This window comes from Wolffia australiana, chromosome 19 (genome assembly GCF_029677425.1).
Source record: "Wolffia australiana isolate 7733 chromosome 19, ASM2967742v1".
Classification (NCBI taxonomy): Eukaryota; Viridiplantae; Streptophyta; class Magnoliopsida; order Alismatales; family Araceae; genus Wolffia; species Wolffia australiana.
This window is the reverse complement of record NC_135853.1, coordinates 6,639,940-6,784,118: the sequence shown is the minus strand read 5'-3', so window position 1 is coordinate 6,784,118 and position 144,179 is coordinate 6,639,940. Positions and strand designations below refer to the sequence as shown.

Here is a 144,179-nt window from a genome sequence, read left to right as displayed (position 1 = left end):
CTATCTCGATCTCTATTTTTATCTCTATCTCTATCTCTATCTCTATTTTTATCTTTAAATCTTTCTCTATTATGATCTCTATCTCTACCTATATTCCTATCTTTACCGCTTTCTCTACCCGTATTTATATCTCTACTATTATCTCTATTATTATCTATAACATTATTTGTATCTCTATCTCTATCCCTACCTCTATCTCTTTCTCTACCTGTATCTATATTTCTATAATTAACTCTATCTCTGTCTTTAACTCTTCCTATATTTCTATCTGTATCCCTACATCTAGCTCTATCTCTATTTTCTTCTCTTTCGCTATCTATAACTTGATCTAAATCTCTATCTCTATTTCTATATGTATCTCTATCTCTATCTTTATCTCTACCTCTATCTCTATCTCTATGTCTATCTCTATCTCTATCTTTATCTCTATCTCTATCTATACCCTACCTTTATCGATATTTCTCTATATATCTCTATCTCCATCTCTATGTATACTATATCTCTATCTCTAACTCTGATGGCGAAGCCCTCAACGTATCAGCGTTTTTTTTTTCTACGTTCGGTTAAGGTTTTATATTTAAATAAACTTTGTACTAGTGGTCTTAAGAGGGGGATCCTTTCCTAATGGGTTCCCTCTCTTGGACCACTCCTTAGGGCCCATTATCCTCACTACATGACGGAAGGAGAGGACGCCCAACGGAGAAAGTCCATTCTAAATTTTTGCAAAAGAGAAGAGTCCCGTTCCGTTCCCGTTCTGAGAGAAGAGAATAAGAGAGTATACGGCGGACGGGACGGGGCTGACTTTGGCCGCCCGTCCCGTTCCGTCCCTCCCCCGTTCCGTCGGGACAGACCGAACCTAAGGAACGCCGCCGCGGTCGGTGAGCCGCCGCCGCCCGCCGGTGGCCGCCGCCGCGAGTACGGCCGCGAGCCGCCGCGGCGCGACGCAGCGCCGCGAACGGCCGCAGCCGCGCCGCAGCGGCCGCAGCCGCGCCGCGGCGCGCGGCCGCACGCGGCCGGAGGCGGCGCGCGGCAGCGCTGGGCGCGCAGCCGCGCAGCGGCGACCGCCGCTGCCCTCAGCAGCGCGCAGTACCGGCCGGCAGCGGCGACCGCCGCCGAGCAGCCCGCGCAACGGCCGCAAACGCCCGCAGCCCTATGCCCGTTACGGGCCTAACCTAATGGCCCGCCGCAATCTCGGTGGTCTGTTACCCCGAAGGAGGCTCTCTACCGCGGCTCAATATCCCGGCAATCTTCGGCCGCCGCCGCTGCCGCCGCTATATCCGGCTGCCGCCGCTGCCGCCATCTTGGCCGCTGCCCACCTTCGGTCGTCGACATCTCCGGCGATCGCCGCCGCCATCTTCGTCTGCCGCCGTCGCCACTGTTGCTGACCATCGCCGCTCGCCACACGACGTCGCCTTTGGCCGTCTTATGCAGCTGCTAGTTCGCCGCCGTCCTCACCATCCGGCTGGCTGAACAGCCCCCTTCCACCGGTAGTTGGGCCCACCAACGCCCTGACGACTACCTGTGGAGCGCAGACCATGTGGAGATAGAGTCTACTTCGGCCCTCCAACGAATTGCGGACCCCAGGACAAGATCTTTCCGGGACACCTACTGACAAGCGGGATGTGCAGTCCAAGATGATCGTTCTCGGAGAAGGACGAACGGACCGCACTCCTACCGCAGGACGTCGACGACGTCCGTCCTGCGTCAAACTCTATCTCTATCTCTATCTTTATCCTAATTTCAAGCTCTCCCTCTATCTATGTCTCTAATTCTACCTCTATCTCCATCTCTACTTCTATCTCTATCTCTATCTCTATCTCTATCTTCATCTCGATCTCTATCTCCATCTTTGTCTTTATCTTTACCTCTATCCTTATCTGTATCTCTGTCTCCAGCTTTATCTGTATCGCTATCTCTATCTCCATTTCGATCTATATCTCTATCTTGATCTCTATCTCGGGCTCTATCTCTGTCTCTATCTCTACCTCTATCTTTATCTCTATCTCTATCGCTATCTCTATCTCTATCTCTAGAGTATCTCTATCTCTATCTCTAGGGTATCTCTATCTCTATCTCTATCTGTATCTGTATCTCTATCTCTATCTCTTTCTCTATATCTATTTCGGTCTTTAGGTCTATCTCTATCTTTGTCTTTATTTTTATTTCTATCTTTATCTCTTTCTCGATCTCTATCTCTATCTCTATCTTTTTCTTTATCTCTATCTCTATCTCTCTCTCGATCTCTATCTCTATCTCTATCGCTATCTCTATCTCTATCGCTATATTTTTATCCATCTTTATCTCTGTCTCTATCTCTATATCTATCTTTAACTATAACTCTTTCTCTATCGCTATCTCTTTCTCTATCTTTATCTTTATCTCTGTCTCTATCACTATCTCTTTCTCAATCTCTATCTCTATCTCTATCTCTGACGGCACACGCCATCAAGGATCGTTATCGACGTCATCCGCGCCACGCGCCTGCGATGTTGAAGACCGTGTGATCTTGCTCCGTTTATCCTTTCCCGTTTTTCGTCTATCTTTCACTCTTGTTTTTGTCTTTTCTGTCTTGTCCATCTCGCTTTCATAGTGTTTTGTCATGTTCGCGGCACACTCATCCATCGTCCGCTGTGAAGGGGAGGGACCTTCGGTTGATCCTTCCCCCCTTGTATTTCTCCCCTTTCTTCCCCCCCCCCCCCAATTTCCCTCAATTCCCTCTAATTTCTGATAATCTTTTTTTGTTTTTAATATGGGGAGACCATTTACAAAGGCTCCGCTAATGGACTTTCCTAAGGCCCACGTAAGGGCCCATCTCTTCTCCCCCGTTATAAGGGAAGAGAGAGGCACCTTAAGCTTTTCAAACCAGAAGTTTAATTGAGGCATTTTATCTAACAGCTCCTGAGTCTCCTTCCTCGTTTGAGAATAAAAGAAAGAGAAGGAAGAAGAAGAAGGAACAAGTAGGAACAGGAAGGGAGAGAGGGAGGAATCCGTCGCCGTGCAGCCAGGCGATGCTACCCCGCAGACTAGACACCATCGCCACCGCCGAACACGCGCTTGCGCGACTTTACTGGCTGCCGCCGTCGCCCTCGCGCTGGCCCTCGTGTGTGCCGAAGCCATGAAAAAAAGAAGCCACGGGCCCGACGTCGCATGACGGCACCCTGCACCAACACCCCTTCTCTCACTCGACGCCGACGAGCGCCGACCGTTCGCTCCGTTGGCCAGTCAACAGCCGACTGAATGGACCAACTGGTCCGACCCGACCAGATGGTCAAACTGGTCGAGCCGACCTGACCCGATCGACTGGGTTGACCGACCCGACCGATCTGACTCGATCGCGCGACCAGGCCGACCCGATCAGGCCGATCGGCCGATGAGTTCAGATCGGTCAAGCTGTCCAACAGATTGCTCGCCGCCCTAGTCCGTGGCTTCGGTCAAGCGCGTGAGGTTCCGCGCACCCTGCCGACCCGTTCAACCTCATCGACGACCATCCTTTACGAGAAGCTCCGCCATCATCTGCTGCACGTCGAGCCACCGTTTCTACTATGGCAACCCTCCATTCCACCCGCTCTGAATTGCTCCTGGCGAAGACGAAGCGCTGCACTACGAGCCACCCTCGAATAGGTACGCCGTCCTCTCCCTTCGCTTGTTCAATTATTCCCTTGTAGTATATTTTCGTCCCATTGCCACCACGCTCGGCCTAGGTAGGTGAGAGGGGTTAAACGAGAGATACAGAAAGACTCCGTTCGGTCGTAGACATCCTCTTCTCTCTGACGAGCTTCGAGAGCCCCCGCCACCGTCACCCGGCGACTCCCATCTAAGCTTGGAGCTTGGCGCCTCCCTCAAGTCTGAGCATGCACGTACGACACGTAGGACCCTCATCTCGCATCGTAAATACATATCCTTGAGGCTAACCGTCGATCAACGACACCGCCGTTATCCAATACTAAATCATTTATCGGCACCAAACCACCATACTTGGTGTCGACGGGACGGCGTCCTAGATAACATTCGACATCAATCTCTATCTCTATCTCTATCTCGATCTCTATCTCTATCTCTATCTCTATTTCTACCTCTATCTCTATCTCTACCTCTATCTCTATCTCTATCTCTATCTCTATCTCTATCTCTATTTCTATCGTTAACTCTATCTCTATTTCTATCTCTGTCTATCAATAATTATATCTCTACCTCTATCTCTGTCGCTAACCCTATCTCTTCCTCAATCTCTAACTCTTCCTCAATCTCTAACTCTTTCTCTACCTCAATCTCTTCCTCAATCTATATCTGTATCTGTATCTCTATCTCTATCTCTATCTTTATTCCTATCTCTATCTCTATCTGTATCTCTATCTCTATCTCTATCTCTATCTTTATTTCTATCTCTATCTCTATCTGTATCTCTATATCTATCTCTATCTCTATCTTTATTTCTATCTCTATCTCTATCTGTATCTCTATATCTATCTCTATCTCTATCTTTATTTCTATCTCTATCTCTATCTCTATCTCCATCTCTATCTCTATCTCTATCTCTATCTCTATCTCTATCTCCATCTCTATCTCTATCTCTATCTCTATCTCTATCTCTATCTCTTTCTCTATATCTATCTCTATCTCTATCTTTATCTCTATCTCTTTCTATATCCTTATCTCTATCTCAATCTTTATCTTTATTTCTATCTCTATCTGTATAGTTATGTATATCTCTATCTCAATCTCTATCTCTATCTCTATCTTTATCTCCATCTCTATGTCTATCTCTATCGCTATCTCTATCTCTATCTTTATCTCCATCTCTATGTCTATCTCTATCGCTATCTCTATCTCTATTTCTATCTCTATCTCTATCTCTATCTCCATCTCTATCTCTATCTCTATCTCTATCTCTATCTGTTCCTCGATCTATATCTCTATCTCTAAGTCTATCTGTATCTCTATCTCTATCCCTGTCGCTATCTCTATCTCTATCTCTGTCTCTATCTCTATCTCAATCTCTTTCTCTTTCTCTATCTCTATCTCTACCTCTATCTCTATCTCTGTCACTCCTTGTATCTTTATCTCTATCTATATTACTATATATATCTCGATCCCTATCTCTATCTCTATCCTTATCTCTATTTATATCTGTATCTATAACTCTATCTCTATCTCTGTCTGTATATATATCTCTATCGGTGTCTCTATCTCTATCTCTACCTCTATATGTATCTCTCTCTGTGTCGATATCAATGTCTCTATCTCTCTACCTATGGATCTATAAATTTATATCTCTATTTCTATTTTTATCTCTATCTCTTTCTCTATCTCTGTCTATTTCTCTATCCCTATCTGTTGCTAAATTTCTATCCCTATCTGTATGTCTATCTCTATCTCGATTTCTACCTGTATCTCAATCCCTATCTCTATTTCTATCTCTATCTCGATGTCTATCTCTCTCTTTATCTCTGTCTATCTCTACCCTCTATCTATCTCTATCTCTACCTATATCTTATATCTATCTCCATCTCCATCTCTATCTCTATCTCTATCTCTAGCTCTATCTCTAGCTCTAACTCTATCTCTATCGCTATCTGTATCTCTATCTCTATCTCTATCTCTAGCTCTATCTCTAGCTCTATCTCTATCTCTATCTCTATCTCTATCTCTATCTCTATCTCTATCTCTATCTCTATCTCTATCTCTATCTCTATCTCTATCTTTATCATTATCTCTATCTCGATCTCTACTTCAATCTCCATCTCTATCTATATCACTATCTCTATCTCTATCACTGTCTCTATCTCCATTTCTATCTCTATCTCTATCTCTATCTCGATCTCTATCATTATCTTTCTCTATGTCTATCTCTATCACAACCTACATCATTATGTCTATCTCTATCTCTATCTCTATCTCTATCATTATCTTTCTCTATGTCTATCTCTATCACTACCTATATCGTTATCTCTATCTCTATCTTTATTTCTATGTTTATCTCTATCACTACCTCTATCGTTATCTCTATCTCTATCTTTATTTCTATCTCTATCTGTACCACTATTTATATCTCTATCTTAATCTATATCTTTATCCCTACCTCTATCTCTATCCCTATATCTTTCTCTATCTCTATTTCCATCTCTATCTCTATTTCTATGTTTATCTCGATCTCTATCTTTATCTTTATCTCTATCGGTTTCTCTATCTCTATTTCTATCTGTTTCTCTATCTCTATATCTATCTCTATCGCTATCTCTATCTCTATCTCTTTGTGTATCTCTATCCTTATCTTGATCTCTATCTCTATCTCTATTTCTACCTCTCTCTCTCTATCTCTATCTATATCTTTATCTTTATCTCTATCTGTATCTGTGTCTGTATCTGTTATTGTATCTTATATCTATATCATCTCTATCTCTATCTCTGTATCTATCTCTATCTCTATCTTTATTTCTATCTCTATCTCTATCTCTGTTTATATTTATATCTCTATCTCTATTTCTATCCCGATCTTTATCTCGAACTCTATTTCAATTTTTATTTTCATCTCCATTTATGTTTCTGTCTCTATCTCTATCTCTATATCTATTTCTACCTTTATCGTTATTTCTGTCTCCATATATATCTCTATTTGTATCTCTATCATTGTTTCCATTACTATTTTATCTCTATTTCTACCTCTGTCTCTGTCTTTATCTGCATCTCTCTCTATCTCTATCTTTATCTCTATTTAAACATCAATCTCATTCTTAATCGGTTTCTATCGGTAACTAAATACCATTCTTAACCTCTCTCCCTCTAGCTCTATCTATATCTCCATATCTACAGCTATCTTGATCTCAATCAATATCTGTATCACTATGTTTATCTCCATCACTATCTATCTCTCTTAATCTCTATCTTGTTATCTCTATCCCTATATATATCCCTATCTCTATCTCTATCTTTATCCTTATCCCTATCTCTATCTATATCCGTATCTGTATCTTTATCTCTATCTCTATCTCTATCTCTATCTCTATCTCTATCTCTAAACATATCTTTATCTCTTACACTATCTCTATCTCTATCTCGATCTCTATTGCTATCTCTATCTCTATGTCTATCAATATCTCTATCCCTATCTCTATCTGTATGTCTATCTCTACCTCTATCTATATATCTATCTCCTTCTCTGTCTCTATTTCTATTTCTATCTCTATCTCTATCTCCGTCTCTATCTCTATCTGTATCTTAATATATATGTCTATCTCTTTCCCTAAACCTAACTCTATCTCTATCTGTATATTAATCTATATCGTTATCTTTATCTGTATCTGTATCTCTATCTCTATCTCTAGCTCTCTCTCTATTTATATCTATAACGATCTCTATCTCTATCTCTATCTCTATGTCAATCTCTATCTCTATTTTTATGGCTAACTCTATATTTATCACTATATCTACCTCTATCCCCCTCGCTATCTCTATCTCTATCTCTATCTCTATATGTATCCCTATGTCTATGTCTATCACTATTTTTATCCTTATCGCAATCTGTATCTCTATCCCTATCTCTATCTCTATATCTGTCTCTATCTTTATCTTTAAACCTATCTATCTCTAACACTATCCCTTTTTCTATTTCGCTTTATATCGCTATCCCTATCTCTATCTCTATCTATATCTCCATCTCTGTCTCTATGTCTATCTCTATCTCTAGCCATGTATCAATCTCTCTCTCTGTCTCTATTTCTATCTCTATCTCTATCTCCATCTCTATCTCTATCTGTATCTTAATCCCTGTCTCTATCTCTTTCTCCATACCTAACTCTATCTCTATCTCCATCTTTATCTACATATCTATCTCTATCTCTATCTCTATCTCTATCTCTATCTCTATCTCTATCTCTATCTCTATCTCTATCTCTATCTCAATCTTTATCTCTTTCTCTATCACTATCTCTATCTAAATCTCTATCTCTATCTCTATCTCTGTTTTTATCCCTATCTGTATCTCTATCTCTATCCCTATCTCTATCTCTATCTTTATCTCTATCTCTGTCTCTATTTCTATTTCTATCTCTATCCTTATCTCGATCTTTATCTCTATCTCTATCTCTTTCTTTATCTCTATCTCTATCTCTATCTTTATCTGTATCTCTATCTCTATCTCTATATAAATATGTATCTGTATCTCTTTCTCTATCTTTATCTCTATCTCTATACGTATGTCTATCTTTATTTTTATCTCTACTTCTATAGATCCCTCTATCTTGATATCTATCCCTGTTTTATCTCTATCTCTATAATTATCTCTATCTGTATCTCTATCTCTATCTATGTCTATATCTATCTCTATGGCAATCTCTATATGTATCTCTATTGATATCTTTATCTCTATCTCTTTTTCTATCTCTAACTTTATCTCTATCTCTATCTCTATCTACATCTTTATTTCTGTCGCTATCTGAATCCCTATCTCAATCTCTATCTCTATCTCTATCTGTATCTGTATCCCTATTTATATCTCTGGTTCTCTCTCCATATCTATCTCTATCTCTATCTCTACCTGTATCGCTGTCTATACCTCTATTTCTATCTCTATGTCTATCTATATATCTATATCTATTTGTGTCTGTAGTTCTATCTCTATCTCTATGTCTATCTGTATATGTATATCTATCTCTGTTTGTATTTCTATCTCTTTCTCTATCTTAGACTCCGTCTTTATCTCTATCTATATCTTAATCTCTAGTTCTATCTCTTTCTCTGTACCTAACTCTATCTCAATCTCTATCTCTTTCTCTTTATCAGTCTATATCTATATCTATTTCTCTATCTCTATCTCTATCTCTATCTCCATCTTTATCACCATCTTCATCTATATCTTTATATCTATTTCTATCTCTATCTCTCTCTGTATCTATCTATATCTCCATCTCTATCTTGATCTCTTTTTCTATTGTCAATTTGTACCTGCACGTCAATCTCTATCTGTATCTATCTCTGTATCAATATCTCTATTTCTATCTCTATCTCTATCTGTATCTCTATCTCTATCTCCATCTCTATCTCTTTCTGTATCTCTATCTATATATCTTCCTCTATCTCTGTCTCTATTTCTATCTCTATCTCTATCTCTGTCTCTGTTTCTATCTGTATCTTAATCTCTAACTCTATTTCTTTCTCTATACCTAGTTCTATGTATATGTCTATCTTTATCTTTATATTTGTCTCTATCTCTATCTTTATTTATTTATATCTCTATCACTATCTCTATCTCTATCTTCATCGCTATCTTTATCTTTATCTTTATCTCTATCTCAATATCTATCTCTATCTCTCTCTGAATCTATCTCTTTCTCTATCTTTATCTCTATCTCGATCTCTATCTTTATCTGTATCTTTATCACGATCTTTCTCTATCTCTATCATTGTCTCTATTTCTATGTCTATCTTTATCTGTATGTCAATCTTTATCGCTATATCTATCTATATCTCTATCTCTATCTTTATCTTTATCCATATCTCTTTCTCTATCTCTATTTCTATATCTATCTTTATCCCTATCTCTATATCTATCTCTATAGCTATCTCTATATATATCTTTATCTCTGTCTATGTCTCTATCTCTATCTCTATCTCTATCACTATCTCTATCACTGTCTCTATCTCTATCTCTACCTGTATCTCCATCTCTATCTCCATCTCTATCCCTATCTTTAGCTCTATCTCTATCTCTATATGTATCCCTATCTCTATCTCTATCTCCATCTCTATCTCGATCCTTATCGCTATCTCTATATCTATCTTTCTCTCTATCTCTATCTCTACCTCTATCTCTCTCTATCTCTATCTCTATGGCTATATAATCTCTATGCCTGCCTCTATCTCTATCTCCATTGCCAGCTCTATCTCCATCTCTATCTCAATCTTGATCTCCATCTTTAAATCTATCTCTTTATATCTCTACCTCTATCACTATCTCTACATCTATCTCTATCTTGATATGTATCTCTATCTGTGATAACACCCTAAATTTGGTCTTTATTTCATGTTATTCGCACAGTTTTATGCATTTAAAGAGCTTCAAATGGGGTTGTTATCATCCATTTACATGAAAACACTATTTTCAAGTAATTTCTGATTTGTCCCTAATTTTCTGTTAATTCTATGAATTTTAAGGGATTTCTTTGAGCTTGAAATAATTAGTTTTGAAAGAAAATGGCAAGTTTAATATTTAATTTTAAGCTTTACCAGTACTGGGATGAAGTAGTGAATTTTCTAAAATTTTCTAGAATTTTTCAGTATTTTAAGGAAGTTTCTGAGATTTATTTGAAGAAAAAATGCATTTTCTAAGAAAAAAGATATATTTATAAGAAAAAAAGTGAGTATTAAGTGTATTTTTGAACTTTGAAGGGCATTTTGTTAAATTTCGTTGAAATGTTACCCTCAAAACAGCTCTCGGTCATGCTTGCAGGCGTAAATATATTATTTAAAGTATTCTAGGAATTTATTGCAATTATATCATTTGTTTTAATATTTTTTAGAAAAAATCAGAGGAGAGAGAATTCGCTGAGGACATATACACGATTACCTGTGGGCGGCATCAGGCGGCAATTCCAACTCTTAAGGAGGACTTTATTACAAAAGTGCTAGAGGGATTTTCGGGCGTGTGACATGGCCTCATCATCGCCGTCGGATTAGCATCCGACGGTGCTTGATGAGGGTCACCGCCGGGAGGTATGTTCACCGCCCGCGCGGCGCGTACAACACGCACGCACGGGCGGTGACTTGGCGCTTGCGGATTCGCTCGCGCTGCGAGAAACACATGCGAAGGTGCATGTTATATTTACAATGCTGATTTTCTCACCTTTTTTTCTTCCTATTTTATTTTCACTAGGGGGTACGTGGCGCAAAAAGAATGCACCCGCTTGAGGAAGTTGAAACGTCGCCGCCATTGAAAAGATGACACCTCAGCGAGCAGTTAGAAGAAGAAAAAATTTAAATAAATGATTTAATCCATTTATTCATAACTTTCGATTCAGAAGTCCGATTGAGATGATTTTTTTATGGATTTGCTCGTCTTGATCCCTTCTTTCTATCTGTTTGTTGGATCATTGAGATCAAGCCTACATTTATAGATAAATTAATTACTAATTAGGGGTAAAATGGTAATTTTTGCCATTTTACCTAGGTATAAAAGCCGAATTTTGAGAGGAGGGGGGTCATTCTTGATGGTGCTCTATCACAGCTCCAAGACAGAGAGGAGCTCTAGCTTGGATCAACCTATCTGGTACCTTTTTCTTGTTTGTATTTGAACTTTTAGTGTATTTTGGATGATGTGTTCGTGAAATTTCTTCTTCATTCTTCTTGATCTTGGTTGGAACTTCTAAATCACTAGGCTTGAGCGGAAGGTACAAGCCCTTATTGAGATTGAGAGGAGAGAATGAGAGATTTACCTAGCTATTCCAAGTGCACATTAAAAACTATAAAAAACTTCAATTTCTAGGAGAGTAAATTTCCCTCTATATTATCTAATTGTGTAGTTATTTCAGAATTATAAGACTTATAAAACCAACCAACTCAAATCAAAATTTCCCTCTCAACCTCTCTAATTGACCCTTTGGACCCTTTTCTTTGGATCAAAGAAGCCAATTTAGAGCTCCCTATTTCTTCTATTCATCCAATCTCTTCTATCCCCCTTTCTAAATTTCTCATCTAATTAGGGTGATTTGATCTTCATTGAAGATCAAATTAAATCTAATTAGGGTTGAATTACCAAGAAAACCATCACATTGAATTCCTTACTAGCTTCCCTTGGACGACACTTGTACTTATCACTACACATCTTAAGTAGAGTTTTTATAAATTTTATTGTATAAGCTAAAATTGACAACGACAAAGGTGAAAAATTGCATAAAATTACCCCTATTTTTGGCTCATCAATGTGTATCTCTATGACTTTCTCTATCTTTATCTCTATCTGTATCTTTATCTGTATCTATAGCTCTATCTCTCTCTCTATTTCCATCTTTATCTCTATCTGTATCTCTATCTCTATCTGTATATCTATCTCTATCTGTATATCTATCTCTATCTCTATCTCTATCTCTATCTCTACCTCTATCTCAGTCTCTATCTCTACCTTTATCTCTATCGCTAGCTCTATCTTTGTGTCTATCACCATCTCTTTCTCTATATCTCTATCTCTATATCTGTCTTTATCCCTATCTCTGGTTTTATATCTATCTCTATGTCTACCTCTGTCTCTATATTTATCTTTATCTTTATCTCTATCGCTATCTCTATCTCTATCTCTATTTATATCTCTATCTCTATTTCTACCTGTATCTCTATCTCTATCGCTATCTCTATCTCTATCTTTATCTCAATCTCTATCTATACCTCAATCTCTATCTCTATCTCTATCTCTATCTCTTTCTCTATCGATATCTCTATCTCTATCTCCATCTCTATGCCTATCTCTATCTCTATCTCTCTCGCTATTTCTACCTCTATCTCCATCTCTATCTCTACCTCTATCTCAATCTCTATCGCTATCTCTATTTCTATCTCTATCTCTATCTCTATCTCTATCTCTATCTTTTTTGCTATCTCTAACTCTATCTCTTTCTCTATCTCTATCTCTTTCTCTATCTCTATCTTTATCTTAATCGATATTTACATCTCTATCTCTATCTCTATTTCCATCTTGATCTCTATTTCCATCTCTATCTCTATCTCTATCTCTATTTCTAGCTCTATCTGTATCTCTCTCTCTATCTCTATCTCTGTCTCTTTCTCTGTCTCTATTTATATCTCTATCTCTTTCTATATCTATATCTATGTCTTATTCTCTATCTGTATCTCTATCTCTATCTCTATCTGTATGTCTATCTGTACCTGTATCTCTATCTCCATCTCTATCTCTATCTCTATCTCCAACTCTATCTCCAACTTTATCTTTATCTCCATCTCTATCTCTATTTTTATCTCTATCTTTATTTCTCTCCCTATCTCTATCTCTATCTCTATCTCGATTTTTATCTCTATCTCTATTTCTATCTCTATCTCTATCTCTATCTCTTTCTCTTTCTCTATGTCTATCTCTATCTCTATCTCTATCTGTATCTCTATCTCCATCTCTATCTTTATCTCTTTCTCTATGTTTATCTTTATCTCTGTTTCTGTTTTTATCTGTATCTTTATCTCTCTCTATATCGCGATCACTATCTTTATCTCTATCTATTTCTATAACTCTATTTCAAACTCTATCTCTATCTCTATCTTTATCTTGATCTATATCTATATCTTTAGCTCTATCTCTATCTTTACCTCTATTTTTTTGAGATATCTGTATTGATATCCTTATAACTATTTGTTTTTTTATTTCCTTTTCTATCTCGATCTTTATTACCATTTCAACCTTTATCTCTGTTTATATTTCTATCGCTATCGTTATCTTTTTCTCTTAATCTATTTGTTTCTCTATCACTACCTCTATTTCTATCTGTATCTCTGTTTCTATCTACATCAGCATTTCCATAGACATCTTTATCATCATCTCTATCTCTATCTCTACCACTTTGTTTATCCATATCTCTATCACTATCTTTATTTCTGTCTCTATTTTTATCTCTATTTCTATATTTATCACTATATTTTCTTCTAACGCTTTCTCTATCTATTTTTCTTTATATATTATAATCGCTATTTCTATCTCGATTTCTATCTGTATCTCTATCTTTATCTATTTTAAAATCTCTATAAACATCTCTATCTTTATCACAATCTCTATCTTGATCTCTATCTATATCTCTATCTCGATCTCTATTGCTTTATATATGTCTATCTCAATCTATATCTCTATCAATATCTCTATCCATGTCTCCATCTGATGCAGGACACTCGAGGATGACGCTCGACAACTAGATGAATGGGTGCTGATCACTAAGGGAGATGGGGATGACGACGATGGGTGGAAGCTGCAGGAAGGGTTGAGGATACGATGGGATAAACAGACCACAAATCCACATGATCGATTTCGGAAACGTAAAGCCGATGAAATAATGGTGGTGCAGCCCCTTTCGTCGTCGAGGGCGGGAGTACTGTCTTCAACCACCGCGACAATGATGAAGCACCAAATCAAATACCTTTGAATTGCGTTCGCGGGGAAAACTTATGAGAAGACCTAATCCACTATTCATTGAAATTCCAACAAATCAAGCGTACCTTGGCACCGGGGTGCGTGATGAGGCTGCTGGAAATTCAGGTCATGACGTGACTAGGCGATCCGGGCGTTGTAAGGCCCACTGGATGAAATATCTGGACGTTCTGAGCGTTGAGCGGCCCTAGCAATGAGACGGCCGGACTAAGCCTGGTTGCTTAGTGGCCGAAGTGCTTGGGCAAGGGGCGTCGTTGGGGGGATGATTGATGTGCGCTTCGACAAGGTGTCGCGGATCCAACTGCGCGGTCAGTTGGCTTGGGGTCAAGGGGGGAGTTGCCCCCTTGCGGGGTTCGGGGCAAGTTGCTCTGAGGGCCTCTGGAGGCATGCGTGGCAGGGCGCGTGGCGTGTGCGAGCGCTTGCGTGCGCGGGCGCCGGCGACAGTGAGTGCTGGCGTGCGCGGGCGCTAGGCGCGGGCGACCCTGAGCAAGGTGGCCGGCGCATGACAACTAGCGCTGGCGGCCCTGAGTTGGGCGACCAGCGCTGGATTCTAGGCACGGTGGCCCTGGGCGGGGCGGCCAGTGCTGGACACTTCGCGCGGGCGGCCTGAGAGGGGCGGCCGACACTAGGTGTCCTGGTGCTAGCGGGAGAGAGCGAAGGAAAGAAAGGGAGAGGAAAAGGAGAGAGAAAGGAAGGAAGAGAGAAAGAAAGGAAGAGAGAAAGGAGGGTGGGTGGTAATCGGCGACGGCGACGGCGGCGGCGATCTGAGGAGAAGGGGAGGCTAGGGCAAGTCCTCCAAGAAGAGTTAACAAAAACTCAATTCCTGAATTATGACTCGCCTAACTGTTTCTTGGAACATTGGCCTGTACATATAGGCCTTGGAGGAAAGAGAAAATACAATTAATAAAAATAAAAAATAAAAAGATGAGCGACGTGATGAGTGACTTGGTTTTATGTCACGTCATGGGGCAGCTCTGGATCTGCCTTTGCCGATGTGTCAGGATGCGTGAAGGGGCGTGCGTGGGTGGAGACATGCTTAATGCTGGCATGTGGACTTCGTCCGGTGACGATGGCCGCCTGCCCTTAGCAGTGGCGTTGACTTCAGATGACAGTGGTGGCGCTTCCAGTATCGATGCATAGACGGTATCTCCACCACCATCTTTACTCTATCTTTATCTCTATCTCTATATCTATCTCCATCTCTATCTCTATCTCTATCTCTACCTCTATCTCTATTTTATTTGTATCTCTATCTATTTCTCCATTTCTATCTCTATCTCTATATCTATCTCTATCTCGATCTCTATCTCTATCTCTATCTTTATCTCTATATCTATCTCTATCTCCATCTCTATCTCTATCTCTATCTCTATCTCTATTTTATCTCTATCTCTATCTATATGTCTATATCTAACTCTTTCTTTATCTCTTTCTCTAATTCTAGAAGATACCGAGTTGTCTTGAACTCTCATGGAACCTTTACCGTCATCGGTTACCGTATAGGTATAATCCATCATCCGCGATAGACCTTCAAATGACGTAGAGTATGGTTTATCATCAAACCCTAATGCGTCATTTGATTAGTACTGATGCGTAACCGGGATCATTGGAGAATGCCTTCTCCAATATCCTCACTACCCTGGCCAGGGATTTTTCTGCATCGTCTTCCTCGAGTCAATCTCCTCTTATACCGAGGGTGGATGATCCCATCTTGACCACTCAATCATCTCCTTAAGCTTCTTACTACATCCGATCTATAAATTATTTGAATCCAATGATTAGAGGCTCATAAGTCATAGTCAAAATGTAGTCGTCCATTCACGAGATGTCCTTGGTGTCTCAGGTCAATGGATCACTTATACAACCGTAACTTGAATCAACCTGATTGACGTTTAGGTATAATACCATTTATGGATTCATACGGATAAATACAATGAACTCTTTCTCCAAACAGCACCCACTATCTTTCCTTAGTGTCGCCACACTGATAGCCACATGATCAGCAATACTTATCGAATAAGTAGGATCATCTAGTGTTATTCTATCCGAATAATTCGATGTCCACTTTAGCTATCCATTCAATAGGAATATCTAGAATACATGTTTAAAGACTAGTGATCACTATATTATGGTCTCATCATAATTCACTACGTCACACGGAATAATAATGAACATAAATCCTTTTATTCAATGGACTCAAATAAACATGGAAGTGTGATTCGCTTGATGGCCACATAATATCCAACAATCTTTATCGCTATCTCTATCTTTATCTCTATCTCTCTTTGTATTTTGATTTCTATCTCTATTTGTATCTCTATCTCTATCTCTATCTCCATCTTAATTGTTATTTTTATCTCTATCTCTATCTCGATCTCTAGATCTATCTCTATCTATATCTTTATCTCTATCTTCATCTCTAACTCTATCTCTATCTCTATCCCAATTGTCATTTTTATCTCTATCTATATCTTGATCTCTACCTCTATCTCTATCTTTATCTCTGTCTCTATCTCAGTCTCTGCCTCTATCTCTATCGCTATCTCTATCTCCATCTCTATATCAATCTCTATCTCTATCTCTATCTTTATCTATATATATATCTATATCTCCATCTCTATCACTATCTCTATCTCTTTCTCTATCTCTATCTCTATCTCTATCTCTATCTCTATCTCTATCTCTTTCTCTATCTCTTTCTCTATGTCTATCTCTATCTCTATCTTTATCTCTATCTCTATCTCTATCTCTATCTCTATCTCTATCTCTATCTCTATCTCTATCTCTATCTCTATCTCTATCTCTATCTCTATCTCTATCTCTATCTCTATCTCTATCTCTATCTCTATCTCTATCTCTATCTCTATCTCTATCTCTATCTCTATCTCTATCTCTATCTCTATCTCTATCTCTCTATCTCTATCTCTATCTCTATCTCTATCTCTATCTCTATCTCTATCTCTATCTCTATCTCTATCTCTATCTCTATCTCTATCTCTATCTCTATCTCTATCTCTATCTCTATCTCTATCTCTATCTCTATCTCTATCTCTATCTCTATATCTATCTCTATCTCTATCTCTATCTCTATCTCTATCTCTATCTCTATCTCTATCTCTATCTCTCTCTCTATATCTATCTCTATCTCTATCTCTATCTTGATCGGTATCTCTATCTCTATATCTATCTCTATCTCTATCTCTATCTCTATCTCTATCTCTATCTCTATCTCTATCTCTATCTCTGTCTCTATCTCTATCTCTATCTCTATCACTATCTCCATCTCTGCCTCTTTTGTTAGGTCTATCTACTTTGGCCATGTCGGCGGCAACTACATTTGCTACCAAAATAAACCTATGGAGTGAGACTTTGGTGGTAAAGATACTTCACTTTTTGGGGTGAGCATAAAGGTTTTCCCGTCGTAGGGCTAAGGGTACATCTCGTAGATGCTGCAGGTGATCTCCTTGGTTTAAGCTATAGATAAGAATGTCGTCGAAATAAACAATGATAAACTTTATAAACAATGGGCGTAATATTTCATTTGTTAATCTCTGGAAAGTTCTAGGGACATTAGATTACCCAAAAGACATTACGTTCCATTCAAATAGACCATCCTTAATTTGCAAAGTGGTCTTCCATTCATCTCCCGGACGGATTCGATAATGATGATATCGAATTTTTAGATCAATCTTGGTGAAGATTGTGGCTCCAGCCACCTCCTCAAATACGTATTGCAGGCATGGGATCGAAATCGGTACTTGACCATGATCTTGTTGATGGCCCTAGAGTTGCAACATATGCACCACGTTTCATCCTTCTTAGGCGAAAGTATGGCCGTTACAGTGCAAGTACTGAGGCTTTCCCGGATTAGTCTCTTTGATAGGAGCTCTTTGACTTGTCGGTGTAACTCTTCATACTTGGTAGGATTCATCCCGTACTGCGGCAGGTTTGAGAGAGATGCTCCTAGGACTTTGTCTATTGCGTGTTGTATGTCATGCATAGGCAGTAACTCATTTCGACAACTCATCTGAAAAAACTTTGCTGAATTCTTCCAAGCGCTGGGGGACTTCAGGTTCCTAAGTGGTAACAACTAATGTCAGGACAAAGAAGAAGGGTATATTTTCCGGGTCTTGTTGAATTTCTCGTCCGAAAATGCAGTCTTTGGTAATCAACGGATTCCTAGGTGTTCGTGTAGGTGTCAAAGTTGGCAATATCAATTGATTTTCTTGTCGGGCCGACAGGTACCATATGAGGTGATGGTTACCATAAATGAATGAGCAAGTGTTTGCTCGTCTGGATAGCTGTACGTCATGGTCAAATAACCATGGCCGCCCAAGGATAATGCTACCAATCTTCATTGGTAGAACGTCACATAGTACCTTCTCATCATAGGTGATTATTTTTAGTGGTGCATGGCATTTAGACTTCACCTATAAGGTGGAGGCATCAATACATGAAATGTTATACGACGTGGGATGTGGTATAAGTATTGATCCCAATTTGGTCGCCATTTCTTCTGAGACTGCATTTATGCAGCTGCCACTATCTACTATCAATTTGAAGGTAAGTCTTCCAATTTTGGCGTAGATATAAAAGATACAGAAGTGCTGAATTTGATCTGCGGTTACAAGTACCGACGATGGTGTTAGCGGTGGTAAAATAACCGCTGGTGTAGGGTTGGGTTGCTCGTTCTTCACCATGGATGTCAGATGTGGTCATTGAGTAATCGTCAATCCTGTCCAACGGGTTGTGAAGGCTATCATAGGGTTAGGAACAAGGGTCCTAGTTAGTGTTGATCGAGTGTTGCTAGGACTCCCCGACTCCAAGCTGCTTTGTTGAATCGGTATATTCACGATTGGATGATCTGGTGTAGGTGCAATTAGGGTGATTTGTATATATCGAAGTGGTTCTTCATATTCATAACCCTCTAGAAGTTTGCCCGTGTACTCGTTCACTTCCAGGTCATGTTCAGGAGGAGAGTCTATCGGGTTCCCATAAATGTCCATGTGCAGGAACGACAGACAGTCACTACAGCGATGTCCAAAGCCTTTGCACTTAAAGCACTGCATGGGTTCACGGCCGGCGATAGGTGCCTGTGTAGTGGGCACAACCGATAATGCAGGTTGGGCCGCAATCACAATCGTGGCCGGTGGTGGAGTAGTCCTTGCAGCGGTGGGAGTCCGTTTCGACCACCCAGAACTACTTGTAGTTCTAGCAGCATTGGCTAGAGTGTTGGTATTGGCTGTGATCCACGCTGCAACTGGAGTATGAGGAGTAACATCCTCTATAGTGACGTTGAGATGGTGCTTGTCGCCGAACATCTTTTCTTATGTAATATTCTCTGGGCTCGGGAGCTAGGGAAACATTTTGGATTGCGGGTTGGACATATTCTCCGTATCCTTGGGGTGCTTGGTGCACCTAAGGAGGTGGGGGTGCTATTTGGGTTGCAGTGAGGACAGTCGGTCCGTAATTCTACTATGGTCCATAAGTTTGCTGATGTGTAGGTCGCGTAGGTGGGTTTACATGATATGCCATAGGTGGCACTGGTTGAGGCTCACAAACATAGTAGTCATCTCGCAGCACGTATGATGGTGTTGGCACGTACGGTGTTGGATGTGTCACGTTTACCAGGGGCGCCCTGTACAAGTGAGGTGCGGTGGTAACATAAGGCCCTTGACAACGGGTGTGGCTAGAAGTTATACCATATGGTCCGGAGACAGTGTGTAGTCCAAAAATATAAGTGAATCTATTTGGTCCAGCTGGATAACCTTGCGCATGGGACGTCATGTGTGTGATGGGTACGACAAAGGGTAATGGGACTGCTCCGTATGCATATCCTTGGGTGTCATACGGAGGAGTTCCTGTATGTCATTTTGCCTGATCAGGGCAATCTCCTCGTGGGGAGTACCGAGCTTCTGGTTGACAAAAGTTCCTCTCCAAAGGATAGTGGCGGTCTTCTTGGTATCGCGAGGTGCGATAGCAATCTGGAGGTGGTGACCTTTGTCGGTGATTCTCCAATCTTGTTGACGATCATATCGTTGCTGGCGTGCAGGTTGCTAGTTGGGTCATCCGGTCAGCAGTGGTGCAGCTTCTCTTATTGGCGGTGGTATTGGGTTACTCCTCGTTGGAGCCTTGCATGGTCGTCAAGAAACTTGTCCACCGATGGAGCAACTAAGTTTCTGTTTAATGGCTGCCTTGTTAAAGGGGCCAAGACGGAAGAGACACGGTCCTCAGACCTTGTAGGAATGACGAGTCTAGATGACCCAGTAGGAGGGTTAGGGACATGGGTTGCGGTGTCCCGAACGACACGAGATGGCAATTCAACCTACACTTCCTCAAGGCATTCGTCGTGGTAGTGATCAGCTTGTGGATCTTCCATTGGAAGATCCAAGACACCATGATAAAGAAAGCAACAGCAAAACTAAATTACCATTCAGATCATCCTACTATCATAAGGAGGTCGATCTAGAGGAATATTCATAGGTCCTTGCAAATCTTCCTCCTGTAGAAATGGCTTAAGTCTTTGTCCATTAACAGTAAAATGTTTTTGTGATTGAGGATCTAAAATCGTGACTGCGCCATTTTCAAAAACTTTTTGTACGATGAAGGGGCCATCCCACCTAGTTTTCAACTTGCCCGGAAATAATTTCAACCTTGAATTGTAAAGCCAAACTTTTTGATTCTCTACAAATATTCTTCTCCTCGGGCTTTTATCATGAAATGTTTTCATTTTGGCCTTATAGATCTTTGAATTCTCATAGACCTCATTCCGGAGTTCTTCCAACTCCTGCAATTGAAGGAGTCTTTGTTTGCCGGCTTGGTCTAAAGCCAAGTTGAGTTTCCTAATAGCCCAAAGTGCCTTGTGTTCTAACTCTAAGGGTAGGTGGCAGGCTTTCCCAAAGATTAGTAGAAACGGGGACATTCCTAGAGGTGTTTTGTAGGCTGTCCTATAGGCCCATAATGCCTCGTCTAGTTTCCTAGACCAATCCTTCACATCCGGACGCACTATCTTCCTTAAGATTTTTTTAACCTCTCTATTGCACAATTAGACTTGACCATTAGATTGAGGATGATACGGGGTAGTGACTCGATGATGTACACCAAATTTCTTAAGGAGAGTTGTAAAGTTATAATTGGTGAAATGAGAACCTCCATCACTAATGATGGCTCGTGGGCATCCATATCTATAGAAAATAGTTTTTTCAATGAAATTGGTCACTACTCTACTGTCATTGGTCTTTGTGGGAATGGCTTCTACCCATTTGGACACATAATCGACAGCCATCAAGATATCTTCATATCCATTAGAGTTAGGAAAGGGCCCATAAAATCTATTCCCACAAATCAAAGACTTCTACATCTAGGATGGGCTGTAAGGGCATACGATCTCTCTTGTTAATATTTATGGAGGCTTGGAAAGCTAAACAGTTGTTATAAAATTTTTGTGCATCTTGAAATAGAGTAGGCCAAAAAAAACCAGATTTGACAATTTTATGGGCAGTTACCTTAGCCGAGTAGTGCCCTCCTCCTGGTTTTGCATGGCAGAATTCCAAGATGCTCCGTTGCTCGCTTTCGGGTACGCACCGCCTCAAGATTTGATCTAGCCCTTGGTGAAATAACTATGGGTCTTCCCAAAAATAAAACCTACTGTCCCTCAGCAGCTTTTTCCTCTCATGGGATGTCCAACCTGTAGGAATTTTTCCTCAAACAAGAAAATTGACAATGTGTGCATACCAAGGAACCGATGTTCCTTGTGCCGTTAGAACATGCTCATCAGGAAACTCATCATTTATCAATTCAGGTTGGGTGCCTGCAATCCTAGATAGGTGATCTGCGACTACATTTTCACATCCTCTCTTATCCTTAATTTCTAAATCAAATTCTTGTAATAAGAGCACCCATCTAATGAGTCTAGGCTTCACCTCCTTCTTTGCTAATAAGTATCTAATAGCTGCATGATCAGAAAAAACAGTAATTTTACTACCTAGCAAATAAGACCTAAACTTTTCTAATGCAAAAATAATTTCCAGCAGTTCTTTTTCTGTAGTTGTGTAGTTCAATTGTGTGTCGACTAAAGTTCTGCTGGCGTAGTAGCTGACCACTGGTTTCTTATCAATTCGTTGACCTAACACTGCCCCTACAGCAAAATCAGAAGCATCACACATTAGTTCAAAAGGAAGGGTCCAATCGGGCCCTTGCAAGATAGGCACATTCACCAAGGCTTCTTTCAAAGTATAAAATACATTTTTAGCTTCTAGTGTTAGTTCAAAATCATTATTCTTAGACGATAAAAGATTAGTAAGAGGTTTAGAAATTTTAGCAAAGTCCAAAATAAAACGTCTATAGAAACCAGCGTGGCCAAGAAAACCTCTAAGGGTTTTTAGGTTGGTTGGAGGTGGAAGGTCCTGAATGATTTCGATCTTGGCCTTGTCCACTTCCAGTCCACGGTTGCTTACCATGTGACCCAGCACCACTCCCTCCTGCACCATGAAATGAGATTTTCTCCAACTTAATACGAGGTTGGATTCAATGCATCTCTTCAATACTTTGGTGAGACTTAGGAGGCAGTTCTCATATGTAGATCCAAAGACGGAAAAATCATCCATGAAGATTTCTAAACATTCTCCCACTAGATCGGAGAAGAGTGCATTCATGCATCGCTGGAATGTGGCGGGTGCATTACATAACCCGAAGGGCATACGCCTAAAGGCGTATGTGCCCACAGGACTGGTGAAAGTAGTCTTCTCTTGATCTTCAGGATGGATGTTCACTTGGTTATATCCTGAATATCCATCAAGAAAACAAAAGAATTGCTGCCCCGACAGTTTTTCCAATATTTGATCCATGAAGGGTAGTGGGTAGTGATCCTTCTTGGTTGCTTTGTTGAGCTTTCGCTAGTCGATGCATACCCTCCATCCATTGGTTAAGCGTTTCTGCACTTCTTCTCCTTTTTCATTCACTTCTACAGTCACTCCTGACTTTTTGGGAACCATGTGTACAGGGCTTACCCATCTACTATTGGAGATAGCATATATGATTCCTGCATTCAACCACTTCAATATTTCCTTCTCAAGGACTTCTCTCATATAAGGATTAAGCCTCCTTTGATGCTCTCTACAAGGTCTAGCTTCCTCCTCCAAAAAGATCCTATGTTCACAAATCGAGGATGGAATTCCTTTAATGTCATCAAACATCCAACCTATGGCCTCCTTATGCTCTCTAAGTACCTTGAGTAATTCATCTTCTTGTTTTTGAGTAAGTGATGAAGAGATGATCACAGGTAAAGTTTTCTTGTCATCCAAATATGCATATTTGAGGGATGAAGGTAGAGGTTTTAACTCTAGGCCTACCTCAACTGAAGGAGAGTCCATAAGCCCATCATCTAGCTCTCTCCCTTCTACATGCGATAAATACTCCTTTACAACTTCCACCTCTCCTTCATCTTTTGTACACAAATTTAATTCTTCGTTGCTTCCTAAGGGGCACTTCATCATTTTCGATATATCAATTTGAACTCTCTCTTTTCCAATCTTGAATTCTACAGTCCCCTTCTCCCAATCCATAATTGTCCTTGCTGTGACTAAGAATGGTCTTCCTAGAATTATAGGAGCTAAGCTAATATTCCCCGATATCTTTACATCAGTCACTATGAAATCTACCAGGATTTCACAGTTTTCTACAGTGATCATGACGTCAGTCAACCTGCCTTCAGGTTGCCTAACCGTCCCATCAGCTAGGAGTAGTCCATATGGATCTCCTCTAGTTCCCCAAATCCATACTCCTCGTACAACGCTGTTGGAATGATACTTATGCTCGCTCCGGTATCTAGTAAAACTTTGGAAAATATTTTTCCCCCAATTTCACATGTGATGAAAGGGGCTCCAGGATCTCTCATTTTGATAGGGATGGCATTCAAAATGCTAGATGCATTTTCTGAAAGTTTCACTACTTCCCTAGGTTTTCTAGTAGTGCAAGAATCCTTAAGGTATTTCTTTGAAGAGGGTGCCCACCTAAGCATGTCTTCTACAGTAAAAGTCATAGTGGCCTTTTTAAAATTTTCTAGCAACCTATTTTCATAGTCAATGACAGGTTTTATTCTCTTTAGGGCAGAGGGATAAGGAACATCATGAGTATGGGTAGAAGATAGAGGCTCCTTCGCATAAGAAGGTTCCTCTTCCTCTCTACTTCGCTCATGTTCCTTCCTTGATGTCTCTGCAGAATTCTGGTAAGGGTCCTGAAGTTCTCTTCCACTTCTCAGTTTTAAGATTTCTAGAACTTCAGGATCTTCCTCATTCATCTCATCATGAATGGAATGCTGTACAGGGTGTAGATTGCATGGATTTATCATGGTTTTAGTAGGGAATCTACTAGATGTGCAGTTAGGTTCTAATTGTGTACCTTGAGGTTCAGCAGTTCCTGGCTTTAGGCTTTCCAGCAGCTTTCTAATCTGTTATTGTGATTCCAACATTTGCCTTGTTTGGAACTCCATCATCACCTGCATCCGCATCTCCATTTCCGCTCTCAATTTCTGATTCTGCTTCTCTATCATGTCAAAATAACTGAGATTAGTGTAGAAAAATCAGCTTGAGTTTGAGAGGGAACCCGGTACTGCTGCTGAGGTCTAGGTTGGAATTGCTGCTTCTGCTGAAATTGGGACTGAAATGCAGGCTTGTTCCATTGGTGGAAGCTCTCTCCATTTTGAAAGCTAGTCTTCTTTTGTCCAGCCCATGGTTGTTGTTGGTTGAATGCTTTCACCTCCTCTTCCGTGGACTGACAAGCTCCATCTTCATGATCTCTGCTGAAACAGAGAGAGCAAATTTTAGCTTTAATTATTGGGGAATTGTTAAGGAAAACATTTCTCAAGGTGGAGGTGAGCTCCTCCAATTTCTGGTTTGTTTCCTTAAGGCCTGCTTGCAGCTCCACCTCCTTTGCATTGACTTGCAGCACTCCTGCTCTCTTTGGCTGCAGATTTCTCCCATTCTGGTTTGCTCCAATTTCTTGCAAGTCAGTTTCTGCAACTCTCTCCAAAATGTCAAACACCTCGTCCTCATATGCAGTGTAAAATGTGCCACCGGTGGCTAAATTGACCTTTATTTTTCATGAAATCTGACAGAGATTCATAAAAAATTTGGGCTAATTGACCGTGCTTAATTCCATGATGAGGGCATTTCCTCAACAGGTCATTGAACCTCTCACAAGCTTCACTAAATGCCTCGCCTTCATGGGGATGAAAATTATGGATTTCCTTTATATAGAAATGAGTCTTGGAGAGAGGGTAAAATTTCTGCAGAAATTTTCCTTGCATCTCTTCCCAAGAGTTGAAGGTGATTCCTAAATTACGATACCATGAGAAGGCTTTATCTTTTAAAGTCAAAGGAAAATATTTCATTTTTAAAATCTCTGTAGATAAACCTGGAACATTTTGGGAAAAGCATCTAATATGGAAATCATCTAGAAACTCCATGGGATTTTGTGCAGACAATCCATTAAATTCAGGTAAGGGTTGTATCAATGCATTGTCATACCTGAACATGATACCCTCACCTATGTTAAGATTTACATCCGTTTGCCTCAAGCTTCCGGAGGGTGTCGATCTGTCCAGCATGGTTCTTCTTCTGCCATGTTCCCTTGCTGATTTTCCGATTGTGTGACTGTAGATTCTGGAGTGGAGTCTCGTGCAGCGTCCTCTGCAGATCTCTCACCGGCTTTGGACCTTGTCACTACCATAGACTTCAGAAGAAAGATAGAAGAACAACAAGCTGAGGACTTTCACGTCCTGCAGCTTAGGAGAATGAATCAACAATGACTGAAAAGAAGAGAAAACATTACTACTGTAAAACCGTGCTTCCCGGCAACGGCGCCAGTTGATAAATTCAATTTATGTGGGTTTTTACTGGTTATTTTCGGTTAGTCATGTGAGGACTTGAGCTATGCAACAGAATTTTTAACCTCACAGCCTTAGGGCGAGTAAGGTGTCGATCCACAGGGAGCAGGCAAGGAAATATCAATTTCTTTTCAATTCAGTTTACTTATCAGATTATTGTACCAATCTCAACAATTAGAGGAATTATCTTCAGTAAACCAATTGAATTTCCTTAGAAAAGATCTGTGAAATAATCCCTTAGTAGAATAATAAACTCTGCCTCGTAGTTTATGAGAATTAGCACTTCAAAAGGTCTTTTTTCTCCACAGGCTTACGTCTATTGCTTGGGCATTCGAACAAACACCATGCGTGCACGCACGCAGGTGTGGTCTGCGCACGGAGTAAGCTGCGCGCGGGTTGAGCCTGCGCGCGGCGGATGCTGCGCGCGAGCGTGGCCTGCGCGCAGCGAGGGCTGCACGCGGGCGTGGCCTGTGTGCGGCGTTTGCTGCACACGGGTTGGCCTGCGTGCAGGTTGGCCTGACCTACGTGCGGGTTGAGCCTGCGCGCGGCGGATGCTGCGCGCGAGCGTGGCCTGCGAGCAGCGAGGGCTGCACGCGGGCGTGGCGTGTGTGCGGCGTTTGCCGCACACGGGTTGGCCCGCGTGCAGGTTGGCCTGACCTGCGTGCGGGTTGAGCCTGCGCGCGGCGGATGCTGCGCGCGAGCGTGGCCTGCGCATAGTGAGGGCTGCACGCGGGCGTGGCTTGCGTGCGGCGTCTGCTGCACGCGGGTTGGCCCTAGGTCGGCCTGGCCTGCGCACGGCGAGAGCTGCACGCGGCATGGCTTGCGTGCGGCTGTGCTGCACGCGGGTTGGCTGCGTCGGCCTGGCTGCCGCGCGGCGCGGCTGCTGCGGCTGCACGCGGCATGGCTTGCGTGCGGCTGTGCTGCACGCGGCCTTGGCTGCGTGCGGCTGTGCTGCACGCGGCTTTGCTGTGTGTAGCTGGGGCTGAAGGATGAAGTTTGAATTGAACACTGGATTGATGGCGATTCAAGAGGAAATCAAAAGGAAATCGATAGAACAATAAACAAACTCAAGTTTGACAATGAACAATCTTGTTGGAAACAATGGAAACTCTGTTGAGTACCCTTCTAGTTCCAACGGTAATTGTCTTGAAGGAAGAAGAAGACCACAACTGAAACTAGAACAATCACCTCACCTTGTGTCACACCCTTCCGGCTAGGTGACGATCGTTTTGCTCTAGCTACGCCTCAGCTTGCTTCTCTCCCTGCTCCAATGCTCATCAGCTCTTGGAGGGTGCAGAACTCTTCTCCTCCAAGCCCTAGCCTGTTCAGGTTGAAATTATGGACAACCTAAAATGAACCCTCAAGAGGCTATTTATAGGTTTCTCTCAATTATGCTTCTTGGAGATTTTTAGGGCTTTTTCTTCCTTATAGTTTTTCGCCATCTCCTCTTAGTCAAGTGCATTTTTCTTTGTGCTTGATCCATATCTGAACTCATTAAATCCAATAAGTGAGATCTAATCCACTTGATTCAAAGAATCAAGTGGGGTTAGTAAGTAGGAAAATAATGTACATGAGATATAACCGCTATGGATTAAATGAATGCAAATGTTACTTTAATGCTCAAGAAATCCTTAATAATTGATGACATATTGAGAGTCATCATCCTTAAAAATAGATCTCCAACTTGCCATCATCCCGGCTGCATTCTAGGCAAGTGCCTCTCCACCTCACTGCCAATAATTCTTTGGATCAAGGACTATGCCAGGTTCTATCACTTCCCTTACTTCAGCAGTATTATTACTTACTCTAGTGTTATCTTCCGCTACTTGCTCCCCTATAATTTTTACCAACAATTAATAGGAATAGCCACCTACTTGTTGAGAGGTAGGAATTCTTGTGATAATGACTAAGGTACCTAGCAGGAAAGGCGGCGGACATCTTTGGACTTCTCAATGTCCACTTACCTCGTAGGACATCAAGTTGATCCAAGTGGGTCATTGGGAGTCTGATCGTGAATGGTCCACTCCTTAATTAGTAGCCGATGATCATGAATATGATCATGAAATTCCTGATCCTCCGCTGAAGGATTTTTTTAGTCAGCATTATCAGAATACACCACCTGATCTTGCCACCATCGTGGTACCTACTCAAACTATTATGGAGTCTTCCCATAGAATCCATAGTTTACCTAGTGTGCCTCATCAACAACCATGGGAGTCATTGAGATGCCGATCTCCACCACTTGACCGATATTATGAACAGAGAGGCCGCGATGATAGATCTTACTCCGGGAAAGTCCTTTGTACTGTCTAGAGATGAGTTACCCACCCCAATAAGAGGCAACCTCTCTACTAAGATATTATAGAAATGGGTCCCATTATGACTCTCACAGACGACTGTACGAAGCAATCAATGCTCAATATTTGTCCCCATACACTACGTCTTATGCGCAAACTCATCCCTATGTTGAGGATGATCAAATATACGATCCTGACCTCGTGGATCTTCCACATGAAGATCATCAAATGGGGCACTACCATAATGAGCATCATTTTGATGCCGCAGTAAACTTGCCTTCACAACTAGTTAGGGACATCGCACATCAGGGCCCTACCCTAGTTAATGGGCCGTCTACGACCAATCCATCAAATTGGTCTGAAGACCAAAATTCTGTCATTTCGGTGTCTAAACATAGGCCAAGACCGAACAAGCAACGGATGATGCCCTCGATGCACGATGTTCCCCACCGAGGTGGTAAGACCCCGATGAGAAACAGTGCAACGCCTCTGTCAAGTCGTGAAGCACAACCACTTCATCATCATGAATCCCCAGCACATCAGCAGAAACAACAGCGTCAGCAGCATTGTGAAAATCATCGGCATAGGTCACCACCTCCCGAGCTGTATCTAAATCAGCGTGACGAGTGTGCATACTCACCATAAAGTTAGGTTTTCTTCTAAATTGGATGGCTCCACTCCTATTGGGTACCCCGTGATGGAACCCCAGCAGGATGACCAAGGGTATCCATGCAGAGCACCTCCCACCACCTATGCGGCCTATGCTCCACCTACTATGCTGTACGCATAGAGTTACCCAGTGGGTCCAGTGGACCACCTTATCCCACCGGCCCCCTAGCCGCACTGGTCCAACATGGCCCACTTCCTAATCAATGCCCCAACTATGGGGCCACCCACTACAACAGTGTTGCACTCTTACAATGCACCACCGACACCCCCGGCAACCCACTCGCCGTATGTGTCTACGTCGACTTATGCATCGGGCGAGTAGTATCTTGTTCCACGATTACCACCAGCACATCATATGGCCCCACAGCAGCATGCCTACCAGTTCAGACACCAGACCATAACAGTGTTGCATCCTTTGTATGCACCACCAATGCACTATGGACAGCCCACTCCGCCAGTGCCTTATGCATGGAATGCCACCGTCAGTACAATACGTGCCACATGTCCCACTGGCACCTCTTGTGCCACTAAGTGCACACATGTTGCATGGACAACACGCTTATCAAGGCTACTATCCACAGGCAGCACCACCTGCTACACCTGCGCCAAAATCTCGAGATCAACTTAGGTTGCAGCATGTGCAACCTTTCCTGTCCCACAACATGCTTCCCACTATGCAACCTTTCCTGTCCCATCAAGGGCCCTTGAGACTGTACTCACTTGGTTTTGTATTCTAATACTGTCGCCTCCGTCTACGATGAATTACCCGAGCCCCATCTCTTTAGAGGGTGCTCATATTTTAGTTACTATTCTGATACAATAGCTCGCCCCATCACTATGGCGACCACCGGATTCACAACCTGTCCTTGAGCTTGCCCATTATTGGGCCTCGGAGACCTCCAACTTATGGTTTTCTCCTCATGCATTTTTGCATTTATCACCACAATATCCTTGAGGTCCGCTCCCTTGAGGGACCTCCTATTCTTTTATACCCTAGTAGGGGCCCTAGATATCGCCCCAACCGGGCTATTCCTTCCTCGATGTCGCAGCATTCTGCGACCAGACCCCAGAACAGTGAACTATATCGGAGAACGATTTACTCTCATCATGCTACTAGGATCAAATCAACCTGCCCTATTGCCAAAACCACCACCGGCCCTCCAGTTCATCCATCTGGATACCCTTACACATCATCTTGGACTCGTCTCCACACAGATCCGATTGAGTGTATCATCCTGTCAACTCGTGTCGAGTTTCTTAATCCTTGCTCCATCACGCATGGTTCTTAATAGTATTATAGGAAACATATTACGTTCCAATGTGGGCTGTCGTCCTGCATCATAGAATCTCAACATCTAAGAGGTCTAGTTCACTATTCGCCCAATGGTGAACCGTTCTATTTGTGTGTTGTTTGCAATAGACTATAAACAAGTACTTCATTGTTTCCAGATCTCATTCATGTAGCTAGTCATACTAGCATTTTGGAGAAAGATCTTGCATATGCACTAGGAAGTAGAAACATGCATCATTTCATGCGTCGTTGCATTTCGTCAAAATAATGATTGTAAAGGCATCTGCTGATCTAGGAATTGGTCCCTTGAACTTTCGAGGATACACCAGTTACGCTCAGACTGTGGCCAGAGAAACATTCTCTAGGGTGGCAACGGTGCTTCACAACTATCACTTACTACTCCAACCCTTGCACAGCATGAAGAAGTAGAAACGGTACTCCATGAAGTAATTCACACTAAAAGTAAGCAAATTGACAACATATTTTTACTCCATTTTCAGGGTCCTTCGTCGTCCGAAGACACTTGCCTTACCTATCTCCATCTCTATCTCTATCTCAATTTATATCTCTATCTCTATCTCTATTTTTATCTCTATCACAATCTCTATCTCTATCTTTCTCTCTATCTCTATCACTATCTTTATCTCTATCTCTATCCCTATCTTTATCTCTCTCCCTACCTCTATCTCTATCTCTATATCTATCTCTATCTCTATCTCTATCTCTATCTCTAGGTCTATCTCTATCTCTAGGTCTATCTCTATCTCTAGCTCTATCTCTCTCTGTATCTCTATCTCTATCTCTATCTCTATCTCTATCTCTATCTCTATCTCTATCTCTATCTCTATCTCTATCTCTATCTCTATCTCTATCTCTATCTCTTTCTCTTTCTCTATCTCTATCTCTATCTCTATCTCTTTCTCTTTCTCTCTGTATCTCTATCTTTATCTGAATCATTATCTCTAACTCTATCTGTATCTCTATATGTTTATCTATCTTTATCTCTATCTGTATGTCTATCTGTTTATCTATCTCTATCTCTATCTATATCACTATCTCTATCTATATCTCTATCTCTATTTCTATCTCTTTCTCTATCTCTATCTCAATCCTTAGCTCTATCTCTATCTCTATCTTTATCTCTATCTCTATCATGATCGCTATCTTTCCCCATTTCTATCTCTATCTCTATCTATATCTTTAGCTCTATCTCTATGTCTCTCTCTATCTTTATCTCTATTTCTATCTCTATGTCTATCTCTATTTCTATCTCTATCTGTATCTCTATCGCTAACTTTATTCTTATCTCTATCTCTATCACTATCTTTATTTCTATCTCTTTCTCTATCTCTATCTCTATCTCTTTCTCTTTTTATATCTCTATATCTATTTCTATCTATATGTGTCTCTATATAGCTATATTACTCTTCTTCTCCATCTCTATTTCTATCTCTTTTTCATTCTTGATCTCCATCTCGATCTCTATCCTATCTTTATCTCTATCTGTATCTTTATCTCCATCTTGATCTGATTTAATACGGCCGCATCGACCCCTCGTGTCAGAGCACAAGGAGGGTGTACTATAAACAATAGAACAATGTAATAAAATGCATGCAAGTTTAATGAAAATTCGACGAGAAACGTAGCAACTAACTAATCTGGAGTGAGGTTCAAGGGTTGACGCCAAGAGTTGTTGAGCCTTGTCAAGGCTCCCAATGATCTGTGAGCTCAGCTCGAAGCCAACAAAGTGGGGGACAAATCGCCATCTGGCAGCGTCCGTATTGTGGTCGCTAACAAACTATTCCGACACCGTCAAGAAGTAGTCTAACACAAGGCGAGAACGAGTCCTATATCATTATCAATGGATCAGCCAAGGCAGAGGAGCTGCCGTAGACCAACTTTGAGGGGAGTAATAATTTTGTGATAAGTTTGGGAATATGGGATTGAGAGAAGTATCCTATGTGGAAGTTGCCGGACTCTATTGATGAAGCAAGGCCGTCCAAGTAGATTTAGAAGAGTGCACGTCCAAGAGAATCGGGGACCATGGACCAGAAAGATCAGGGGTGGAAATCAATGACCACTCTGCTCTTCCTCCAAGGGGGGATGGATAGCGCAGCCAGCACTCTAGAGTTCTTGTTCAATAGTAGGCGTGGTACCCCAATACTGTGTTGGGTTCACACAAGGCAACCCAGCGTGGCTACAATGCAACCCCACTCGGGGCCACGGAAGCTGAGATGTCCGAGGAGTGGAGGTCAGCACTTTCAAGTCACCCTTGTCTGGCCCAACGGGTCTAGTGTGGCTTTAGTGCAACCATAGTGGAGCCCGCGTGGAATCGAGTTGACCACAAGGTGCAGATCAATGCTTCCTAAAGCACAGTTGACAGGACAAAGGAGCCATACATGGCTTCCCCCCCTTCAAAAGGGTAATCAAAAAAGATGTAGAACACAAGAATCTCACGATGGAGGCCCATACACACGCTAGAGGGGGCCTCCCACAGTCCAGGGGTGACGAAATAAAAGTTGCATCGCGAAGAGAAACCTTTGTAAAACCAGGAAGGACCTCCAAAAACTGTAAAACTACATGAATATGAGATAAAAAAATGCGTCATGGATGCGATTTTAAACCTGGTAATGGAAGTTTTGACTCTTCACCTTGACTCGGGCTCCACGTTGCAGCTGATGTAAAGCTACGGCTTAGTCGTAGGAGCTCTGCCTCAAAAATCTTCACGTCATTGGAGGACGGTCGACCCTACTAATGTAAAAGAAACTTCCGGTCCATCCGCTCCCCTGCAGCATTAATTACCTCCTCCATTATTGACTTGACATGCTCATGCCTCTCTCGGGCCAAAACGGTAGGGCCTAGATGGGAGCTCTCACTCACATTACTAGGAAGGCTCAAGGGGCTATGAGGCTCGACAATGGGTTTCAAAGGCTGTTGTTGGACCAGATCACCAGCGTTGAAGGTAGAACAGATCCTACAAAATGCAGGCATTCTTGCCGATCACACAGACTATCGAGAAAGGCCCAGTAGTATGAGCATGAAGCTTCATAGCAACCCCAACACAATATCTCTCGGGCCTCAACCGGACCATGACTAGATAACCCTCAGTATAGCAAACTCACATACAACCCACATCAATGACGACCTTGTATTTCTCATTTTGCATGACTATGCGATTATGAATGTCATGATGCAAGTCCCTAATATGACGTGCAAATGACATTCCCCCCTCTGATGTTTAGAATGCAACTCAACAGGAATGAGATATAAGGGCTTACGAGGTACTTGGCCATATATGATCTCAAACGGATTGTGGCCAGTGGTGTGATTCACGGAGGAGTTGAATGCGAACTCCTTGCGAGGGAGGATACAATCCCAGGTGGTTAGGTTTTCACCCACGATAGAACGGAGCAGATTTCCTAAACTCTAGTTCACTACCTCTGTCTATCCGTCTGTCTACAGATGATAGGCCATAGAGAATTTAAGTTTTGTTCCCATGAGGACTCATAACTTCTTCCAGAACTAACTACTAAAGCGTACATCGCGGTCTGACACAATTGACTGCAGTACTCCATGCAGGCAGACAAACTCATCGAAGAACAGGTGCACTACTTGCGAGGCATCATACGTCATCAAACATGGTATAAATTGAGCCAACATGGAGAATCTCTAGATGACTACCATGATGGAGTCATGTTGCCGAGCTGCTTCGGTAGTCCAAGTACGAAATACATGCCAACATCATCCCAAGGGCGTGTCGGGAAAGGTAATGGCATATAGAATTCCCCATTCCGTTTGGTCATCTTAGCCTTGGAGCAGGTCAAGCAGCAGGAGAAGATCTTCCCCATGTCTCTCTTCAAAGACGACTAGTAAAATTGATGCTCTAAAGATAGGATGGTCTTGTGAACAATGAAGTGACGACTCTGACAACCTACATGCATCTCCTAGATAAGAAAATCTTTCAACGAGGTGCGGGGTACACAGATCCTCTTCCCATAGAAGAGCTAACCATCGGAGAAGTAATAATCTTGATTACTTGGTCCTTGGGCCTTCACGAATGGCACTAGTGATCTTCCCGAAATTGGGGCAGTCGGCGTAATCGTGTGGGAGTTGTTCAAAACCCCAAAATGTGACTCTTCGTGAGGGTGAGGACAACTAGCCTCCGGCTAAGAGCATCGGCGATGGCGTTCTCTTTTCCTTTCTTGTGTCGGATGGAAAATGTGTAGTCATGGAGATATGCAATCCAATGAGCGTGCCGGTCGCTAACCTTCCGTTGGTTGTGCAAGTGTCGTAGCGCGCAATGATCCAAAAAAAGGACGAATTCCTTGGGTAAGAGATAGTGGCGCTAGTGGGAAGTGACTGCACTAGGGCATAGAATTCTCGCTCGTGATTCTCGTATCGACATCTCATATCATTGAGTTCCATGCTGAAATATTCCACTAGGTGTCTGTCCTGACAAAGGATGACACCGATTCCTATGCCTTAGGCATCACAGGCAATTTCAAACACTTTGTTGAAGTCAGGTAGTCGCAGCATGGGAGCCTCGGTCATGCGCCACTTGACATCTTCAAAGGCCTTGTCGGCCCCCTTCGTCCACTCAAACTTGTTGAGTTCGATGAGATTAGTGATGTTGGCAGTGACGTCACTGAACCCTGGTACAAGTCTCTGGTAAAAAGTGTCTAAACCCATGAAACTTTGTACTTCGTGAACATCCTTGGGTTGTGACCACGACGTAATGGCTTTGATCTTGGCCGGGTCGCCTGAGACTCTGTGAGCGGATAATAAAGCTGACGAAGGAAACTTTGGTCACGAAGAAGCTGCACTTCTTCGAATGGGCGTAAAGTTTCTCCCGTTGTGATGCCGTGCACACCTCTCATAGTCCTTGTAGGTGGTCCTTGTGGGAGCCACTAAAGATGAGGATGTCCTCGAAGTAGATGAAAATGAATCTGCCAATGAACGGGCTTAAAACTTTGTTCATTAGTTGCTAGAACCTACTCAAGGCAATAGAGAGCCCAAATGGCATGACATTCTATTCGAACAAGCCATCCTTGATCTTGAAAGCCATCTTCCACTCGTCTCCTAGTTAGATACAAACCTCATGGTATCCGCAATGCAAGTCAATCTTTGAGAATATAATCACGCCAGCCATCTTGTTAAATAGGTCCCTCCCTCGCTGTAAGAGAAAATGGTATTTCACCATAATCTTGTTGATGGCACGTGAGTCGCAACACATCCGCCAGGTATTGTCTTTCTTCAGTGTGAGTAATGCAGGAACATCACATGAGCTGAGGCTCTCTCGAATAAGGCCCTGGGCCAAGAGCTCCTTGACCTGCCAATACAGCTCCTCGTATTTTACTGAGTCCATCCCGTTGTGCGCCAAGCTTGGGAGTGAAGATCCGGGTACGAGATCAATGGCTTGCTGAATGCTTCGTATGGGTGGGAGCTTGTCAAGGAGCTCTTTCAAGAAGGCATCCTCAAAATCAAACATGAGTTCTTCCAACTCGGGTGCGTCAGGCGTGTCACGTGACCATGGCAGTTCCTCCAAGGGAAGGGCAAAACACACAGGTAGGTCATCACACTCCTCGGCTAGCTCGCGTCAGAATATACACCCGTTGGTGATCAACGGGGCCATCGGCTGGGGAGTCGGGTTGGGACGGTTGGCACTGACTGTGTTGGCACTCATACTGCTGGATACCATATCAATCGTCGCCCCCCATACGTGAAAGAGCATGTGTTCGACCTTCCCAAAAGTTGGACATCATAGTCGTACAGCCATTGTCGCCCCAGTATGATGGTACCAATCTTCATGGGCAGGATGACACACTTCACGTGCTCATCGTAGGTGCTCATCTTTAGCAGCACGTGGCACTGGGATCTTATAGGTAGGGTCGAAGCATCAATCCATGATACGCTGTATGGAGTCAAACGCGGCGCGGCGTAAGGGCAAGGCCGAGTTTGACCGCGGTGTCTTTGAAGACTGCATTGATGCAGCCCCCACAGTATATGATGAGTTTGCACGTACGTCTCCCAATCTTGACATAAATGTAGAAGATCGAGGTGTGCTGCACAAGATCGGGTGGCATGGGTGGTTGTTGTGCCCTCAGGGGTGGTAGTATGAGCGCTAGGGTAGGCAATCGTGACGATGCAGCCCCTAAAACTATCATGGACTGGCGGGTAAGAGGTGCCTAAGACGATGTTGTAGGGAATGTCTGGGTCCTGATGGGTGCTGTGATCAAGGCGGGCCACTGGACACTCAGCATGTCAAGGTGGCTAGCGCCCTGCTGAATGCCGAAGTTCACTATAGGTGAGATGAGTGTCACAACATCCAGAGTAATCAGTATGTACCCTAATGGTTCCTCATAGATCTCCTCATTGAGGCACTCTCCCGGGTAGACGTCTTCCTCAACGTCCTCCTCTAGTGGTGTTTGAATCGGGTTCCCATTAAAATCCATGTAAAGAAGAGAGGGGCAGTCGGAGCGCCTATGCTTGTATCCCTTGCATTTGAAGCATTGAAGTTGCTCGCGAGTCATGTTTGGGGCACGAGCCATTGAGGCAGCAGGGACCGCCGTGGTCATCGTCGGTTGGTGGGGGGGGGGGGGGGGGGGGGGGTGTTCCTACCATGAGTGGGTACCCCTTTCGTCCCACCCATGGTCGAGGTCAATCTAGTAGTGGTGTTGGCGGCGACAGACATGGTGAAGGTAGTCGAAAAGAGTACTTGTTACTCTCTACTACATTGTAGGCTTGATCTACTGTCATCTGGTTCTATGCCAATACCCTAGCGCCTAATTCGGGACACAGATCATGTAGGAAAAGTGACGTAGGACGACTACGGAATAGATGACGAAGGACGAGATGACGGGATAGATGGGCTGACTACGAGAAGGTGGACGGCTAAGGATGGAGCGGATATTTGAGGGATAAAACAGCCACAGAAATCACAAGATCGGATTCGGACTTTAAAACCGATGAAAATCTGGTGGTGCAGCTCCGACCCTTATCGAGGGCGGGAGTACTGTCTTCCCCCACTATGATGATGCCAAGCACCAAAATCAATATGACAAATTCGCATCGCGAAGAAACACTCGAGAAGAAGAGAGAAGAGATAGAAAATCCAAACCAAATCTAAGTCTGACGGCGGTGGAAACTTCTCAAGAAAATACTGAACGAAGAACACTTCGACACCAGAGAGTTCAAGCGTACCTCTGCACCGTAGTGCGTGAAGATGATGCGGGAAATTCTGATCGTGAGGCGGCTGGACGAATCCGGGCATTGTGAGGGCCACTGGACGATGGGATCTGGACATTCCGGGCGTTGAATGGCCCTGGTTAAGACTCGGCCTGGTTGCTCAAAGGCCGGAGTGCTTGGGCGTGGGCGTCGTTGGCGGGATGACTGACGTGCGCTACGACAGGGTGTCACGGATCCAACTGTGCGGTCAGTTGGTGGGGGGTCAAGGGGGGAGTCTCCCCCTTGCGGGGTTTGGGGCAACGCCCCGAAACCTAAACGGTATGCCCCGCTGTATGAAGCTTTGAGGGCATCCGAAGCGTGGATGAAAGGCACGCAGCGTCCAGGGCGGGCGGCCAGGGGCGGCCAGGGGCGGCCCTAGGCGGCCTTGGATGGGCGGCCTGGGCGGCCCTGGCGGCCTTGGGCGGCCTTGGCTGGGGCGGCCTAGGCGGTCCTGGTGGGGCTGCCTGGGCGGCCTTGGCTGGGGCGGCCTGGGTGGCCCTGGCGGGGCTGCCTGGGCGGCCTTGGGCGGCCTTGGCTGGGGCGGCCTGGGCGGCCTTGGCGGGGCTGCCTTGGTGGCCTTGGGCGACCTTGGCTGGGGCGGCCTAGGCAAGAGAGCGGGTGAAAGGGAGAGAGAGAAAGAGAGAGAGTAAGAGAGAGAGAGGATGGCGAGAGAGGAAGGAGAGAGGATGGAAGGAGAGAGCACTATGTAGGCAAGGGAATGATAGGACCTGTAGGTAGATGCCTGACATAATCCTTGAAGGATCTAGTTGATGTTCAAGTCGTTGGTCAGCACAACTAAGATTCAGTAGCACAATAGTCTCGTGCACAAGAACGGCAAGCAGGGCACTACAATGTGTGAGAGTGGCGCTCGGCACGCGGAGTGTAGTGTGCGCACAGGGACAAAGGCAGCGACTAAGCTACGCGTGGCTGGGCGAGATGCGGGCGCGCATGGGGCAGTGGACTGAGCACAACGCCTAGGCGGCTGACCATGAGGCTGAAGTGTCCATAGGCACCGCCTGTTGTAACACGACCTGCCGAGATCAGTCGGCTCGGATTACACCACAATTAATGTCTAAAGGACCACTGAAATGGCTAAGTAGTATGCTAATGGATTTTGAGAAACAACGACAAGTGCAAAGTAACGTGATGAACATGTTCAACGAGTAGCTAAGTTGGCGAAGTTTGATTGATCACAATCGACTTCCCAACGTCCCTTTGGACCAAATTCAAACACGTTAGACGAGGGGTAGTTCGACTATCCAAGAACGTCCGACGTTCCCCGAAGGAGCTATTGCACTACTACAAGAATTAAATGACCTATTTACTCTCGCTAAGGTTTTTAGACAGGTCTGATGGGGTACAAACTCTCGAGGCACAAACACAACGAGACGAATATTGAAAGAAGTAACGATCTTCAAACGAAAGGGGTGTAATGATTCCTGTAAACCTGGCAATTCTTCAAGGGATCTGCTGATGTCGATGGCAATCACGTTTATGGATGTGTAGAGTGCAGACGCGGGCGCGGGCAAGGCACGGGCACGGATGTAGACGCTGGCGTCAGTGCGGACACGAGCAAGGTGTGCCTGGCGGTTGCAAGTGCAGATCCAAGCGCGAGCGCGGTTTAGGCACGGCACACCTTGCGGCGGTAGGCGGAGTGCAAGTCACGGGACCGCTGGCAGTTGCAAGCACGGGCGCAGACGTGAGTGCAGTCGAGGGTGCGGCACGCTTGGCAGCTGCGAACGCGGGTGGAGGGGCACAACGCCTAATGGCTGCAGGCACGATCGGAGGGTACGGTGCGCCAGGCAGCTATAGGCGCCAGGCAGCTATAGGCGCAAGAATTGGGCGAGGTCGAGGGTGCGGCGCACCCAGCAGCTGCGAGCGCGAGCGGCGGGCACGGTTCCTGGCGGCTGCAGGTACGGGCAGAGGGGCACGGAACGTCTTGCAGCCGCAGGCGTGGGCGCTGGGCACGGCGCCTGACAGCTGCTGGCGCATGCAGATGAGCACGGCGTGCTTGGAGGTTGTAGATGTGGTCGCAAGCGCAGATGTTCGGTGGCATTCTCAGCAGTAAAGTTCTTGGGGAGAGCGGTGATGTGGCTCCAAGAAACCTTCCAGGAACCACGTTCTTGACAATTCTTGTACCGTAACTACCAAGGATAAGTCTTCTTGAACGTTGAGAGAACACGAAGAACCAAGGGCGCGAAGACTCCACGTAGATTTTGTCATGGAGGAAACCACGTCTCCCACGTCCTGGAACGATCTAGCAATACCACTACACTCTAGGCTAGAACTAAAGGAACAAATGAAAAAAAAGACAATACTGGATTTCCTCACAACAAGTCCTATCCATCCTCTTGGGCATGCCGTCCTTATATAGGGGCACGGGCATGCCCAATCGGCACAACTTGAGAAAACCGTCTGAACACGAGCGGTTTTCTCTAAAACGGTGAAATAAAATAAACGAGATGGACAAGGCCAAAACACAAACGGCCTGGTCCAAAATCCAGCAATGAACTACAACAAAGATATGAAGAAAATAAACGTAGAAAACATGTGTGTAACTTGGACTCTACTTCGAGTACTTGAACGAGGTGTCGCGGGCGTCGGCTCGAGCGGCTCGGTGCGGTTGTTGGTGGTGGGTCGTACTACGGTCGAGATGGTCCCCCATCACCGCCATGCACAGGGACGGCGTGAATGAGGCGCAAGGGGTGGCGATTCGGCGACTCTTGAGATTCTTTGAGCGGTGATGATTCTGAATATGGCGTTTCTTGGCCAACTGGATGAAGGAGAACTGCAAGAACCAAGAGATTGGTGCAACATGGGCAATAGTTCGAGGACGACTGGTTTCTTAACAGATCTTGGGCATAAGAATCCAAGGAGGGCTTCAAGATCGGTGGATCCATCCATAGAGAAGACTGGTGGCCGACATGGAGGAATGGAGATAGAAAAGGTCCCAGCAATTGGTCTCCAAAGGTGAATCTTCTCGTCAATCTGTGAGTATGACAGAAAAAACCAAGAACTGAGAGGCTTGCAAGGGCAAAGGGCAACAACGAAAAGGTAAAATAAAGATCCAGTTCCACAGAATTGAATCGTGGAAATAACCTTCACAATTCCCACATTCTTACTAATCAGCACTAACTAGGGCTAAAATGAAAGAAGACAACTAAAGAAAAACACAACTCTTGATTAATTTTTCCAGTCTCTTTGCCCTCTTGGGCATGCCAACCTTATATAGGTCCGAGGCATGCCCGATTGGGCATAACTGGAGGGGGCCATCTCGAGATTAGCAGTTCTCTCAAAACAACAAAAAATAAAGGTTAGAAATGGACGAGGCCAAAACACAACAAGCCCAGTCCAGAATCCGATGAGAAATTACAACCATAATAAAAAGAGAGATAAAGAAAACTAATACGGCTTCATCTTAATACCAAGTAGGTGAACAACATGTTGCGGGCATCAGCTCGTGCGGCTCGGTGAGGTTGCTAGCAGCATTCCATCTTGATGGCGAGATGGACCCAAATCAGGATCTTGGGGCTCTAGTGTCTATCCTCGAGCTGGGGTCCGAGGAGTGTGGTGATAATCTATTGGGGGCGGTGGTCCAGGGGGTATGTCTACGGCTCTTGGTGTGGGTGGCGCTGGCAGATGATACGAGTCGTAATGGGTTGGGGGCGCATATGGCGTCACAAATGTGGTTGTGACTGGTAGAGCGGCGGTGGGTGCCGAGGGAGCGTATGGGTCGCGTGGTGCATACATCAGCGTTGGCGCGTAGCTCGGTGATGTCGTGTATCTCGGCACTAGCATATGTCTGTGCCGGCGCATAAGTCAGCTGAAATGGTACGGGGGGAGGGGGAGGTGGTGCAAGGCGACCCGTAATAGTCGGGTTGATTTTAAGGTGGTGCATGAGTTGACGCTCACCCTTACGGTGCCAAAGTCGCCTGAGGAGCCGGTGGGTAGTACGGCTCCTCGTATGCCAGTGGTTGGCCCTACGCGTACGGTGGGATGTAGGTATCACAACTCGGATACATGGCTGGGGCTGGCTCATAAGGTCAGCTGTGATAGTCGTGACAGGGTCCTCCCAGTCGATATGTCATCGGGGTGGACATCTCTTTGCGTGGTGGGAACCCTAGTGTTGCAGCCAGCCCTAGTAGTAATATCGGTCCTCGTTGTGTCGTGGCGGGTGGTACATGTTGGTCAGTAGTGGCTGTCATGGCAGGTGTCCCTATGGCGTCTGACGTGGCTGAAAGGGGCATGTCAGCGGCTCAACTTGCCGAGGTGGCACATCAAGGACTGGCATGAACTCTGAGCTATCTCTTGCTGGTGCCTTCTCAGGGTATTGAACAAAGTCATCCGCATGTGCTTGGGCGGGGTGGAAGCCTAGCCCCAATTTAGGTGCCAGTGGTACTACATCCTGCCCCAAGTCATCGGTCCTAGGCAAGGCGCGCTCATAGGTGGCCCACTAGGGAGAGTAGGGGACCTCAGCGAGGACTCCCTGCTAGCTCAAGTCAATGCTTCGGCCTCGGTGAGGTTAGTCGAGCATGCTTGAGGGAGGGCTAGTACTGTATCTTCAGGGGGAGATCACAGAGATCAAGATCGTAGTTGTGATCATCCTCGTGATATGCACCATCTACTACGAACCATAATTGGCCCTATGATGGGGGACCATCCAGCCTTAAAGGTGTATCTTAGATTTTTTTGCACGCTTGGCATGTATTTTTACTTTTTCCCTAACTTGGGCCCCTCTTTTAAACATTTGGGCCTTCTTCCTTTTTTTAAAGGGGAAAGGCCGATATTGCCTGTATAAGAGGGGAGGAGTGTCCATCATAAGCAAGAAAAGTAGGTGAAAAAAGAATTCAGTCAACATGTCATCCCATTTTTATTTTCTGTGTTATTTTTAGGTCTTTTTTTACAGTTTTAGAGTTTGAGAGAATCACAAAATTGCCACTATAGATGGAAACTTAGGGTATCCATCGTATCCTCGCCAGAGCATCACTACCACCGCTGGTGCCATCATCCACGTGATCATCACGCCAGCGGCGAGCTTAACCACCGTTGCGGGCCGTGAGTGCAGCCGCGAGTTGAGGCTACAGCTACCTGCCTCACGTCTGCCGCCACGAGCAGTGGGCACCACAGGTAGAGGCTGCAGCTGCCCATAGCCATTGCAACCACCCGCAGCCGTTGCAACCACCTGTAGCGGCTGCATCTGCCCGTAGCGGCCGTAGCCGCCCACTTTAGCTGTTGCTTCCAAAGGGACTATAACTGCGTGCAACGGCCGCAGCCGCCAGAGCGACTGTGGCCATCAGAGCCGCCACAACTGCCACAACGGGTGTAGCCACAAGAGCCGCCACAGGTGCCAGAGTAAGCTGTAGCCTTCCACAGCGTCCGTAGTTGCCGGAGTCGCCTCAGCTGTGGAGATCCCTTAGCCTCACATAGCAGCCACAGTCACCTGTAGCAGCCATAATCATCGTCCACGTGGCCACAGTCGTCGGCCACATAATCGTGCTGTCACATAGCCGAGCAGCCTTGTAGTTGCATAGTCGTAGGCCGTGTAGCCTTGCAACCGTAGAGCCACGCAACAACAGCAACTGTCGCAACTGTAGTCACGCAGCCATGCAGCCACAGCCGTGCAACCACCCAACCACGCAGCCCCGCAACCGTAGCCGCATCGCAACCCTACAGCTGTAGCCATTATGCAGCTGTGCAATCGCAGCCACTACGCAGCTATAGGCATGCAGCTGCATCCATAGCCGCAGCCCCGTAGCCACGCAGCCTCACAGCCGCACTATCGTGCAGCCACAGCCGCACTATCGTGCAGCCACAGCCGCAGCACAGTCACGCAGCTGCATAGCCAAACAGCAGCAGCCACCGTGTAGTTTACCGCCAGCCTTCTTACCGTGTCGTATCCCCAAGCCATTGTAGTCCCTACATGCGCCATTCGCATCATCGTCACCGCACTCGCCTCTCAGCCATCGACGCGCCTACATGTACGGCTGTTGTCGATGCCCTCGCACATGGCTTCAGCCCGTCACTGTGCCTAGCTATGTCTTGGCCATCCTCATCAGTACACTCGCCTGCGAGCCTGTCACCGGGCCTAGCTGCGCTTCGGCCATCCTCGTCGCAGCACTCGCCATCAAGCCCACCACTGCGCCTAGTTGCGCCACCTTCCTTGCTACTGCGCTCGCCTCTGAGCCCGCTACTGTGTCTACACAAACCACACGCGTGTCTAGTGTGCCCTAGAGTAGTTTTGAGGAGTGCAATCACGGGACGACCCGCCGCCGCCACTTCACCGCCGTGAAGTACATGCCAGCGCCAGATGAATTGCCACCGTTGTTGCCACTGATAGTTAGCTTACAACCCTCTTCGTCATCGAAGTGGCACCAAACATCATTGTCGCCAACGTTCGATAGTACCTAGAAACAGCCACCCTATGCCGCTGCGCCTTTACGCCATCCTATGCTGCCCTTGCGGTCTCCTAAAGAAGCTTCGAGGGAGACGAACGTCGGATGACATGGCGCCGCTAGTTCACCACCGTCAAGTACATGCTGCCGCAAGATATACAGCCACCACTCTGCATCGTCGATGCCAATCTTTGTCATCTATAGCGAGCCGTAGCCAAGGCTCAACCCGTCAGAGTTACTGCATGGCTGCCCTGTGTTGCCGCTCTGCCAATCAGCCCTCCTCTCCTTGTGGTGTAACACGAGCCATTCAATCTCGGTGCATAGTGTTACATCACCCCGTTTTCGAACTATTCTATGACCACGCAAGTCATAATATGGGATTCTCTATCTAAGATGATGAGATGTTTGTACGCAAGCATGATGACTTTCAAAATAAGAATGTGTGCAAAAATAAGGGAAATAAAATAAAAAAATATTTTTATCCTTTTATTTGTTATTTTTTATTTTTTGGTATTTTTCGGACCAATAGTGCTAAGCACAGAAATTAGCACGATCGGCACTGATACCATTATGATGTAACACGATCGGATCGACATGTCCTGTCACACCACTAGGAGGGTTTACTATGAACAAAATAACAACATAATAAAGTGCATGCAAGTTTAATGGAAATTCGATGAGAAGACGTAGCAACCGACTGATTTGGGGCGAGGTTCAGGGGTCGACGCCGAGAGGTGTCGAGCCTTGTCAAGGCTTCCAATGATCCGTGAGCTCAGCTGGAAGGCTGACAAAGTGAGGTAGGAATCGCGGTCCGACAGCATCCGTACTGTCGTCTCTAACAAACTATTCCGACACCGTCAAGAAGTAGTCTAACACAAGATGACAACTAGTCCTATATCATTATCAATGGATCTCTCAAGGCACAGAAGCAACCGTAAACCAGCACTGAGGGGAGTAATAATTTTGTGATATTTAGGGAATAGGGGATGGAGAGAAGTAACCTGAGCTGGAGTGTCCATACGCTATTTATGAACCAAGGCCATCCGGGTCAATCGAGAAGAGTACACGTCAAAGCGAATCCTCGACCATCGATGAGAAAGATCAGGGATGGAGATCAACAACCACTTTGCTCTTCCGCACAGTAGGGAATGGATAGCGTAGCCAGCACTCCAGAGTTCTTGGTCAATAGTAGGCGTGGTATCCCGTTACTATGTTGCGTTCACACAGGGTGACCCAGCATGGCTACGGTGCAACCCTAGTCAATCCCACGCAAGCCAAGATGACAGAAATGTGCAGGTACGCATTTCTGAGTCACCCTAGACTGGCCCAATGGGTCCACTATGGCTTCGGTGCAAGCATAGTCGAGCCCATGCAAAACCGAGATGACCGTAGGGTGTTGGTCAATGCTCCTGAACTGCCTTGGTCTGGCCTGACGGGGCTGAGATAGTCTCTATCCGTGGAGGTCAGGGATGTCACGAGTAAAGCCCCCGTGGATCGCCCATTCGTGCTCGTCAGCAGGCAGGAGTAAGTGCATCCGCTCAGGAGGGCAGAGGATCGTCGACAGTAGAGAAGGGAGGTCACTGACCCAATTCCCGTGACATCGTGAAAAAAGGTATGTTCTGTCGAAGTTGCTCACAATTTTGATTGAACAGGTAGAGGCCGGGTGCAATGTTGACTAGTGTTAGCAAGGAGCCGATTGACCGCAGGTGCAACTAGCAGGGGGGGAAGGAAGAGAAGCGACACCGGTTAGAGCAGAAGAAGCGGGGATAAGGCAAGTCGACTCTAAGGGCAGCTGAAGGAGGGGAGAGGGGTGGTAGATCGATAAGGTGGCCAGAATCATCCTCCAGATGAGAACGAAGGGGAAGGTATTGAAAGGGAGAGAACAAAGCGGTAGTGAAACCCAAAAAAAAGGACAATAACTCTTTATTATTTTCCCTTTCAAAAACAGGTCTGTCTCTCATACGAACTCCATCCCCTTACCTTTGTAGTGAAAGAGAGGGGGGTCAAAATGGCCATAATGGACTACCTTAGACGGGAGAGGGCTTAGTGCGCTCCCCTCCCCCCCCCCCTATAGGATAGTTTACAGGGGAAAGGAGCCACGCATGGCTTCTCCCCCTTCAAAAGGATAATCAAAAAGGATGTAGAACACAAGAATCTCACGGGGGAGGCCAGTAAACACGGAGGAAGGGGCCTCCCACAGTCGAGGGTTAACAAAATAAAACTGGCAACCCAAAGAGAAATCTCGTAAACCCAGGAAGGACCTCCAAAAATTGTAAAACTACACGAATACGAGATAAAACAATGCGTCAAAGATGTGATTTAAAACCTGGTAATAAAAGTTCAGATTCTACACATCAGCTCACACTCCATGTTGTGGCTGACGACGAGCTGGGTCTTGCTGGTCGAGGTGGTTCTCCATCACTCTCTATATCTCAATCCGTATCTCTATGAATATATCTACTCCTATCTCTTTCCCTACCTATATTTATTTCTCTACATCTATCTCTATCTCTCTCTTTATCAATATCTCTATCTCTATCTCTCTCTCTATCCATATCCCTATCTTGATATCTAAATCAATATCTATCACTATCTCTATCACTATCTCTATCTCTATCTCCATCGCTATCTTTGTCTCTATCTCCAGCTCTTTCATTATCTTTGTCTCCATCTCTATCTCTATCTCCAACACAACTTCTCTCTCTATCTCTATCTTTATCTCAGCCTTTATCTCTATGTCTATTTATCTTTCTCTTTCTATCTCTATCTCTATCTCCATCTCTAACACTATGTCTCTCCCTACCTCTTCCTCTATCTCTATCTATATCTCTATTCCTCTCTCTATCTCTATGTCTATCTCTATCACTCTCTATATTTCTATAAAAATCTCTATCTCTCTATCCATCTCTATCTCTATTCCTATCTCTTTCTCCATCTCTATCTTTATAACTATTTGTATATGTATCTCTATCTCTATCTCTATCTCTATCTCTATCTCTATCTCTATCTATATCTCTATCTCTATCTCTATCTCTATCTCTATCTCTATCTCTATCTCTAACTCTAACTCTATCTCTATCTCTATCTCTAGTTTTATCTCTATCTCTATCCCTATATCTATCTCTCTCTCTATCTGTATCTCTATCCCTATCTCCATCTCTATTTTTATGTCTATATCTATCTCTATCTCTATTTCTATCTCTCTCCATCGTTATCGCTATCTCTATCTCTCCATCTCTCTCTATCTCAATCTCTGCCTCTATCTATATCTTTATCTCTATCTCTATCCTTATCTCTATGGGTATCTCTCTCTCTATCTATATCTCTATCTCTATCTATACCTCTATCTCTATCTCTGTCTGTATCTCTATCTCCATCTCTATCTCTATCTCTATCTCTATCTCTATCTCTATCTCTATCTTTATCTCTATCTCTATCTCTATCCCTCTCTATCTCTTTCTCTATCTCTATCTCTATCTATCTTTATTTTTATCTCTATCTCTATCTCTACCTCTATCTCTATATCTGCTTTTATCTATATCTCTATCTCTATCTTTATCTCTATCTATATCTATATCCAGATTTATATCTATATCTATATCACTATCTGTATTAATCTCTTTGAATCTTTTTTTTATTTCTATCTTTGTATTAATCTTTATTTGTATCTGTATCTCTATCTCTATCTCTATCTATTACTCTATCTCTATTTCTATCTCTATATCTATCTCTCTTTCTGTTTCTATATCTATCGCTATCTCGATCTTTGTTTTTATTTTTATGTTTGTCTATACCTCTATCTTTTACTATACTTGTATCTTTACCTAAAGCTTTCTGATGTAACACGATGTGTGCTGGGATCTAATGGCTTTTGTTACAACACAATTGTGAGATAGATTTTTACTTGAGCAATGCAATCTGATGAGTTGACGATGCAAGAGAAATGAGTGAGAAGATATTCAGCAGTACTGATTTATCTGATAGCTCGTTAAAGATTCGGAGTCTGACTAATCAAACTTAGACTCCCAACGTCCCTTTAGACCAACTAGACTTTCTAAGTAATGAGTTGCACTTAGGTTTCATAGGCGTTCACGTCCTCTACCATTAATGGCTAGTCGCATCACAATAATATCCTACCTCTCAACAACGGGTGGCTTATCCTATCACAATTGCTTGATCTTAGACAAAGGAACACAGGTGACATCAGCACTAAATGAAATAATTTGACTGCAAGCAAAGAGGAATCGATGGAACCTGAATGGGTTTACACGTGAAGTCTGTGACAAGGTTGAAGTGAGTGCGCAAGCGCTGCTATTGTCAGCGGGGTTGCTATCGAGGACACATGATGGTGTGGCCGTTGTACAAGAGCACACCGGTGCGCAGGGCAGGCTTGTGGGCATGGGCGTGTGGGGAAAGGTGGAAGGCGCGGGCAGGCGTGCGCGCGCAATTGCACGGGTGCACGTGGAATGCCGGTGCAGGAGCGCAGGGCACTCGCGTGTCGACACAGGCGTGTGGGCGTGGGCACTAGCGCGCAGGGCACTAGTGCACGGTGGGCTGGTGCGCAGGCATGGGCGTGTGGGGGGGGGGGATGCTAGCTTGCGGAGCGTGGGCACACGGAGACGAGGGGCGTGGACAAGGCAGCGGTGATGGCAAGGCTCGGGCAGATGATGCGCTGGCGGATGGTCCAAGAAGGAGTTTCTTGGAACTCAACCACCGAAAAATTCAAATTCCTGGAGATGATGAGACGGTCCAATGGCAACGAAAAAAATAGTGGTAGAAGGCATCCAAGGTTTAGTGCCAAAAAGGCAGGTCTCTTGTGATGGCGTAGCCCTCAAGTTATCTAGTTATTTGTTTGTTTTTCTAAGTCTAGGTTAAAATTTCCTGTTTTCGCTTAGGGTTTTTCCTTTGTAACTCAAGGGGCCTATATATAGGACCCCTAGGGTAAGAGCAAGAACAAGTCTTGTTGAATTTTTTGGAAAAGAAAACCCCGTCCCGTTTTCGTGTGAGAAGAAGAGAGAAAGAGGGTGCGAGAGAGTAGGGCGGAACAGAACGGGGCCGACTTGGCCGCCCGTCCCGTTCCGCCCCCCCTCCTGTTCCGTCGGCCTAACCTGACGAAACACTAGGCGGCCGCAGCCGCCGCCGCCACAACTGCCGCGCCGGGATCCTGGGTCTCAGGCCCGTCGCCCGCCCACGGGGCCGCCCCCACCTCGCAGAGCCGCCGCCGCTTCCGCTCGGGAGCGCCGCTCGCCGCCCGGCGCAGCCGCCTGCTGCTCGGGGACGTCGCCCTCGCAAGGGGCAGCCCCGCCGCATGGCCAGCCGCCCGCCACGCGGGACAGTTGATAACACTCAATGTAGACACCTAATCATGCACTTTTTACCTATTCAGCTTAATCAAAACGCCATTATACACGTGATAGCATGTTCTAAAATGACTAAATTAGTGCTTATAATGATTCAATGACGTGATGTTCTAAAATGACTAAATTAGTGCTTATAATGATTCTATGACTATTCTGGATTCTCTTTTATCCTTTCAGGTCTTTTTGAGCCCAAAATCGAGTAGAACGAGGAGAGAGAGAGGGCTCGGAGGGTTATGATTGGTCAACCAGAGACCAGGTCTCACGATTGGGAAGGAATGTGGAGCTGAAGATCAAGGGGGGCAGTCTCATCCTTTCAAGCTCAATCACTCAAGCCTTAAAACTGTAAACTGGGCAATATAGTCTTTTCACGCTCCCTTACTCACGCCCTAAAAAATGAACTATAAACTTGGCATTTGGAGACGATGTAAGGGGTCCCCCTTTGTTTGAGAACTATCGAATAGTCTTGAGATTTCAAAAAGAGTCTTGAGAAGTTGAGAAGTCCAGCGAAGACGGTGACCCTTGGCGTCCAACAGCACTGATTGGAGGCGAAAAACCCCTCCGACAGGCTCAGAAACCCCAGGTACGTGCGTTTGTGATGGTCAAATTACCGTTGCCTTTCATCGTAGTAAATTTCCGTTAAGAGCAGTGACGCCGCTTGGGAGTGTGCACTGTGAAGGGTAAACGGTGAGAAAATCATCTGGAGAACATTTAATAGGATCATTTTAGCATTCTAATTAGAACTAGAATAGCAATTAGCTCGTAATTCGACATCACACATTCCCTCTCCTTCCTGTGGTAATCTCGTTTTTTTGTCACACGCAATTTGAATTTGAGGGACAGATCCTTTCATCTCATTTATAGGTTCATCCTCTGATCTCGCGAAAAATCCAAAATCAGGATTCCTAGATCGTAGTTCTAAACACTAGCTCTCCGTGGATTCGACCCGTTCTTGCTGATATACTAACTAATCAATTATCTTAAGTGAGTTCGGATTTTACACATTTGACACATAATTGTATGAATTAATTTTTAGTAGTCAACGACCATACAAATGTGTTCTGTCAACAGTCCCACCGCAAGTAGTAGTCGCCGCTGCTGGCAGCCGCCGCCATGCGGACAGCTCCGCCGCACAAGGGTCGCCGCCGCGCCGCGCGGCAGCTCCGCTTGCGAGGTAGCCGCCGCGGGGCAGCCGCCGCGCGGCGGGCAGCCGCCGCCGGCGAGGCAGCCGCCGCCGCGGCGGGCAGCCACCTACCGACGGGTTGCCGCCACCACGGATCGCCGCCGCCGCCGCCTCGCCGCCTCGCCACGCTGCGCCGCCGCACTGGCCGCCGCGCGCCGCCGCACCGCGCCGCCTCGCGCGCGCGCCGCCTCGCGCCGCTGGCCGCGCGCCACCGCGCCGCTGCGCGCGCCGCGCCGCCTCGCCGCGCCTGCGCCCCTCAGTTGCCATAAGCCGCTGTATCGTTCGCCGCCGTCTTCGTCATCCGGCCGGCTGAACCTACCTGCTCACCGGTCGTCAGGCCCACCAATGCCTCAACGACGACCGCGTGGGCATTGACCGAGTGGAGGACGGTCACCCTCAGCTTCTACGAATTGAGGCCCCGTGCAGGACCTTTCTGGGACACCCACCGACATGCGGGGTGCGCCGTCCAAGATGAACATCCTCGAGAAGGACGAACGGACCTACACGCTCCCGCCGCGGGACGTCGACCACGTCCGTCCTGCATCATCTTGTAGGCCAGCAGTCGGGCGAGGCATCGTTCTTGAAGTTATCTAATAAGTTGCGGTAATGATGGTGATAGGAGGAGGGACAAGTCGACAATGAGTTGTTCTCCGCATGGTGAATCTGGAGACGTGTGGACGAAACCCCTATGATCTCTAGCTAGAAAACTATATATGATAACTCCCACAAGGAGGAGGTGAGAGCCCAATTCAAAGAAGGATTTTCACTATCAATTAAACTCCAAGGCTTCCTTGGGCATGTCGTTCCTTTCTAAAGGGCGAGGGAGGATGACCAAGTGGGCCAAAATAGGGGAAAATTGTCTAGTGACGAGGATTCCCCTTAACATACATCTAACAACATAACAAAAATAACAAAGGTCGAGGAGCAAACAGGATGACCCGATCCGACTAGTTCAAAAGAAAAAACCAAATTATATGTAAATATTGACTAAACCTTTCGACCCGTCATCAGTCTGAGTACTTGAAGCCGTGGTCATGGACGTCGACTCAGGCTGCTTGGAGAGGTTGTGGGTATCCCTTGGCGCAATTGTCCAGTTTGTCGCCCACCATCCTCCTTGGGTTGAAGGAACTCAACTCTGACGAGTTGATGTCGATGATGTCATCTAATGGTTGCACGAACTCTGAGCAAAGTCAAAGTAGCTCAATTTTTGTGATCCACATGTCTTCGGATGAAGGGGGGCCCTCCCAACCACTTCTCTGCAGTGTGGATTACTTCATGCAGTAATGTTTCTATGTGTTCATGCCACAAAGGGGTAGGAAGGGGAAGGGGCAACGGGTGGCTCTCTCTCTCAACACTACTTGGGCTTAAAAGGCTGTGAGGCTCATTAATTGATGGAATGGGTCAATAACGAACTAGGTCACTTACGTTAAAGGTGGGACAGATCCCCCACTCAGGAGGGATACCCACTACGTAGGCGTTGTCGTTGATCACCTGGGAAATTGACAAAGGCCCAGCACTAGGACCATGGAGTTCTGTAGAAACCCACTACAAAATATCTCTTGGGCCTCAATCTAATTATTATTAGATCTTCCATTGAGAATTCAAAGGACCATCAGCCTAAGTCAATAGCTGCCTTATATTTCTCATTTATGATGCAATGCAAGAGTGGATACTATGATGTAAGTCTCTTATATGCTCAGCAAATGCATGCCCATCCTCGGAAATTCTAGTGTGTGAGTCTAATGGCATGAGATCTAAGGGCTTATGGCGTAGTTGACCATACACTATTTTGAATTGTGATTGTCTAGTGATATGATTCACCGAAGAATTAAAGGCGAACTCCGTATGCAGTAGTACTTCATCCCATGTAGTGATATTATCTCCTACAATCGAGCTTAATAATTTGCCAAGACTTCAGTTGAAAACTTCAATTTCACTATCTGTTTGTGGATGGTAAGTAGTACAGAACCTCAATTAGGTTCCTATGAGGACCCAGAGGGTTTTCCTAAAGTAATTGGTTAATTGCACTTGGTGATCTGAGACTATCATATTAGGCAGTCCATGCAGCTTCACGATATTGTAAAAAAAGTCATGCTACGCGAGAAGCGTCGGAAATTTTTGAACAGGGCATGAAATGTGCCATCCTGGAAAATCTATCGACTACGACCATTATAGAGACGTGTCGTCATGAGGTCCTGGGAAGGCCAAGGATGAAATCAATACTAATGTCATCCCATGGACTAGTTGGTACCGGAAGGGGGGTGTATAATCCCATGTCCTGTTGGGTCAATTTAGCCTTTGAACACGTAAGGCATCACAAGATGATTTTCCCCATGTCTCTCTAAAGAGAGGGCCAAAAGAACTCATACCCTAGTGCTTGAATAGTCTTGTTGACCCCGAAATGTCCACTAAGGCCTCCAGCGTGTATCTCCCACAGAAGGAAGTTTTGTAGAGACGCACGTGGAATGCACAATCTCCTCCCATTGAAGAGATATCCGTCGGACATATAATTGCGAAGTTTGGGATTTGATCCACTATTAAGGGTTTGGACAATGTCACTAAAATCAGGACACTCCGCATTGTCATCCTTCATCTTATCGAATCCAAGGACTTGGGTCTTCAAAATACTCAAAACTAGTGGTCTCCTACTCAAGGAATCAGCCACACATTGTCTTTGTCCTTTTGCGGCGAATAACAAAAGTAAAATCATGTAGATATGCAATACATCTAGCATGGCGATAGCTGACCTTTTTTGGTCATTCAAGTATCAAAGGGCACTAGGATCCGAGTACAAAATGAACTCCTTAAGCAGGAGATAATGACGCCAATGGCGTAAGGATTGCACCACAACATAGAATTCTCGGTCATAATTGTCGTACCATATTTTAGTGTCATTTAACTTGTGGCTGAAAATTTCAATCGGGTGCCCTTTCTGGCTAAGGACACCGCCAACTTTGACGTCCGAAGTGTTACAGGCCACTTTGAATACTTTAGAGAGATCCGGTAACCTAAGGACCGGGGCTTCAGTCATAAGACGTTTGATAAGTTCAAATGCTTTATCAGCCACAGGGGTCCATTCAAACTTATTTTTTCCAATCAAATCAGTGATAGGCACAGTGACGCCACTAAATCCTGGTACGAACCTTTGGTAGAAGGTTTACAATCCCATTAAACTAGGGATGTCATGAACTTCCTTAAATTTGGGCTAGGACGTAGTGGTTTCTATCTTGACTGGATTGGCAGTTACTCCTTTGGCGAGCAAGATGAACCCCAAGAAGGAGACCTCAGTCATAAAGAAACTACAATTTGCAATTTGCTTCGGTTCTTTAGTGGGAATTGTAAGAGTGCATGCGATACAAACTGGTATGGAGTCCCGGTTCTGCTCTAACTCCGGCCAAAAGGTACAACCATTACGAAGTAGCAGGTTCTAGGGTGGTCGCGTTTGAGTTGGGGCAGATAAAACTGGTTGCGTAGGTTGTTGAGCCGACAGGTACCACATCAAACATCGACCACCGTAAATGAATGAGCAAGTGTTGGCTCGTACGGCCAACAGACATCATGGTCAAATAACCATTGTCTTCCTTAGATAATACTACCAATCTTCATTGGTAGGACATCACATAGCACCTTGATGTAACACGTAACAACCGGGACCCAGTGGCACGTGTTACAACACAAGAGGACGGGCTCGTGCAATGATGTGAGACATGAATGAGATGCAATTGTAAATTCAACGAAAGAGTATGCAACTTTAAAAAACAATTTAAGCCCACAAAATGCTCATTAAAAATAGTCATTTTGTTTATAAAATATCATAAAACTCTTATAAAAATGAACATCAAGATGAGACCCCATAAAAGGGTTTTAAAAATCCCCTGAACCTATAACAAAGTATTTGAAAATTAGTCATTTTTGTTTCAAAAAGCCCATACACTCAATAAATGAAGTATCAATAGAAACCCCTTAGTAAAAAGTTTGGAAAAATAACTAAAGCCCACAGCGGACTCGTTTAAAAAAGTCAATTTTGTTTTCAAAAAACCAATACATACACAAAACTCTAATAAAATTGAACATTAAGAAAAACCCTATAAAGGTCTTTGCAAACCCTATAAATTGAACGCAGGAGCGCAGCTTGAAGAAGAAGAGAAGAGAAGGAAGAGAAGACAGAGAGGGAGAGAGGGAGAAGGGAGACACAGGCTCAAGCCTTGGAATTTAGATCTTTGTTATAGTTTATCAAGAACATTGGTGCTTATTATATACTGTATTAAAATACTAAAGATAGTAAGTTAGAAAAACAGAAAGTTTGTTTGTGTGTTTGTGACAGCTACAGATCGAACGGCTAAGGTCGTTCGATCTGTTTGAATCGTAACCGTTATAGTGTATTAACGGCTATGTCGTGATTCATTTTGGAGCCGTTAGTTCCTATCTATGTGAGCCCTTTCTATCTTTCAACCTATCTATGTTTAATCTTATGTTTTTCCTATTTTCTAATCTCTAACGAGTATAGTATTACGTGTATTTTACTACTCGCTAATCTTTGATATAAGTCCCTAATGGCTGACGGCGAGTTTCCGTTGTCACTCTTCTTTGTTCGTCTTCAATGAGTAAGCTGATCTTCTACCCCAAAAGAAGTACCCTACCTCTTAACAAGGGTGGCTTTCTATTTGATTAGTATTTATTAAACGCGGCAGATGAATTGATAGGAGAAGACGGCACAGAAGACGGTAATAATACTGAATAAGAAGGGGAGACAAAAAGGAACCTGGCTTAGACGACAATCAAATATTTTTTATCTTCAGCAGCGAATTGGCGTTGGCAATTTTGAGATGACTGTTCTGGCACCATGACCGGCGTCAACGGTGTGGATGAGCGACAACATGATGCCGGAGAAGAGAGGGTGACCCAGAAATGGACGGATCCGGGGGCAAGTGACGTAACTCAGGGTTGGCGGTGAGAGTGCGCACCATGGGTTAAGCGCACTAGGAAGGGCCAGTCGCTGACACACGGGGGCGCTGGCGAGCGCGGGCGTGTGAGCGAAGAGAGTGGTGGCGTGGCTGGAGCGCGTGGGGGCGCGCGGCTGCACGAAGCGCTGGCGCGCGAGGGCAATGCTGCGTGGAACGCTGGCACGCAGTGAAGAAGGGACCGGCGGTGGCTCACTGAGGGTATCTAAGGTGATGGCTCATTGAGGGCCTAGGGCAGAGACATGCAGGCGTTGGTGGCGTCAATGGAGTGGCGGCAACAGGAGCGGCAGTGGCGAGATGATGGTATCTCCAAGATGACGGCCGGAGCAGACGATTCTTTGGAGATCTTGAAAGAGAACTGTCCAAGAATCGACTTCTTGACAAACTTCAAGAACCCGATACGAAAGAGGAACATGTGGTCCACGGAGTGATCTCGACGTGGGACAGCGAAGGTGGTGACATAACCCATGTTCTCCAATCATGCAGATCTATAACTCATATCTACTCTGGAAGGAAAGAGAACACAACTCAAGAAAAGAAACTTTCAAACGACAAATCCTAACCCACTTGGGCATGCCATCCCCTTATATAGGGAGGATGAGTGCTAAGTGCTCAACCATAGGGGAGGAAATCGTCGCGAGACAAAGTCCCCCTAGACAATCATTACAACGATGAAGGAAAATTAACTGACAAGGCAAACACATAATGGCCCAATTTGATTTTTTGACGAAATTAAAATACAACAAAATAATGTTTGAAACTTACGACCAATTTCAAGCCGAATGCATGAAGTCAGGGTTGCGAACATCAGCACGAGCAGCTCGGTGCGGTTGGACTCGCCCCGTGTTGGCATTGTTGCGATGGTCCCCCATCACTTCTATCTGCTCCATGAGCTTGGCCATGCCACGACTCTATTCCGTGACGTTGACCAGGTTACGTCTCAGATCATCCGGACCAACGTACCTTCTCGTTAAATTTTCAAATATATGCGTCATATTATGCGTCATGAGCCTGTGGTGTATCACAATCCGCTCAATCCCAGTGCTCATGTTACATCAATTAAGTTGCCCCAATTGCAATAAATATGCCACATAGTAGATACAGGTAACTAAAATGTAATCTTCATAAAGTAGAATCTTTGTTGCCTTGATTTATTACTTCTATCTTCTCCGTGGAATATGCCACAGAGTAGATAGAGGTACTCTAAAATGTAATCTTCATAAAGTAGAATCTTCCTCTTCTATTTGATCTCTAATGTTTGATAACCTCATTATCTGAGACGCACATGGCAATGGAAAATGCAAAACTTAAAACCTGAGAACACTAAAAGTATATTTTACCTTGTGGAATATGCCACTTTCTTATTTAAAAAAATATGTGGCATCATTTGTTAAGAAAGTTAGATGATCATTTTTACTCAGTCTTTGGACATGGTTCTTGCAAAATGGTAATTTTTTACCTTTTGTTTTCCAGTCTGGTGTGGGGTATGGTGAGATGCCCAAGAGTTTCTCCATCAAGTTTATGGGATGATAAGAAGTTTCTTAACCTATCATAAAACATTTTTATCATCTTAAACTAATTGGACTATAACTTTCATGAGAATATGATTTTGCAAAAAAAAATTTGTCTCTCACATTACCTCATTTTTTTTTGAAGTGGAATATTTTAATCTTCAAATTCAATCTAATCACAAGACGACGATAGAACTCACGCACTACTCACACTTGAATTGGATTTCCCCTTCTTTTTTATGATTTCCTCCTAGATAAAATGATGATTTTATAAAAAATTAAGAATACTTTCAATGAGTATGAAAAATAAAATAAAGGTCAATCATGATTCCCAAGTCCTAAAAATTACATCAGAATAAAATGGTGGACGATCAAATGATCAACTTGTTTTGACTCTAGATTGACAAAATCCTTGGAAGTATATAAAGTATAAGGTTTTGCATAAAAGCATGAAATGATGTTTTCCGGGTTTTTTTTGTGAACTGAGATGTTATACCTGTTACGCCCCGCCCCCCATCTTTAGATGATGGGAGTTCTTGGACTGAGAATTAACAGCTCTTCCTAGAGCCTACTCATAAGGTTGTGACGACCATAACCTGTGTGGCGACATGTTCAACCATAGACCTAGTCTTGTATCTTCCTTACATCGTATCGAACATTTCTATCTATAAGCAGTCCCTCACACCACTTGTACCCTTCACATTTTTTTACACTGATAGTAGGATGCTACAAATGATTTCTGTAATCCGTCATCGGATATCATACATAATATCTGTAATCCTAGAAACAAGCATGCAGTTGATAACACATATCCATAATGTACAAGTTTTTTGGTGGAACACGAAGGTCAATATTGGAGATTGTCAACATTGGAGATTTTTGGATATCGTCCAGCAAATAAAAACAATGGATACCAATATCATGAAGCGGATAATGACGATGGATATCGTGAGGAGGATAACAACAGCGGAAATAATATCATTAAGCAGACAATGATAATTACAGAAAAGATACATGTAAGTCTAGACATGGTCATTTGTTCTGTTCGTTTTAAACGAACACGAACAAAAAATTTGCACAAAAGAACCCCACACGGCCTTGTTCTTTGTGCTGTTCTGTTTTAAAAAAAACGAACAAAATTCGCACATTCACACAAAACTAGAACAAAATTCGCACAAAGCGAACAAAAGAACCACACACGGGTCTGTGCGATGTTCTGTTCTAATTTGTTTTTGTTCTTTTCGGAAAACGAAACAGAACGAACAATTCGCACAAATTCACACGAAAAGAACAGAACGACCATGTCTACATGATGTAACAGTGGATACTCTCTCTACCTTAAAAGTCACTTTTGCCCCTTAGAGAAGTAAAGCTGAAAAATACACTGACCGTGGCTACCATCGCATTCTTTATTCGGGTTCGTACTTCAGAGGGCCGGCCTTTCTCATACATATATATATGAAAGAAAGAAAGAAAGTAGGAAAGCCTCTTCATTCTATTTCTCGTTTGGGCTCTTCTGAGCGGCTTCTCGATTTGAACTCGCACAAACTCCTCAAATCGTCGTCGTTCCCGCCGATCTTCTTCCTCCCGTCGAGTTCGCGCTCACATGGATCGGTGATAGTAGATGGAAGCTTCTCCCAGAGCTCCGAAGCCGACCCTCATGAAACCCCCGCGATGGGTGCCCTAACCGACAATCGAAAGCGCTGCTTGGTCGATCTCTTCTACCCTCTCTCGTCATCTTCATCCATCAATCCACCGGATTCTTCGCAATTGAAGCGGCAGAAGATCGGATTTGCGCCGAAATCGGCCGAGTTTCGGCAGCCGCCGCTGTCGTCGGCCTCCCGAAGGTTCCCGGCTCCCTGCCCTCTTCGTCGTCCGGTCCATGGGCCTCAGAGAACAGTCCGGGCGTTCGGGGGCATATCTTCCGTAGGTTTGGCGATTTGGGTTCCTCCTAAAATGACGGACCGAAGAGGGGACGATGTAAAGGAGACTCCATCAATGGCGCATGAAGTGGGCGTTGGATCAGATGGCGAGAGCTTGAAGTTGGAAGAGTACAAACGGCTGGTGGAGACTGCGCAGAGGAATTCTTCTGCCGCAATATCTCAGGCTTCGCCTTTCGCCTCTAGCGAGGTGACCCAGATCGCGGTGGAAGAAGATGCATTGACGTATGAACATAGACTGGATCTTGCTATCGACGAAACTGAGGTGTTGGAGAAGAATGTGGTGGGAAGAACAACTCCGGTGTACAAGGATTTGTTGTTAAGAGCTAAGAACCGTGATGCGAAGCTGAGTAGCTTAGAATTCGAGGTGAAGTTGGCAGAGAAAAGGATTTCGGTGTTCAGCATCGTGTCAAGAGAAAAACCCGAGGAGGTGATTCTTACTTTTTTTCGTTGTTTTTAGTTGCAAAAAACAGTATGATTGATCAATGTTACAAAACTATGACGCAAAAAATACGGTGGAGATTGAAAGTTTTTTGTGGGATGTTCCTCAACTTCTAGATTCTTTGCCTGTGCTTTTTGAATGTATATTTGCCTGTATTTTGTTGGAGAAATCGTTGTTTCTGAGGGATTTTTGTTGATAAATGTACTTCGTGCACATTCTGTGTTTTTTTTCAAAAATACTTTAGATAGAGGCAGGAATTGGATGCAAAATATTCTGATCTATCATGATGTATTTATTCCATTTTTTTCAAAGCTCAAATGTGTTGCCGTTAATCATCTTTCATGTAACTTAAATTCATGCTCTTTGAAGGATTAATTTATGTCCAAGCGATTGAATTAGGGTTCGGGGTACAGGATGTTGGTGACGAGTGGACGATGATGATGGTGAAATACCATTGTCGTTGTCTCTCGAGTGAATCAAGCAATGACGAATCCTTCATTGTCTCGAAATTTGTCTTGTACCATAAAACGGATGAGATGATGGACCGTCATCCCATTCCTTCACTTTACTTTTATAATGATTGAAAAAATGAGAAGGTACAATTACAGCCAAGTTGAGCTCCAAGGGTTGTAAAATGGTGTTAAGCAGAGTCTTAGCACTTTTCGCAAGTATTATTGCAAAATTCTGGTTAGAAGATGTCACAAGTATTTTATTTTTCCTTGATATTTTGACTTCCAAATCTTTTAATCATAAATTGGTGACTGATGTTTCCAGATTCAGAAAGCTGAAGAAGAAAATAACCATATTAATGGGGATGACTATTTGTTATAAATCGGTGCTATGCAATTTTTTCTCCATCAGTTACTCCGAGCAAGCCAAGTCTATTATTATCTTTATTTTTTATACTCCAAATGTTTTTAATCATGAAGTGATGACTGACGTTTCCAATTTCAGAATGTTAAGCAAGGGGCTGTCATCTTTATTTCTTAGGGCATCAGATTTTTATATTTTTTCTTTTTCAGGATCTCCTTGGGCCCTTTTCTCCTCTTTTAGACGATGAGGAGGAAGAAGTTTGTCTTGCGTTGAGAGAGTGTGAGAAGTAGGATTCTTGTCCACTTGCCTGTATTTGTGAATGGTTTTTGTCACAGTTCGTCAGTAAAATTGAAACTTTCATATCAGGTTCCACTTGCCAAAGCATGAGGTCTTGGTCATTCATGAGGGTTCCAACATTGAGATCACGAGAGATATTCTTCAATGTTTGAGACACGGTGCTTGGTTGAATGATGAGGTAGCTCATCTTCTTCACATGCAGACTTTATTTTTGTTGCCTAAAGTCCATCTATTTCTAATTATTGTACTGTTGCCTTTACTAGAGTTGAATTTAATCGCGTCCCACTTTTCTGGTCCAATAGGATCCAAAATTTGTTATCTAGTGGGTTATATTGAGGTTTCATATTATTGAATGAAATGTCAAAGTGTTTCGTCATGTCCTCTTCCCTCGGCTGACGAGTTGGGTCTGAGTAGGGGTCCAAGGGAAACGTTAAGTCACTTGCCTTTCTTTTTAAATTGTTGAAGAAAATAAATTTAAGACTGTGGCCTATTGGACCCCTTGTGTGGCCCATGGTACATTTATTACAGTTCATCTAAATTTTTTGGAAGTAATTCGTAACTAACAGAGATTTAATGTGGTCATTCTAAAAACAATATGTCATGCTGGTATTTTCTTCCTAGGCATATTAAGTGGCAGCTACTGGTTGCATTTTGTTGTTTCTTTTCTTTAATTTGACCCCTCGATTCCTCCAAATCCTTTTCTGTTCTTTTCCAGGTCATAAATCTCTATTTTGAGCTACTGAAGGAGAGGGAAAAGAGAGAACCAAAGAAGTTTGTGAAATCCCACTTCTTTAACACCTTTTTCTACAAAAAGGTACAACCTTGCAATATACTTTACTGAGTTTCATAGTGTTTAGTTTTATATTCAAGTGTCTCTGGTTATAATCCATTTAAACTGTCTTGAGCCTGTGAGGTCTTGAATCTGGTACTGGAAAGGAGGGGGAGAAATGGAGGAGAAGTTGGGAAGAATGAAGAAGAAGGAAGCTTAAACATTAAATAACCAAGTGTCGACCATCAGCCTGCCCTCATAGGGGGAGTACCTTCCAGACAATGTCCCCAAAAGAATGCTAGCCATAATACCCTTCCTGATACTCCGTTAATGGTGTGATTTAGTCACAAACCAGCTTGGATCAGTTGGTACCTCCTTGGGTGGGTGAATACACAAGGCACAGTACGAGGGGGCATACCACTAGCTCTTGTCTGGACATATTTTTATGCTTCGTGGAAATGCTGGAGGAATACCCGATGGCCGATGTGCAAGCACTTTCTCAACCGCTATGAGATCATACCCCAATTCTATGGATGCAGGCCAGAACAGACCCATCTTCTTCAAGCTGGACAAGTCATGACTGCGGGAGAAGGGGTTCAAGAGGTAGTGTCATGGTGGGCATCCCAATCTGGACACGGCACGGCAACGATGAGGCTACAACAGCATTTGGTAGGGATCAAAAAGCTAATTCGCGAAGGGAGACATCGTAGAAGGAATGAAGCCTTGTTACGAATCTTACAGCTGGATGACCTAGAAGACACAGACACATGGTGTTTAGTGGAACTCAATGAAAGAGAGACATGCGCATTGGTGGTGGAGGAAGACAAGAAGCAGGAGCTAGATTGGAGGCAGCGATCGGGCAACTTCAGGGCTGTAGAAGTGTGTCTAGGGTGACACAAGGCAAGAGAACAGACTAGTAAGGTCATTTCTGGTGGATGATGTGCAGGAAGCGATTCAGGGGTTAAACAGAGGAGCATTGGGTCCAGACAGATTTCCAGTATTCTTTTTCAGCAAACTCTGGCAGCTGGTTGGGTCCGAGGTCATGGATACTTTAGAAGAGTTGTGTCACAGCAATTTTGGACTTCATCAAATTGACTGCTCACATTTATTCCGGTTACCCAAACAGCTGAGAACTGTCAGTGTTGGGGGTTTCAGGCCCATTCCACTTGCAAACTCTATCTCATCATAATAAAGGTACTGGCGAACTGGCTGAGGGAGGTAATTGGTGACCTGGTCGGATCCTTTCAATCTGCTTTTATCCCTGGCAGGCAGATAGTGGACAGAACTTTAGTAGCAAGGGAAATCTTAGCAGCGTGGAAGAGACATGGGACGAAGGATTTCATGTGGAAAGTTGTCTTTCCAAAGGCTTATGGTTCCTTAGGTTGGAGATTTCTTTGGTCAGTCATGTGAAAATGAGGCTTCCCAGAGGAATGGGTGCAGCGCTGCGGTATGTCCCATTTTTTTTCGATCCTGCTGAATGGGCACCCAGAAGGGGGATGGATCCACCCGCAAAGGGGTGTCAGGCAGGGCGGCCCATTGGTTCCATTATTATTTGTCCTAGCCATGGATATGTTGGCTACATGTACCCTCAAAGCCTGCAAACATGGCCTCATCAAGGGCTTCCAGACTGTGAGCTATCCAGAGGTTACTCCCCTGCTTTAATATGCAGATGACACGACATTCTTCATGGAAGGATCAGAGGAAGCTCGAAACTGCTATACGTTACGAGGCATAGTTGCGGATTTTTCAGGATCACAGCTTGATGACAATGAACACAGGTGTCTCCAGCAGACTGATGGAAACCCTAGACGAGAATGGAGCTTCTGCTTGAACTATAGAAAACCATGCATTTCCACTACTCGAGCCCGGTTTAAATACCAGGCTATAAGATACACATATTGGCAGATAGCTAGGCCCATTAGTCTAAAAACGGAAATGAGTAACAAATATAGAAAACACGAGAAAAAGGAAATGATAAAAGAGAGTAATAGGAAACCGGAGTAGCCTGGCTGACACAGCTTTACCAAACTAAGTCAGCAATTGAGGGAGTCAGACTTTCTTTGGAGGAGGAGGCACAGTGTGCCAGAGTTTTATGCACTCCTCAGAGGTCAATCACAATGAGCTATTTGCAGCTACCATTGACATGGAGACATCTTTAAAGGCAGATTGGCGGCCGGTGATAGAGAAGGTGGAGAGGAGATTAGATGGCTGGGAGAATAGAGTTTTATAAAGAAGGGGATTGGTGTTATTGAGATCGGTGCTTTCAGCAATCCCATTCTTCTATCTCTCAGACTTTTTTTGGAACAATAAGGAAGACCACCCGAAGCCAGTGGCCTACCTGCAATCATTAACGGTAAAGATTTTGTACAAACAATATACAATCAAGCCTAAAATAGGCTATCCTCTCCCTCTGACCCAAAAAGATATCAACACCTACATCATTAGCTGTGTTCTCCACCGAAGCCGCCCTCCCTTTAAGCACTACCTCGTTTCTGTGTAGCCATATTGCCAAGAACACGGCAAGCAAGCCCCCCCATTCTGGTTGGCTTCTGTGTCTTCCATCTAAAACTGTAGCCCATAAGGTCTCGTCCGAGGAGATATCCACCCCCGGTAATTGTTGCAATGCCCAGACGCCCCGTGCGAACTGACATGTGAAGAACAGGTGGGAGCAGTCTTTCTTCCCCTGTCGCACAAGGACAGTCAATGGGAGTTGTGGGGGCCCTTCTCCGCCTATAGACCCCTGTGACCAGCCTTTGTCGTCTCAGCAACCAGCTGAAAAGCCACACTCCAGGGAACTTTGTGTGTCATCAACATGTGGCAGGCCTTACTGGTCATCTCGTCGTCCCTCGCTACCCCTCGGATTTTCAGATATGCATCTTTCACCGAGAAAGATGAACTCCGCCACATCCAACCATCGCGAGAATCAACTGACAGTCTGAGTGGTAGAAGTGTCTCTTTCAGCCTCAACAGCTCCTCAAACCGTGGCTCGGATAAAGCTCCTGTCAGCATAGGGACCCAAGCCTTATCCCAACATTCCCAGAGCGTGGCCTCTGCGTTCGTCGCTAGAGCAAATAGCCTAGGGACCTCAAATTCATGGAGCCGTGATTGGACCTGCTGTGAGTCCAAAAATAAAATGTTGGCCCATCACCTAATCTGAGCTCAAAGAACGCACGAATCCGAAGTATGGATTGGTGCAGCCCGCTCCAGAAGCGGGCCTCTCCCCTGACTCAAGCCCAGCGTCTCTCCCAATCTATCTCGAAGCCATACCTGTCTCTCAGGACATTAAAAATCAGCCCCTTCGCTGAAGTCGCAATACTTTCCACCCACTTGGTCAACATTGCCTAATTCATTGATTCCAGATGAAGGTTCCCTAGGCCTCCCTGATTTAGTGGTCTGCATAGTATCTCCCACGCTAATAGCGGCACCCCCTTTCGTTCTTCCTTTCCATTACCTCCCTAGAAGAATAGTCTCATCGTCCTCTCCAGTCAGTTTACCACTCCTGTTGGTATTTTAAATACCAATAAGTAGAATATTGGGATCGAGGAAAGCATCGACCTTAGAAGCACCAGCCTTCACCCTTTTGAAAGTACTTTGTTCTGCCATCCCTCCAGCCGCCTTTCTTCTTTCTCCACCATCAATTGCCATTCAGCAGCTAGAATACGCCGCCCTGTCAGCTGGAGACCCAGGTAATACATTGAGAACGACCCTCGAGGTGTGCCTAAAGCTCGAGCACATTGTGCCTCTTCCTGTGAAGAAAGTCCAATGTCCACGAAAGTAGACTTAGGTTGATTGAGTTGCAGCTCTGAGAAGTTCGCGCTTGTGCATAGCAGACCATAGGAATCTCTAGTCGAGTGAGTCATATGCTTTAGCAAAGTGCATCTTCCATATGAAACCGTTACTCTTGTTCGCATTCCATGCAGATACAATCTCCCCAGCCACCATCGCACTGTCCACCAGTTACCTACCCGGGATGAAAGCTGATTGAAATGGTCCGATTTAAGTCCCCAATTACCACCCTTAGACGATTCGCCAACACCTTGGCAATGATAAGATATATAGAATTTGAGAGCGCAATGGGCCTAAAGCCTCCCACGTTGATGGAACCAGAGCGCTTGGGCAGCAGAGATAAGTATAATTGGTTTAGTCGCTCCAAGCTATAGAAATCACGCCAGAACTATTCCAGTGTACTCATCACCTCTGATCCAATCACCTCCCAGAATTCGCTGAAGAAGAATACTGGGAATACATCGGGGTCCAGTGGATTTAAGCCTTTGATTGCTTTCTGCACTTCTTCCACGAGGAATGGGCTTCACCAGCTCATCTTGTTGGGCTTGCATCACCTTAGATGCACTTCTACCGCTCCATCTCCACTGGTTCCGAGTCCCTCTTTTAGTCGCTTCTCTGAAATGGTTTGCCAGCGCTTCTTGTCCCGATAAATTCCCGATAAATTCCTGCTCCCCCACTTTCAACCGGAGTACTTGATTCGAGCGACGTCTTCCATTTGCTGCTAAATGAAAAAATCGAGTATTGTCTTCCTTTAGCCATAGTTGGCGAGATCGCTGTCTCCTATCAAACTCTAGCTTCTTGTCTTCCTCTTCCACTATCTCTCTGCATTTTTTTCGCTCCGTGTGCTCAGTATTAGTTGAGCCCCATATATCTTCAAGGGCATCCATTTCCTAAACTTGCGTTAAAGCCTCATCTCTACAGCGGTGTCATTCTTCTCGGATCTTTTTTGAATTTTTTTAGATGAAGGTGCAAGCCTGCCAATTTGATGGCTAATTGCGCTGTGGCTGTGCCCTGGCTGGGTTGAGATGACCACCATGAGAACACTTCTTCTCTGAACTCTCTCCCGCGACCATGATCTATCCATCTTGAAGTATGTGGGTCTGTCTGGCTGACATTATTCTGCCATATAATTGGGGCGTGATCCGAGAATGGTCTTTGGGAGTGCACGCACATCGGCCAACGAGTATTGCTCTAACTCACCGAGCATAGAAACCTGTCCTGACGGGAGAGAGTATTAGGTCCCCTTGTACTTCTCCATGTGTAGATACAATTCACTGGCCCCATTTCTTGCATGCTCACTCCTCTGAACCTGAATCTTGCCCTCCCGTCCCGTCTGGCCTATCGCCCGACTCCAGTGTCACGTTGAAATCCCCTCCAATAAGCATGGGGGTCCCTTGGAAGAGCGAGACCATGCCTCCAGCTCCTCCCATAGTCTGTGTCGGCATGCCGTGATAACCAGGCTGTAGACCAATGCCACCACATATTGTAAGTTGTCGCTCCTTCTCTTGATTTTAACTGCAGCCACATACTTCCCTGTCCAAGACCCTTCCTTAGCATAGATTGCTGAGTTCCATGCCACCAATAACCCCCCCAAGCTGCCGACTGCATTGACTGCCACGTAACCCTCCAAGAACCCTTGCCCACCAAGTTCCACTCTCTCGCATCACACCTCTCCAGCATTGTCTCCTGAAAGCATACCGTATCAGCCCCCATTGCCGCAAATACCCTCCCACCACACCAGGTCTCCCCTCATCACGGAGACCGTGTACATTCCAAGAGATGCACCTCATAATTGGGTTGATGATTGCCCCCCCAATGGTTGCTCCGGTAGGAGCTCCACTCTCTCGGCCAAATCACATACCGTCAAATGTGTCTGAGTTCCTCTTTATTACGGCTTCCGCTCCTAGACTCGAGAGAGCTGCATTCTCCGTCCCCTCACTCACCAACGGATGCAGAACTGCCTTTCTTGATGGTCCTTCCATTCTCAGCCGCATTTGACCATTTTTCTCGGACACTAACCATGCCGTCTTGCCCTGTGCATCTGTCAAGGCTAATTTCCCCCATCCATAGTCAATACTTTAAATCCGCCAGATCTTCCTTGCTGATACGTTGTGTTCTTTGGGCTGCCCTTATCCTCCGCCCCCATGGTCCTTGCCCCCCTGTGGCTGTGTCCCCCTTATGAGATGCCAGGATGGTCAACTCACCCATTTCCATCGACCTTTGTGGAGGGTCTGACCCTCACACTTTGCTGCCTGTACATCTGCGGTCAGGGGTGTCGGAGAAACCGATGCCATGGACTCACCTTGTGCCTGGCTCCCTCTATCTCCGACTAGTGCTGACTTGTCCTCTTTGGTCTGCAACATCGTTTGCAGTTGCTTGGGCGCACTCCCCACCACAGTGCCCTGTCACGCCTCGGGGCCCTCGGTTTCAAAAGGTGCTGGCAGTAGTGGCTGGGCTCAGCCCTGAAAGTTCCATCACAGCCATGGAATTGGACTGACCCGGGCATTAGATCTCCCACCACCATTTCAACTTCCAGTATCACCACTTTATACAATGATATGCGTAAGTCGCCTGAAAAACTCGACCATCCTCTCCAGCATCGATCTTCTACAATGCACCAACGGGTCACCATGCGCCTCTACCACTACCCCTTATCTCTTCCTTCCTTCGGCCCCATCCTTGGGGAGGACACGGCGCCATCTCACCTCCGTGGTGTCTGTGATCCTCTGTGTCCAGCCGCAGGCCACAACATACATCTTCAACGATATCCCCCCGAGGAATAGGGTATTGCTATCTAACCGCTGCAACTCTGCTTGATCCGCCGTTGGGAAGTTCTTCCATAGGTTCGTGTGGACCTCTTCCAGAGGCCCTGTAAATGTCTCCCACCAAGCACCTGTGAAGAATGCTATCATAATCCTCCCTCTCTATAGTAAGTGGTGGGTCCATTCGATAGTCTTTAGTCCGGAGCAGCTGCTCTGTCCGAGCATGTGTTCCAACATCTTTTCTCTCCCCTTGATGACAGTTTACTTGGCGATGGCCTGCCCGATTGCATCTGCAACAAATCAAAGGCTCTCTGCACTCATGTGTGTGATGTCCTTGCGCTAAGCACCTGAAACATCTGTTGGCCTCGCCGAGCGATTGTGGGAGGGGCAGCATGTTCCTACTTTGTGTTTTCTTAGTGCGTCAGGGTCTCACGGTCACCCAACCTTCCTCATCCTCCATCTTTCCATCTCAGTTCTCAGCCTGCGATCGCTCCATCCCTCATGTGTTGCCGACATCAGCCAGCTTAAGATGGCAGTGCCTAGCTTGATTTCATCCCGCTGGAGCCCTTCTTTTATGGAACTTGCACAGACACCACAATGACAACCTTCATGGCTTAGTTGCACGTCGCTGCAAGGCACTCTCCCATAATCTGCTATGGCAGTCCCGTCGAGTCAGCCTCCAATTCTCATCAACACCATCATCGTGTCGTCCTGTCACAACATCGCACCAGTGGGAAGTGTGCGGGAAACTGTGGAGGGACCTTCCCCTTGATCGCAGTGGGACCTTCCACATAGACGAATGTTTGTCGGAGCAACTGGACGCTTTTCATCACGTCGTGATGGCCATCGAATGCCGTTGCGGTGGCCCTCTGGAGTAGGTCGCTTCCTTGGATCTCTTGTCGGTAACTCCATCTGCCTTAGTTTCTGTCTGGGTGCCTGTGTGTCGGATGATCATTGCAATGCTCTTTGACTCCTCGCGATGGCCATTTGGCCAGTTTCTCCAGTCTTGCCTCCCCGTGACTGCAGAACCTCTCTAGCCTCACTGTCACCAACACCTCTGACCCCTTTCTCCCTGGGGTAGGTCTGACCCCTCACTGTCACCAACACCTCTGACCACTGTCACCAACACCTCTGGCCCTCTGGAGTAGGTTGCTTCCTTGGATCTCTTGTCGGTAACTCCATCTGCCTTAGTTTCTGTCTGGGTGCCTGTGTGTCAGATGATCATTGCAATGCTCTTTGACTCCTCGCGATGGCCATTTGGCCAGTTTCTCCAGTCTTGCCTCCCCGTGACTGCAGAACCTCTCTAGCCTCACTGTCACCAACACCTCTGACCTCTCTAGACTGAAGAATTGACTCTTCTCCTGCCATATCCCGCCATCCTCGACCTCCCCCGCTGCGCCATCGCCATCTTCCTCATCCCGATCATCTTGGTGAGAAGAGTCAATTCTTCCTGGGCCTCCTTAGTGAGCTCCTCCTCTTCGCCGAGAACAATAAGACAGTTTTCAAGCCTGTGGTCGGGCTCGCACGGCGGAGGGGACTTCTGCGCGGCTTCTATCTCTCAGACTTTAAGACGATCTAGCTGCAGGAGGTGGTGTTCGGGAGGCGGATGGCTTCAATGGATACTGTCATTCACAACATGAAGACACTGTTGTCCTACTGGTTTAGGGGGGAGGCGAAGGGAGAAACGATTTGTCACAATGTATATGGCCTGGTTATTTATATTCTAATAGCACCAGGTTGATCGCCGTTTCCTGGTGATCTTCCTTTTTTTTTTCAAAAAAAACCTTCCCTGGCAAGGTGTGTCCATCACAGTTTATTGATGTAGTTCCTGGAAACAAGGATTTTTGTTCGTTTTTTTTGTGTCTCATGAATAATTTCATTTGTTGGTATTGGAATTTCATTTCTTTAGAAAGCAATGTTTCTGTCATTCAGAGTATTTCTTTGTTTCATAACTTTGAAGATTTCCAACTTTGGTTCTCGTTGTCCCAATTTTATTCCCCTAACTTTAAGAAAAAAAATAAACTATCCATTCTTCAGGAAGATTCTGGAGTGGTCGTAATCCAAAAAATGATCCTAAGTTCCCAGTATCCTGTGGCCATTTGTGTTGCAGTTGGTAGTCTCTCTGTTTTTTTTGGAATGAGATTAATTGAAACTCTGATTCATTTGGTTTGACATCTTTCTTGATGCAAAACCAAATGAATATAAGAACGTGTTAAATGAATTTCCAGAGCTCTTAACCCCATCCTCTACGTCCACTTTCACTGTTCATCAATCCTCTTTAAAGACAGACCAGTAATTAATTTGCCACTCGCTTTACGTGCCTGCAAAGTAGATCCATAATTCCTAGATATATATTTTTGAAGCAGACTAATAGCAGAAATCCAGGGTCAGGAAGAGAGAAAAATTTGAGAGAGAAATTTTCAATAACTTTTATTTAAAAAAAGAAATATTGAATAGCCAAAGTAATGTAAACACCATGCTTGATTTTTTTCCGGTGTATATGACATTTTGTTTTTTTTTATTTTTCGCTTAGCTGACTGGCGGCCGGGGCAACTATGACTTTAAGTCCGTCAGAAGATGGACCACTCAAAGGAAGCTAGGGTATGGCCTTATTGAGTGCGACAAAGTAAAGCTAAAGTTCCCTTCAAAATCTCTTTCATTATTTTTAGGTTATTGTCTTGGACTTCATTTTTATTTAATTCACAAAATATGTGATTATTGATCAGATCTTTGTTCCCATACACAAAGAAATCCACTGGTGTCTGGCAGTCATTGACGTGAGGAATGAGACACTGCTCTATCTTGATTCACTCGGTGGCTATGATGGTCATGTGTTGAGCGTCCTGGTATGCTCTATTCTATCTTTCTCTACCAACTTTTTGTTTTAATTTAACTTGAGGCTGTCTTAATTTGAGGATTTGTTTAATGATAATTTATGTTTGATTCCACATCTTGATGCAAATCATTTTTCTTGATGCACATCTTGATGCAAATCATCCTAGTTTAGGTCCAGGATGACAATGATGAGTAATCATCGTCTTTCTCATTAGTTTCTGACAAGGATGAAATTATGTTGACAACTGGCCACTGTCATCATCATTAGTATGTGGCCAAGTATGATGGGGTTGACGTCATCATTGTTGTCCTGTCCTGGGTGAATGGTGAGGGCGATGGTTAACAAATATCACTAATATATTTTTTTCCCAAGTGAGACTCTCCATTTAGACTCTCTGATGTTGAGTTGTCATCTTCCTCGTTATTCTCCTGCTGCTGGGATGATGATGACGATGACGATTTATTGTTGTCGTCATCATTCTTGTGCAGCTAAGGATGTCTTGTCGTCCTCAACCTAGCTTTAGACAAATGAAGATGGCGAGGACAATTTCGTCATCATCCTCTAACCCTTATAGGGTAGATCGTATTTACGTGTTCACAGAGTACTGTCCGGTGTAAGTCATTTTGTAAAACCAATAATGTAGCTGTTACTTCCATAATCTCCCGAGAACCCAAGTGGAAACCAGTCTAATGGGTTATTCAATATCTGGGCATCAGGAAAGATATCTGATGGACGAAGTCAGAGATAAGAGTAATATGAACATCGATGTTACAACTTGGAAAAAAACGAGAGTTGACGATCTACCACTGCAGAAGAACGGGTATGTGTTCTCATTTTGAAATGATATCAGGTATCAAAAGCAATTAGCCAGCTTTATCCATCCATCAATAGTTAGTGATAGCATGTGAAATGTAGCGTTGAAATTGTTGGATTTTTCAATAATTTCTTTTTTTCTCTAGTGTCTCCAATTTTCTCGGTTGAAATACCTTGTTTGGTTCCATAAAGAAAGAATGGGTTTGGACAGGTGGGACTGTGGAATGTTCATGATCAAGTATGTAGACTTCATTACCAGGGGTCTGGGCCTCTGCTTTCAACAGGTACGTTTGATTAATTCAATCCATTTTCTGCAGCCCAGTCATCCTCTAACCGGAGCCCATCTTCTTCCATCTCTGTCTCTATCTCTCTTTAGGATAACATGACTTACTTTAGGAAGAGAACGGCAAAAGAGATCCTCCAGCTGAGGGCAGAGTAAACAGCAGGGAGGGTGTCTCTCTCTCTCCCCTTCTCTCTTACCAAGACCAAGTTATGATCCATTCACACAAGAATTCAGTTTTCTTATTATTATCAACCATTTCTAGCGAGTTTTATTTGTTTGAAGTAGTGTAGACTTGCCGATATCCCCATCAAATACTCCTTGTTTTGAGGAAAATATCAGGGGTTAGAACCCCAACCTTGTAAGAATTATTTTTGGTCACTTTAATGCAGTTTCCTGCAGACATCTTTGGATATTTCTTCTAAACCCTTGCATTTTTTTTTTTCAGAAGGGCAATAGCGTCTCTACTTTAGAAAATAAGAAATTCGTGGAGAATGCTGGATTCCAAAATGTGCAAAATAATGGTTATTATGTGGTAAAGGCAGGCTAATTTAATTAATTTTAAAAAAATGATAATATATACTGTAGTGTAATATGCGAACAAGTAACTACAGAATTCGGAAACTGTGGATATAATAGAGAGTGTAAGAACAAGAGTGTAAGAACATTACAAAAGATGACACATGCCATCTTTTGTAATGTTGCGACTGAATTTTCATTTGCTTGAGGTAGTATCTTGATCACCCAAAACCTCTGTACAAAGGTGGGTGGGGGCATTCTTGGTGTGAACTCAGATCACCCACCACCCACAATCACCCCTGGAAAAGTACTGTAGTAGGCAAGAGGATAGTGAAGCCATGTAGAAGATTTAATTGGGTGTGGGAGGGGGCTGGTGTATAAAAAACTAATAGTTGGGAACCAACAGTAGAGATTGTTTCATGGGAACCCTTTGGCCATTGCCACAGAAAGAATCATTAGCTTGAGTGCTTCAATGAGCAGCATGGAAGCCCAAAGCAGTGGGTCGAGAAGGTGATAGTTCATATTTAAAAAGATTAAGATGTCGCTATGAACTTTATTAAATAGGAGATAATGTTATGTGGTGTCTAATTAAATTTATGTAAGTGGATAGAGAGAGACATGTGATATAAGTAAAATTTTATGTAAGTGGGATAATAGTTAGATAACAACATACACTGGCATGAAGAGTGTAAAATGTGATGATAGGTTGTGATGAGATGATAGGATGAGTTGGATCTACTTTAATAACAATAACAAAGATGGAACAGTGTAAGGTTAACCCTAGGTCCTTAAATTCCTCTGGGATAACATCGATATGCATCTGGAGGTAGCTTCTACACTTCTTTAATGCTCTTCAATTACCCAACACACAATGATATAAGAATCAAGCTTAAGGATGCTTGTTAGTGGTTGAGTTCTCAATTTACAGATATATGGACATAGATAGTGATAGGGGAGACTAAAGCTGTCTTCAACATTTTAGTAAGATCAGCTTACTAGATGGCCAGATATCAAGATTCAAAATTAGAGCAACCATAGTTATTGATTTGATTAAAATAATCTCTCTCCTCATCAGCATCGCTGTTGCGTTAACTTAAGCAGTCAGACAGCTTTGCGTCCTTAACTTTTCCATATTTTATTTGCAACAAAATTTTGTTTGTTGTCATTGATCTCTGGCTCCCATTGTGCCATGTGTCCTTACATGGAATAAAAAAGGCAAAAAAGGAATAAAAGTTGATCAAATGTGTGACGTCATTTTTTTTATTGGCCAAAATATTATGACATGTAGTCCTGTCATTAATTGACTTTTGGGCAATTTAATGCAGATGAAATCGACTTATTTTTTAGCACTGAAACATGTCCCTCTGTCTATTTTGCCAATCACATTTATTGTAATTTGACTCAAGCTTCTTTTCTATTGGTCACAGTCATCCAGGACCTCACAAAAAACCAAGTCAGGCCGGAAGGAAATCATTTCTTAGTGATTAGGCTAACACAAAACAATTTTCAAGATAGGACATTGTGTCATTCAAGATAGAGTTTTTTCGATATCATATCCACAGTTAAAATGATATTTTGGGCCGACCATCGATCAAATATCTTGATTGTCAATCATATTGAAGAAACCCATATCTTGTGTTTTGGGTCAGAATGTTTTTAAAATTTTTCTTACATTATTTATCAGTTTGTTGGATTTATTTTCTACCATAAATCATATCTTGAATAACACAATATTTCAGTGAAATTCATACATATGTACGAAAATGAAGCAAACTATATTACTTGATGATATATCCTCCCAAGTTCTTGCCTTTTCCTGTAACAAATACATTTCCACTGTACGTACATTTAGAAAAAGATACTCAGGAATTCTCTGGGCCAAATTACTGCAGATGTCCTATCAAAGACATTTTCCCTGCGTATTATTATTATTTTTGAACAGAAAAAGGATGCTCTAAAAAACCTCTAACAGGAGGCGTGCATATAGTATTCATGGGGATATTTAACAGTGACATTTCCATCACTGTAACATAATATTCCATCCAGATTTCTTTTCATATTTTGACACAAAGTAGAACCTCAACTTTTAGTGAGCACCCATATCATGCAAATTACTGCTGACGTCTCAACAAGGACATTCAGTAAAGCTGATATATACAGAGAACATAACAAATATATTTTCACCGTACCTGCATATATCCTCAAAGTGCTTTGGATTTTTTATTTTGCCAAAAATATAGCATCTATTTGAAACAAAGGTGTTCGAGAATTATAAGGTGCAATTTTTGCAGATGTCCCGTCAAGGACATTCGATAAAATTTGAGAGATAAAACTGGCTAGTTAGGCAGGGTCTAGAAGTTGACCTTCCTGCGGCTGCTCAGAATATCCTGCTCCTTAAGACGATGCTGGAATCGAGCCAACCGGGCCTGCAGGCCCATCAAGCCTGCCACTTTCCTGGAAAGGATGTAGCCCAGTCGGCCCACGTAATCATCAATGAGACTGCCCGGCTGGTCAACTTCTGCCAACAGCTTCATTTCCTAAAAACGAAAAGACTTTCTTTTGATCTTAAAAACTCAAACAAATGCCAATTTTGCCCTTCCTCAGGAGAATTTGAACTCACCTCGCGAACAATGTCCATTGTATCCTCGATTGCCTTCCTGTGAGAAGCAATAAGAGCCTCCTCTTCCTAAAAAAGAACCGGAACCAAAATTATATTACAATCCAGGTCTCAAAGAAGAAAACAACGAAAAAATGAAAAATAAAAGGAAAAACGAAAAATGAAAAATAAAGAAAACAAAAAAATGGACAATGGGAAATGAAAAATGAAAAAAAAAAAAAATGAAAAATAAAAAATAAAAATAAAAAATAAAAAATGAAAAATAAAAAATAAAAAATAAAAAATAAAAAATGAAAAATAATAAAAAAATGAAAAAAAAAATGAAAAATAAAAAATAAAAAATAGAAAAATAAAAATAAAAAAATGAAGAAAAATGGAAAGATAAATAAATGAAAAAATGAAAAATGAAAAATGAAAAAATAGGGATTATGAAAAAATGGGAAATGAAAAAATGAAAAAATAAGAGCAAAAAATGACGCAAAGAAAAAAATTAAAAATAAAGAAACACAGAGAGAAAATGTTTTACTGCAAGGATCTCATCTATGGCCTCCTCATCGTATAATGTGGTCTCCTCTGCTACAACCTCCCGCTTTGAGCTGGTGTTGACTTTGCCGCGTGGAGCAGGCATGAATTGAATGGGAGCTCGGGCTTCTTCAGTATCTGGAATTTTTACCATCGTCTCTACAGTGATGGGCTCTTGGCTTGGCTGATCCCTTCTGGGGTTCCCACCCCGAGAGAGACTCTTCACTCTTGAATGAAATAGGAAAAAAATTACAGAGATATTTTTCACAAATTCAAAATTAGGATTAATTCAAAAAATGAGCCTCTTGTAGGGCTCGGCCCCCAGGATGACAATGACGACTAAATTTTAATAATTTTATTTCCATTTAAATCTGTCTGTGTCCCGATGGTGAGAGGACAATGATATGTTGTCTCGTCCTTGTATTTCATGCACGGCCAGGATAACAACATTGACTTGTCACTATCAGCATAACGATATGATGACTCATCATCATCATCATCATCCAAGCCAAGGATCAATGAGGATGTCGACATATATGGATGACGAAATTGCAATCATCCTCCAATCCTAATATCTTGTAAGGGGGATAAATATAAAGGCCCATTTTGGCTCAGAGGCTCCTTTGTCTGAGACCCTTGTAAGGTACTACCCACTAGCCCACTAGAATTGACTTCAAGAACATATGACTGAAGAAGACTGAAGCATATAACTGAACATATAAAGGGTGTAACATTCTCACACGTCCCTTTCAAGGACATACTGAAGAAGAATGAAGCAGAAGGCAAGGGAACAAGAAGCACATACAGAGGAGGTCACATGTGTGCAATAAGCCGAAGACACGGGGAAGGGTTCATTTTGCAGATTGTTGTTACCTAACTTGGCAGCCTGCATGGCTGAAGTCAAGAAGGCCTGGGACGAGGGAAAGGCCAGCAGCCAGAAGGGAGAGTAGTCACCTCACTCTTCCCATTCCATTCATCCATCTTCCATTTTCCATCACCTTTCTTCCCGCCTGATCTCTTCCCAGACTTGACCTTATATTCTCCTACTATCCATTGGTTGGATTCTCAGTTGATTGTTTAAAATCTATTCCACATTCGTGAAGGGATTTTCTTGAGGATTTATTTTCTGACGGTAACACATTAAGTCCAGTCAAAAAAGACCTAAAAAAATTTCATATCAACTATAGAAAGACAGCACGTAGGAATTCTACAAAAGCAGCTCACACAAAATTTACGCTAACAAAACACATTTTACCAGTATGTCACAATAAAAAGCTCTCTAGTTAAAAAGGCTCAATACACAGATTACTGGATCTTTTGAGTAAAAGGAATCAAGAACATATGTATATAAAAAATCTTAGCATAGAGGACTTCAAAATATGTGCATCTTCCAAGGACGCACTTCAAAATATAAACATGGAATAGATTTATATTAGAAAATGTTTCATCATTTTGCCTCTGTTTCAAATTTTATGGGACCGGAAAAGGTAATATAAGTACATTATTGGACCTTTGCTAGACTCTCTCTCAATAGCCCAGATATTGGTATGTCCATTCTAGGTTGTGTGTTCACAGTTTTTGGGAATTGGAGGATCAGGAGCCGCACAAGGAAGGAGGGAAGGAGAAAGAAAGATAATATATTTCTCTCTCGGGATGGCAAGCTCAGTGCTTATACAAAACAGGAAGAAATTTAAAGGAGAAACATAAAGGATATAAAGCTAGCAACATGGACGTATCAAAATTTTTCTACAGACGAGAAAAGAGGTGTGGACATTCAGCAGAAGAATTTTCACACTTAATGTGCACTACAGTTATTTCATTGTTGATTTTCCATACTTCGGTTTTCTTTTTTTGAGGGGAAGGAATAAAACTTCTACAAGAAAACAATGGGAGTACCTGTCCGCGTATCTCAGGGTGTTGAGAGTGTGCTCGCACGAGCCGGCATTGGGGGAGATACATGAAATCATGACCGTCCGTGAGTTGCCCACAAAGGAGTCTCGGAGAACCTCTGTTAGCTTGCTGCCTCTGAAGGGGATGTGGTTCTGGTCGTTGTCCAATGCGCGGATGCACTCCTTAAGCGCCAGAAGGCTCTTGTTTATCTCGGCACCCTCTATCCTGTACGCAGTCAAATCATGAACGAAACCCATGTCAGCAGTATTTCATCATTTGCAAGTATGAAGTGGTATAGTGTACCATATCAAATAGAAATCCCAATGAGTTGGTCAATTCAAAAAGAGATTGATGAAGAATTTGAATAGAATGTGTCAGCCGGAACAAATAAGTTTACTTTCTGATACAATCCCTAATCCCCACAAACAGTTAGTCGCATCTTTTCTCTTACGCATGTTTCCCTGTAAATTGGGCGGCCTACCTTTAGGAGGACGGCGAGATAAGTATTTTGTTATTGGAAGTACCCGTCCTTTTTCAGTCCACCATCTGACATCGATCTAAAAGAGTTAAATCAAGCAAAAAACAGACTGGGCAACTATCTTAACTTTCTTTTTCTGGAATTTGACTACAAGAATTCAACTCAACAGAGACAAAACTTTGATCCATTATTAGATATCATCTAGACAAAAACCAAGCCAATGCGGAAATCCAGACACAGCAATAAGTTCTAAATTTCTAGAAAAAAAAGGAATTGACTGACAAAAGTAAAGTTTACCGGGTTTGGCGGTCGTTATCTGTGGTGTCAGCACCACGCTCACTGCCAGCAAGGTCGATGAAGGAAATTTTGCCCACCAACTTGGTATTCTTGGCCGCATTGGCCTCCTTGCCCCGCTTGGAGCCATTAGGCTCCACGTGCTTCTTGATGATCAGCTGAAGGATGGCATGGGATCGAGAAGACTCTTCATTGGCCCCTGTTGACCCTGTGCTCCGCGCGGCATTACCTTTCTCGATATATTCTCTCACCATTCGCGTGTCAGAGACTTCAAATTCTTGTAGACCCACAATGCAGACTTGTTGTCGGCCATCTTCTCTCATGCACAATTTCCTGCCAGGATCAAGAAAAAGTCCGAGACAGTGCTTAGGCCCTGCTAAATGATGTTTCGAGAAGGCCATTCTCTGGTTCTTTCGTCTAGCTCCCAGTAGCATATTTAAAAATAAATATAAGGAGAGCCTTAAAGAGGCTGTTGTAACAGATGGGATTTAGCAAATCGTCAGATGGGATTTTGAAAATCTTCCTCCCTATGGTGAGGGTAAGTGGAAATGATCAGCTCCATCTTGCTGCTGATTTGATAATTAAACAAGGCCATCTTGATAATGAATTTTCTTATTTTTTCTTTTTGATTATGAATTTTCAAGAACTCTTTTTTTGGCAAGAAAATTTTGAAGTATTCTAGTATTCTTTTAACCCCTCGAATTTTAAGTTCCATAGCTCAAAATTCTGCCTCTATGCTCAGTCAAGAGATGATAGAAGAATAATGTGTTTCATTCACTTTGGGTACGAGAGATACATATTTTTCCCCCTTGAGAGGTGCTTATACCTGGCATGATTTACCCAACGGTTGATGATAGAAACACAAAAAAAGAATACTAGAAACAAAGAAAAAAGGACAAAAATGAGAGAGGATATACCAACACGTTGAATAAAAGTTTTGGATGGTTCAAGGACTCCACAAACTCGAATTCCTAGGACGTCCCTTAACACGTTATGACAGCGCAATTTGATGCCGGGGACAATCCCCGATTTGGTTCACTTTAAGGAGTGGAATAAAGTTGGTAACACATCACGAGACAACTTATTGGGACAGGGCCAGTGTCCTGTTTGTTACTAAGGATTCTTGAATGGAAGGTATGAAGGGAAGTAATAAAAAGAGTATTTTCAAATAGTTGTAAATTTAGAAAGAGGGAGACCTCTGAGGGAATAAGACTGCAGTCAGACAACAATGCTTGTGTCATCGGAGTCGTCAACAAGTGGAGCCGAGATCGTCGACTGAAGTGCAGTTCATACTCTTTTTGGAAGGCAAAGGAAGGTACACTCATTTTCGGAGTTCATACCAATCGCGATAAGGTTTATATCATTACTATCCGAGCTTATATCTTCCCCAAAATGATTTTTGGTTCAATATGCTTGCATAATGGGCCCACGGACCTCCTGTCTTTAGGACCTTTATTCTGACCCATTAGAGTTGTCCTCTCTCTTCTATAAGACAATGTATTTACAACTCTAATCTAAATGAGTTTTTCCATTCTCTCGTTCAAATACAAGCTTTACACAGTATTAGAGCTTTGAGGCTCATTTTTCCCACACGATCCATCGCGAGTATTGCATCTTCGGAGCATCTCCAGGCCCTCTTCAAATCGATGTCTTTGGCATTCTGCTATGACGAACCTTCATTGGTATTCTTCTACGGTCACTTGCGGCCGTTGTGGTCGTCACTTGTGGCGTCTGTACCGACCTCCACGGGATCCGGCAAAGCCCCGCCCCCACCTTGGAAGATCTGGTGGCCAAGGTGGCTGCCCTCAAGGTGGCTCAGACCACCGCCCTGCAAGCCCTCAAAGAAGGCATCGAGAGCCACCAAGAGGCCTGGTCGGTGTAGCTCAGAGCCGTCATGAGGGCCGTCACCCACAAGCTCGTGGTGGTCAACTCTGCTCAGGTGGAGATGGTCATGACAGCGCACTAACCACCTCTGGTGACAGAACCCCCACCCCCACGCCTCCCCCCCCCTTCAGAAACCAATCCGGCTGGCGAGGCTCTGGCTCTGCTCGTCCTCATACCATCCTCATCCACCACCCTCAGGTCGCGCATGCCGAGAAGGCACCTGCAATCACGACCGCTGCCATTCCGGGAGTCAATGGCGGAGCTGCTACCACCCTTTCGGGAGCTGCTGCTGCCGTTCCAGGAGCCATCAGCCCTCGCCACTGCTGCCATCCTGGGAGCCGAAGGGGGAGCGGCAGCCATGGTGGCGGACACCATTGTAACGGCTCCTGTGTATATTCACCTAAAACAACAACCAAAAAATTTAATAACTTTCTTGTTCTCTTTCTCGTTGCCCTAAGGGTCTTCCTCATCGAGAGCCCTCTTCTGCTACCTCCTTCCTCTGAGAACTTGGCAGGTATGTTGCAAAACTTCTTGAAAATGAGGTAATGCTTCCATTTGTGAACTGAAAAAATTAAAGCCATCAACTCTCTCTCATATGCCTTGCTGTAGTATGCGCTAGGGTAATTGTAACGCCAAATCCCGAACCATCTGTTTCGACAGAGAAAGACTTCGTAAAATCTGGCAGCTTTAATACCAGTGAAGAGGACACAGCTATCTTCAAGGTCTTGAATGCTTCTTCAGCTAACAGAGTCCATTGAAAATCATTTTTCTTGAGTAGGCGGTTGAGAGGTTGTGTAAGCGTAGCATACTTTTTTATGAATCACCTAGTTATCCTACGAATCCTCTAAGCTGGTTTAGGGAAATAAGAGTTGGTCAATTTTGGATAATCTTTATCTGGTCAGCATATGTTTCCACCCCCTTATCTGAGATCCAGTGTCCCAACTAATTGATCTTGTCTTGATGAAAACTGCATTTCTTGGTATTTACACATCATTGGCTGTCACATAACACATTCATAACCAACCTGAAATGATGATCATGTTCTGTAATGCGATACGATCCTGTACCCCCAAGCATATTTTAGGCATTTTAGCCTATTAGGGGCACTTAAGTCATCTCATGTTTAGGGTAGATTGCTTCATTTTCTTATAAATATTTGTAGGCCTCCCTTGAGGAGGGCAGTCAAGAATTAAAGGTAAAATTGCCTCTTGGCTCGCTATCTCAATCCTCCCTGTCTCGTTCCAGGATTCCCATCCCCCGTTACCGTCTCACCAGATCTTCAGCCGACTCATCTCTGGTCGATTCTTACCTCCGCTATTTAATCCTCTTATCATTCCTGTTTTGACACTACTACCCCGGGAACTTCTTCCTTGCTTAGCCCTATATTAACCTCCCGATTTGAACCTAGATCAAGGTTCGTATCATTATGTCACCAAAGAATACTAATACAAATTTTCTTAAGTATGGCCTGAAGATAGTATTCATTAAGCCTGAAAAGTAGCAGGGGCTGTTGACAGACCAGAAGGAATGACTGTAAACTCGTAATGTCCCATATGCATCTTGAAATCAGTTTTTGGTATGTCTTCCTCATGCATTTGTATTCGATAATAACCTGACTTCAGGTTCAACTTAGTAAAGATGGAAGCCCCATGTATTTCTTCTAACATTTTATCAACAATGGGGATCAGATATCTATTTGGCACAGTGATTTATTTTAGACCACACGGTCGATATAAATTCTCCATCCACCGTCCCTTTTAATGAGCACAGCTGGGGTGGAGAAGGTACTTGTGGAGGGTCTCACTACACCTGTATCTAAAAAACTCTGTGCAATTTCTTTAAAATGATTCTTTTGCAAATGTGAATATCTGTACAGTCTGGTATTTACTTGTTTTGATCCCAGCATAAGGTGAATTCTATGATCTGAACTTCTCTTTCGTGGCAATGAACCACTAGGATTGAAAACGGTAAGGTAAAGATTTTTCATATTTTTCAAATATAGAAGTCAGTTTCAGGGTATGTACCATGGGTTTCGATAGCTCGCAGATAGCATGTAGCTTCTTGAATTGACTTTTTCCCTTTAGAATTTCCTGGGCTTGGAATTGTTGAGTCGCCCCTGGAGGTCTGAACTCTGGATCAGTCTGCAACGTATAAAGACGATCTTGCCATAGTATCTTGAGAGTCAGGAGATAATAGTTGGAAAAAAACAAATCTAACAATCTCAGCCACTGTACTCCCAATATTATGTCGAATCTTCCGAAAGTCAAGGGAAGCAAAGTCTTGTATAATCTCTAGGCTCTGAATGTGCAGAGGTACATTTAAGCACATACCCTGTGATGACTTAAGAGCATTGTCTCCCATCATCACATCAAACCGGGACCCTCTACAATAAGAAAAATGCGATGGGAAGACATTCCAATTTTGGAGAGATGCATGCTCGCCACGGGGCATCCTTCGTGAGATATTCTCCCAACTGTATGCACTTGCCCAGGATCAAAATGCCCACGTCCGTGACTGCTGAGAGGGAGCATGGAACCTGATCATACAAGGTTCCTTATCCGACCATCCTGTGTCGGATTTCATAGATATGCAACAATCCCTATTTCAGCTATGACCAGAAGATGGAGAACGCGATAGTTGGACATGGACAAATGGCCTCTTATCGGTCCATAATGCTTAAACGATGATCCAAGAAGGACAAGAGGAAGACGTGGCACTAGTCAGCGCATGCAGGTTTATATGGCGCCAAAAAGTCCCATTGAAATTGCGGTTTTTTGGGTGGCTGCTAGCAAGGAAAAGATTAATGACAGGAGTCTTTTGCAAAAAGTTAATACCCAGATACTTCGTCGCAATGCATGCTGTGTTTGAATGGAGAAGAAGATTGCTACCATCCTTTCTTTGACTGCTCCTTTGCTTGCACAGTTTGGGCCAGCCAGTTCCTCTCAAGGATGAAGATGACTTGAACAGGCCTTTTGGGATTCGGCACAGAATTACGTGGGAAGAAGAAACAAGGGGGCGGAGCACTAGCGGTGTTGTGGGCCATCTGGCTACATAGAAACGAGGTGTTGTTCAGAGGTAGAAGGGTTTCTACTGATGGAGCTATACATGAAGCAGGACTTAAGGCAGCACGGCCCTTGTGAGAGATGGGAAGTGAAGGGAGGTTTTGATGATGACTGATAAGCATGTAAAGGGCCTGTGAGGTCCTGATGGGAGGTTCACCAATTCGTTGGGTGTTCATCCCTTATTACAGTTCAAAAAGGAAAAAAATACCCTTCTATCTTTTATCTTCTATCTTCTTCTTTCGAGGAATCCTACTCTTCTCTCGGTCTCAGACTGTCTTGGTTGTATCCACGAACTGCATTGTGGTTTAGGGGAGTTCAGAACTATTTTCTAGCTGGATATTCTCACGGAGTGAAGAGAGGATATCAGAATGAAGTTAGTTTCTTGAACCTCGTTTTTCCCTCTTCTCTCCCTACAGTGTTGTAGAGAAGTTGTAAGAGAAGAGAGATTATTGGTATGTTTTTCAACAGTATTTTATCCCACTAAATTGGGAGGCATGGGGGTATGGCACATGCAGAGTATGAACATGACATTATTATCCAAATGGGTGGAGAGAATTATGAATCCACGGGACAATCCTGTCATCAAATTACTGCAAGACATCTGCGGCAGGCATTGAATTGGGACAGAAAGGCAGATCCGCATAATGGGGCATTCTGGCAAGGGCTTAAACAGATCTTTCCACGAGTACAAAGATTCTTTTCTCCCAAATTAGGTGACGGGGCAACATTTCAATATTCGAGGGATGCATGGTCATCAAGCGGCATCTTGAGTGAGACGTTCCTTCGTCTGTACATGCTCGAAGAGAATCAAAATGACCATGTTTGGGACTGTAGGGATAGAGCGTGGGCACTGATCATACAGGTGTCTTACCCGACCAGCGGGTGTCTGAACTCATGGACAAGCAATAATCTCTAATCAAATTAAGACTGTTGACACTTAAGCTCTTTTGTAACCAATAGTCCCATATGGGACATTCTTAACTAGCCCATTAGGGCTCCCCTATATAAACACTTGTAATCCCCTCTTATCTTTTTAATCAAGTTGGTTTTCTCTTTCTCAAACCTCTTTCTTGGTTCAACATGGTATCAGAGCCGAAACCTAAATTTCGGACTCATCATCGCTCCGACTCACCGGCTCCTGCCGTCGTCATGCGTCCTCTGCTCAATCGACCGACCGACCGCAATAGACCGACCACGATCGACCGACCGCGATCGACCGACTGCGATCGACCGACCGACCGGCTCTCTCTCTCTCTCTCCCCGCACGCGGACCCTCTCCTTCGCGCGGCCGTCTTTCTACGTGCAGAGTAGCTTCTCCGCTCTGCGCACAGCCGCCTCTCCTCGCACGGTTGCCTCTCTGCGAGCATCCGCGGGTGACCTGCTTCATCCGGGTTCTCCTGCGCCTCGATCCGTGCTGTCCGATGTCTGAAGAACAGACCTCTGCCTCTCAGACATCTGGGATGACTCCGGTGCATTCTCCTGTGCCCCCAACAGCGGCTGCATCGACTCGCCTCACCGGTCCAGCACCATTTACTTTGCCCAAGATGCCGCCCGATGGAATTTTCACCAGCTTCAACCTCCTTCAATGGCGACAGTACGTGCAGATCACTCTAAAAGGACGACTAATGCGTCATTTAACGGGAGACGGACCACCGGTGACGGACCGAGCATATTATGATTGGCTCGACGTTGAAGGAGTCGTTCAGCGCTGGCTACTTGACAGTATCGCCCCTAATATTAAGGGGGAGTTTCTGTCTTTGGTGAGTGCTCGAGCCGTCTGGGAAGCCGCCCTCAACAGCCACTCCAAGAGGAACAACATTGGCATTTTGTACGAATTAGTGCATCGGGCCGCTAATCTTCGTCAAGGGGATCGGACGGTATTGGAGTACAGTAACGAACTCACCTCTTTGTGGAATGAGATCGACCATTACATGCCACCGGAGGTGAATTCGGTGGAGCGGGGGTATGTGCTACAGCTTCGTGTGTTTCAATTCCTGATGGGTCTCAACCCGGAATATGAATCACTACGTGGCCAGCTTATTCATTGGGAGAAGATGCCCACCTACCAAGATGCACTCCGGAGTGTACGGATTGAGGAGTCTCGGTTTCAGCAGGCACCTTCCCTCACCTCGGCGTTTGCGGCAACACCGGCCGCGGCTACTCATGCTTTATTGCCGAATTCTTCCGCCCGAGGGACTTCATCTCGCTTGGAGTCTCCCAAGGGCGATCCCACACTCTTCTGCAATTATTGCAAGAAGAGGGGTCACTCAAAGGAAACCTGCTTCAAGCTCCAACGGAAGCGGACTCAACAGAGTCACCTTGCTGCCACCGCCCCTCCTGTCAGCTCACCGAGCGTGTTGAGTCCAGGACAAGTGCCTATGCCGTATACTCTGCTTCCGGCCAATGCCTCCTCATCTCCTAGCTTCACTCCTGAGGAAATGGAGCGTCTTCGACGTCTTCTTGATCCTCCCGACGTGGGCTCGTGTTCTTTAGCCCACGCAGGTACGTCCACTGCTCTTGCCTCTCCAACCTTGACTTCCGGAAATTTTCCTTCGCCATCTTCCACTTGGCTTCTTGATTCTGGTGTCACCGCTCATATGACTCCTAATCCTCGAGCTTTTTCAACCTATGAACCCGTTTCTAGTCATTCCAAAGTCAAAACCGCCTCTGGAGATCTTCTCACCGTCGTGGGTGTTGGTCATGTTACCCTTCCCCTTCTATGAAACTTTCGCGCGTTCTTCATGTTCCTCGTCTTGCTCATCATCTCCTATCTCTATCCCAACTTGTTCGTGATTTAAACCATGATCTCACTTTTTCCCCAAATTCCTGTTTTTATCGTGATAAGGAGTCGGGGGAGACGATTTCACTTGCTGAGGAGCGTGAGGGGCTCTATCTTGTTCGACCTTCTTCTTCTTCTCTTGCTGTTGCTGCTGCTGCTGTTTCCCTCTCGGCGTCTCATGACCAATTGTGGCTTCTTCATCGACGCCTTGGACATCCCTCTTTTGACACCCTTTATCGTCTATTTCCTAAACTTTTCCAGGGTCATGCTGTTGACCGTTTTGTTTGTGACGCATGTCGAATTGCTAAACATCATCGCACTACATATCCTTTATCTTCATCCTGTGCATCCACGCCTTTTTCTCTTGTTCATACCGATGTTTGGGGTCTGGCCCCCCTTCACAGCACTTCTGGCGCTCGATGGCTTGTTATTTTTGTTGACGACGCTACCCGTTTCACGTGGTCTTACCTTTTAAAACAAAAATCCCAACTTTCCACCATCATTCCCCAGTTTTACTCCCTTATCCAAACCCAATTCTCCACCCCCATCCGTCGCTTCCGCTCCGACAACGCCGGGGACTATGTCAATTCTACCCTCACCCATTTCTTCCAACAAAACGGCATTGTTCACGAAACATCTTGTCCCTACACGCCTCAGCAGAATGGTGTTGCAGAACGGTAATTTCGCTCCATCTTTGATACGACCCGGAGCCTCCTGTTCCATATGCATGTTCCCAAGTATTTTTGGGGTGAAGCCATTCTCACCGCCATCCATCTTCTCAACCGCCTTCCCTCTCGTGCCCTCCACCATTCCCTCCTATTGACGGTCTCCAGCGCTTCTTTCCCACCACTTCCCTCAAAACAAACCTCACTCCACGTGTCTTTGGGTTCGTCTGCTTTGTCCTCAACAATCAGCTCGGTAGGGACAAGCTTGACCCTCGCGCCATTCAGTGCATTTTCATTGGATATTCCGTTACCCAAAAGGGTTATCGGTGCTACCATCCGCCTTCCCGTCGCTTCTTTGTTACCAAAGATGCTACCTTTGATGAGTTTACTCCTTACTATCCCTCCTCCACGGTACCACCTTCTTTATCGCCTCAGCCGGACCCGCTCGAGTTCCTTATCCTCCCTCCTCTTTCCTCCTCAATCACTTCTACGACAGTCCCGTCATCCTCCCCAGCCCCTTCACCTCCAGCCGCACCATCGTCTCCGCCCTTCCCCAGCACCGCGTCGATTCCCATTGGAGAGCCATCCGAATCTCCTCCGGATTCTCATGCAACACCCGTGGATCTTTCTCCACAACCCTCTTCTCCCCAACCACCTTCTTCTGCTCCTCATCCACTTCCTCCTCTTGCTCCTCCTCCGGGTGTTCCTACGAATCTACCACGCTGCCCTCCGAAAAAACACTATGGCCTCACCTATATCTCTCGTCGCACCCCCTCCTCTTCTCCTCCTTTGGATGCCTCATCCTCTACCTCCCAAGACACTCCACCAGAATCTTCCTTGGCCCTTGTGCCTCCTTCCCGCTCTCCTCCTTTATATCCTTTAACTAATTACGTTTCCTCCCATCGTCTCTCCAAACCATACCATGCACTGCTTACCTCCATTGACTCCATCTCCCTTCCGAAGACGGTGGACGTTGCCTTATCCTTGCCTCATTGGCGTCGGGCTATGGAGGAGGAGCTTCAAGCTCTTGCCCTAAATGATACGTGGGATCTTGTTCCTCTCCCACCGGGCAAGCACTTGGTTGATAGCCGTTGGGTCTATGCTGAAAAGCAAAACTCCGATGGCACGATTGAGAGGCATAAGGCACGCGTTGTTGCAAAAGGCTTTACGCAGAAATATGGCGTTGTTGCAAAAGGCTTTATGCAGGGTCCATTGTTGATCGTCGGTCTACCTCAGGATATTGCACCTTCTTGAGAGGCAATCTTATTACGTGGAGGAGTAAGAAGCAGAAGATGGTGTCTCGATCCAGTGCCGAAGCGGAGTTTCGTGCGCTTGCACATGGTCTCTGTGAGGCACTTTGGATCACAAAGATCCTACGTGAGCTACGTTGTCCGGTTTCCTCTCCCGTCCAGCTGTACTGCGACAACAAGTCGGCCATCAGCATTACCCATGATCCAGTCCAGCATGACCGCACGAAGCACATAGAGATTGATCAACACTTCATTAAAGAGAAACTGGAGTCGGGAAAATTTTGCCTGCCGTATGTGCCTTCAGCAGATCAGATCGCAGACATCTTCACCAAAGGCTCCATGCCCCTAGGTTTGAGAAGCTTTGTGGCAAGCTGGGTGTGGAAAACATCCACGCCCCAGCTTGAGGGGGAGTGTTGACACTTAAGCTCTTTTGTAACCAATAGTCCCATATGGGACATTCTTAACTAGCCCATTAGGGCTCCCCTATATAAACACTTGTAATCCCCTCTTATCTTTTTAATCAAGTTGGTTTTCTCTTTCTCAAACCTCTTTCTTGGTTCAACAAAGACCAAATGACAGAGAGCATGGTTGGTTATGGGCAAACGGCCCCTTCTCAGTCCAGAAGGTGTACGCGAGAATCCGGGAGGGCTGAGAGGAAGATAGGTAGCTAATCCAAGCATACAGATTCATATGGCGACAAAGAGTCCCACTAAAGGTGAGGATCTTTGGTTGGTTGCTAGCGTGAAGAAGACTAATTACAAGAGTCTTTTGCAAAAGGTTATCTCGGGACACATCGTCACAATTCATGTTACAAAATAATGGGGAAGAAAACTGCAGTTATCGCTTCTTTAAGTGTTCATTTCCTTGCACAATTTGGGCCAGCGAGGTATTATCAAGGGTGAGGATGACATCTGAAGAGACTTTTTTGGACACACTCCAGAATTGCAGAGGCAGAGCCAATGAAGGCGGTGGCCAAGCATTGGCAGCGTACAGGCCATCTGGTTGCATCAAGGTGCTATTTATGGGAAGAATGGCTTCTACAAATAGAGCCATACATGAAGCAGAGGGTTTAACGGTGACATTGCTCTAGCTGGTGACCATCAGAGAGAGAAGGATTTGAATGTGATCAGATTGACGGAAGGGACTGTAAGGTCCTGATGCAGGCCTCACTTATTCATCGGGTGTTCACCCCTTTGATACTTCCAAAAAAATCAGTCTTGCTGTTCATCTTTGGAATAATTTAATGTCAAGAGTGCATCACTTCACTGTGACCTATAGTAAATTTATGTCTTTGCCTTCTGGTTATTCTGCACCATCATTGGCCATCCCATTAGTCTGTCGGCTGAAGAAGGCTCTCTACAGCTCGAAGCAATCTTCCTATGCTAGGTTACATCGTTTCACTCTTTTCATGAAACGCCTCATTTATTCTCAATGTATGGCAACCACATCTTGTTCTATCGTCACTCAACATCAGGGGGAGTGACTCTTCTTCGAGTTTATGTTGATGATATTACTATCACCGAGACTGCTTTCCCTCTGCTCGTTGACCTGAATGATCATCTTGCTCGAGAATTTGGCATCAAACCCCTATGGGCCATTTCGTTAATTCCTCAACATTGAGGTTGCCTATTCCAGTACGGGTATCTTCCGTTTGTCAACGCAAATATATTCTTGATCTAGTTAAAGAGCTTGGCAAAGGCAATGCACAACCTCTTCCTACTATTGAAGCTAATCACTGTATCTCTATTGCCAAACATGACGAAGGCCAATACCGCCGCCTTGCGAGAAAACTTATCTACCTCACTCATACTTGTTCGGATATTGCTTGTTGTTAGAAATCATCGTCCAGCTCCCTCTGGATCTCCTACTGTCTCCTTCACCTCCAGCTAGGGTTTCCAAGGAAAGAACAGAAAACACCAATTACGATTTATGTCATAGGGCTAGTTTAAATACCAGCTTAGTACAGTTTAAATGGGCTGGGCCCATTATCCTTAGGTCACTTATTCTCTCACGTGAGGGCATAAGTGACGTGCATGTGGGTCCACTTATAACACGTGGGGCCCACTTACAAATAGAAAAATAAAAAGAAAGATAATAAAATACAAATAAGATGGCTGGCTAACACCCCTCATTAAGCTGGGTATGGATGTTGATCATGCTAAGCTTGGACATCAGCCTCTGGAACATGGGACCAGGTAGGCCTTTTTTGAATACATCAGCTGTCTGCTCCAAGGATCTCACAAACATGAGATGAATAACGCCTGCATCAATCTTTTCTTTGATGAAATGGCGATCAATTTCAATGTGCTTTGTGCGGTCATGCTGGACAGGATTATGAGCTATCAAAATAGCGGACTGGTTATTACAATAGAGCTTCATAGTCGGCTGAGACTGGAACAACTTCAGATCTTTCAGTATCCCTCTTATCCACAGACCTTCACAGATCCAATGAGCCAATGCATGGAACTCTGCCTCTGCACTTGAATGTGCCACAACCTTTTGTTTCTTGCTCCTCCAAGTAACCAAACTGCCACCAATGAAAGTGCAGTACCCATATGTTAATCGTCTGTCTACTGCTGAACTGGCATAGTCAGCATCTGAATAGATTTCGACAGATAGTCCACCACCTCAGGTAAACAGGATGCCTTGACCAACTGTTTTCTTCAGGTATGCCAAGATACGATATGCTGCCTGTAGATGAATGTCATAGGGATCACTCATGAACTGACTCAGAGTACTTACTGCGTACGATATATCTGGGCGAGTATGATTCAGGTAAATTAGTTTCCCTATGAGTCTCTGGAAGGAGCCTTTGTCCACTGGAGAACCATCACCACCCTTTCCCAAATTAACATTCACATCAACTGGGGTATTTGCTGGATTGCAATCTCGCATTCCTGTTTCATCAAGCAGATCAATAATATACTTGTGTTGTGAGATAAACATACCCCTTTTAGAGTATGCCACTTCAAGTCCCAGGAAATACTTCAGGCTTTCAAGTGACTTGATGTCAAATTGTTGAGACAGTTTGCTGCTCAACTCCTGAATCTCTTCCCTGTCATCACCTGTAATCAAAATGTCATCCATATACAGTATAAGAGCTGTCAGTTTTCCAGAGATACTATGCTTGATAAATAATGTATGATCACCATTACTCTGCCAGTAACCAAAACTTCTCATGGCTAGGGCAAATCTTCCAAACCAAGCCCTGGGGACTGCTTAAGACCATACAATGCTTTCCTTAGTTTACAGACAACATTTGGTTGATCTGAGAGCTGGTATCCCGGGGGTGGAGACTTATGTACGTCCTCCAGGTCACCATGCAAGAATGCATTCTTTACACCAAATTGGAGGATGTTCCAGTCAAGTTTTGTTGCCAAAGCAAATAATATCCTTACAGTGTTAAACTTTGCTACTGGGTCAAAAGTCTCAAAATAGTTAATACCATAGGATTGAGTATAACCTTTGGCAACCAGTCTAGCTTTGTATCTTTCCAGGCTTCCATCAGCTTTGAACTTAGGGGTGTACACCCACCTGCATCCAACCACTCTCTTCCCTTTAGGAAGGATAGTCAATTCCCATGTCTGATTTCTCTCCAGTGCTTCCATCTCCTCATCCATGGCTCGCTTCCACTCTCTACTTCCAAGTGCATCTGATAGAACTCTTGGAATGGATATACTCCTGAGAATACTCACAAAACTTGCATACTGATGACCATAGTACACATAATTACTAAGTGGATATTTTGGTGCCTGTCTACACCCTTGCGTAGTGCTATCGGCCACCTCAAATCTTCTACAGCTTGGCTGTTCTTTGCTTCATCTACTGGTCCTTGACTTAGTCGTTGTTCATCCACTGACTCCATATTCTCAGCACCGACTCCCCTCTCTATCGTATCCATTGTTGGAAGCGTGTGTTCAACTGGCTATGAACTCCTTGTGGGTTGGTCAATCTGTGGCAATACCCTCTGAGATGTATCAGTGTTCACTGTCTCTGGTGGAGATTGCATGACCTCCTGGGGCATATGATTCTGTTCGGACCAGCTCTCATGTGGCAGAGAAAGGAATTGTGGACCTTGTGACTGGGGATTTGGCTGAATGGCACCTTCTTCTGATTGGGACTTGAAGTACATTTCCTGTTCACAGAAAGTAACATCTGCAGAAATAAGAAATCTTCTGGATTCAGGATGATAGCACCTGTATCCCTTCTGGGCACTGGAATAACCAACAAAAACGCACTTGATTGCCCTTGGGTCCAGCTTCCCGGATTGCACATGCACATATGCTATACACCCAAAAACTCTGGCTACCAATCCAATCTTCAATCTCCCCCCTGGAAAGGTTGACATCATCTGATCAATTGGACTACAATGTCCAGTCACTTTTGATGGTATTCTGTTTATAAGATGAGTTGCTGTCTTCACAGCTTCACCCCAGAAATGCTTGGGCATATTCACTTGGAAGAGTAATGCACTGGCAGTCCCCATAACGTATCCAGTTCTTCTTTTAGCTAAACCATTCTGCTGTGATGTATTAACGCATGAAGACTCATGGGTGATGCCTCTTTCAATAAAATAAGAACTGACAGTGGCATTAAAATACTCCCGGCCATTGTTGGACCTTAAACATTTGATCTGGACACCAAACTGATCGTGTATCATTTGACGAGCTTTGCATAACAAAGTACTAACATCAACACCATTCCAAATTGTTGGAAAACATGACTTCATAAGTTCAAATGCTGGATGACCAATACGCCTATGTAGCAACTGAATCCTGTCTACGGCCTGAGACAGCTTTGTCGAGGAGAGGCAAGCGGTGGGACAATCCTCGAGTAGGAGCAAGCCATCTTCCCTCCTAACAGATGAAGTCCTCTTCCCGGACACCTTGTCACACAAGAAAGAAACATCAATATCAAGTACAAATCTCCATCCAGTATCATGAACTAATCTTTGTAATGATATCAACTGTGCCTTTAGCTCAGGGTTGATATAAACATCACTAGCAGTAAGACCCCTTTCAGAGTGCATGCATGGTTGATATAAACACCACCAGTGCCGATCACCGGTAATATGCCTCTCCCTGCTGTGAGTACTTTGTGTGGTTCACGGATAAATGAATAAGTAATACACCGGGAGCTATGTGAAGTCATGTGGTCAGTAGCACCTGTGTCAAAAATCCAGGAACTACCAGAATTAAAAAACTGTTTTACTCCAAGGAGTGCATAGCTCTTACCTGAGCATGCAAGGGATGTGGATCTCAACAACACTTTGATCTGACGGATGTCTTCTTTCAGTTGCTGCACTTCCCCTCCTTGCTCTTCAGACGACTTTCCCTTTCCAGATGATGCCTCCCCAGTCTCATGAGGCTGTGTAGTGGTGGCAAATGCCCTTTTTGACTGTTGCTGGTTCTTCTGAGCTAGCTTCCAACAGTTCTCCTTAGTATGTCTTCCCTTCTTGCAGTATACACAGAACATATCATCTCTTGGGTCAGCTTTAGATCCTTGAGGTTGACTTGAGTTGGCACCTTGTTGCCAAGAACTGGTATCCCCCCCCAGGGTAGTCGCCTTGAGCAGGTTGAGTCTTCTTTGTAGAAAAAGAGGCTGAATTTCCCTTAGATCCCTCTGGTCCAATCTTCAGTCTTTTCTCTTCGTCCATAACCATCCCAATAGCATGATCCAGATCTGACATGATCTCTCTGTGGAGAATTTGGCTGCGCACATTTTCATACTCTTGTTTGAGGCCCATAAGAAAGGTAAACATCCTCTGTTTGAGAGTGTACTGGCGTTCACTGGAGTTTGGGTTATCAACTGGCAAATAATGATCTATCTCTCTCCATATTGCTTTCAATCTGCAAGCAAAGGTCATCACAGTCAAATCTCCTTGTTTGGCTTGTAAAGCTTGCACCATCAGATCATAACACCTCCAGTCATTCTGCTGCTTTGCACAATTCTTTGTAATCTCATCCCACATAATTCTCACACTGTCAACATACAGAAAGTTATCTGCCATATCACTAACCATGATCCTCAGAAGCCATTGTCGAATCAAAGATTCCTCAGACTTCCAAGTCTTGAAATGGGGTTGCCCTGGATCAACTGGATCATCAGTCAGATGGTTTGAGAGGGATCTGGCTTCCAATGACAGCTCCACATGTTTACGCCATTGGAATCCATTGGTCCCATCAAACTTCATGGGAATGTCTGGCAATACAATAGTGATCCTCTCTTTCACAGCTACTGTGGCAGATGAGTTGTCTCGTGCCTCCTCCATCGTCAGCTCCAAGAATCTCCCTTCACACAGTGTACTTGGCTTGCTGGAGGAGTTGGGAGGGAATGTTGGTGACCAGAGAGAAGGCTCACCTCAGCTGGTCATAGAGTGTGACACACACTCTACTCTACTCCCGATGCTCTGATACCATGTTAGAAATCATCCTCCAGCTCCCTCTGGATCTCCTACTGTCTCCTTCACCTCCAACTAGGGTTTCCAAGGAAAGAACAGAAAGCACCAGTTACGATTTTTGTCATAGGGCTGGTTTAAATACCAGCTTAGTACAGTTGAAATGGGCTGGGCCCATTATCCTTAGGTCACTTATTCTCTCACGTGAGAGCATGAGTGACTTGTGCATGTGGGTCCACTTATAACACGTGGGGCCCACTTACAGATAGAAAAATAAAAAAGAAAGATAATAAGATACAAATAAGATGGCTGGCTAACACTTGTGCTGTCAGTATTTTGAGTCAATTTATGCACTCTCCTTGTTTATGCCATATTCTAGCTACTGATAGTGTTTTTCATTATCTCAAGGGTACTATTGGACTGGGTTAAGCCTCCAAAAGATGGAGTGGCCTCCATTTGGACATTTACCAATGCTGATTATGTGGGATCTCCTACTGATCGTTGGTCACCGACAGGGTACTGTTCCTTCCTTGAAGGTAATCTCATCAACTGGCATAGATGTTTTTTTTTAGGAAAAGCAAGAAAAAAGATGTTGTATCTCGCTCTAGTGCTAAGGTCAAATTTTGGGCTCATGTTCAAGGTGTCTGTGCGGCTTAGAAATCTCCTAACTGAGCTCCAACTGATATGTGATCAGCCAGTTCATCTCTTCTGCGACAACAGGTCGGCTATAAGTATTGCTCATGATCACGTCAAACATGATTGTACTAGACATGTCGAGCTCTGATATCCTAATCATGATTGTACTAAACATGATTGAACTATTTTCTAGCTGGATATTCTCACGGAGTGAAGAGAGGATATCAGAGTGAAGTTAGTTACTAGTATCAGCACACCAGTGTACCAGATCCCATTAGAACTCTGAAATTAAGCGTGCTTGGGCAAGAGCAGTACCAGGATGGGTGACCGCCTGGGAAGTCCTCGTTGGTGACCACAACATGGGCATGTGATCACAGTTCATAATTTCAAAAAAAAAATTGGAGCGAGAAATGAGACTGATTTACTAATACTGACCTTCTATCACTGAGAAGATCATAAAGCTTCCCACCATAAATTTCAAAATAGCTGAGCCACATCTTCAGCCTCTGGTTACAGTATGTGGACTTATTCAATAGTTTAAGCATATCCTCAGAAGCCCTGAGCGGCAGAGGTTGCATGGTGAATGTCTTACCACTTCCTGTAGAAAATAAAATCAAATGAAAAACATAATTTCCAGTTAAAAAAGGTATAGAGAAATATTCAACGTTCATTTTTAAAAGAGAAAAGGGAGAGTCTGTCAAACAATCTCTCAGTTGTCTTGAGCACCTTTGCAGCCACGAAAGAAAACAGATGGTTTGTCTCCAGTGCGGTAAATGATACAGATGTACGAGCCTATAGAACTGTTCAAGTAAGGTCACTGTTCCCTATTTTTATCAAAGGCATTTAATCATATTTTCGGCATTGGATACTACATCCAAGACAATTTAAATTCTGAACTGATCCCTGGTTGTCACGCTGCCCCTTGCGGGAAGCATTCCCTCGGCTATTTGTGCTCACGCAATGCCCTGAGGCTACAGTAAGTGAATGTTGGGACAGTACCTAGAATTGGAGGGTTGAAGGTGCCTTGTCAAACAAACGACTAGCTGATTTATTGGACTTGGAACAAGCTCTAAATCAGATCCACCCAAACCTAGGGGAATCAGATGGTTGGGACTGGACAAGAGCTCCTTGCTCAGTGGGGAAAACCTATGCACGGATCAGACAGGGCAACGAGGAAGACAAAAATACGATCCAGGTGTATTGAGCCATCTGGCATCTAAAGGTTCCGCTTAAGGTTAAGATTTTAGGGTGGCTATTCCTCTGAAAGAGACTGATGACTCGTGCCTTTCTCAAGAGGATGTATCCAGATGAGCCGATAGAATGCGTGTTGTGCACGAGAGACAACTAGGATAGCAATCATTTATTTTTTGGATGACCTTTCTTACATACAGTTTGGGCCACTCAAGCATAGTTGGTGGTTAACACATCATCAGATGAGGCTTTTTGGGAGTCCATGCAGAGGACTGGTCCTAGACGTAAAGAAGTGGGGGCCGAGCGCTGACAGAGCTCTGGGGAATCTGGCTACACAGAAATGAGGCGATCTGGATGGAGATTTTTACATGATAGTGATGTTTGTTTCTTATGTCACAAGGTGTTCGGGAAGAGGACTTCATCTGTTAAGGCGAAAGGTGGCTTGCTCCTACTCGAAGATTGTCCCACTGGATTCAGTTGCTGCATAGGCATATTGGTCATCCAGGCTTTGAACTTATGAAGTAATGTTTTCTAACAATTTGTAATGGAGTTGATCTTAGTACTTTGGTATGCGAAGCCCGTCAATTAGCTAAGCACAAACGATCTTCATTTAAAAGTATGAATGAACGAAGTTTACTTCCCTTCTATTATATTCATAACGATGTGTGGGAAACCGTGTTCAGTGACAAAGTTATCAGGTTGCCGGCGGTTTGTGGTTTTTATCGATGATTGCACTCATTTTATGTGGCTCTATCAGCTGACTTCTAAGGCAGAAGTTACATCGACTATTGTACAGTTTTGTCGAATGATACACGATCAGTTTGGTGTCCAGATCAAATGTTTAAGGTCCAACAATGGCCGGGAGTATTTTAATGCCACTGTCAGTTCTTATTTTATTGAAAGAGGCATCACCCATGAGTCTTCATGCGTTAATACATCACAGCAGAATGGTTTAGCTAAAAGAAGAACTGGATACGTTATGGGGACTGCCAGTGCATTACTCTTCCAAGTGAATATGCCCAAGCATTTCTGGGGTGAAGCTGTGAAGACAGCAACTCATCTTATAAACAGAATACCATCAAAAGTGACTGGACATTGTAGTCCAATTGATCAGATGATGTCAACCTTTCCAGGGGGGAGATTGAAGATTGGATTGGTAGCCAGAGTTTTTGGGTGTATAGCATATGTGCATGTGCAATCCGGGAAGCTGGACCCAAGGGCAATCAAGTGCGTTTTTGTTGGTTATTCCAGTGCCCAGAAGGGATACAGGTGCTATCATCCTGAATCCAGAAGATTTCTTATTTCTGCAGATGTTACTTTCTGTGAACAGGAAATGTACTTCAAGTCCCAATCAGAAGAAGGTGCCATTCAGCCAAATCCCCAGTCACAAGGTCCACAATTCCTTTCTCTGCCACATGAGAGCTGGTCCGAACAGAATCATATGCCCCAGGAGGTCATGCAATCTCCACCAGAGACAGTGAACACTGATACATCTCAGAGGGTATTGCCACAGATTGACCAACCCACAAGGAGTTCATAGCCAGTTGAACACACGCTTCCAACAATGGATACTGTTAAAGAAACTAGCAATTAGACTAGCCGTTAGGGCTTCGTCCTTGGCCACTTGTGTTTTGGCCCATTATTGTGTATATAAACATTGTGTGCCCTAAAGGGAGATAGTATGCGTCTATTTTCACTCTCGATTTCTATCTTCTTGTCTCAACTTCTCCACCATCTGGTTCTCGACCTTTGAGATGGTATCAGAGCCTCGATGAAGATGAGCAAGACTACCACACTGAGCTGGACGACTCCATTACGTCCCAACTACAGAACGACCAACACTGTCACGGGATCCTGTCACAAGCTATAGTGCTGACTATTTCCCGAGCGGTTCGTGTCTCCGAGCACAGTCCCGCCTCTCCAAGCACCGAATTCCACTTACCATCTTCTCTCGAGGTCCTCGTTCGATCTCCATTTGGCCTTCTCTCAGAAGTCACGGTCTTCTGTCTAATGGCTACAACTACCAGGTGCACTCGCTCCATCTTTATCCTCTAATTGTGTCGCTACCTCTACTGTTGTTAGTCTGATGGCTAAGGAGGAACACCTATCCTCTTCTGGGGTAGATCTGGGCTTATCCCATACTCCCGTTGGGGACAAATGGTACACCCAATTGCCGCAGACAGCTCAACGAAATTTGTTCATTGGTCATAACTTGTACCAGTGAACGAGATATATCAATCACACACTCCGAGCAAGAGGTCAACATCACCACTTGACTGATGACACACCTCAGGAAGCAGATCCAAAGTATCTAAAGTGGAGATGTGAGGAGGACATTCTCTTCTCCCGGATTTAAGATTCCATGATCTCTGGGGTTAGTGATTCCTATACAGATTATGACACAGTTAAGGAAATTTGGGATCTCACTCAACAACAACACTCTATGAGAGATGATGAATCACGTATAGCTGATCTAGTAGATCGTGCAATGACGCAACTCCAGGAAATTCGGACTGCTTTAGAATATGCTAATGAACTTCAAACCATAAGGAAGGAAATTGATTTCTATCGCCCACCTACAGCTAATTCTGTAGATCATCAATATGTGTTGCGTGATAGGGTTTATCGGTACCTAAAGGGACTTAGGTCCGAATTTGAACCTGTTCGCTCACAACTATTCAATCGTGAACACAAGCTGAACTTTGAAGAAACCGTCCTACAGATTCGTAAAGAAGAGCACCATCTTGGACAAGCCACAGATTGCAACATGACTATACCTCAACTTCAAAGCTCAACTTGCAGCACAAAAAAGTCATATCCTAGCAATGTATCGCGACAACCTACATCTACTACAAAATTACCTGCAAATGTTGATCCATCAACACAGAAAAAAACCCAATCTAAGGGATCACGTGGGGATGATAAAGATAACTTGTTGTGCAGTCACTGTTGATGACCTAGACACACTAAAGAAACTTGCTGGAAACTTCATGGTCGTCCTGCCTGGGCTGATAAAATTATTGGTAAAGGCAACAGTATGATACAAACCGAAACTGAAGGAAATGATGCTACTCCGCAGCACACCTCGGTTCAGGACATTGAACGACTCAAAGAGGAATTACATCAACTTCAAACCAAGCTCAAGGCAACTGAAATTCTTGGGTCCACTTCAATGGCTTCTTCAGGTAACTCCCTATGCCTTTCAACTGTAAGTAACGTACCTCAAAATTCTGCTATCTGGATTTTAGACTCCGGCGCAACTGATCATATGACTCACTTGAGTTCAGTTTTTAAAACCTATAAAGTGTGTCACTCCTCTAAGAAGGTACAAACAGCAGGTGGCACGCTTCTTACAGTTGCTGGAATAGGTAGTATAGACCTAGACCCCCTAAGTATCCTCACTAATGTCTTGCATGTACCACAACTTTATGTTAATTTAATCTCTGTTCAATGATTAGACCAAAACTCCTCTTATAAGCTGATTTTTGACGGAGTTCATGCATTTTTGTGTGATAAGGTCAAGGGCCTGAAGCATGGGCTAGCTAGAATCACGGATGGTTTATACCACTTGCACTCCTCCAAACAGCCATAAGAAAGGACGTGTTTGAGAGTGCCCAAAGGTCTGACCAAAGCCTCCAGCGCTGGTCTGGTCCGATAGCCCATTGGGATGCCTTAAGCTTCTATAATGTGTGAGACATTGGATCCCCTCGCTGAACCATTGCTTGGGAGAACCCGACGCCATCTCACTAGTGCACCCCACTGATTACTTGCTCCCAGCCCATCAGTGATGTGTAAGCTGCCACTGATGCTCCCCGAAGAAAGAAATTACGCTTTCGAGGGTCCATACCTCTGCCATGGCGAGGGCTGTAACTTTTGTATGGAGACCCATCCGAATCTTGTCTGTTGTTGGGGAGCCTCTCAGGACCTCTGCGATTAGGCAGCCCATCAGGGTTCCCTGGTGGTCTGCCGGTGCTCCATTTTGCCAAATGTTGTCGTCTTTTGGTTGAGGTTGAGGGCCCTTGGAGCCGTGAGTTTTCTGGTTGAGGTATGTCTGCCTGACCACATCTCTACCGTCTCTTGGGCATTCCATTTGACGATGGCCTGTCATCCGGCATCTAAGGCAGACCAGCTTGCCCCGACATTCCCTTGCCCAATGGTCGCTCTTCAAGCATCGATAACAGTGCTCTTCAGGCCCTCCGCTCTATATATCTCTGGCCGGCGGATAACTCGTTGTCGTCGTGGACCGCCTCTCACCCAACTGTCCACTTCTTGTACCTCTGGCACTTGATTAACAGTGCGTAATCTGCTAAACACCGGGAGAGGTTCTGACCGTCCCATTCTGTTACGTCTGTCTTCCCCCGTGATGCTTGGTGAGGGAAAAGTGCAACTCCATCGCATTGTTTCTCCCACTCCCCCAAGCGGATTGTCTCCTGTAGGTTTGCTCGACTTGTTCTGCAGGTTGCCAAGGGTGCGGTGCAAAGAGCCTGCATATTGTGTTGCTCCGCTATCCTCCCTCCATGCCTTCAGGAGCATCCTCCCGGTCCTCTCGTACCACTGACCCCTCTCTCTACATGTGGCTCTACCCACCATTGTGGAGTTTGCCTCTTGATAGTCTTTGCACCCCACCAGGCCACTGGGCATGGGTTGAGCGACCTGAGACTCATGCCAGCCTAGGGTCTCCTTCTGACGACTGGTCCACCCAACCTTTACTGTTGTCTAGCCTGGGTGCCTTCCCACCTGATACCCTGCAGCCCCTCTGTCCTTGTGTAGATCTCCTGATTGCAAGGCCAATAATGTTGTCTCAAGTCGCTCTTGCCCAGTGAGTGTCATCCTGGCTCCCCCCTTCTTGTCCGAGATGCTGCTTTGAAAGACCCTCCATAGTTACCTCCTTGTGGGATCGTTGCGTGCATGCCGTCATCACCCTGTTGGCGCTGTTGCATTCTCCTGAAGCCAGAACCACCACGAAGGCAGAGTAGAAGACTGCAGGACAGGTAGAGACCATCATTTCACGAGCAGATGATGGTTTTCTCGTAGATTTCTCTGGACTCAGAGACCAGTCAAAATAGGTGTGGGGGAATTAGGGTTATATTGTAGAGATGTTGCTTCAGGGTCTTGCCAGAAATGAAGGCTTGAGGGATTTGGATGCATCGTGTTCTTCCATCCAGTAACTTGATAAGTATTTGATTGTTCCCTGAGGCTGTTCCACTTTCGACATGGACACTGCTATTGCTGGGGGCCCATGATTTGTGTCTGTCTGTGTTGATCTTCGCATCCTTCCACTTCTTCCACTTTTCAAGGAAATCCACTATGAGTTGCAACTCCTGGTCCAGTATCTTTGCGTACACCCAGAGCTCTCTGGGTTTGCCGTACGCAGATTATTACGTCTTTCCTTATCTGTAGCCTAGCAGCCAGGACCTTCTTGCAAGAGAAGAACGGTCGGAGCGTCCGAAGCCAATGATGTGGAGTCAGCACAGAGTAAGAAGAGGAGGAAACGCCTGCAAAGGGAACCCAGATGTGGAAGTAGGAGGGGTGTGGCAGCAGTGCCCTTATCACGTTCATACTCAGTCGATCTTGTGCCCTGAACTCTCCAAGCATGAACAGGTGCATGCTACAGCAATCTTCGAATCATCTTCTAGCAGCAGACGATCGTCTAGCAGGATCAACATATAACAAGCTATAATACAAATGAAAGGAACGACTGCACCTGGACCGTGAGTCTGTGGATGATCGGATGCAGATCAAGCGATGTTCTGCATCACTGTGCTTGAATCTTTCGTTGAACTCCAAGTCTTTCTTATCTTTGTTCTCTTTCAAAATCTTGAACAGGGGTCTGTCTCTCTAAGCCGTGGCATCTTCCACGCGCTCCCCTCTGGCTTTCTTCGACTGCTCTAGCTCTTCCTTCCTGCCTGGAAGGCCCCCATTGTCATTTACAAGGACCGGTGGGCAATTAGTGCCCAAAATGCAGTCGACGTCTGCACCGAGTTGCTTCAAACCATCAACCAAGTCTCCAATAGGCCTCTTCCTCATCCTTGGAACACCATCTAGAATGTATCTTGAATTTCCACCAGCAGCAGTAACAGCAGCAACAGTAGCGGTCACATTGCTGTCCCTGCATTTCCCAGCAACAAGATAGAGGAAACTCTTCCTATACTGGAGGTCAGGGGTGTCCCCTTCAGCTTCCGCAATTGGCCTCACTTTGCGGAGATGGTCAGTGAGTTCGGGTCCTTGCGTCGGATCGTCTCAAACGGGTTAAAGAAGGGGGACCCAAACTACGTCCGAATCGAGGTGTCAATACCGGATAACACAAAGATACCCACGTTTGCCCCCCTCAAGAAGTCTCCAGGCAGCATACAAGTCCCCTTGACAGTGCTCATTCCACCCCCGCCACCACAGCCAGTCACTGCCGTCGCCACAGCCGCTGCCATGATGGATATGGACAAGCAAGTCGGATTGGCATCCCCCCGGCAAGATCCAGCCAAGACTCCGGCATCACGCTCCGACTCACGGTCCGTCTCTGGAAGCTATAGCACTAACACCCTGGCTAACCGAGGGGACCATTCATCAAAGGGGGCTCCGGGGTCATCCCGGCAGACAACATCTCCGCCGTTACAAACCCTGAAGCCCTTGGGGACACCGACACCGCAGTGCAGCAACCGCTTTCCTAGCCTAGTCGCTGATTTGCTGCCAGTCTCAGCCCAACAACCAGAATGTGCAGACTCTCCAGTGGAGGCGGAGGCGTCGCAGAGTATACACTCTGGCCAGTCGACAGTTTTGGGCCGGGCCATGAGACTACTAGCGGCACATAGCCGTTCATACAGGAGCCGGGGGAGACTGCGAAAGACCACAGTGAAGGGGAAAGAAAAGCAGGATAAGCATAGCAAGACCAGCCAGCAGATATCCACGGAATCGGAGGAGACAAGGAAGGCAAGGACGCTAGAAATGGCCGAGGTGATGCGTGTGCTCCGAGATGGGCACATCGAGGGGGAACCTACCCTGTCCTCATGAAGTGCGTCTCATGGAATGTTCGTGGTCTTCGGGATGCCCGGAGACGAGGGATCGTGGGGCGCTACCTCCGCAAATGGGGAGCATCAGTGACATGCCTGCAGGAAACCATGCTTGACAGATGTGCGGCCCAAGTTTGGAATCCTGTGGGACGAGGACATCTTGAGGGGTTTGCAGCCCTAGATGCTGTTGGGAGATCGGGAGGCTTAATCGTAGCGTGGGATGAAGCCTTGTTTGCCACGGTTGAAGAGTGGAAAGGAAGACATGTGGTGGTGGTGAAGTTGGCCCGAATCTCAGACGGCTGGGAATGGGTCGTGGCGTCTGTTTACGGTCCCACTGACCCCAGTCACCGGGAAGAACTTTGGACAGACTTAGCCTCGGTGGCCAGCAGATATCGAGGGCTGCCGATGCTCTTTGGCGGTGACTTCAACGTGACATTAGAGGCCTCTGATCGCCCGAATGAGGCAGGAGGACGAGACCACGGCAGCGAACAATTTTGGTCTTTCCTCGCCGAGGAGGGGTTCCAGGAGATGGGCCCTAGTGACTGTCAATATACATGGAGAAGCTCGGCATCCCCCAATACATGCTCTCGACTAGATAGATTTCTTGCGTCTATTGAGGTCATGGAGCTATTCCCCCTGGCAGCCGTCCGGGCTCTTCCACGACCTCTTTCTGACCACACGCCGATCGCGTGGCACTCGGGGGAAAAGGACTACGAGGCCACCTACCTCAAGATGGACAGATCGTGGTTGCGGGAGCCAAAGTTTCGGGACGACCTAGTCCAATGGTGGGCAATCGCATCCAACGAGGGCCCAAGACCTATGGACATCGCAAGCAAATTGTGGGGCCTCCGCCAATTCCTTATCGGTGCAAGAAGGAAAATCAGAGCTGACCGCACAAGTCGGCGCGACACTGCTCTTGATCAACTCAAGAACCTGGACACTACCGAGGGATCTCGACCGCTCTCAAGTGAAGAGGCAGTACAACGAAGGGCACTAAGAAGCATCATCAGCGAGGAAGATTTGAAGCTGGAAATGGACTGGCGACAACGGTCGAGACAACTGTGGCTGAGATCGGGAGACGCAAATACAAAATACTTCCATATGGTGGCAAATGGAAGAAGGCGCGCAAATAAAATAGATCAAATCCAAGAGGGTAATGAGGTCTTCTCAGAACCCTCTGCAGTTGGGGGCATCCTAAGACGCCATTTCTTTCCCATGACAAGACGAGGGCCACGGAATAAGTGGCGATGGACTGGGGAGGGCGCGACCTGTATACCACGAGATCGACATAAAGCTTTGGTGGCCCCATTCACAGAGGAGGAGGTTCGTCGAGCCATCTCGGGTCTGAATGCAGGAGCCCCCGGCCCGGATGGTATCCCGGTCTTCTTCTTTTCTGAATTTTGGGGCACCGTGGGCTCTGAGGTTATGGAAACGCTTGCGAAATTTCACAGCGGGTCCTGCATCATGGATCGGCTTAATCGCTCCTACCTCAAGCTCATTCCGAAGCGGCCCGGGGCGATTGAGGTGGGGGACTTCAGACCCATCTCCCTCTCGAACTCCATCTACCTGATTATAGCCAAGGTCTTGGCCAATCGGCTCCGGGATCTGCTCGATGCCCTCATCAGCCCTTTCCAGTCGGCTTTTATTCCGGGGAGACAAATGACGGACAGTGCAGTAATTGCTGGGGAAGTGATAGCATCTTGGCAGCGGGAGGTCTCCGGATTTCTTTGGAAAATTGATTTCGCCAAGGCGTATGACTCCCTTGATTGGAGATTCCTTTGGGCCGTACTTCGACGAAGAGGATTTCCAGCAGAGTGGATCAAGTGGGTCAACTCTGTGTCACGACCCACTCATTCTTGGTATTGATAGATGGTCAGCCGGGGGGCAGGTGGATCCATCCCCAAGGAGGCATTCGGCAAGGATGCCCACTGGGGCCTCTTCTCTTCATTCTAGCTGCCGACACACTCGCGATTTGCACGGAGCAAGTCTGCGCCAGGGGCTTACTTCGGTGTTTCCAATCGCCAAGAGGCCAGCAAGGGATCCCGCTGCTGCAATACGCGGATGACACCATATTTTTGCTCGAAGGGACGACGGAAGCAGCTGAGAATGTATCAGTGCTCATGGATATCTTTTCAGACCTCTCTGGCCTTAAACTCAATCGAGCCAAATCCTCATTCATTGGCATCGGCATGACGGCGGATGAAGTGGACAGATGCTCCCAGATCCTCTCCACCCCAATTGAGACTCCCCATCCGATATCTAGGCTTGCCCTTAACAATCGGGCGGGTCTCTAGCCGAGATTGGCAGCCTGTAATTGATAAGATTGAACGACGATTGGAGGGTTGGAAGGCTCGCACGTTGACTCGGGGGGGACGCCTGATCCTTATCAAGTCGGTGCTTGCGGCCATACCCACCTACTACATGTCTATCTTCCGGATGCCGACGGGGATTCGGGCCAGACTTGATACCCTCTTGAGGCGGTTTTTCTGGCGTGGGACAACCATGGAGACGCCCGCAGCATGGCTTTGGTATCTTGGGAGATGATATGCTGACCTCTCCAGGAGGGTGGCCTCGGGATTTGTGCCTTCCAAGAGGCCAACCTTGTGATGATGTTTAAGTGGGTGCAGAGGATGATGCAGCCACCCACAGACCTAGCAACTAACGTCTTATGTGACGGATATGGGGTATCCTTGGATTGGGGCCAAAGAGGGATAGCTAGCCGTGGAGCGTCCGCCTTCTGGAAAGGACTTTGTCCCGTCTTTCGGCTGGCCCGGGATTTTTTCAGACCCCGGTTGGGAGATGGATCCGCCTTCCGATTCTGGCTGGAGGATTTTTCTGGCCTGGGGCTGCTACAGTCTTCCTTCCCCCGGCTATCCGCGCTGTCCAGGGATCTTAATGCAACGGTGAAGGCGTGCTGGGATGGGGCTTGGCTCCCGGTGTTTGAAGGAGGACTATCGGACCAGCGGATCTCTGAATTGGTAAACCTTCTGAGCCTCCTCGACTCAGTGCGCCCGTCGGAAAGCTCACTGGATGCTTGGGTTTGGCTGGACACACGGTTCTCGGTCAAGGCGGCCTATCAGTTGCTGAGGCGAAGCTCAGGCACAGAACCCTCTGATCTGCTGGCCAGCTGCAGGCTCCTTTGGAGACGGAGAATCCCCCTCACGGTGAAAATATTTGGGTGGTTCCTTCTCCGGCGCCGCCTGATGACCCGAACAGCTCGACGGCGTATTTATCCGGAGGAAGCCGCAAATTGTGTCCCTATGTGCGGGGGCCTTGAGGACTGCTCTCACCTCTTCTTCGAATGTCCTATGACCCGAGAAGTATGGGCAGAGGTGGAGGGCGCGCGACTGGAGCCACGGTCGGAGGTGACCTTCTGGGAGTCGCTTCGAAGCGGCGTTTATCGGTGTGAAGCTGAATGGCAAAAACTTTTGCTATCCGTGGGCTATTTGGCTTCACCGAAATGATGTAATCTTTCCAGGCCGCACTCCCTCAGTCATGGCAATCCAACGTGACTCGAGGGGGTTGGCAGCCTTCTGGCATCGAGGGCTATAAGCCCGGTGTCTTTTGTATGCTTCTCGGGTCATTTACTAATTGCAGCAGGGGCACCGATTGGGTGACCCTTTTCTTTTTCAAAAAAATAATAATAATATAATAGGTACATATTTAAACTTAAAGCTCTTGTCAATAAAGGGACCCACGCCTCGTCCCAACACTCACTGACTTTGGCCTCTGGGTGTCTCGCTAGTGCAAATAGTCTTGTGAACTTCAACTTCATGGTGCCTTGGTTAGACCAATTATCAGTCCAAAAATGGAACCTTGCCCATCCCCCAATTTGGGCTCAAAGAACTCCCGCACGTGAGGTATCGCTTGGTGTAGACCAAAAGGGGGATTCTCCCCTGAGAGGAGCCCAACGCCTCTCCCAACCTATCTCGGAGCCATATCTGTCTCTCAGGACATTGAAAACTAGGCCCTCTGTTGACTTCATAATCCTCCACCCATTTGGCCAACAATGCCAGATTCGTTGATTCCAGATGGACCCCCAGCCCTCCCTGCTTCATAGGTCTCCACAGTATCTCCCACGCCACAAGAGGCACTCCCTTGCCCCCTTCCTCTCCAGTGCCTCCCCAAAAGAACCTTCTCATACTCCCTTAATTCAGTAAACATAAATTTAAAATATCACAAGAGATGGGACAGAAAGGGAGACAGTCACCTATTTGAGTAAACTTCTAACCTAACGGTTAATATGCCTCCTTAAACATCAATCAAGAAGTGCCCTATGTTACAACTGATTCTCAAGAGATGCTTTTAACCCAACTTATGTTACATCAGTTGGCCACTTATTCTAATTCTCAAGAACTGCTTTGACCCTAACTTCTCAAGAGAATTGACAGTTTGGGCAAGTCCCGTTAATTGCGGCTATGATGTCACAAAACATACACAAGGTTCATAAGTCTCCCAAGAGCTAGATGCCAAACAAAAATTCAATGACATAAATTGTTTTTGACGATGTGACACTATGCTTACATGGTGAATGTGTAGAAGCTGCTATTTTGGGAATATTTATAATGGTGAGGTCAAAACATTCAACATACACCTCGCTTAGATAAATACAAATGGTCTGTCTGAAGTTGAGTACTTTTTAACCTCCTTTCATCTATAAACCAAGAACTTATCCTTCAAAATAAATGTTAATGAGCCTTCAGATTGGCTGATAATTGCATGTTCCTCTCTGGAGAGGCATAAAATAAAAGGAGAGGCAATATAATTCTTCTTCCTGTAGTTCCCTAATATTAGGCACAAAAGGGAGTTAGCGGTATCTCCGGTTGTTCTGCAAAGCACACAAGAGTGGGTAATGGCTTCTTGTCATATAGAGGTGGCATGTTGCAGGTCCAATGAATTAAGATAAAATTTGATTGAACATTTTTTACTCTCAGAAATAAGCTTTTCAGGAACAAACCTATTCTGGATAAAAATAAGGAGGAACACTGATATCCATAAGATACAAAGAACAAGCTCATACCTGTTTGCCCATAGGCAAAACATGTCGCCTTTGTCCCATGAAAAAGACAAGAAATAATAGGTTCCACTGTAACTTGGTAAACCTGACAAGAAAAAAATCATAATTTTTTTAACAAGAGAAGCCAAAGAAGATGCTCTAATCAGAGACCGGGTCGAGATTCTTTGTACCTTATCATTTGTGACATCCTCATCAAGAACACTGTCGAAGCAGAATTCATGCTTCTCCACATATGCAGTTAAGTCAACCTATGGAGTGTCATCTTAGATGTTTGTTTCCATTAAGAAAACTGAATATTAGGATATTCACCCCGAATATCAAAAATTGAAACGACAGAATTATGAGACCAAATTTCATATATTTCATATATTTCAATTATGATACAAATCTCATATATTTTGAAATAAATGCACTAAAATTTTTGCAAGTTCATTGGACTCCAGACTATAAGTTTGATGTATAAACTTGAGACATAAATGGGAAAGATTCAACTTTTGAGACAATGATGCATTGTTTTCAAGCGCTATAAAATTCCATTAGTCTCCAAATGAAAGTTAGTGTCTAAAATCAAAGCAGGAGGGCGGGAAAATTACCTACCTTACATTGTTCAACTAGAGCGTATGAGTCTAGTATCATAGCTAACCATCACGACCCTGAAGTGAGAAGGTAGAAAATCATGAAGACAAGTACAACTACAAAGAAAGGGTTGATCACTGATTCCGTGAGAAGGAAGAAAGGAAAGGAAAAGAGCCAGGAGGACAGGTTGGCAATGATTGGGTCAAGCACAAATGTTTCTATATTATAACATGGGTTTAAAGGTAGAAGATTGGTGGCCTATACGATTGAGAAACCACAACTGATTAGAAGGTGATGCTGTACCAGCGAGGTTGGAGAATAGACGCATCAGTAAAAACATGAAGGTCATGGAGGAGATAGAGTCTACCAATTCTTTAGCAGCTCAAATCATCTACCTAGAGAGCTTATCGCAGTAGAGACTAGCATTACAAATGAAAATGAGGTATCACTGAACTTCTTATCTACACACTTAAGAGCGAGAAGGTTTACTCTGAGGAGGACATGGGTGTGGGAAGGAAAGTGGCCTATGCCAGCAATGGTAACAACATCATAAGAAGCAGTGATAACCTTGAGGTTACTAGAAGAACCTTAATAAGAGATGAAACTGGGCCAAAGCTTTTCTGGGCAGTGGGTTATCCAAAGAAGAGGAGAGTCAATGCAAAAAGGCACCAATTGGGAGATTATCGATGAGGTATTTGGGCCTGTCGTTGAAGAGGGGGAAGATGGCAAAAACAGACTGGCAACCAATTATAAAGAAAGTAGAACGGGAACAGGAGGGTGGCAAGCGAAGGTGTTGTCAAAGTGAGACGCTTGGTGCTGCTGCGATTGGTATGTTGAGCTGTCCGCATCTTTCATCTTTTGGTATTCAAGATACCAACAAGGATTGGGAAAAGACTAGACATCATTATAAGATGCCTCTCTTTTTTTGAATGAATATAAGATGCTTCTTATGGAGAGGATCCAGCCCAGAACAAAGCCACGGCCTATTGTGTCGGCCTATCGAATTGGGAAGATTCGGGGTCTTACACATACAAAGTATGAACACAGCGCTGCCAACAAAGTGGGTGGAAAGGATTATGAATCCTTGAAGACAACCTCACCATTCAAATACTTTTTAAAAAAAAATTAAAATAGGGAAGCCCACCCGAAGTCGGTTGTCTACCCAAAATTACTATTGATATATATGATCCTGACATAGTACATGCCCAGCCCGCCGGGCCCATATCATCTCTTATGTCCTACTGAACCAGTAGGATATACATTTCCCTACATCATGAAGCACCAATTCTAGAGACACAGCCTTCCCACTAGATATCACCTCGTTGTGGAGAAGCCACAACGTCCAAAGCACCGTTCCAAGGGACATCACCCTTTAGGCAAGGACTCAGAAGGATTAGGAATTTCTTCTCCGCCAAGTTACACGATGGCTCAGTATTTCCTTATTGGGTGGATGCATGGTCGCTACAAGGCATGTAGTGTGTGACATAGCCTTAAACCAAGGTTAAGGACTGCTGGGTGGAGTGTGGAACACGATGTTAATTGGTGCCCGATCAGACCACAGGGTTGCAGAATTCATGGACATGAAGCAGTCCCTAGCACAGTTAAGCCCAAGGTGCATCAAACAAGATGGCTGAACATGGGTCAACAGCCCTTTCCAGACCAAAAGGTGATCCATGTCCTCGTGATCGTCTCTACCTCACCGCGTCTCCAGGCAGCTCCTCCCCGGTCGATCTCTATCCCCCTCAACTCAGCCTCTCCCTGACCATTTCTGTTCTTTCTTCACCCTGGGAACTCTCCTTATCCTCAAATTACATAGGAGACAATACATCCTTAGACCGGGAATGTATTATTGGTATCCGAGCGAACCTCCACCTGGCCTCCGATAAGGCCTTCGTCACCATGGAGACAAAATCCGAGGGCTCCTCCACAGAGGGCGTCGACACGTAAGCAAAAGCCATAGCCGAAGCTCCGGAGCTCCACCTCTCGGCCATCGCCGAGCAGGTGAAGGTACTCATGCTCGCACACGAGCAATGACAAGCAGCGCAAGGAACATCGCTGCTATTGGTCCCTAATCGGGAATCACCGACAGCCACCGCAACAGCGGAGCTGATTGCTCCGGATTCCATGTCCGACGAGAAAAGATGCGGGCCTCCGGCTGCGTCCCCGGCAACCGTTATGCCGCCCGCTGGCAGTGGGCCCTCAAATTGCAGGCCGTATGGCCGCGACCTCATCGGCCACTCCTGCCGCGGACCTGACTGCTACTGCCACTGCCGTATTGACTGCCACTGCTGACGCGACCTCGACCACCACCACCGCCGTGGCCTTGACCACTGCCACCACCGCCGTGGCCTAGACTGCTGCCGGGGTCCAGACCATCCTGATCGCCTGAATCCCCCCCCCCAACTGCTCTTGCAAGGCCCGGACGGACGAGAGAACCCCACGCCAGCAAACCCTAACAAGCCGCCAACATGGGGCAAGGGGCCATCAACCCCTGGCCCAGGGCAACAGTTCTCCTCCCTGGGGGGGACGATTAGGGAACGGCAGCCGTCATCCGTCACATCACATGTCACGGTGCTGGCAACATGACGAATGACGTGACGGTGATGGTGACAAAATTAGGGGCCGTGACGGTGGCGGTGACGGATGACGAACTGAGAGTGACGGTAAAGTGACGTTCCCCTCGGACGAGTGACATGATGGGACAGCCGTCACGGATGACAGCCGTGATGGATTTTTAAAATGAGCTTAAAAATTGTTAGATTTAAGCTTTTCAACAGTCGAGATTTTGCCACGTGGCGTTGCTAACTTGATTTCTTGGCATTTGGAGACAAGCCCCTGCATTTATTCGCGCGCGCAAAAGGCTGTTGTCCAAAGATAATTGGAGATATGCCCCTACAGTTCTCTCTCCTCTGCATGGTTGTTTTTCCCATCACACGTGACGGTGACGCCGTCCAGTGACGGGGACGCCGCAAACCGTGAAGGTGACACAAACGTGACGGATTTTTCTGAAATCTTCGTATGTGTGAAGGGATGGTGACGTGAGGAAACTTTCGCCACATCACCGCCCGTCACGAATCGTCATCCATGCCGTCACGTTCTGGGCATCATGTCCCAGACGTGCCATTCCCTAGGGGCGAGGCCCCATTCACCTCGGGCCCAGGAGCAACGAGAATGGGCCCGCCACTTACATGGACAGCCTGAGTTCTCTCACCCACTAGGGGAAGGGCGGCCATCTCCCCCCTGGCCCTCCTCTCTCTGGGACGGGCCCAGCCTTACTCGCCCACCAGAGGAGGGCAACCCCTCCCGACCCAGGCCAACCTCCCATTGGGACGGGCACGACCTTACTCACCCACCTGAGGCGAGCAGCCCAGTACGACCCAGGCCCACACCCCTCTGGGATGGTCCGGACTGGGCCTCTGAGGCCCCAGATTGCCAACTCCGTGGAGATAGGATAGACACCCCCCCACTCAAGGCCCTACTTTAGGATGCCCTTGGGGGGACTGAATTACGCTCCACGGTATGAGCTTGGTCAATCAAGACCTCCGCATGCCCACATGTCCATATCGGGACAAGAGGCCATGGCCTCACCTTGCTCCTTGCCATCTGCCTGCGTCCTTCCCCACCACGATTGTGAAGCCAAACCTTGATGAGCAAGGGGGATGACGAATGGGATGTTTGGTCGATCTTCCCTTGGCATGCACCACCTCTGTGGTTTCCAAGGAGTCATCCTCCATGCCTAGACATCAACCATGATCATGGACATCCCTGCCACCGCATTGCCGAGCCTCCAATTTTCTCAGATGGGGATCCAGACAGTTGGTTGCGGCACGTCGAGCAATATTTCCGGGCCACCCATGCTGACGACATGGATCGCCTGAACTTTGCCTCTTCATACTTGGACAGGAAGGCATCAGCTCGGTTCTGCTACATCAACGACTACACGGGTTTCCAAGATTGGGCGCATTTCAAATGTCAGTTCATCTGGCGCTTTGGTCTCCAACCTCCCGTGGAGTATCATTGCCTCGTTCACCTTCAGCAGACCGGGACCGTGGATGAATTGATCGCCTCTTTCATGGAGCTCGTTGGTAGTAACCCACGCTTGCTGACAACACCGCTATGCATGCCCTACACACTGCCTAGCGCCCCGCCGTGCGTGCAGAGGTAAACCGACTCTACCCCAGGACTACTAGCGAGTTGATTGAATGTGCCTTTGAAGTGGAGTCGACCCTGGCCGAGTTACAAGATCAACGACGACCACCAGCCGTCTCAGGTTGTAAAAAAATAGGCGCCTCCTCAAGTACTCCCTGCCAGGCAATCCTCAAGCCTCCTTAGTTTTGCTACCCAACTTGAGGACACGCTGGTCGTCCAAGGGGGGAGTATTGACAGGATTCCCGGGCCCTTGTTGGGGGCATTCTCGTCGTTTTGTCATTAAGGGCACCAGGCCCCTCCCCTCCATGTTTCATTTAAATAGCACAGCCCTCCTTCTAGGAGGGCAGATTGGAAGTTGTTCTTAAGCATTGTTAGTTTCTCTTCTCGTATCTCTTCGTATGAACAAACTCTGTCTCCCCTCGCAAACATCGTCCTGGTGATTCTCTACTGCATTGTGTCTCCAGGTGGCTCGTCCCCGGCCGATCCCTACCCCCTCATCTCGGCCTCTCCCTGACCATTCCCGTTCTTTCTTCACCCCAGGAACTCTCCTTGTCCTCAAATTACATCAGTGACGAAACATCCTTAGATCAGAAACATATCAAAAGCATGGACCAGGGACTTACCCAAGAACTTTTGAAAGAAGACATAAAATATTTGAAAGAGTTGCTGGAACTTTTGAAAATTTACTTGAAGTTTGTCCGTGTCCAGAAATTGGGTCATTCCTTTATAAAAGATATTATGGAAAAAGGACGATGTGTGTACTTTTGTCACCTATTAAGGTGACAAAAGTGTAGATTGAATCGTTCCTGGGGGGGGGTGTGAGCCCAAGCCTGCAACACCCTCCCTCCCCGCGCGGCAGTCCCTTCCGCCGTGCAAGTTCGAGCCCGCAACCCCACGGTGGTCCTCCGCCGTGCGAGCCCGAGCCCGCGAGCCCCCGCGGCGGTCCCCTCCGCCATGCGAGCCCAAGCCCGCAACCCCCCCCCCCTCTCGGTAGTAAGAAACGAAGAAGAGTTTGAGAGGCAACGGTCATGCCAGGAAGATTTTTGCACCACTCTAATTCAACACCCAGTGGTGGGAGTGCCTATGACAGAGGGCGAAGACATGGCAACCAGAGAAGCAGTGGGTACAGAAACAGGGGTCGAGGTGGGTGTGGAGGGGGAAACAGGGGTGGATCCCAAGATGGCAATCTGAGGAGCAATGGTGGATATCACGGAGGCAGTAACGACAGTGGATATCAAGGAGGACGAGGACATGGGCAAGACCATAGCGGAAGATTAGCGTATATCCGCAGCATCAGTGACACGCGAGCATACTGGCAAAAATTGGAAGAGGACGGCAGGAGGACACACCGTGTAAAGCTAAGGGGTTCGTCTGATGCAGACCAGGCGATGAAGGGGCATGTAGAAGGGACGCAGCTCTAAACTCGCCAAGGGGGGAGCAAAGAATTCTGGGAGAGACAACAGGCGGCCGGAAGAAAAAGACGGAGGCAGGCGGGAGCCAAGGGGAGTTGAAGATACAGAGGAAGGATGGGTGACAGTGAAACCCCGTCGTGCCAAAGAAACTCGGCCCGTAAATCCAGTACCACATTGGTGCCACTTCAATGAGGAGAAAAGGTGTTTTAGATGTGCCTAGCTCGGGGATATCACGCACATGAGTGCAGAGAACCGGTAATATGCCGCCGGTGTAAAAGAACAGGTCATCGTCATTTTAACTGCCAACAAGGAGAAGAAAACAATGGACGCAAAGTGCATGTGGAGACTCAAGGTCAGACCAAAGACCACAAGCAAGTAGGCCAGCCACGGAAGAGCGGGATCAATGCAAAGCTACTCTCCAGAAGTGCTTGGTGGGAGATGTGCTGGGGGGCCCTTCAGACGTAGAGGAGGCCCAAAGGGACCTATGGAAGAATTTTCCGACGTTGGGGTCAACTGAGGTGTGGAGGCTGGATACCAATACCTTGTTTCTTCAGGGGCTATCCATGACGTCATATGTAGCTGTTTGCGGCTGGACACAGAGAATTGATGACAACACAAAGATAAGATGGCGTCGGGTTCTTCCCATGGACGGGATCAAAGGAAAACAAAAGAACGAGGTCGTGGTGGAAGCGCATGGAGTCACATTGTTACAGCGAAGAAGGTCGACACTGGACTCTATGGTCGCATCATTTGGGAGGCTCAAGAGTATCATCTCGACGGGCTTGGAGTTGGGGGATCCCAAAGTGGTACTTCGAGAAATTGAAATGACAGAAGGAGGTCCGATACCAGGGTCGGTCCGACTACAAGCAGGCGGGGACGTCTTTAGAGTGGAGTTCCAACCCAGGATCCCACCGCCGGCACCAGAAAACACTAGGTGTCCTAGGACTCGACAAGACAAGATGTCCAGCACAGACAAGAGAAACGGGGCAGAAGTCTGCGGAGAGAAGTCCAGCACAGGCGAGAGAAAGCAGTTCTGCAATACACAGGGCTTGTCTGACACTCGTCGTGCCATCGGGTCCCAACAAGAACATGGAAGTTATAGAGCGAGACGGCTCAGATCTCTGCAGCCACCAGATGTTCCGAATGAGCCGAACATGGTGGCTTCCCAACAAGGGGAAAGCAACAAGGAAACCCAAAGTCCACCATGGCAGAGGGTAAGGGCGCCCCAGAGGACACGTTGGATCAAGAAGGCAGACCTTCAACGCTTTAAAGGCATGGTGTACCGGCAAGGGAAATTGGCCTTGACTGATGCAGAGGGCAAGAAGGCATGGGTGGTGACCGGGAAAAACGATCAAATACGACTGCGAGAAGAAGGGCTGTCAAGAAAAGTGGAATCACGGCAAGTGATGGAAGGAGACAAAACTAGACAGCAAGATAACAAGGGGAAGGAGATTGAAGCGCCATCCAGCCATAGAGTGGAAACTGAGATAGAGGAGAATCAGATCGCACAACAAATGGTGCGTGAGTTAGCCGAGAAAATGGATCTGCGGCCGGAGCCGCGACAAGGGGGAGGCCATCAGAACAATTATGAAATGCATCTCTTGGAACATGCACGGTCTCCAAGATGGAGGCATGGAGTGGTGGGAAGATATGTGCGCCAATGGGGGGCCACAGTAGTTTGCTTACAAGAGACAATGCTTGAGAAGTGTGGTGCAAAAGAGTGGAATTTGGTGGGGCGTGGTTTCCTAGAGGGATGTGTGGCAGTCAATGCAGTCGGGAGGACAGGAGGTTTATTAGTGGCTTGGAACATGGCGGTTTTTGCTAAGGTCTTGGACAGGACAGTATGTGGTGGCAGTAAAATTGAAAAGGAGGAGTGATAATTTCCATTACGTTGTGGCGTCGGTCTACGGCCCAGTTATTGCAGCTCGGCGAGACAAACTGTGGGAGGAGCTGGAAGGAGTGGTCTCACTCTTTCAGGGGACTCCTTTTCTATTTGGGGGGGATTTCAATGTGACGTTGGAGGCGGGGGATAGAATAAAAGGTGCTTGAGGCGAGGACCAAAGATCGGCGAATTTCTGGTAATTCATTTCGCGAGCTGGATTGCAAGCAATGGGACCAACAAATTGTACGTACACATGGCAAAACACAAGGGGACCTGCCACCCTCTCTCGCTTGGACAGATTTTTGTGTTCAGTGGAAATGCTAGATGTATACCCACTGGCTGATGTGCGAGCACTTCCTAGACCGCTGTCAGATCACGTTCCAATTATTTGGCAAGATAATGTCGGCCAAAATAGATCTACATATTTCAAATTGAATAGATCATGGCTAAGAGAAAAGGGCTTCAAGGAAGAAGTGGTATCGTGGTGGACGCTACAACCCAATTGTGGCATGGCCACAGAGAGGTTGGCTACCAAACTGACAGGACTAAGACAACATCTTATGGGGCTCAAAAAAAAAATTCGAGAAGGGAGACACTACAAAAGGGAGGAAGCACTATTAAGAGTCCGACAACTAGATGACATAGAGGACACCCGGTGCTTAGTGGAAGCTGAAGTCAATGAAAGAAAGGCTGGTAGAGAGGTGGTGGAAGAGAAAGACAAGAAGATAGAACTTGATTGGAGGCAGCGTTCACGACAGCTTCGGCTGAAGGAGGGGGACGCCAACACTTGCTTCTTTCATTTGATGGCGAATGGAAGGCGTCGATCGAACCAAATACTGAGGGTGCAGGTGGGGGACCATGAATACGATGGAACATGAGCAGTGGGAGGAGCATTAACAGATCATTTCAGAATGGTAACTAAACGGGGGCCTCGTAACCGATGGAGGTGGAGCGGAAGAAATGCATCCCTGGTGACACAAGAGCAAAAGATTGAGATAGTAAAACCATTCACTCAAGAAGAAGTGCAGGTACTGATCCAAGGGCTAAATGGTGAGGGTGCACCAGGCCCGAATGGATTTCTGGTATTCTTCTTTGGAGAGTTTTGGGAGCTGGTCAAGTCCGAGGTTATGCACACGTTAGATGAATTCTGACGAGGAAATTTTGACATGGAAAAACTCAATCAATCGCTCTTGTTTCTGCTCCCCAAGCGACCAGGAGCAACCGATGTGGGGGATTTCAGACCCATTGCATTCTCGAACTCAATTTATCTCATCATCGCCAAAGTGCTGGCCAACCGGTTAAGGAAGGTAATTGGGGACTTAGTCGGACCATTTCAATCTGCATTCATTCCAAGGAGACAATTAGTGGACGGAGCAGTGGTAGCAGGAGAAATTGTATCAACATGGAAGAGAGATGGGACAAAGGGCTTCCTATGGAAAGTCGATTTTGCCAAAGCCTATGATTCTCTTGATTGGAGATTTCTTTGGTCTGTTATGCGAAAAAGAGGTTTCCCCGATGAATGGGTGGCCTGGGTGCGGCGATGTGTTACGTCCCACTTATTCTTACTCCTGGTGAATGGAAATGCGAAAGGAGGTTGGATTCGTCCACAGAGGGGAGTCAGACAGGGTTGCCCGTTAGCACCTCTAATTTTTGTTCTAGCAGTGGATACTTTGGCTACTTGCACCCTCAGAGTCTGCGAGCACGACCTCCTCAGAGGCTTCTAGACAAAGAGTTATCCGGCGGGCATTCCCTTACTTCAGTATGCAGACGACACAACGTTCTTCATAGAAGGATCGGCAGAGGAGGCACGTGCTTTATCTACATTATGAGATCTATTTTCAGACTTCTCAGGCCTACAATTGAATCGAGCCAAGTCGGCATTTGTGGGGTTCGGGCTTCCTGCTGAGGAAGAGGCCCAATGTGCTAACGCTCTAGGCACACCTAGAGGGTCGATTCCGATGAGCGATTCAGGTCTTCCGTTGACAGGGAGACATATGATAAATGCAAACTGGCGACCAGTGATTGAGAAGGTGGAGAGGAGATTAGAAGGCTGGCAGAAAAGAGTGCTATCAAAAGGGGGTAGCCTGGTGCTACTGAGATCGGTGCTCTCAGCAATCCCTGTTTTCTATCTTTTGGTCTTCAAGATGCCAACAGGTGTGGAAAAACACTTGGATAGATTGTTGAAAAGGTTCTTTTGGGGAGGCAATGAACACAAAGAGCGCAAGGGGGTGCCCCTGGTCTTGTGGAATATAGTATGCTGACCTGTGAATCAGGGGGGTTTGGGGATCCTCCACCTGGAGTCCATGAATTTGGCATTATTGACCAAGTGGGTGGTAAGACTTGGATCAGCAAAAGAGGACCTGGTCTTGAATGTCTTGAGAGACAGATATGGCTCAGAAACTGATTGGGAGTGGCGTTGGACCTCTCTAGAGGGGAGTCTCCATTTTGGCAGGGTCTATGTCAAGCCATACCGCGTATCCGGCGGGTTTTTTGACCCCAAATTGGGAGCCGGTGTTGATTTTCGATTTTGGACCGATAACTGGTCCAATAAAGGCATCTTGAAAATAGAATTCCCAAGACTTTTTGCACTAGCGCAGAGCCCTCGCGCTACCACTAGTGAGTGTTGGGATGGAGCTTGGAACCCAATCATGACAGGGCATTCTCGGAGCCACAGTTTTCGGAATTTATGAATATGCAACAAGTCGTTCTCCATCTGACCCCGACTAAGGAGTCACGTGATGGATGGATATGGCAAGGGACAACTTTTTCGGTAAAAAGAGGCCTATATGAAGATCAGAGGGGACACGCTGAAGGATTCAGCAATCACCACCACATGCTCCTTGTTGATGAAGCAAAGAATCCCGCTCAAGGTGAGGCTCTTCAGCTGGTTGTTGAGGCGGCAACGATTAGTTACAGGAGTCGTACGCAAGAGATGGGTCCCCATGGCTTCCACAGAGTGCCCCTTGTGCGCCGGATGTGACGTCCCTTTGTTCCTTTGCCCGGGGAATATGGGCATTGCAAAAGTTGGCGGGGGCGGATGTGACATCAGATGAGGCACTTTGGGCTTCAATTGGTGATGGAAGATACAGGAACAAGCTGGATTGTGGAAGACTCCTTGCAGTGCTATGGGCGATATGGCTGCACCGTAATGAAGTGGTATTCAAGGGAAAGAAGGCTTCCATGGAGAATGTCCTACAGGACGTGAAGGCACTAATATTTTTTTGCTTTGGAGTTAGGTGAGTGGCAGACCATTTTGGTCAGGTTGTATATGGCTTATACACAGCTTCTTTTCTTAATAGCATCAGGTTGACCACCGCTCCGGGTGGTCTTCCTTATTTTCTTCAAAAAAAAAAAAAACTTTTGTCACCTAGTATTAAAAAAGGCATAGAAATACAATATTTGCATGAGAATAGAGTAAATGAAACACTACCCAACCAAGGAAAGAAATGGACTACTCAAGGCAAATACACAAAATGATAAGTAAAAAACACAAAAGCGCTTAAATTGGCATAGATAAATAACGGACCTTCAGCTTCGGCTCATGGACAGTTAAAAGTGTGCCATCATCCACAGTCACAACATCATCCTCCCCACGTGACTTTTCTTTTTTGTTTAGTGGTCTCTTTCGAACCTGGAGAACATCTCAAAATATTAATAAAAGACCAAACACCGCATACTGAAACAAAAAAAGAAACTAGATATTACAAGTTCAAAGGTTAAAGCATGTTACGCTTTCACATTTAAGAATTTTCAAGAGTGATATAATGATAATAATAAATTTAAAACAAATTTAAGATAGAGAAGGGTAGTAACAGAAAACACAAACGTTATACAGGACTTTTATCATCATGAATGATTTTATATGGCTGAAGATACATTTAAAAGCAATTTTAAGAAGAACAAAAAAATTCAAAGTAGAAAAATTATGATGACTCTTATAAGACGCAATGACAAGGAATTGACAGCTGCTGTAGGGTCTAGAATAGGGGGGAAAAGTATGAATGCAAACACCCATTCCACAATTCTTTGCCGCAAACACTCCACGGAGGATCAGCTTTTTGCTACGTGGTGTCTCATCTGTTAATTCTCGGCTAATATCGTTTTATGGTATCAACTAATGTGCATTTGCAATTTCTTAGTCTGTCTATGATTTTTGGAGAATAATACCAAACTTATACCAAAGGCCATCAAGAGAGAGAGCCAAATACTAAAAGTTTCATGAATGATGGCAAAATTTTAATCATAGGTTATAAAGCTTTTCTGTGAGCAAAATTATAAAGCAATATCATTTGACAAATATCCATGGTTTTCTTTGACATTTAAGTTCCTGACTTAAAAAATTCTCCACTAGAATTCTTCTATTTTTCATAGTCAGCTTGTTCGTAGAGCAAAAATTATAGAAACCGTTCTTTCATCCTTTCAACAACGCCAGGATTCCATACTTCAAACTATCAAAGATCCATTTTCTAAATTGCATACTATCACATAGAATCATACCACAACTTTGATCTTTGATATGCTGGCTTCTTTTCCTCCGTGCTCTTTTGACAGAGTTGGAAATCTGCCACTACCGTCCAGTAATGTCTTTTGCAGCTTACCAGCCACTGTATCAAACTCATCGTCAAGACTTGAAGTAGACACAAAAGATGGCGGCTCATAGGATTCCGAAGCAAAATGCTGTCAAGAAAATGAGAAAGAGAGGAAATTTGCGAGTAATTAGATAGACGCACGATCAAATTGCACGACCACATGGAACTACAAAATAGTCATCGTGAAGCACATAAATCATGCCAAGAAACTTCAATTGACCATTCTTCACTGAGTTATTACAATGAAGGGGTATTTATCCCCATAAAAGTATAAAGAAACAGCTATCAAGGCTTCCTCTCTTTTAGGCCTTATTTTGAGTTATCTGATGGATCCGTTGGGATCTTAATCAGAAATCTCTTCCACAAACATATATCACACAACTCAGGGAAGGGATGCCTCGAAAAATTAGAAACTATTAAAAACGTCAAAGAGAGTTTAACATTAGCCTCACCAAAACAGACTTTGGGCACAGGTCGACGAAGAATTTTCACAAAGAGAGAATGACGCAAAATAGTGAATCCTACCTCTGAAATGAGTTCCGTGTCATCAATTGAATGAAGGTCCAAAAGCCCAGCCCCAAATTCACCTCTTAGTTCAGATGAGTAGAGGCTAGAATTCCCCACAACAAAACTAGGAGAATTATACAGATCCGCACCAGAAACACCATTGAAACTCATACTCTTAAAAAGCATTAGACGCCTTTGCTTCTCCTCAGCGGATTGCTCACCATACCCCTGCCAATATGGTAATTATTGTAAATTTCCATCGATAATAACTTACACCTTACCTAGCAAACAGATATGCGAAGAAAAAAACCAGGAGGCATGAAAGGTAACCAAAGATAATACGAAAATTGATCAACAAAAATGTGACCTGTGGAACTATTATGAGTACAAAAATGATGCCGCTAGTACCATAATAAACACGAAATTTTCAAAAAGTGCGACGAATGCTACGAAAATGGATGTTCTTAATTATACCAGTAAGAAAAAGTGAAACCAAAAATGAATGAGAATATGTACGCAAAAGAAATCAAGTGAAAGTAAATAAAATAATATCAAGTCCAATAGACTTCTTAAAAGGCAGAATTTTTGAAGCATTGACGAGATATCGTAAGGTTATTTTTCCCCAACTTGGGCTAACATGGATTTTTAAAAATTGGGCAGTTTTTGTTAAACCATCAGAACGAAGACCGTCCTCACCCGAGGATGAAAGAGTAGCCCTCCATATCATAAACAACTCAAAAGAAACAACATTGTTTGGAAAACTTCTCGAGACAGAAAAAAAACCGGTATGACAAAATCTTTTCGAAAAAGCTTTTCAACAGAGGTTCTACAAAAACATCCCATGAAAGCTAAAATCCGGTTCTTGAGAGACTCAGAAAATCAACGCAAGTTTAAAATGCCATATGATGGGAAAACATTCACATCAAAAGTAATCCTGACCTCGCATTTGAATTGTAAAATAAATTAAGGTATCCATATTCCAACCTGCATTTCAAGAAATTATATCGCTCTGTGTTCAGCGGGATTCGACAGAGACGAGAGAAGGTACGTCACCACATGACGACTGTTCCCCAATACACACACCACTTCCTATTAAGAGGTCGCTAAATTGCAGTTCAGAGGAGAAATCGCGACTCGGCGTAGTTGTATCGCTGGATTAAGTAAGAAACTTCGTCGACGCCAAACTGCACAGGCGAGATGAGCATAAGCGACTTGAAGGAAGACCTCCAAACAATTGTATTGATTTCACACGATGCTGGTAACCCACCAATGGCGCAGAAACTTCGAGGTCCGGGAAAAACGCAAAGTGATCTCGAATTGAAGATCAAATGCGACAAAAACTCCCGGTTAACGAGATTCACGGAGATTTCCGCAGCAACCTGATTTTTCTGCTTGATCCGAAACTTCAAGGTATAAAGCAAAGATCCAAGATTACAGTGGATCAGAATTCAATGAATGTACCGAAATCAATTCCCACTGCCCTCGCTCTGCTCCCACCGCCTCGTTGGATAGCCACCGCTCTCCGAGGAGAACGACTCTTCGAACGCCGACAAAGTAACACCGTCGGTGTCAATACGCGCATTTATACTGTTAAGTTTGAACAGTGCCAGACTGTCATAAGACAAGATTAAAGTGAGGAATTATGTAAAAAGGATTAAATGAATAAAGTCCTCCAGTTTCACGGGAGCACATTTTTTTGACAAAAATTTGGAAGTCTTGAGGAGATGTAAAAATTGAACGATGCATTACATTTCTACTTACATTCAACTATTTTTACTTTCCAATTATTTTTAGCGTAGTTTCATTTGGTGTTTGCTGTATCTCTGTTTTTACTATGCTCCAATTTTCTTTATGTCCTTAGCTTAGATGCAGCAAAGGTTAACGAAATGATAGATTGGTCAAGATGGGATCGTTCATTATCATTATATGGGGGAGGATTTTAAAAAATATAATGTGATGAAGTTCTTAATGAAAATATATGTGGCCGGCAAGCCAATCACGCATTCCACATCTCGTTCGATGTTCACTGGTATAACGACTTCAATATTGTGCACGTGTGATGCTTATAACGAAGGCCATGAATACAATATCGGACTTAGTGAATTATGATGAGATCGTAATAAGGAGATCACTAGTCTTTAAGCATGTGCTCGAAACATTCCTATTCGAAGGAACAAGAGAAGGACATCGAAGTACCCGGATAGAATAGCACTATCTAGCCTCACTCATATGACGAATATGGCCAGTCTCATAGCCATTAGTGTGGAGACACTAAGGATAATAGTGGGTGCTCTTTAGTGAAAAGATTCCATTGAATTTATCTGAATGAATCTGTGAATGATATTATACAAAATTATCAATCAAGTAAATTCACGTCGCGGTTGTGTAAGTGAACCTTAGACCTGAGACACCAAAGACATCTTGTGGACAGATGCTTGTACTTTACCTATGGCCAACGAGTCTTCAATCATGAGATTCTAAACGATCTTAGTTCAGGTACATCAAGAAGTTCATGAAGACGATTGAGTGGTCAAGATGGGATCATCCACCCTCGGTATAAGAGGTGACAGCTGAAGACGATGCGATGAAGTCCTTGGTCAAGGTAATGAAATATCAAGAGAAGAGTTCTTCGATGATTTTCGAATGCATTAATACTAACTCAAATGACCAATTAGGGTTTGACAATTGACCATACTCTAAGTCGTCCAAGGAGCGTCAAGTGGATGAGGGACTACACCATATGTAGTAACTAATGACGAACAGGTTCCATGAAGTGAACTGATACGCACTCATTTGTAACTTCTAGGACACGAGGTGTAGCTTGGCACCCCACATGTTGGAGACTCGACTTATCGATTGGGTTAAATCGCTCCAACATTAATTAATTTATAAGTTGATATATTTAATTAATTTGGAAGGCCAATAAAATTTATTAGACCGTAAGAGTTGTTAACTAGATTGATACATCGGCATAGAGGGTCACACGCGAATAGTCTTTTGGATGTCAAAAGATGTACTTAAGTTTTTGGAGGTTTTTATGAAAAATACCTTTAAGGATAATAGGGGAAAGCCTGAATGAAATTCACCTAGGCCAAAATTGTTCAGGGGCATTTTCCCTTCTTCTCCTTTCTCCCCAACACACCTTTTCCCTGCTCGATGCGATCGGGTCGGCGTAACGACGACGATGGAGGTAGAACGGGGCTTGTCAACAAGAAGGAGGAGATCCAACGTGCTGAGGATCGTGTGGATAAATCTAGAGGCTGCACATTTGTGTAGCTCAACTCGACTCACTCCAAGATCCAAGAAACCACGAATGTGATCCGTGTAAAGGTACTATGTTTTACGATATTATTGATGTTGTTCGATTTCTGTTCAAGTCTTCCGCTGTGGAATGTTTTGATTTCTTCATCCATGTCAAGGCCTCGAGAACCCAACAGTTGTATCAAAGCCAGATTCCGCCTTGATTTGGATGAAGAAGGGCACCAAAACTGTCTAAAACGAAGTGCAAAAAGATAGTTTTTGCACTAGTTTAGTTCATATTTGCTCGAAATGTGTTCCTTGTTCCGTTTTGAGCTCTCTAGAGCTTGAACAGACCCTATTAAATATCTGAACGAGGCCTACTAAAGGCATAATAGCCCCCTGTTCAACTTGAACGGGGATGGAGGCTTGCTTAGAGCGGAACAGACTCTGTTTAGACTAAATAGGCCCTTAACATGGCGGAACAAGGGCCCCAACAGAATGGGGCCTCCTCAAGGCAGAATGGGGCCTCGTTCAGTTTGAACGGGCCAGTTTAGCGATGGCAGCCCTCTGGCAGCTTGATGACGGCCCAGCGGCGCCCCATGGGCCCTGCGTTTCCAAGATCAGGTTTGACCCGATCTACTAATGGTGGGGCCTGTGCCATTTGCCACCAAGTGAGGACGGGCCAAACATGAGCCGCCATTGGCGGGTCCCACGTTTAAATGTGGGCCTACGTGGTGGGCGCCACGTAGGTGACACACTTGTGTGACCTGTGCCACCTAGGCGAGGCTGCCTGTGTGGTAGGCGACACCGAGGCGGGTCCGCCCGCGTGGTAGGCACAACCTAGGCAGACGCCTAGTAGGGCCTGTGCCACGTCGGTAGACATCCTACATGGCGGGTACCACCTAGGTGGCCTGCTAACATGGCCCGAGTCACATAGGATGGTGTCCTACGTGATGGGTGCTCGATGGACGCCCCTCGCCAACTAGACGCCACGTAGGCGGGCGTCCACATGGTGGGCGCCAGCCATGCCTAACGACAACTGGCGCCACGTGGCGGGCGCGCCAAATGGGCAGACAAAATTCTATTTTCTTTGAATTGCACCCAAGGATTCAAACCCTAGACCTAGTGGTCATGGGCAAGGCCCATTACCAAAAGGCCATGCAATGCTCTTTAAAGTAAATAGAGTTTAACTATACTGATTTCAGAACGTCAGAATATTTAACTTACATTAAATAGTTTAACTACATTTGAAATAAATTATTTTTTTCATGAAATAAATTCCAAAAATATGTGAAAAAATCAGGAAAATTTCTTTACACAAATAAATTTAAATGGTAATTTTTTGTCAAATAAATCATAAATAAAAATTGAAATATTTATTTATTTTTATTTGAGTTGGATGATTTAAAAGTTAAATTATTTAATTTCAAATAAATTCCAAAAAACATAAATAATATGTATTTTATTTTATTCATCAAAATAAATTAAAATTTAATTTATTTGATGTTAATATAATTCCTTAACTTAGGGGGTATATATATAAATATATATTTGGAATAATTGAACGGAATAATTTAAGAGCAAAATTGTTAAATTCAATAAAATTCCTATAACCGTTTTAAATTGATCAAATGGTTTTTTATTGATATAGTTGGCATGATTGTCATGAATTTTAAATTTAGCATTGGATTAAAGTGATTAAATATTTATTTAATTTAATGTCGTTAAAGTTTGCCTTAATATTACATTTATTTATTTGACTTATTTTTTGCAATGTTGGATCGAAAGAGATACTAGAAAATTAGACGGACATAATGTAGGATTACTAAGTTTTGATTATCCAATATTGAGAGATATTGGGCTTAAAAGTTTGACTATGATTGATAGTCAAGATACATTCACATCCTTGTCCCATTAACGAGACATATGTATTATTCATATGCCCTAGATGAAGATACATGTAATATGAGATGTCACATAGTGCTCCTTGTGATAGCTGAGACCAAACATAAACATCTCAAATAAAACTATGAGCTGTAGTGCGAGAGGTCCTCCTTCATTATAGTCTTAGGATCCAAATACCTTCATTAGGTTGGTGGAGTTAACTCCAGGCTCACTTCTTCGGATGGCGAAACTTAGTACTAGTGCATGACACAAGGGGGATAGTGGAACTTTGTAGGTTGGTGGGGTATACTCTAGGATCACATACAAATCTATTTCCGTCAAGTCATGAAGGTATTACTTAGACCAAACTTAGTAGTTGGTGGGGGTATACTCCAGGCCGCATGAGCGTTGGGGACCGGACTACGATCAGATATAGCAATTGGTTGCAAGTCCCATGAGATGGGTGCTCAATGGTATGTATTATGATTGGTGGGGGCATACTCCGGGTCATAATATGTGTTTTGAGATTCTCATCCCCACTAGGAGAACGTCGCTTTGTTCGCCTGCACGTGAGGGTTGTATGGATTGATAAATTTTAGTGAGAACCATTATTCATGAATAGAACATCTGCTAAAACTTTCAAGGTCTCTCATTGAACTAATGTCCCATAAAAACTCATCGTCAAGTAACCCACTAGATTGCATGTTTGATGCAATTCATTACCAAGTCAATAATTTATGATGTGCTCATGGACTTGATGAGATTCTTCAATTCTAAAAGGTTATTTTATGTCCTTAGGAATGATGTCGATGTCGGTGATGGGATACTAGGAAAAAATTGAAGTGAAGAGTTCACTATGACATGGTTTTATGTTAGCGCACCATCAATGAGTTGTTAGCTATTGAGGTAGCATGAAGACAAGGAACCTAAGATCATGTAACACTATATGATGGTTATTTCAAGAGTAGAATAGGACTTATGGATGTGTAATCCCAACAGTTTATTCAAAGCTCATATGGTCAAGGGATATTCCGCATATGAGGATATGTTGGAGAATATTGAAATGACAAAAGAGTGTTATCTACTAGGAGAATGGTTCTTCGTTCTATTTATTATTGATATCATCATTCTATTCCTTCGCGACTCAAACTTAACTTGCTTAAGAATGTCAAAGGTGAACCTTTATAAGGTAACATCCTAAGACACCTTATTTGGTATGAACAATGAGAAGATGTTTCATGTCCTTGAGAAGGAAAAAGGATGTCCCTATGACACAAAGACATAAACATCAACAAATATTTATTATACGGTCTGAAAGGTCACTAGAAAAGGAACTATGCATAGTAACTCATTAAGATTGCTCAGAGAAAGTTGAAAAATATGGATGTTTTATTGCTTAACACGTGGAAGAAAGTTGAAGAAAAGAAAACATGAAGTTGAGTTGTAGAAAGTCTCATAAAAGTTACGATGAACACTATTTGGATAGTCAAACTCAATTTTCACTTTGGAGATATGGTATCTTTGGAAGATAATAATTTTCCTATCATGAAGAAAAAAATCACATATGTTAGGAACAGATTCGGATATTCCTTAAATATTGAGAACACTAGTTGTTCCATTTATTTGAGAACTAATTTGATTGCTTTGGCATAGATAGAAAGGGAATACTTCTATTGGATGTCTCTTACCACTATCTCAAAGTGATATTGCTCCTAACAAGAGCAAGAACTATGTGAAGAAAGCTCATCTTTATCACCACATGTAGTATTGGCAAAAGGTAGAGAACTTAAGATGCATGTGATGCATAGTTAGGACATTTGATTTTGAATCATATGCTAGATGCTAATCGTACCTTTTTGGTAAAGTACCCATGCCTCCAAACTTATGAAGTGGAGAACATGTCAATGATTTTTTGTAGTTGATATTGTTGGGTTCGATGTATTGGTTTGGCCATGGAAAACACTTTCCATGTATGCAAAAATGTGACGATCGATTCACAATCAATCTTTAAATGATGGAAAACACTTACCTGTCCATAGTGTCAGCACACTAATAACCGTAGGATTAGCTATCCTTATCGTATAAGTAGAATCAGCTAGTGCTATTCTATCCGGATAATTCGATGTCAGTCTCAACTATCCATCAAATAGAAATATTTAGAATACATGTTTAAAAATTAGTGATCATTGTATTATGATATCATCATAATTCACCAAGTCATTGCATGTATTCATGGATTTCATTATAAACATCACATGAAATAATAATGAGCTCAAATATTTTATTCAATGAACTTAAATAAACATGGTAGTATGATTGGCTTGATGGCCACGTAATATCCATCAGAATGCACATTCGTATCTTCCTCGCATTTTGATTTCCATCGCCTTCATCATTTTATCATGTTTGTATTTTTATCTTTTTGGTATCTGTCATGTCACGTACATGTTCGTATCGTCCCATGTTGTGTCATCACGTTTCTTCAACGTATGCGTCAAACATATCGTGTTTTGTTTGAGTTAAAAGGGGAGTCCTATGTATACAAACCCCACATGATGAGGGCCCTTTGCCCTTAGTAAGGGCCATCATGCTCCTATGTAAGGGGTCCGGTGAAGCCCTAAAATTTTGGACCAGACTATCATCAAAGTTTTTTTTGTTTAGTTTCAGGTCTCATGATAGGAAGAAGAAAGGAGAGGAGAAGGAGGAGGAGGAAATAGAAGGAGAAGTGAGATAGGAGGGAGGTGGAGCAATTGGTATGGTTGGCACCGCCAAAGCGCTCCTACCCTCGTCGTGTTCATTGCCACCAAAACCCACCCTATCGCTTTGCAAGTCGCGCATGATCCCTCTTTGTGTCCCTTGACTCTCAACAATTGTGGTTGACTCCTCATCGAGGTCAACGACGCCATGTCTAGTGTCTCATGACCCCATAGATCACCCGTCGTTTGCACTTTATGACACAAGCATCGACACCAAGGTCAATACCTTGCGGCATTCTATTGACATCGCGACTTGGTTCTCGCGACCCCGATGGACTAGTCGTGTGCCTTACTCATCGCAAGCCATCAAGTGCTTTGGTTCATGCCCGCAGACCTGCAGCGATCTGCCCCATCTAATCATGTGCGTGTGCTACCTTTTGAACCTGCAAAATTTGTCAACATACGTCCAAATGGTTTCTGCGGTCAGCCGATTGACCGTTGCATGGCCACACGTGCAGTTGTTGGGATCTGCGACACCACCCTAGGGTGACGTTACATTGTCATTGACAATGTACCCTTTGATCTTGAACGCTACAGGTGTCGCCCGTGTTAGACTCGTGCTTGAGGTCCCACTACACGGGTTGCCCCCAGCCGTGCCTGTCACATCTGATGTTGTTGTGTTCACCCAACACCACCATCAATGTTGTCGCAAGCCATTCAGAACACCTACGTCTCTCAGCATTGCCACCAGCACTCTGTGCCCTGCCTCGTGCACAGCCACAAACTCAACTACACTGTTGTTTAGTGCATCGACTCGCGCCCCCGCCTACGTGCCGCCTGCGCCATCGCGACCTCTAGGCCAGTGTTTTTGCCCACACGCAAGTCGGTTTCCACTCACGTCAACTTTTTCAAGGTAACGCTGAAGACTCGGCCTCCACTTGTGCTTACGCTATGCACCTCTGTCCACTTGTTCTCATCCTCGCCTCTGTTCTCCTCTGACCGCTCCTGCGCTGTGTCATCGCTGCCACTCAAGAAAAGTTGTGCTCATCATCAGGATGCCTCCACCACACCTGCCCGTAGCAATTCATGCCGACGAAGATGTCAACCATGAGCAATGCCACGGATGAGGTATGTCGTTCCTCTTGCTCGTTAGTTATATTACGTCTTTTAGTATATTTTCAAATGCACTCCTTCGCGCTCGTGTTATTATAGGTGAGAAGTTATATTTTAAAAACTATGAATCGAGTGAATTCCCACGTACAGGTCGAGCCTGTTGATAACACCCTAATTTCGGTCTTTATTTCATGTTATTAGCATGATTTATGCATTTAAAAGGCTTAAAATTGGGTTGTTATCATATATTTACACGAAAATAATGCTTCCAAGTAATTTCTGATTTTTCCCTAATTTTCTGTTAATTATATGATTTTTTAAGGATTTATTGAAGCTCGAAATAATTATTTTTGGATGAAAATGGCACATTAAAAAGTTTATTTCGACATTTATCAACATGGGAATTAATCAGGGAATTTTCTAGAATTTTTTACGAATTTTTAGGAACTTTCTGGGATTTATTTCAAGAAGAGATGCATTTATTCTATTAAAAAAGGGCATATTTATAAGAGAAAAAAATGTATGTATGCAATTTCTAGACTTTTCGGGGCCTTTTTGCAACGTTTCATTGCAAAAAGACCCTGAAAACAGCTCTCAGTCGCCACGGCAGGCGTAAAGATCCAATTTAAAATCATTCAAGGTTTATTTGCAATTGCATTATTAATTTTAGAGAAAATCGGAGGAGAGAGAGTGCCGAAAGGGCATATACACAAATATTTTTGGGCGGCGTTCGTTTACAATTGCTTGTTTTATTAAGGGCTTTCTTGAAAAAAAACGCAAAGAGCCTCCCGCCTTGTCGACGTGGCGCAACTTTAGCTGTTGGATAAAAATCCAACGGCGATCGCACATGTGTATGTGGCAGGAGGTAAGTTCACCGCCCGTGCGGCGCATACAATGCGCGTGCACGGGCGGTGACGTGGCGACACACAAGTAGGCAAAGGAACGAAAAATGCACGCGTGTGCGCAGACAAAACGCATTTAAAATGCGCACTAACGAAAATTTAATTGTTTTTTTACTCTCTCGTCAGGGGTACGTGGCGCGATGAGAGAGTGCCCGCCAAAGGAGTTGAAACGCCGCAGCCAATGGGAAGTCGACACGTCATTGCGTGTATTAATAAATAAATCAATTTTAAATCCAATGGACTAAATTGGTTTAAAATTGATTTATTAATAACTTTTGATCCTGATGTCCGATTGAGATGATTTTTTTATAGATTTGCTCGTCTTGATCCCCTCTTTCTATCTGTATGGTTGGATCATTCAGATCTAGCCTACATTGATAGATACTAATTAATTATTAAACGGGGATAAAATGGTGATTTTCACCATGTGACCTAGGTATAAAAGCTGAATTTCGAGAGGAGGGGCCCATTCTGGAGGGTGCTTCATCACAGCTGCAAGACAGAGAGGAGTCCCAGCCTGGATCAACAGTTTTGGTATTTTTTTTCTTTCATTGTATTCAAACTTTTGTGCATTTTGAATGAAATAGGTTAAGTTGTTTGTTTCTTCATCTCCATTCTAGTCTGAACTTCTAGATCGCTTGGCTTGAGCGGCATGTACAAGCCCTGATTAGGATTGAGAGGAGAAATTGAGAAATTTTACCTGGGCATTCAATTGCATTAAAAAATAAAATTCTAAAAAATTTAGTTTTAATTCTTAGAATTCTCAATTTCCCCATTTTAGTTCTGAATTATCAATCTGCAAAACTCAACCCAACTCATTTTAAGAACCCTCTTTCAACCTCTCTAAATGACTTCTTGGATCCTTTAATTAGGATCAAAGAAGGAAATTTAGAGCCCTTAATTCTTCTAGTCTTCTCATCTCTTCTATCCCCCTCTCTAAATTCTCACATAATTAGGGTGACTTGATCCTCATTGAAGATCAGATTCACTCTAATTAGGATCTAAAACACCAAAAATAAAATCAATTGAAATTCCTACTTGCCTCCCTTGGACGACACTCATACTTATCACTATACATATTAAGTAGAGTTTTATAAATTTTATTGCATAAGCCAAAAATTCACAACGACAAGGGCTAAAAAATTTGCGTAATTTTCACCCCTATTTTCAGCTTATCACCTGTCTATTACGTGTGAGCGTCAATGGAATTATTCTGTTTAACGTCGTAGTCACCGCCGTCGCTCTGACGAGGGTCAGAAGTCACCGTCACTGTCACCATTCGCCTACCCATGAGCATGAAGCTCGACAAACTCCCAAAAGTTAGGGCCTGCGTGTATGTTTAGCTAGGATTCATCGCATCACATAGTTTCATCTGCTTAGGGAATTATCCATCGAACGACATCATCGAGGACGTCCAACATCTCCTAGGGGTTAGACCATTGTCTCGGTATTGGTCGTACGACTTCATCGACGCCGTCCAGCGTCACTTATCCTCTTTCTCTGTCCCTCTCCCTTACCCTACCTGTGTGCCCCTCTCCCTTACCTATCTGTGTGTTCCTCCCCCTTACCCAATTTCTATCTCTCTCTCTATCACTCTCTGTCACACGATCAAATCTCGAGCTAGGTCTCTCGCTCAAAATTGGCGTGTGCTGGCCTCAGTGCTTGGGGCAGAACACCGAGCAGCCTTGATCTCTTGTAGTGGAAACTTTTGCAATTGCTTAAGATCGCATAGAAGGGGTTAGAGGAGATGGTGGTGCTAGGCATCGTTAGTGAATAGGGTCATTGCATTGATATCTTAAAGAGTACATCATGATTACATGGGGAAAGACGAGGGGTGTTACAATGAATGAGACGAGGCGCCTTGCGTTTAGGTAATGTCACCACACCGCCTCAGGGCCGTCGCTCCACGCGCGCGCGCTCGCTCTACCGCTACAAAGTGCGCCTGGCGATCACACACGCCACCCTTGCCTTGACGATCACACACACAGCCGACATCTGTGTCAACACTCTAGCACGCAACCTGCACGACGCAGCCGCATTCGACTCCCCTGAGCTGGGTGCTGCGCGCCCAACACTACTCGCAGGAGCGCTGCGCGCCCACTCGCCGCCTCGGCGCTTCTGGCGCCACATGCCTTAGTCTCCTAACGTGATGTCTCCTGCACACGCACGCGCGCGCTGCTGCGCTGCTGTTGCGTGGCACCCGCACAACTCTGCGCTGCACCCGCGCATGCTGCCCGCCTACAAGTCCCGCACCGCGCGCAGCGCTCAGCGCTGGCACGTAGCGTTGGTGCCCACGAATGGCGCTTGGCTGGCGCGCTGGCGCGCGCTGCGGCGCACACGCTGATCAGCCCGCGCACCCAGCACGCGCAGACCGTACCTGATCCGTCCCGCCTTGGGCGCGAACGGGCACGTGCGCAGTCTGCCATGAATCACCACTGACAGTGGCAATGGCCTAATAGATTAGGTATTTGGGCATCACTACCCATTATGACTCAGTCCTTAGAAATGTCATGAGCCAAAATGCGGACACTCCTTCCCAATAAGCACGCAGGCCTCTAGGCAAGGAATGCCGCCTAGTTAGGGGCCTAACACGCCCCCGCCGCCTGAACTTGTCGACGCCCTCGTCGACGCTCGCTGCTCCACTTCGTATGCTCAGAGTAGATCCTCGAACTGCCATAAGTCTGAGTCGTGCTCCCAGGTGGCTGATTCCTCTGGTCGGTTCTTCCACTTGATTAGGTACTCGATCTTATGATAGCAACCGTGACGTCCTCCCCGGTCAATATCCTTCTTCGCCAGGACAGCTTCTGCTTCCTGATCAAAGTGTGCCCGCACATTTGGTGGCGCACGAGGCTGGTTCTCGCCGCCTCCGGATCTGGTATATACTTCTTCAGAACCGACACATGGAAGACCGGATGGACCACCAGTGACGTGGAATATTGAGTCGGTAGGCAACCCGCTGATTTTGCTACCACTTTGAAAGGTCCATCATAGCGGGAACTGCACTTTGTGACGCTGCGCTTTGCTTGCTTTGTCTACAACATCTGAGCATTGGTCTTTAGTAGAACCACCTGTCGCCCACTTGGAACTCCACGTCCCATCTATGTTGGTCCGCTGCTTCTTCATTCTTTGAGCAGCACGCTCCAACGCCTCGCGAGCTTCCTCAATGCGAGCATGATATTCACGTGCAAAGCGGAAGGCCGTAGGGAAATGTCCATTCCCTTTTCTCTTCACAACTTCCGGAGGAGTCAGTGGCTGTCTTCCCATTGCAATCTCAAACGGCGACTGACCCGTAGCCGAGCTCCGGTTGATGTTGTGCGCAAACAATGCTGCATCCAACAGCTCCACCCAATTCTCCTGATTGACCGAAACGTAATGCCGGAGGTATTATTCGACCATGGAGTTCACATGTTCTGTCTGACCATCTGTCTGGGGGTGGAAGCTCGTAGAAAACTTGAGCTTGGAGCCCATGTACTTGAACAACGATTCCTAGAAATGACCCGTGAATCTTGCATCTCGGTCGCTAATAATGTCCAGTGGAAGACCCCAATACTTCGCTGATTGGTCCTAACTAAGGGGTACAATTTGGTTGAGAGTCGTTTGTAAGGATAGTTAAGTACCAATCAACAATTTAATTTCCTTACTAGTAGTATTTTAGTAAGGGTCGATCCCTCAGGGAGCTAGGTAGTTAGTTAGAAAGATTTTCAACTAGTATTGCAAGTTCAAGATTCATATAACCTTTTTTGTAAAGCTTTTAGTGATTATGAAGGTAAATGTTCAATTAAGAAGGATGATATGAATTTTACCAAGTGTAAAAAATATTTCCGTAGAAAGTTTAGATTGAAAATGATTTTTGAGAATTTTTTCACAATTTTTTATCATCTCTAGAGAGAGATAAAAAATTCTGAATTAATTGAATGGAAAAAAGAAGAGGAGGAGAGAGATAGCGCACAAGCCTGGGCGCTTCCGCCACTGCTTGAGCGCTGGGCTTCGCCGCTCCGCCGCGCGCGGAGGTCCTCTCACGTGCTATGGACCAAAATGACGATATCTGGAGTTCCAGATATTGGTTTGACACGTGTGAGTAGGCGTTAGAAAGCTTGAGACGTTGGCTATCTGCCTAAGTATAGCCAAGAAGCTTAAGAGAATTCTAAAAAGAGATAGGGTGGAAAGAACAGCGAAACATTTTTGTCACACCACAAATGGCCCAAGATTGTTGCTCCAACTCCCTACCAACTGGCTTCAAGATCCAGGACGCTTCTAGAAGACTCCTTGCACCTTCTGAATGAAGATGGACCCAGGAACAAGCTCAAGAAAGACACAAAGTAAAGAAAATAATACTCAATTCTTGGATGCCCTCAAAGAGGGTGAGGGGGGCCCTTTTATAGGGGTACATGTGTTTGTTTCAGTCATTCTTGGTGGTTGGATCATGGATGAACGACCAAGATTGATTTCTTGAAGCTTCAATCCAGGTGAACAGACCCCAACCAACCAGATTCTTTCCCCCCAGGTTGAATTTGGAGGGAACAGAACAAGTTGGTTAGAGTTGGTTAGAGTTTGTTACAAATAATCTCTAGTCCTTGGATTTGGGCTGGAATGGATGGATGGATGGGTTCCACCTCATGGATCCTGGCCTGGATCTCGACCTTGAGCTCTCATCCAACCAGGATCTGCCATCTGGAGTCACCCCCATATGTCTTGATCAACCTGGAAGCCTCCAAGGACATTCTAGAAGGTCTCCTTCAAACTCCTTTGCACCAAGACTATCAATTGAGTCAGCTACACTGGTCAGCGTGTATCTTTTTAATCTTTGCTCCTTTTGACTTGAATTTTTGTCCCAAGATTTCAGACTACTTTCTTGACTTTCCCATAAAATTTCATAATTTTATGACCATGAAAAGTCAACCTTGACCTGAAAAGTCAACACACTAGGGAAATCGTTAGATTCATATCCCACTTGACTCAATGAGTCAAGTGGGGGTTAGAAATATCCCTCAAATCCAATTAAGAGTAAATCCAGAACTGTTTAACTTGTGAAATTCATGTCAAATCATTGATGGAAACACTAATTAAGTAGAAATGTAAGTTTTTCATCTTTAGGTAGTGAAAAGGCATGATCTCATTACTATGCAAAAACAAGCAGTTTTGGCAATGATGTACTTACTTTTAGAAGATATAAGATGATTAATGCATGGAAATAACTACCCTTATTTGAGTTTATCATTCGCCACATGGGACATGAACAAACGGGCCACACCATCTGCGTGCACCTCCGACGTGGTGGGGATGAAGGTCGCATATTTGGAGAAGCGATTCACAACAACCAAGATGGCATCGTGCCCACCCACGCGCGGAAGGCAAGTGATGAAATCCATTGAGATGGACTCCCACGTTCTGCTCGCCCTCGAGAGAGGTTCCAGTGTTCTAGCTGCCTTAGCCTTCTCCGTCTTGTCTTGTTGACACACCAGCATGAATGGACATAGGATTCTACGTCTCGTTCCATTCTTGGCCAGTGATAGCTGCTGGACAGGAGTGCAAGCGTGCGGGTCTGCCCTTGGTATCCGACATGGGGTGCGCCGTGTACTTCATAGAGGAGCTTCCAGCGCAACCCACTCGCATGCGGCATGTAGGGCTGATTTCCCATGGCGTAGACAACGCCGTCCTTGGTCCAGAATCTCCTTGTCTCGCCCACAGCAATGCGCTTTGTCAGGCGTACAACTTTTGGATCATCTTTCAGCGCCAACTTGATTTCATAGAGGATGCTTCCTTGGCCTGCTGAAAGTGCGGCCACAAACACTTCGGGTTCCTTGCGGCTTAGGCATCGGCCACTTGATTGGCGCACTCGGCTTGTACTTCAAGTTGAAGTCGAAGTCCGCCAAGAAGTCTTGCCATCTTGCTTGCTTCAGGGTCAACTTCTTCTGGGACTCGAAGTAGTTGGTGGCCACATTGTCGGTGTAGACCACGAATTTCGCCCCGAGGAGATAGTGGTGTCAAACTCTCAGGCAATGTACCACCGCTGTCATCTCCTTCTCGTGCACCGAGTACCTTCTCTCCACGTCATTTAGCTTGCGGCATTCGTAAGCCACGGGGTGTCCGTCCTGCATCAAGACACCTCCAAGGGCGAAGTCAGAAACGTCGGTAGGTACCTCATATGGCTTGTTGAACTTGGGGGCAATTGGAGCACAGGTTTGTTGGAGACTGCACTCTTCAGTTGATCAAATGCTCTTTGACACCGGTCCGTCCACTGCCATTTCATGTCTTTCTTCAACAAATCCGTCAGAGGGGCAGCTAGTCGGGAGAAGCCTTTGATAAACTTCCGGTAGTAGTTTGCCAACCCAAGGAAAGATCTCAGCTGCGGCACCCCCTTCGGCTCCGTCCAATTTCTGATGGCCTCCACCTTCACGGGATCCATGCGCACACTTCCCTTCCCGACTAGGTGTCCAAGGAACTCAATCTCCTGCAATGCGAACTCACACTTTTTCGGGTTGAGGTAGAGCTCATGCTCCTTCAACTTGGCCATCACCTTCCTCAGGTGCCTCACATGGTCATCCAGGCTCTGGCTGTATACGAGAATATCATCCAAGTACACAGCAACAAAATCATTGATATAATCCCGAAAAATGGTGTTCATCAAGCAACAAAACATAGCAGGAGTGTTCGTGAGCCCAAAAGGCATCACGCAAAATTCAAATGATCCACACTTGGTAGTACCCGCTCTTCAAGTCCATCCGCGAGAAGTAGCGACCCTCGCCGAGCTTGTCAAACAGCTCTTCAACATTCAGTACAGGATATTTATTTTTCACTGTTACCTTGTTCAACGCTCGGTAGTCCACACAAAGTTGGAGCGATCCATCCTTCTTCTTCTGGAAGAGAACTGGAGCGCCGAAGGGGGCCTTGGACGGCCAGATGAGCTTGCTCTCCAGCAATTCTTGGAGCTACTTCCTGATGCAGGACCACGTACAAGACGGAGTCCTGCCGTCACCGAGGGTTTGTACTCGGTGTCGATGGCGCGTCGGTGCGCGATGAGCGCTCGTAGGGTCATCGGGCACGGAAATACTATGAAGGCGAGCTAGGATGAAAATGACCCTGGAAGGGGTGTAGTACGGGCAGCAGCCGACGAGCAGGAAGAAGCCGGCGTCCGGGAGAGCGACGGGGTCGCCTGGAGACGGGTATGGGGACCTTCCGACCCTCGTCCAGATGGATGAGGTGGGCTACGGTGCCGAACGGGAGGATTCCTGCTGGAATTTGCTCGTGCGAGGTGGGCGAACTGACTCGTTCCCAAACCAAGAGGGACACTCAGAGTTATGACGTGTTCACTCGTTCTGTCTCGCTCACCTACGCCTAACCCGAGCGCGGTGGAGGCAACCAACAATGCACTGTAGGAAATAAAAGACAGGACGAAAGGGGGAATGGTGTACCAAATAGTTGGTTGAAGGAGTCCCGCGTGCTCTTGGTCGGCTTGAGGGGGCGGTCGGTGACGGCCGGCCGAAACTTGTGTATCCCAGGCGGGCGAGCGATGCAAAGGGGCGGCGCGCTCGGAGGACGCGGCGAGCGAATTGTTAATAGCAATGCGGCGCGAGGTGCGGTGCGGCGGAGGGGCCGGCGCCAAAGTGCGGGGCGGCGCGAGCACTGCGCGTGGCGCAGCGCCGGGCGAGGCGAGTGCGCAAGGTGCAGCGCAGACACCGGGTGTGGTACGGCTTGGACGTGCGCGACACGGCGCAGGCATGCCGAGCAGAAATTCCGCAAGATGCGGTAGGCGAGCGTCGCTCTAAGGGGACGACGCACGGGGGTACGCAACACGGTGAGTGGGAGGCTCGGCGTTCATCATCCGAGAACTAGGGGCCACGACGCGCTGGATGCAACCCGACTGCGGTCGAGCGATCTGCGAGGTGCAACTCGGCAATGGCACAACGTCACCACAGCACGGACAACTCGAGCTGCCGCCGGTTTGCATTGGAGGTAGTGAACTGAGCTGGGGCCTTCAGACGACACCGGGAGGGCGCCGGCCAATAGCCGCAGGGGCAGGACGGTGCCTGTAGTGAGGCCCTGTCGCAGCGAGCGTGGGGCAACCAAGAGGAAGGCCGCAGACTAGTGGTGCAAGCAGCGGCAGTTGGCGGTGGGGGGGGGGAACCTGCAGACGGCAGGGGATGCAGGGTGGTCGGGCACACGGACACCGGCTCCTAGCACGGAATGCTCCGGCAAGGACGCGGGCGGCGTCGTGCGGCGCGGGCGTGCGTTAATGGCGTGGTGGAGCGCAGTCTCGCGCAGTCTCGTTAATTGTTAATGGCGTTGCGGCACGAGTCTCGCGCAGGCGCGCGGGCGCGCGAGTGGCTGGCACGCGCAGCGCGGGGCGCGCAGGCAGGTGCGTGGGCGCCGGCGCTTGGACGGGCACCCCTCCTTTTCTTGCTTCCCTGCCTCCTTCCTCTGCTCCTGATCTTCACCTTCTTCTTCTTCGACTTTTGCTTCCTTCTCCTGCAGTCTTCTTCTTCTTCAGATCGTAACCCTAGAACTTCATGAACAAGCTCACAATCTTTCAAAACCCAACGAGGGGAGATTTTCTTTCATCAAAAAAACAGCGTGAGTGTTTTAGGGCACCCAACCTTCCTTTGGGGTGTGGGGGCCCTTTGACCAAAATGGCCTACTCTCTTTCTCAAAATAACCCTATGACTAAGGACATAGGGATGGCTGTAAGATGACAAAAACGAGGATGAAATGAGGGAGAGGAGGGGAGATCCTTATAGGGTCGAATCCTCCCTCCGTACATGCGATGATGATGCGCAAGAAAACACGAAAGGCGAAGATCAAAACCAAAAGATGACGAACGAAATGAAACATGAAAAACGATAAGGTATCCGTTACCCGGAATACTTTAATCCGGGCGTGCGTACCATCGCCTTGGCTTGCCGAGCGGGCTGAACGCGGACGGCTGGCACTGTTGAGGGCGGCGGTGATGTCTCCGAAGATGTATCCGGGGCTGGAGCTGGTGCTGTCGGGGACGACGGTGATGACGGCGACGACTCCGAAGGTGGGTCCGGGGTTGTCATCGGGGCTGCGCCATCACTTCCTCAGCTCCTCTAGGTAAGCGGGGGGATCTTGTAAGGAGCCCGCGCAAGGGGACGTGTTCCAGGGAGCAATTCAATCTCGTGGTCCACATCCCACCTGGGCGGTAGCTTCATGGGGAGCTGCGCGGGCATCACCTTGACGAACTCCTGTAGTACGTCCGCAATTTTCCCTAGTAGTCCACCCATGGCTGCACCAGGGTTATTGTCGTCGTTGTCAGCCCAACTAAGTGCCGCCAAACGGGCTGGTGCGCATCCCTGCCTTTCACCCTTTTTTAGGTGTCGGCCTCGTATGGGACGAGGAAGGTCTCTTCCCCTTCCTCAATCCGTCCTTAATTTGCATCGCATGACGGTAGAGAGCAGTGTTTTGCGGCTTCTGAACCCCTTGGTCCCTCACGAAGCATGGGTGAGATCCCTCGAGGAACAGCACACCGCGGTACTGGGGGAACACAACAGCGCGTGAACCCATCATTAGGTCGAGACCCAGGACGACCGCAAAGTCATCCATGGGGGACACCATGAAGTTGGTCTGGCCTTCCCACGTTCCCACCTGTAGCAATACCCCATGGCCACGCCGACGATGTCTCGCACCTCCGAGTTGAAGGCCTTGATCTTCCTCGCACTCGAGGACAGCTTCTGATGGGGGACCATCAAGCCTTAAGGAGTTATCTTTCTGTTTTTTGTTTGGTCGTTTGTTTTTGTTTGTTGTTTGTTTCATCTTCCCTAACCAACTTGGGCTTCCCCTTTTTCCCTATAAAAGGAAGAATGGCCATTGTAATGGAACGAAGACCAAGTGAAATCGAATTGAAAATGTAGCCCTTTTGAATTTTCTAGTCATTTTAGAAGTGTTTTTGAGAGATTTTAGTGTATTTTTGAAAGTTGGGCGAAATTACGGAAATGCCACCAAGAAATGTCATTAGGGCTTCTTGCCCCTTTCTCGTCACCGGAGCTCTACCGCTGCCTTCGCCAGCGCTGCCAGCGCTGCCAACGCTGCCGTCGCCGGAGCACCGCCGCCGCCATCGCCAGTGCTACAGACGCCGCTTCTGCCCAGACTGCTGCCTCCGCACCCACCATCCTGGCCTACACGGCCGCGGCCGCAGCAACCACCATGGCCGCCATGGTCGCCCCAGCCTACACGGCCGCCGCGGCCGCCTTGGCCTCCATGGCCCAAATGGCCGCCGCGACCACCGCGACCACCTCGGCCCAATAGCCGCCGCCACGGCTCCATGGCCACCGTGGCCGCCTCAGCCCCCATGGTCGCCTCCACAGCCCCACGTCGGCCTAAGTGGCAGCCACGGCTCCCTGGCCGCCCCAACCTCACTCGCTGTCGACCGCCCGACGCTCGGTCGCCAACCCCGCCGGTCACCGGAACATCCTTGGTTGCCCTCGCCCTGTCCCTGCCCTCCGGTCGCCTTCCGGTCGCCCAGGCCTCCTCGAGCCTTTGTCCGCCTCAGCTCCGTCTATTGTCATCCACTGCTCTGCACCGGCGACGCCTAACTTTGCCGCTCGATAGCAAAACGAAGCCGGGCCCACTCCGCAACCATCGTTGAAGCATCCGCCCCGTGCTTCCGCTCCGCCGCTCTGCCCTCCATTCCTTGTGGTGTTTACACGAGCCACTCGATCCCGGCAGGTCGTGTTACATCAGCTTCAAGACGAGCTTCTTTGCTTCTTTCTCAGCGAGGACGTTGTGCGTCGCCCCTGTGTCAACCATGGCCATGGAGGGCTTGCCGTTGATCAGTACCGGGACGTGCAAGTGGTTCAGACCTTCATATTGGATGGGGGCTCCGCCCTGCAATGCCGCTAGGCACTGGAGGGGGTTCAGGGTCACCGTACTGCTTCTCTCGGGAACATTCGGTTCGGGCGGCGGCACGACAATCGCATTAACGTTGGTGGCTGTTGCCGTCCCCCGTGGGCAATCCCTCATAAAATGGGGTCCTCCGCAAGCGAAACTAGTTAACTTGTTGCCCCCCACCGCCTGGACTCTGCTTCCACAGTCTTGGGCTCTTGCCCTTGTCTCGGCCTTTGCCGTGGCCCTGCTTGAATTTTCTCTTCAGGCCTTGACTGCTTGGCGTTGCTGGTGCTTCGGTGCGCTCCTGGCACGGCTTATTCCCTTTCGCGGGTCTATCCTCTATTTTGGCAGGTCTAGCGGGTCGAAGCTCCATTCCTTCCACGACCTTGTAGGCCGAGTTTAGGTCTCTACACTGTCTCCTCTCCTGCTCGGTTTGGAGCCAGTGGGGAAGGCCCTTGGCGAAGGGGTAGAGCTTGTCCGCCTCAGACATGTCGGTCTGATGTAACACGGTAACGCCGGGATCGACGGCTCGTGTTACGTCACAGCGATGCACGATGCGTGGCGATTAAGGAGATGAATGCACGTTCAAAATTCCTCTTAGAGCGACGAGGACGGGCCAAGGGAGGGGCGATGGTACAATATAATCAGGGGGGAGCGACCTGATCCGGATCGACTCCGAATGACCCGCGGGATCCGCACGATCTAGCACGATGAGAGGGGCGTGTGACGGCCCAGGGGAGTTCACCTTCGACGCCTATGATCAGTTCGTCTATCTCAAAGAAACCCTATCACTCGACGAGGAGTGGCTAGCCTATCCAGTCGTTAAAACTAAGCGACGGGATGATAGGGGACGACAGCACTGAAGAAAGTAATCATACTGTAAAATTCAGGGGAGGAGAGAGTAGAGCTAGCACCTGGACTAAGCGCTCCGAAACTCCCAGTCAATGATCAGTTTGGAGGGCAGAGTCGGCATCCTGGGCTGGGCCAACGATCCGTAATTCCCAGTCAGAGATCAATTTTGATGGCAGCGAGGGGGGAGCGGCTGCTGGTCTTGATGGGCAAGCGGGCGGTTGCAACAGGGGTGGGCGATGTCGCGGTCGGCCACAAAGCACAGGGTTAACGGAGATGAGGCTCACCGGCACCCGGGCGGGGACGGGTGAGGATGCCTGAGAAAAAGGGGGGGGGTGAGGTCGTCGCCGGTGACTATGGGGCACTGGGAGACTCGGGCGCGGGCGGTAGGTCATTTGGCAGCAAGGGTCGTTGGCAAGCGGGAATTCTGGGCCAGGCATCGCGGTACGGCTCAACAGTAGCGGGAAGGAAGCGGGGTCGGTCGTGGCACGGTGTGGACGAGGATGCTCAATGGTGGGCGCGGGCGACCGAAGGAAGAAAATGAAAAAAAAAAACTGTTGGAGGATGCTTCGGATGAGGGACGAACGAGGGAAAACGACGGGAGAATCGACGGTGAAATTTGTGAGGGAAGGTCGAGGGCGGCGGGGCCTGATGCGAGGGAGAAATCAGCTCGGGATACGGGGGCCCTTTGGAGGCTGTGCCTGATCCCGATCGAGGGCGAGGAGCCGGCGTATGTCCGGAAATCAATCGGAGAGTCTTCTTCTCGCGAGAGGGGAGCGGAGCTCCTTGCAGGTGTTACGGTGAGGAATGGATGGGGAGAAAGGGGGGGGGAATGCGGGTCGCGGCAGGCGACTGGGTCACCGTAGATGGTCTGGCCGCCAGAGGGTTCATGCAAGGGCGTTGTGGTTCCTGTGGGTTGAGGAGGCAAACTAGGAACCAGAATTCGCAATGGCGGGTGGGAGGTCAACAGTCGGCCGGAGGAAGAAGACGATGAAAAGAAACACTTACTATCTTTGACTACGACGGGAAAGCCAAAAGAAAAACCTGGTTTGTCCTCAAAATCTCATTAAGGGCTCTTGGGGCATGCCTTTCCCTTATATACGGGGGGGGGGAGGGTGCCAAGAAGCCCTCCTCTTACACGCAACAAGAGACGGGACGTATCAAAAGAGAGAGAGGACGAGGCCTAACACATGGCCGGGTCCGAACGTTTATCACAACAAGCAAAAAAAAAGAGAAAATAATAAAGACTTACGACGAATACTCAAAGGCGGGGTCGCGGGCGTTGGCACGAGCGGCTCGGAGAGGTCGGACGCGTCCCGTGGCGGTGTCATCGCGATGGTCCCCCATCACAGTCATCCTCCAGATTATGGACACAAATTGGCCCACGTATTCCCTCGTATTGCCCGTCATCTTGAGGTTTTCGAGCTCTCCCCTCGCAATCCACGCCGTGTTTTGCGACATGAAGCTCTCTTATCTCCCGGACAAACTCTTCGTAAGTCGGGGGTGGCCAATTCCCGCATTCTTCCCGTTGTCGCCACCACGACTTTGCCTCATCTGTGAGGAAATAGCTAGCCTCTAGCACTTTGCTTTCATCTGATAGCTGTCTATTTCCAAACTACCGGTCGCAGTCGTAAAGAAAATATGCTGCTGCGTCTTCCCGGCGAGAACCGTCGAACCGCGGTTCGGGGAGGGAAT

The 144,179-nt window shown here is 45.5% G+C and overlaps 2 protein-coding genes, 1 long non-coding RNA gene and 1 pseudogene across 5 annotated transcripts; 2 read left to right on the top strand and 2 right to left on the bottom strand.

Annotated features, from left to right (window-relative positions):
• The first annotated feature begins 58,340 nt into the window (after positions 1-58,340).
• ESD4 (Cysteine proteinases superfamily protein) lies at positions 58,341-72,046 on the top strand. 2 transcript variants are annotated; one of them, XM_078590622.1, is made up of 9 exons: positions 58,341-59,270; positions 60,305-60,381; positions 60,462-60,570; positions 61,108-61,206; positions 70,243-70,335; positions 70,436-70,555; positions 71,262-71,365; positions 71,570-71,642; positions 71,735-72,046. In XM_078590622.1, exons 1-9 carry the CDS (start codon positions 58,359-58,361, stop codon positions 71,795-71,797), a joined length of 1,650 nt encoding a protein of 549 aa, XP_078446748.1. In that variant the 5' UTR covers positions 58,341-58,358; the 3' UTR covers positions 71,798-72,046. The 2 variants fall into 2 exon arrangements, with proteins under 2 accessions (XP_078446748.1, XP_078446749.1); XM_078590623.1 differs by lacking the exons at positions 60,305-60,381; positions 60,462-60,570.
• A 2,248-nt stretch (positions 72,047-74,294) lies between these two features.
• LOC144715930 (kinesin-like protein KIN-13A) lies at positions 74,295-122,526 on the bottom strand. 2 transcript variants are annotated; one of them, XM_078590938.1, is made up of 14 exons: positions 122,420-122,526; positions 122,226-122,346; positions 121,943-122,142; positions 120,977-121,186; positions 120,360-120,539; positions 119,389-119,493; positions 108,014-108,091; positions 107,847-107,928; positions 95,067-95,229; positions 77,962-78,291; positions 77,193-77,411; positions 75,301-75,523; positions 74,778-74,843; positions 74,295-74,694 (listed from the first exon to the last, which is right to left on the bottom strand). In XM_078590938.1, the coding sequence occupies exons 3-14, from the start codon at positions 121,946-121,948 to the stop codon at positions 74,509-74,511; spliced, it is 1,848 nt and encodes a 615-aa protein (XP_078447064.1). In that variant the 5' UTR covers positions 121,949-122,142; positions 122,226-122,346; positions 122,420-122,526; the 3' UTR covers positions 74,295-74,508. The 2 variants fall into 2 exon arrangements, with proteins under 2 accessions (XP_078447064.1, XP_078447063.1); XM_078590937.1 differs by having other exon boundaries at positions 122,226-122,526.
• On the top strand, positions 94,867-94,988 carry LOC144715934 (5S ribosomal RNA; annotated as a pseudogene).
• A 12,587-nt stretch (positions 122,527-135,113) lies between the features above and the next one.
• LOC144715871 (uncharacterized) lies at positions 135,114-143,533 on the bottom strand. The gene is made up of 2 exons (XR_013584752.1): positions 142,550-143,533; positions 135,114-135,699 (listed from the first exon to the last, which is right to left on the bottom strand). It is a non-coding gene; the product is annotated as an uncharacterized LOC144715871 (long non-coding RNA).
• Positions 143,534-144,179: the final 646 nt, after the last annotated feature.

Bases quoted from the DNA above. Each gene is read 5' to 3' on its own strand.
- ESD4 (XM_078590622.1), top strand. From the start codon at position 58,359: ATGAAAGAAAGAAAGAAAGTAGGAAAGCCTCTTCATTCTATTTCTCGT. The intron at 61,207-70,242 runs GTACAACCTTGC...TTTTTCGCTTAG, and splicing joins ACACCTTTTTCTACAAAAAG to CTGACTGGCGGCCGGGGCAA. The intron at 70,336-70,435 runs GTAAAGCTAAAG...ATTATTGATCAG, and splicing joins GCCTTATTGAGTGCGACAAA to ATCTTTGTTCCCATACACAA.
- LOC144715930 (XM_078590937.1), bottom strand. The intron at 120,540-120,976 runs GTAGGATTCACT...TTTTCTTGACAG, and splicing joins ACACGGAACTCATTTCAGAG to CATTTTGCTTCGGAATCCTA. The intron at 74,844-75,300 runs GTAAAACATTTT...GTTCTTTTTTAG, and splicing joins CCATAGATGAGATCCTTGCA to GAAGAGGAGGCTCTTATTGC.